This window comes from Carcharodon carcharias, chromosome 8 (assembly GCF_017639515.1).
Source record: "Carcharodon carcharias isolate sCarCar2 chromosome 8, sCarCar2.pri, whole genome shotgun sequence".
In the NCBI taxonomy this organism is placed as follows: Eukaryota; Metazoa; Chordata; class Chondrichthyes; order Lamniformes; family Lamnidae; genus Carcharodon; species Carcharodon carcharias.
In genome coordinates this window covers 93,744,484-93,888,662 of record NC_054474.1, presented here as the reverse complement: position 1 = coordinate 93,888,662, position 144,179 = coordinate 93,744,484, and the positions used below count along the sequence as shown (strand labels likewise).

Here is a 144,179-nt window from a genome sequence, read left to right as displayed (position 1 = left end):
ATATAAGTTTAGCAAAACTTCTTGGCTTGTATACTCTATGCATTTATTTATAAAGCTCAGGTTTCATTATGCTACACTTTACAGCAGACCTCTGTCAGACAAGTACACACAACTTGGTCATTCATATTATGCAGCCAGCTCTCCTTCTTTGAACCTGGCCCTATGCAATATCCAGACAGCAACATCCAAAAGACTTGAACCTCAAGCACTGCAAACAACAATCCCATGTACAAATGAGAATATCAGTGACATATTCTATTGATGCATGACTCCTGGTTTCACTTCCCAAGTTTAGAACTGGTAAAACCTTTGAGTAAATTAGCACCAACTAATTCACCAGCAATATTGTGCTATTTCTATCCACACGAGTGGGCTTAGTTAACAGAAAAATTACACTTTGCATTGAGTGAGAAATATTTTCTCATTTTAAATTGAAACTAACCACACTTACAAATGCCCAGCATGGAGCATATATTAGGGGAGGAAAGTACTGCAGATGCTGTAAATCTGAAATATAAACATAAAATGCTGGGGATACTCAGCAGGCCAGGCAGCATTTGTGGTGAGAGAATCCACAATGCTCAACGCTTCAGGTCCACAATCTGCACTAGTTCTGTCAAGGGTCACTGACCTCTATTTCTCTCTGCACAGGTACCTCCAGATGTGCTGAGCATTTCCAACAACTTCCCGATTCTATTGGAGCAAAAATAACCCTTTTGCCATCCCTGCAAGAAGCAATCAAACTTCTTGTGAGCCTCTCATTTCCTTTCAGAGAGAAACCCAGCAACAGTTGCAAGAAATGCCTACCTTGAAGACAGTTGCCTGAGATCTGGTTCAGTGCAACTTTAAACATGAATTTTAATAAAAGTTAAGGCATGAAGAAAACATAAACAACTTGCTGAGCAAGAAAAATGAATGTCAAAGTAATAAATTAATATTTTTTTTAAAAATGAGTAATTAATAAAATGACTATTAAAAAGCGCCAAGCAGCAGAGGTAACTAGTAAAACCTTTTTTGCCTTTTCACTTAAGAAGCAGAGGTAGAGAGAGACAGACTAGGCCCCAAGTCCTGGTCACCAGGGAAGGGGGAAGGGACTGGGGTTGAGCTAAAGAGTTTGATTTAACTAAAACTGACCTTATGTTCACCGCTGGTGGTGCACATTTCAAGGCAGTCTCGGGACATACAAAAGTGGGGGTCAGAGTGGGTTGCCTTTTAGCCTGGGTTTTACTCCTCTCCTGGCCCAGTGTGTTTTGGAGAGGGAGGAGTGTGTGTGTGTGCGTGCGCGCACACGCGCGCGCATGCATGTGCTCACTCCCAGTCTCAGAGTTCCCTCTCTCTCTTTCTCCCACTGTCACACACACTCACTCACTCATTCCTTCACTCACTCTCTCACTCCACCAGGCGAGGGAGATTTGGAGATTAATTTTGCTGAGGGGGATTTTAGAATGGCTGTGAAAGTGGCAAAACCTGCTTCCTCTTCGCCCTGTCTAACACTCCAGCTGCCCAACCCTGGACCTCGTTGTTGATGCAGCTACAGTTCCTCCTGACCTCCCCACTCTGCCATCTTGATGTGAAGGTGATTCCTGTAGTCCTTTAGTGGCTCAGTACCTGCTTGGGAGGGCAAGAGCATGGTCAAGGGTGGACTATACCATCCAGAATTCACCCTGTCAAAACAATTCACTGCACGGACTCAGACTCTCACTCCAGGACAATCAGATCTTGAGCATTGGAACCTTGTCCCAGCGTGGTACGCCCACTATGTGTTTGTGTGTGTACACATTCAGGTGTGAAGTGGCCACTTGAGATGGAGAGGGTTGGTGCTGCCGGTAAAGGCAACGGCAAAAGCTGAGAGTTGAGCCCAGGCCGTCCCTGAGCATGGGCCTCTGTGTTTTGCACCTTGTGCACCACCGCCCCTCCCCCTCCCACCAAACTCCTCCCCTCCCCACCTCCCCACCTCTCCCCCATTCTTTCTTCTGGGCCTTGAGTCTAAGTATTCTTTTTAAATGGCATGATAAGTTTTAATTACTGCCAAAAAATTTCTCTAATGCTGAAAATTGGACAAATTAGATTTTAATTGTTGTTGGAGATATTTTAAATCTTTTTTTTTCTTTTTACACTTTCTCTTAATCCATTTTCCTTCTCTTTGTTTCACTTTCTGTGCTTGATTATGTATTGAATTCAATATTCCAACTTGCACATCCTAGTTCAGATTCTGCACTGCAGGGTTGTGGGGATAGAGTGAGGAAAGGAAATGAGTGGATTTCTCTACAAAGAGCTGGCCTAGACTCAACAGGCCAAAATGGCCTCCTTCTGTGCCATAAATGATTCTATAACACTCTAATCTGATTGGTTAAGGAGGCATACTTACTAATTCTTTTTGCATAGATCCAAGAGGTTCTGTAGAAGTTACTGTGCTTTTTGAATTTTTAACTAACAAGGACAATTTGCAGTGCAACAAGTCATAGAAATCTAACAAATGGTAGGTGTTTGCCAACTACAACAAATTCTGTCCCATTGTGACTTTACAAGTAATAAAGTGTATACTGTTTTAACCATCAGGATAGTGATAAGTCAAGACTCCAAGGTTAGGAGAGGGAATATGAAAAATGGCAAAGGTTTCTGCTCCTAATTGGACCAGATTTCATTATGCCATTCTTTAGACTTCCTATTGGCCAACCATCCAAAAAGCACTATCTAGTATTTGGGACGTGTGTGAACAAGGCAAGCAACTATACATCTCTTTAAACAATCAGATTAAAGTTAGAATAGTCAATCAAATCAGGTATAGAAAGTGAAAGAGAGCAACGGAAATAAAAAAATGATTAAGAGAGAGAGTATTGCTGCAAAGTGACATGCCATTAAAGCTTTTTGTCTTGCACTCATCAGGATAGATTTGCAGGGCTACCATCTGTAAAGGGAACAACAATTTATAATGCATGAGAATAGAGTTCTCTTTGGTTGGCAAGTGGATTCTGAATGGTATAGCATATCCATAGAAAATGTACCAAGGAACAGTTAACTGCCAGCTTTTGTTTAAATTCAAACCAGAGAATGGGCCAAGGAATGACTGTCCCCAAATCTTTTGTTTAGTTGAAAAAGGCACAATCGTGGACATGTTCCTTCTGTCTGCAAAGGACAGGGCCCTGTGTGTCACTACATGTAGCTTTTAACATGCTAAATTGAGCCACACTGTGAACCCGACTGACAATCTTAAATTACCAGTGTAATTCTTAGCACAATTTGGATTGGTTAGCAAGTGCTATCCAATCACAAAATCACATTTAATGTTGAACATCATGTTTGAGTTTTGTCAGCAAGGGTTGGTTGCTTATAGTCAGTACTTTATCTGTTGTAGACAACTGAACAGATGTGCTGTTTGATATGATCTGATAGTCTTTGGGACATGTGGCTTACATATTTAGTATCACATCGGCGCTGAAATTCATATACCACATCACTCATTTGTGTGATAGGCAGACCTCTTTTTGACTCAACGGCAACATCCTGTTAGTGACAAATACCACTCGTGCTGCTACTGCATAGTAGCTGTGTGAAACGGCCAGCTTCACCTGTTGCTCAAATTTTTGAGACACCTTTTCATTTCAGGGGAATCTGAGGTAGACTGGGCACTTTCCAGGACTGAAAGTGGCAACCTTAGGCCCATTCACGTGTTTGCGCCATATAGAGCGAGCAATGATCTGACCAGGCCATCATCCCGCAGGATGTATTTGATGCACCTTATTTCAGCATCAAGGCCATAAAACGTACGAGTAGATGTAGGCCATTCGGCCCATCGAGTCTGCTCCACCATTCGATGAGATCATGCTTGATCTGATAATCCTCAACTCCACTTTCCTGCCTTTTCCCCATAACCCTTGATTCCCTTACTGATTAAAAATCTGTCTATCTCAGCCTTGAATATACTTAACAACCTAGTCTCTACAGCCCTCTGTGGTAAAGAATTCCACCGATTCACTACCCCCTGACAGAAGGAATTCCTCCTCATCTCTGTTTTAAATGGGCAACCCTTGCTCTGAGATTATGCCCTCTGGTCCTAGACTCTCCCACAAGGGGAAACAACCTCTCAGCATCTACCTTGTCAAGTCCCCTAAGAATCTTAGATGTTTCAGTCAGGTCGCCTCTCATTCTCCCAAACTCCAATGAGTACAGGCCAACCTATTCAATCTCTCATAAGAAAATTCCTCCAAACCCAAGATCAATCTAGTGAACTTTGTCTGGACTGCCTCCAATGCCAATATATCTTTCCTCAGATAAGGGGTCCAAAATTGTTCACAGTATTCTAGATGTGGTCTATCTAGTGCCTTGTATAGTTTTAGCAAGACCTCCCTATTTTTATACTCCATTCCTTTTAAATACAGGCCAACATTCCATTTGCCTTCCCTGTTACCTGTTGAACTTGTATGGTAGCTTTTTTGGATTCATGCACAAGGACTCCTAAATCCCTTTCTGCTGCAGCCTTCTGCAGTCTTTCTCCATTTAAATAATATTCAGCACCTCTATTCTTCCTACCAAAGTGCATAACCTCACATTTTCCCACATTATATTCCATCTGCTAAGTTTTTGCCCACTCACTTATCCCTCTGTAGAGTCCTTGTGTCATTCTCACCACTTGCCTTCCCACCTATTTTTGTGTCATTTGCAAACTTGGCAATAGTAATTTCGCTTCCCTCATCGAGTCATTAATATATATTGTAAATAATTGAGTCCCCAGCACTGATCCCTGTGGCATTCCACTAGTTATAGGTTGCCAACCCAGAATCGCCCCCTTTATCCCAACTCTCTGTCTTCTATTAGTTAGCCAAACATCTATCCATGCTAATATACTACACCTAACCCCATGGGGTCTTATCTCATTAAGTAGCCTTATGTGTGGTACCTTATCGAATGCCTTTTGGAAATCCAAATATATGACGTCTACTGGTTCCCCTTTATCTACCCTGCTTGTTACTTCCTCAAAGAATTCTATCAAATTTGTTAGGCATGATTTCCCTTTCATGAAGCTATGCTGATTCTGCTTGATTAGATTAGGTATTTCTAAATGCTCTGCTATTACATCCTTTATAATAGATTCCAACATTTTCCCAATGACAGATGTCAAATTAACTGGCCTATAATTACCTCTTTTTTGTCTCCCTCCCTTTTTAAATAAGGGTGTTACATTGACCGTTCTCCAATCCTCTGGGACTTTTCCAGGATCTAAGGATTCTTGGAAGATTACAACCAGTGCATCCACTATCACTGTAGCTACTTCCTTTAATATCTTAGGATGCAACCCATCAGGTCTAGGGGACTTATCAGCCTTTAGCCCCATTTGTTTCCCTAGTACTTTTTCTCTACTAATAGTTATTGTATTTATTTCCTCCCCCACTTTTGCCCCTTGATTATTTAGTATTTTTGGAATGCTTTTAGTATCTTCTACCATGAAGACTGAAGCAAAGTATTTATTCAACTCCTCTGCCATTTCCTTATTCCCCATAATTATTTCTCCAGCTTCATTCTCTAAGGGGCCAATGTTCACTTTGGCCTCTCTCTTCCTTTTTATATGTTTAAAGAAGCTGTTACTGTGTGTTTTTATATTACTTGCTAGTTTACCCTCAAAGTTTACTTTCTCCCTCTTTATTATTGTTTTGGCCATCTTTTGTTCAGTTTTAAAACTTTCCTATTCCTCTGGCTTGCCACTAATCTTTGCCACATTGTATGTTTTTTTTCTTTCAATTTGATACTGTCCTTACCTTTCTTGGTTAACCATGGTTGGTTTATTCCCTTCCTTGAATCCTTCTTCCTCACTGGCATATATCTTTGTTGAGAGTCATGAACAATTCTCTTAAATGTCTGCCATTGTTCAACCGTCTTTCCTGCTAGACTGATTCCCCAGTCCACTCCAGCCAACTCTTATCAAACTTGCACAAGGAATAAAATAGCTCGGACCCTATTCACAAGGTTACTGATAAGACCAATCCTATAGCGTATGGAACTGTAGAAATCCCAATGCCTATATTGACTTGTGAAGGGAGATTTGCAGTAGACAGTAGTAGAGAACTCATTGGCAGGTTTCTCAACTAGCACATCGAGGAAGGGGAGTTAATTTGACTGCTCCATTTCAAACCTGAATTTGAGTGCAGGAGGGAGCCTATTAAGTTGTGTAAGGAAATTCTCAATGCAGCTACAGATTCAAGTATAGCAAATGTATCATCTATGTATCAGAAATATGCAAAAGGTAAGATGTTAGGTGTCAGTCTGTCAAAGAAGAGTTTTTTGTGGAAACGGACAGAGATGTTCATGAGAACTGGGCCTAGAGGGGATCCCATGGCAATACTATCTATTTGGGCATACATGGTCGGTAAAACTGAACTCAACTGCATAAGTTGCTGAAATCATAAGTTCAATGAATACAGATTCAGACAATGGTGGCACATCTAGACCACCATGATATAGAGATGCAGTACAAATGTCCATGGCTTCCTTGAGTGGCACGTTAGTGAATAGGCTAGCAATGTTGAATCAGCACATGGACATAGCATTGCTATCAATATGCAAATCCTGTATGGCTTTGGTAAATGTGAAGGTGTCCTTCACTGTGTATTTGGAAAACTTGCTCAGAACTGGCTATAGCAACTCGTCCAACCATTTGGCCAATTCATGTTGTGCAGAACCTGTCACAGAAAAGATAGGGTTTAAAGGGACATCACTTTGTGTGTCTTGGGCAGCCCATCATAAGCCGATGCAGTGAGTCATGAGGACAAATCCTATCATATATATCACCCAGCAGCTCATTACGCTTACACAAGTCCAACAAGCATATTTGTAACTTGCTTTCAAGCAGGGCTGTCTGGTCATGCTTAGTGGCAAGTCCAATGGATACAAAGTTGGACCTATCATTAAGAATGGCTCGCATTTTGGATGACTGTTCCAGTCCCTTTGTTGGGTTTATGGATAAATATTTGGGGTTGCCCTTGAGGCCTCGCAACGCTACCAGGCATTCACATTGCATATGAAAATTAGCCAAGTCATTCAGTATCTTGCAATATGCGTGCGCTAGATCAGCTAGACAGACTTTCAAGGATTCAGTGTCTTCAGTGGATGCTGTTTGTGATGGCATAACTGGGAGGAGGGCAGTTTGAACTCAGCAAATACCTCTTCTCATTTGATGTGGGATGAAGGAACACCAAAATTGAAACCATGTGCAAGGACAAGCTCCTTGCTTTCATAGAGTATATGGTCAGAGAGGTTTACTACATGTTTGGCAGCATTGTTAATTGTGTTGCCAAACCGCTTCCGCTTAAGTTCACAGTACGAGCTTGTTTCAAGCAGATACTGTTTATGGTGTGGTCACCTATTGAGGCAATATAGTGGCACAAATGGATCAAATCAAAAAAATGAAAGAAATTTGTGCACTTCAGATCAGGCACAGTGTAGAGCATGGGTGTAAATTAGTAACCCTACCACCAATCTGTTCAATCTCATCCTGCATAAACGCTCGCTCGATTGTGGGACTTGTGTCTCACTCTTGCATTATCAATACACTTAGAAATGAACGCTAGCACAACCTTGGGTCTAACACTCTGGGAAAAATTCAATAGATGGCTTACCTGTTCTTAACTTACTTGTGAGTCAAACTATGTTGTTGATATTCTGAATTTGGTCATTGCTGTACCTCTGTCTCAGGTGTACAAATAGTTGTTTGGAAGGACAGAACTTGAGTATTGCTGAAAAAAGAGCCATGCTGTTGAAGCTTTTCGTTTTGCACTCATCAGGGCAGATTCGCAATAACACCAATTGTAAAGGGAACAACAATCTATACTGCATGAGAAGAAGGTGCTGATTGGTTGGCAAGTGCACTCTGATTGGTAGAGGCATTGCCATGGAGAATGCACCAAGGAACAGTTAACTGCCAAGCTTTTGTTTAAATTCAAACCAGGCAGGTCAATTCTGATTGGTCAAGGCATTGCCATGGGGAATGAACCAAGGAATGGCTGTTCCCCCAGATTTTTGTTTCGTTAAAAAAAGGTGCAAGGCGTGAACATGCTCCTTCAGTATGCAAAGGATAGAACGAAAGAGAGAGAGAAAGAAAAGAGAAAGAAAAAGTGTTTAGAGTCATAGAGCCATTTATGGCACAGAAGGAGCCCATTTGGCCATTGAGTCCATGCTAGCTCTCCACAGACCAATCCAGTCAGTCCCACTCCCTCCATTTAATCCCCATAGACTTAAAAGTTTATTTCCTTCAAATACCCATCCAATTTCCTTTTGAAATCATTGATTGTTTCCACTCCTACATTCCTCTCTCTGTTTACTGTCATAGAGTCATAGAGTCACAGAGGTCTACAGCACAGAAAAAGGCCCTTCAGCCCATCGAGTCTGCGCCAGTCACACAAGTCCCTAAATATTCTAATTCCATTTTCCAGCACTAGGCCCATAGCCTTGTATGCCATGGCATCGCAAGTGCACATCCAAATACTTCTTAAACATTATGAGGGTTTCTGTCTCTACCACCCTTTCAGGCAGTGAGTTCCAGATTCCCACCACCCTCTGGGTGAAAAAATTCTTCCTCATATCCCCTCTAAACCTCCTGCCCCTTACCTTAAATCTATGCCCCCTGGTGATTGATCCCTCCACCAAGGGGAAAAGTTCCTTCTTGTCTACGCTATCCATGCCCTTAATAATTTTATACACCTCAATCATGTCCCCTCTCAATCTCCTCTGCTCCAGGGAAAATAATCCCAGTCTATCCAATCTCTCCTCATAATGCAAACTCGCCAGCCCAGGGAACATCCTGGTAAATTTCCTCTGCAGTCTCTCTAGTGCAATCACATCCTTTCTATCATGCAGATTCCAGAGCTGCACGTAATACTCTAGCTATGGCCTAAACAGTGTTTTATACATTTCCAGCATAACCTCCCTGCTCTATATTCTATGCCTCGACTAATAAATGCAAGTATCCCGTATGCCTTCTTAACCACCTTATCTACCTATTCCGCCACCTTAAGGGACCGGTGGACATGCACACCAAGGTCCCTCTGATCCTCGGTACTTCCCAGGGTCCTACCATTCATCGTGTATTCCCATGCCTTGTTTGTCCTGCCCAAGTGCATCACCTCACACTTATCCGGACTAAATTCCAATTTCGTATCCATATTGCTACTGTCCCTTTTATTCCATGACCTCTAACTTTGCTCATAACTTTGTTATTTTGCACTTTATCAAATGCCTTTGGAGATTCATATACACCACATCAACAGCGTAACCCTCATAAACCCCTCTGCTACCTCACTAAAACACTCAAGCAAGTTAAGCACAAATAGCCCTTAACAAATTAATGCTGGCTTTCCTTAATTGACCCACATGTGACCAGGTTACTATTAATTTTGGCCTGAATTATTGTTTCTAAAAGCTTCCCCACCACCAACGCTAAACTGACTGGCTTGTAGTTGCTGGGCTTATCTTTTAGACCCTTTTTTGAACAGGAGTGTAACATTTGCAATTCTCCAGACCTCTGGCACCCCTCCCTGAGTCTAAGGAAGACTGTAAAATTATGGGTAGTGCCTCTGCACTTTCCACTCTCACTTCCCTCAGTATCCTTGGATGCTTTTCATCGATCCTGGTGCCTTATCAACTTTATATGTGGACAGCCTATCCAATACCTCCTCCTTATAAATTTTAAACCCTTCAGTGTCTGAACTATCTCATCTTTCACTATGATTTGAGCAATATCTTCTTCTTGGTAAAGAACAGATGCAAAGTATTCATTTAATTCCTTAGCCATGCCCCCTGCTTCCCTTTGGTCTCTACTTCTCCCCATTTCTTCTTTTACCACCATTTTACTATTTGTATGCCTATAGAAGAATTTTGGGTTCTCTTTTATCTTAGCTGCCAGTCTCTTCTCATACTGTCTCCTTGCTTCTTATTTGTTTCTTCAATTACCCTCTGAACATTCCCAGCTGTATTATCCATCTGATGTCTGTCATCAGCACAGTTTTTTTTCTTCATCTTAGTCTTTATTTCTTTTCATCCAGAGGGCTCGGCAATTTTTTTGCCTCCTTCATGTGAACACCTTGACTGTGCTGAAGTATCTCTTCTTTAAAGGCAGCCAATTGTTCACGTATCATTTTTCCTGCCAACCTTTGATTCAAATAATCTGGATTAGATCCGTTCTTACCCTGTTGAAGTTGGCTTTCCCCCAGTTAATTATTCTTACTTTTCATACTTTGGCCCTGAAAAGTGCCCTGTCTACCCCAGATTACCCTAGAAGGGCAAGGTATCTCAAAAATTTCAGTAGCAGGTGAACCTAGCTGTTTCACGCTGCAACTGTGCAGTAGCAACATGAGTGGTACTCAACACCAACAGGATGCTGCCATCAAGCCAAAAAGATGTTCTGCCTCTATCACAAATGAGTAATGTGGTATATGAATTTCAGTGCCAGTGTGATGCTAGGTATGTAGGCTGTACATCCCAAAGGCTGGCTGATCATATCAAACAGCATGTCCCTTCTGCTGTTTGCAACAAGCAAGTTACAGACCGTAACCAACCAGCCCGTGCTTGCAAAACTGAAAACACAGTGTCCAAGATTAGCTGCGATTCCGTGATTGGGTAACATTTGCTAAATAATCTCAGTGTGCTAAAAGCTACGCAGATAACCAATTTAAGATTGTCAATCAGGCATGCAGTGTGGCGCATCGGTATACTGGAAGCTACATATATTAATACTCAGGGCCCCATTCTTTGCAGGCAGAAAGAACACATTGCACCTGTTTCAGCTGAGCAAAATAAATGACAGACATTCACTTGTTCATCCATCAGAGTAATGCCTTGACCAATCAGAGTCAAGCTGCCTAGTTTAAATTTCAAACAATGCTTGGCAATTAACTGTCAGTCATTGTTGATTGGTGCATTCTCCATGGCAATGCCTCTACCAATCAGAGTCCACTTTCCTACCAATCAGCACTCCCTTCTCATACAATAAAAAGTTGTTACTTGCTCTTATTATTTATGCACTCCCGGGAAACACACGGTTTCTATGGCGGGCGGGCTGTCATTTGCCCACTCGCTATCACCCCGCTGTTGCATCACACCAACCGCCATCTTTAAAAAACAGCCGCCAGCAAAGTGCTCATCACCACCGCCTCACCACCACTGTCCAGGAGACATGGCTAGCAAAGGAAAAAAGATTGCAGCCCCTGCTTCAACGACAGGTCCCTCGAGCGACTGCTGGATGCCGTGGAGGCCCAACGGGATTTGCCCTGACCCTGCTCTGGTTGCAGGATGAGTAGAAAAGTCACCAGCCTGGCTTGGAAGGCGGTAGCAGCGGTGGTCAGCGCCAATGCCCTGCAGAGGAGGACAGCCATCCAGTACCGCAAAAGGATGAATGATCTCCGCTGTTCCGCGAGGGTAAGTTACTCTTTTCATCACTCCCAACTCACACACTCACAAACCCATCGCACATCCACAGGGCCCTCACTCACTGCCATTGCAAGAGACATCACCATTCACTCTCTCACACTCACCGTCATTGTCTTCATCCCATCCATGAGACCACTCACCACCCACATGGACCAGGCATACTTACATCTGGCCCGGCAGGCGTCCTGATAAACTTTTTCCATCTCTGTCCATGCAGGACAACCTGGCTAACAACAGGAGGTAAGAGTTGCAGACAGGTGGAGGGATGCTGGAGATCAAAGTCCTGCCAGAATTTGAAAACAGAGCCATCCAGCTGGCCGGTGATGACTGGGACCGGCCCTGTGCTGACGGTGAGGTCGGCGCTGCTGTACCCAGTGAGGATCCAGCAGTGCAACATCCACCAGACAACCATGCTGTGAGTGATGTGTCCTCTTTCACAGGCCACTGCCATGCACTAATTATCTCTCATTGCTTCCACAGGCACATCTGCCAAACAGCCGACAGAGTGCTTGACCCAGAGCCTCCAATCAAGCTCCGAAGAAACCTCTGAAGAGGAATCCGAAGGCAACTTCCCTGAAGTCCTTTCACAATGTTCACCCACACCCTCCACCAGCGCAGAGACACACACGTCGGTGGGACCTAGCTTTAGAGTAGCCTTGGGATCGCAGTCTGGTGAGCACATCGCACTTTCTGATCCACAGCAGGTGAAGGCAGGGTCTTTTCAAGTCTCCGGTTACTCGGAGGACTGCGGGAGGCCAGAAATCAGCTGAGCCTGAGTCAGATGATGAGCCTCTGGACTCGATCATACCTCAGTTCTGGAACTGCAAAGGCAAGCTCGGGAACATCTGGAAGGGATGTCCGCTGCACTCCTCAGATTGCAAGGCACAATGGAGAAGTCAGTCCGCCTCAGGCTGTGGTGATAATGCCGGCATGCCAATGCACCAAGGTCAACACTGGCATGGAGACCTTGGTTCAGGACTTTGCTCCTGCACTGCTGCATGGGCTCAGCTCCATCACTGATGCCATAGTTGGCCTCCAGCAGTGTGTACTTGAGAGGGATGCTGGGCAGCTCAATCTCATTCCAGCTACCCCTTCCACTCACGGCATCAGCCAGGGGCCCTCGCGCACCCATAGGGAGGAGGATCAGCAAGTGCACACTCGGGGGGCCATCCACCCAGGTAACTCTGGGAGTGTCTGACTCATCTGACTCCCCTCTTCCTGTGACCTCCGCATGTCCAGCTTCACAGGCTGAGGAGGGAGCCACTGATACACAGCAGGACCCCGAAAGCAGGCCAGGGCCCTCCAGGTCTCGGCCTTCCAGAAGACCCCCATTAAGGTCATCATAGACAGGGCGTAACAGTCAGCAGGCTGTCTCCACCTCCGCTGTGGATGTCCAGGGAGCATCAAGACATAGCAGCAGGGTTAGGAAAGTTAGATAAAAGTAGTTGTACAGCCTGGACATGGGTGTTGATCACTTGGACCATAAGACCATAAGACATAGGAGCAGAAATTAGGCCATTTGGCCCATCGAGTCTGCTCCGCCATTCAATCATGGCTGATAAGTTTCTCAACCCCATTCTCCCGCCTTCTCCCTGTAACCTTTGATCCCCTTACCAATCAAGAACCTACTTGTACATACTGTTCACTATTGTCAATAAACTCTTAAGAATGTCACCCTGCCTGTGACTCCTTGTTCTGATGAACAGTGTTCTTGTCACTCAGATGTGAAACCTTTCTGCACAAGATAAAAGGCAGGTGTCTCATTCCAGGGCCTCTCCCCTGTGATCTGTGCAGCCTTCAGATCACAGTGATGGTCCAGCTTCACACATTACTGATGCCTGCACCTTGGCGGTGCTGGTCATTGCTGCCAGAATGTAATGGGCAGGCGTCACAGAGTTCCATCATTCTCTCTGTGTGCTCTCAGCACCTTTAAGGTGGGGCTGGCCCCCATCACACCAGCATCTGCAACTAGTGATGCTGTGCACCAGCTCCTGAAGAACTGAGGTGCTGAAGGCGAACACAGCATCAGATGCATCTAAAGTTTCATGGCTGTGTCTCTCAGATGGCCCTGATCACAGAGCGCAAGCGAGCTGCCCGCAGCCAGACGGGAGTCAGACATTCTCAGAGGCCATGTGAAGATTTATGGAGTGTCCTCACTGCATGTTGTCATCATCCTCCTGTATCAAGTGACTATTAGGGTCTCTACTGCATCTCCATGACAGGAGCATTCTCACAGAGCGGATGACCATGACCTGCCTTCATGCCATCATGAAGCAGGTTGCACCATATTTTCCACCCACGCCACCGATCACACCCGCCACAAGGGGGCTCGGAAAATTCCACCCAATGTCTTTTTTCAGCATTATTCACTATCTTACTTTGGTTTGTTCTTTTTCCTTTTCCATAGCCAACCTAACCTAATAATACAATAATCAAAGTCCCTTAAATGTTCTCCTGCTGACACCTGATCCACTTGGCCCACTTCATTTTCAAGAACCACTCGTTGCATCAAGAAGTTCCTCCTCACATTCTCCCTGCATGTCTTTCACAAAACCATAAATCTGTGTCCCCTAGTCCTTCTACTATCAGCTAATGGAAAGAACTTTTCTTTCTTTACCTCATCCAATTGGGCACTGACCCTCTCTCCTATTCCAGAAGCTTTGATTTTGTTAATTAGCCTTTTATGTGGTACGTTGTCAAATGCTTTCTTAAAAATCAAAGAGACAACATCCACCGCATTCCCTTCATTAACCTTCTCTGTTCCTGCATCAAAAAATTCAGTTAGATTAGTCAAGTGCAATCTGCCTTTTATAAATCAGTGCTGACTCTCCTTAATTCACTCAAACCACTCCAAGTGCTTTCTGGTTTTTTCCCTGATTATGGATTCCAAAACCTTACCCACCACTGATGTTAAACTAACCAGCCTGTAGTTGTTAGGATTGCCCTTTTACATTTTTGTGAATAAGGGTGTCACATTTGCCACTCTCCAATCCTCTGGCACATTCCCCATATCTCAAGAAGATTGAAAGATTAAGACAAGCCTTTCCATTATCTCCACCCCAGCAACCTGGGGTGCAAGCCATCTGAACCGGTGACTTATCTACCCTAAGTATGGCCAGTCTTTCCAGTACTTCGACCCTTTCAACTTTCACATAATCCATTGCCTCCACTATCTCTGCTTCTACCAATATTTTGTGATATTCTCTTCCTTAGAAAACACCAATACAAAGTACTCTAGTATTGAGTATTCTAGCCTAGCCCTGCACCTTCAAGCATATACCATTCTCTTTGTCCCGAATAGGACCCACTCCACCTCTTACTTCATGCTTACTATTTACATTTCTAATAAATTTCCAAAAGTTGAAGGAATGCAATACCATAGTTGTAAAAGTTATTTCAGTGTCAAAATGGTTGTTTGTCAGTAATTAAAACTTAACACGCCAATAAATAGGTACTTCTACCGGAATGGATAAGACCTAACCTTTTTGGTAAGATGACTGCCAATCTGCAAGGTGAGTACAATTGTACTTGAGTGGGGAGTCAGATGGCAAGATGCCATTTTTGAGGAGCTTTTGGAGCTGCAAGGCTATTCAGACAGTGACTTCTGAGCTTCCACATTTAACTGTTTATGTGGGATCGGCAGAAATTGCTGTCTGATTCACATACAAAATGGCAGTGGCCAGGGCCCTCACCCCCTGATCTCATTACAGCCTTTGTTCAAACATGGACAAAAAATGCTGAACTCTGTTGAAGGGTCATGAGGACTCGAAACGTCAACTCTTTTCTTCTCCACCGATGCTGCCAGACCTGCTGAGTTTTTCCAGGTAATTCTGTTTTTGTTTTGGATTTCCAGCATCCGCAGTTTTTTATTTTTATCTGGTATGAAGGAGCCCTAGCAAAACTGGAGTCAATGGGAATCAGGGGGAAAACTCTTCGCTGGTTGGGGTCATACTGTGATGACTGTCACTTTAAGGTCAGTTCAACTGAATAGGCATCACGTGATTTGTTCAATCAATGTTGGTGGGGGAATAAATTCTAGGAAGGGGTTTCCTAGGAAAAAATGGCTGTATGTGGGCCTGGCTGGATACAAGCAGTCACGGAATCTCTCGTATAAATAAAGTTTGTTTTGTTTGACTAAGAAGCCTCCCAGAGTGTGTTTCTACACATACCTAGCACAAAGGAAGATGGTTGTGGTTGTTGGAGGTTAGTCATCTCAGTCCCAGAACATCACTGCAGGAGTTCCTCAGAATGGGTCCTAGGCTCAGCCATCTTCAGCTGCTTCATCAATTACCTTTCCTCCATCATAAAGGCAGAAGTGGGGATGTTCACTGATGATTGCATGATATTCAGCACCATTCGCGACTCCTCAGATACTGAAGCAGACCAAGCAGCAAGACCTGGACAATATTCAGGCTTGGGCTGATAAGTGGCAAGTAACATTTGCACCTCACAAGTGTCAGGAAATGACCATCGCCAACAAGAGAAAATCCAACCATCTCCCCTTGACATTCAATGGCATTACCATTGCTGAATCCTCCGCTATCAACATCCTGGGCATTACCATTGACCAGAAACTGAACTGGACTGGCCATATATATAATATAGGTACAAGAGCAGGTCACAAGCTGGGAATTCTGCAGCAAGTAACTCACGTCCTGACTCCCCAAAGCCTGTCCACCATCCACAAGGCACAAGTCAGGAGTGTGATGGAATACTCTCCACATGCCTGGATAAATGCAGCTCCATCCACACTCAAGAAGCTCTACAGCATTCAGGACAAAACAGCCCACTTGTTTGGCACCCCATCCAACACCTCCAACAGCCACTCCCTCCACCGCTGACGCACAGTAGCAGCAGTGTGTACCATCTATAAGATGCATTGCAGTAGAGAAAGCACCTTCTTCATTGGGTCTGCAACACATGCCTTCTTTCAAGATGAGTCAAACACATGAATTACAGAACATAATTTTGTTTATAACTTGTAAAAGTGCACTATTCTCTTTAACTGTATTTTTCCTTGTCTATGTGTGTGTGTGTGTGTGTGTGTGTGTGTGTTTGGGGTGGGGGTGTTGGTGGGGGGGAGGTGGGGGGGGGGGTGTTGGTGGGGGTGGGGGTGTTGAGTTAGTGACCTAGTATTAGATTTTTGGTATGACGGTGTGAATAAATAATCCTCTTTATTTCAACCCACAAAAAGCTCGCTGCTGGTTATTCAATTTGGCCATACACTCAGGGGTTAAAAACACACACATATCTTCCTTTTCAAAAACACACTGATTATAGACTGCAAGGGAAGGAAACAGGAGTTTCAGTTCTCTCGCTCATCCTTGTCTGTAATACCTGGCACAGATGTTTTCTTGAAGGTACCTCACCACATTCTCTACATCTTGAGCCTTGGTAGTTTCAGTATATGGTAGAGGGCATAGCAACTGCCCCAGTTTATGTCCTGGCCCAATGCCAAAAGACATCCATTTTTCCAGCAGCAGTCTGTGGATATTTACAGGAGTATGAAACTAAATGATTCTTCCTTGCCTGAATCCAGAGACATTACATCTAATTGTCATAATCCTATTTCTGTCCCAGGTGAGGTCAACAATCTCAGCATAGACTGGGGATTAAACCTGTGACTTTCTCTTTCTGTGCTCTCTAGTCCAACAAACGTGAACCTTGAGGAGTTTATTTTCAATTACTGATTTTTATCAAAACCTCCCAGATCACTTCATGATTATATAGGATTTATTTCATGGTATTTTTTCACAGTTCACTTTCCTGTCCTTTTGGGACAGATAGTGACAGAACGAGCTCTTCCAATCCCTGATACTCTATCTCCCCAATGTTTGTGTAAGCATGTATTTTAAAATGCTTAAAGTTTCATATTTGGCCATTATCAGATAGGTGACATTGCTTGGAAAATCAAATTGGCAGAGGTAGGCATGAGCAAGAATTCAAAGACTGTATTTGGGACAGTTTCCTAGAACAATATGTTATGGAGCCTACCAGAGATCAGGTTGTTTTGGATCTGGTAATGTGTAATGAGGCAGGTAAATAAATGATCCCAGAGTAAAAGATTCCTGAGGAAACAGTGACCATAACATGGTAGAATTTAGCATTCAGTTTGAGAGTGAGAAACTTGGGTCAGAAGCAACTGTGCTAAACTTCAATAAAGGAAGGAATGAGGGCAGAGTTGGCTGGAGTGGAGTTTAGTAGAAAAGACAGTTGATGAACAATGGCAGGCATTTAAAAAAATAGTTCATGTTTCACAACAAAGATATATCCCAGTGAGGAAGACGGATTCCAGGAAGGGGATAAACCAACCATGGTTAACCAAGGAAGGTAAGGACAGTGTCAAATTGAAAGAAAACATACAATGTGGCAAAAATTAGCGGTAAACCAGTGGATTGGGAAAGTTTTAAAAACCAATAAACGATGACCAAAAAAATAATGAAGAGGGAGAAAATAAACATTGAGTGTAAACTAGCAAGTAATATAGGAACAGACAGTAAGAGTTTCTTTAAACATATAAAAAGGAAGAGAGAGGCCAAAGTGAACATAGGCCCTTTAGAGAATGAGGCAGGGCAAATAATAATGGGGAAACCAGGAAATGGCAGAGGAGATGAATAAATACTTTGCTTCTGTCTTCACAGTAAAAGGCACTAACAGCATTCCAAAAATATGAAATCCTAGTCTGAGTACTCTTTAGTGATTAAGCACTCAGGACTGTGCTGTTCTGGCTGGCTATTGACAGTAGTAGTTTTCACATCCTCCGCCGTCTGGAGGGGATCCAGGGTGACACAGGCATCCCTGGCCGAGAGAGAGGGAGAGACCAGTTAGGGATGACATACATCAGCCCAAAGATTTGTTTGCTGCCTCATGATGTATTCTCTCCTCTGATCCGTTTTTCCTTGGCAGAGCAGAATTCTTTTGTGCTATTCTTCAAGCTCACAGTCTGTAATTACGCTTCTTCCAATAGTTTTTGAAAGACCTCACACTCGTTAGTGTGAACTTCTACCTATGTTTGCCATCCTATGTTCCTGATTTTCATCTCTTCGCATTCCTCTTAGGGAATGTAATGTTTTTCCAAGGTTCCTTCCAAAAGGAATACAGTTAGCGTTCCGAGTCCGTATGACTCATACGGACTCGAAACGTTAACTGTGTCCCTCTCCGCAGATGCTGTCAGACCTGCTGAGTTTTTCCAGCTATTTTTGTTTTTGAGACAACATTTAATATTGAACAGGAAATGGAACAGGAAAGTGTTCGATTTCTGTTTAACAGGAAGTTCCCAGCTTTCTAAGATACCCAGCTCTTTATACTCCGGCCATTCAACTGTTCTAAAAAGAAAATCATTTCACTTTCAAGAGGAAAGATGTAAATGTTTTATTTCATACGTTGGTCACTCAGCCTGAGCTACTTCGGCCACATCCAATTGTTTTCCTGGCGAGTATTGTGAATACACTCGTTTCTATTGTGTGCACTGTAAAGAATACAAAACTACCTGGTACTCTGCCATACAGCAGTAGCATATCTTTGGTGTTTAAATATTAAGAATCCAAAGCTCTCACAGGTTGATGATTCCACCTGAACTTTCAATGTGCGATTGCATTTCTTGTAATACCCCTCCCCCGGGCTACGCATCGCCCTGGACGGAATGTATTCAAAAACTACATCAAAAAAATGCAACCACTCAGGCAAGAAACTATGCAAACCATGACTCCAAGAGCTGCTAAACAGTGTCAATTGAACAGGAGCTCCCGAGCGCTGCATTTTTAATCTGAATGAATGGACAACTTATGCTTTGCATTTCTCCCTATGTAGTCAGGAAAGCAAGAGCACCTAATGCGCGGATTCGAAATTGCTGTCTGTCGCCCAGTTTCCGAAGGATGTGCCATTATGTCTTAAAAATTCTAAAACATTTATTTCGTACGAAACGATATCTCGAAGGACCCCGGAATAGGTTTAGCGCAAACTCCGAGATCATTGGTAATAAGGTTGATCGGGCAAATTTCACCCTCACGATGCCAATCCATGTTCAAATCATATTTCCCTTTCAGGATGCACTGAGTCCGTTTCACAGCAGCTCATGGTAGCCAAATGTCTCCCTGGTCTGCTTCAATAAAGCAATCCAAAACTTGGCTGCAGATTGAACGTCATAGAATAGGAGACAATACGCCATCATTGCACAGGCACATACACCCCAATTGTGGAACTGCCCAGGTACACGGTGCCCCAATTGTAAAACTGGCCAGGTACACAGTGCCCTGATTGTAAAACTGGCCAGGTACACAGTGTACCAGTTATAAAACTGGCCAGGTACATGGTTCCCCAATTGTGGAACTGTCCGGGTACACTATGCCCCAATTGTGGAACTGCCCAGGTACACGGTGCCCCAATTGTAAAACTGGCCAGGTACACAGTGTACCAGTTATAAAACTGGCCAGGTACATGGTGCCCCAATTGTGGAACTTCCCAGGTACACAGTGCCCCAATTGTGGAACTTCCCAGGCACACAGTGCCCCAATTGTGGAACTTCCCAGGTACACAGTGCCCCAATTGTGGAACTGCCCAGGTACACAGTGCCCCAATTGTGGAACTGCCCAGGTACACAGTGCCCCAATTGTGGAACTGCCCAGGTACACAGTGCCCCAATTGTGGAACTGCCCAGGTACACAGTGCCCCAATTGTGGAACTGCCCAGGTACACAGTGCCCCAATTGTGGAACTGCCCAGGGTACACAGTGCCCCAATTGTGGAACTGCTCAGGTACACAGTGCCCCAATTGTGGAACTGCCCAGGTACACAGTGCCCCAATTGTGGAACTGCCCAGGTACACAGTGCCCCAATTGTGGAACTGCCCAGGGTACACAGTGCCCCAATTGTGGAACTGCCCAGGTACACAGTGCCCCAATTGTGGAACTGCCCAGGGTACACAGTGCCCCAATTGTGGAACTGCCCAGGTACACAGTGCCCCAATTGTGGAACTGCCCAGGTACACAGTGCCCCAATTGTGGAACTGCCCAGGTACACAGTGCCCCAATTGTGGAACTGCCCAGGGTACACAGTGCCGCAATTGTGGAAGTGCCTGAGTTTATTTGGACGTTCCTATCATTGAACATGCTCAACGGATATTATAGGTATTACACAAATTACACAAATGCAGTTAAGTATGATAAATTACATTTTAGCTATTAGGTGGTGGAAGATACAGAAAGCATTTGTTATTTCTACAAATTTTCCCCAAACTTCAGTAATGAGCAAGTCATATTTAGCCTTTACCCTCTTCGCTCCTCTTTAACACTGCTCCTGCTCACCACAAACACACTCACATCTGCTAATGTTCTTCCTTAAATTACGTGCAGGACTATGACAGAAACCAAACCCCAGTGCAGACAAATAAATAAAAGATAAATCAACCATTTGTTCAACCTTTATAACACATGTCATCCATTGCCTCTGTTGCAGCCTAATGACTTGGAATGCCATCTGTCAGTGACTTTTGTTTTCCTTCGCTCATTCTATTTGAGATATCAAAGTTTAACAGCAAAAATGCAACACAGCAGCATCATCACAAGGTGAAATGGGATATTCCTGAATGATATTATTAATCTGTAACCACTTACACTCATTCATATCCTACAAAGCGTTAAAGTAGTATATCCAGTTCACAGACTGAACCACTTGGTAAAACAAGTTCACATTCTTTATGAGATATACATGTATATTAAATGTGGTAAAAAAAAAGTCAATAAACTCCTGTAAAAAAAATGTTTCAACATGCAGTTGCAGAAAATGAACGTTCTCACAAGGTCAGTAGGTAACTTTTAACCTCTCCCCAAGGTTAGCAAATTATATATTACACATAAGAAAAAATGGTTCTTGATTTACTGAAGCCCTGAAAGCAGCAAAACTGACCCTGAAGGACCACAACCCATAGCAAAGCCAATGAAAACCTGCAAGGAAGATATACCAATTAACCTGATAATACCATTAAACCTGAAGCAATAGCATTCAGTTTGAGTGTCATAGCCATGCCCAATGCTTCACAATTTAAACTGCACTCTCTAATGTTGAGAGTAATTTCTGGACAATCTTGGCAAATCAAACTGTCCTGCCCACCTCACCACTACCAGGCAACACATATGTAAAACACATTGTGGCCCATTCAGCAGCTTGTTAAAACAGCACAGATTTGAACTTAACCGCACTTGCATTATAAGTGTCCCTCTACACAGAGTAAAAGCAAGTTTGAGTGACCGCTCAATACACTTTTGCAATCATCCCTGTTCTGTCCAGTAGATTCTACAATTATTAGGTACTGCAAATGCTTATGTTCATTCAATGCACTGCATTTTGGGGCCTCCTGTTTGGGGGCCCCATGCCATGGCTCAGTTTGTTTCACAGTAAACGTTCCACTGCTCAGACCTGAGGGAACCTTGTAGCATGTGAAGGTCTTTCAACAAGTTTTCCTTTTTGTTCCAAAGCTCAAATACTTTGTCTTGAGTTTTCCTATGATTTTACGGCAGGCTTATTGAGTTTGTTCTGTCATTGTATTGCTTAAGGTATTCTTTATTGCTGAAGTCTAATGGACTATTTTTGAGCCTGATCCTGAAGGACAATTAGCCGCTCTTTCAACCATTAATTTTCTTGTTCAGCTCTTGTCTTCTCACTCTGTGTATTAGCGTATAGCTTTGCCATTGTTGGTAGCTCCAATGCAGCTTTTTCTGAAGTAGCAGTCAACATCTTATCCAACTCCTTATGTTTTTCCAGGGGCACATATTGATTCTTTAAAGAGTCTTTCAAGACAATGGCTTGTGTGAATGTTGTTCTTGTCTGCTGGCCTGCCTGACTGTACTTCAGATTGAGTTCTTCCAACTCAGCTTTGAGATGAACTTTCTCTGATTGCACTTCTGCTTTTTCTTGGCCTGCTTGCCGCAGGGCTTTTTCCTTGTCATTCACTACCAGCTGGTGGTACAGTTCCTGAAACGTGTTCGTGTCTTTGAAAAGGAAATCATTTGGGACTTCTGCCTTGGGCTTCCCATAAAGTTATACTAGTGGGGCTTCCAAAAAGTTCTGTGCCTCTCTGGCACCCTCATGTGGTTTGTTTGGGTGTTGCTTTTTACCTTTTCTTCACTTTGCTGGAGATTTTTTTAATGTCCCTTTTTAAGATCTGAAGATTAAAATATTCATCAAAGGCTGGTTGCAGATTCATCAATGCCTTGCATCAAGACAACATGATTAGCAAGATAACCAAACCAGGAATAAAAGGCACCAATCTGGTCTTCCTCTGATTTTTTACTAAGACCTGATGTACTCAAGTAATGTGAAAAGTCGCTTATCAAGGATGCCAAATGTCCTGTTGGATTTGTCTCTGAGGTTGGTCCAAACCGATCTGGTAAACAGGATTTGTGATCTATGGTGGTTTAATATTTTTCCTGCAGTCACTGCTTTAAATGTTGTTGCCCTTTTAAGAATGTCTGTATAGCAACTGTATTTTTCTCCCTGCTTTTCAGCAGTTACAGCTGCAAATTTCACTGACCCTTTAAGATTTGCTGTACAGGAACCATTTTTTTCCCTCTCTTCAGAATAGTTCCGCAGCTGCCTTTTTTCTCTCTGATTTTCCTGTGCTTTATCAGGTTCAGCAGGCTGTGCAAATGGCGGTGATGTACTTCTAGAAGAATTTTTTTAACAATGGGTGTCTGCTGACTTGATTTATTCAGTGATCTAGCAATGTGAGAAGCAAGGCATTTAAATTAACTGCAGGCTTGCTGTTTAAGGATTTGGATGGTCGCAAGATTCTGAGAGTTGAGTAAGTTAATTTTTTTAAAAATTTTCTTTTCAACTCAGAGGCCATGTGATGAGGCTCGGAGTCGGGGATTGGGATTAGCGATGGATTTCATTCAAAGGCGTTTCTGACTGAGTTAGTAAAAGGGGTTTCTTAGGAATGGCTGCAACCTAGAAGTTAAAAAGATTTAGCTCATTCATGCAGGCTATGAACTTTGCATGCTGAAGTTGGGCTTCCAAGGGAGGTTCTATGGAGTCTTCTGCAGCAGTAAGGTTTCTGACTTTAACTTACAGGCTCTCCTGTGTGGAACTTTTTCTGGTGAATTTACTCAACATCTGTAGCTTCAGTTGGGAGCTTGTTTCAGTTCAGAATCTGTTGAAAACTTTATTTTTCTTAGTTTTTCAGCATTCCTATGAGGTTGTGGGTTTTTTGATCCCAAACTGCCACCATGTTGTAATGGTGTTGGTTACAGAATGTGTCTTTTAAGAATGTATTCATCATCTTCTGTATGTTAACAACAAGTCTTTATTAACTACTTGTAACTATATCCAAATATATAGTAAAGAGTACAGGCAGGGAGCTATCCCCACGTCAAGATCTTATCACATCTCTACTCAACACCACACTGACGCTGGCTCTGGGTCATGTGCCTTCTTACCATATTCTGTGGGTGGTACTGTACTCAGTCCCACATTAACCCTGCATATACCAGACCCTTCTACTCCAGAGGGTTTTGTAGTTAAGCTGTGGTTCTGATAGTTAGAGTCTGAATCTGTGGAAGGGTCTCGTGCCAGCTTCTGAAGTAAACTCAAGAAGGCACATTTTGGAGAGAGTCATTTGGAAAATCAGACCTTGTTAAATGTTTTGTAAACATAGTATTGTAATCTGGTATTGATGCTTGTATGGGTCAAACTCTCAGCTGATTCTAAGTTGATGCTGAACCTCTGCTATTACAGGATGGTGAGAACTTACCCTGCCTTGCATAGAATTATGCTAAGTTTACATTGTAGTAGTGGGATATTATTTGTATCTATTTCCTGAAGGGCCTTGGGTCATATTACTATCTTAAAAACACCAGATAAATGTCATCTCCTAATTGTACTACTTGAACTGGCAATTAAAATATTACGGAAATTGTGCAAAGTTATTTTCATATATATTCTACTGATAAGAAATCTGCCTTGCTTCCAATTGATATGATTGCCTCAAATTCTGGATGAAATCAGAACGCTGAGTAAAAGGACTGATTTTAATTGAACTTGTCACACAGACTTCCAAACATCTAATATCTCACTCCATTGATGGATTATTATAGGTACTGTAAATCCACAAACTATGGGGGCTTAACAACTAAGTATTTTTAAATCATAGACTAGCTCTATAACAGTCATGGTCATTGATAAATATTCTTAATTGATCTCATTAATACTGATCTTTCAGGAGCACAGTGCTGAACTAAATTAACAACCTCCTTTGATTAACTCTGTGCTTTTATTGCCAGGCTCTTTTCAATGCAACACTTTACCTTTGAAGCCATCAAAATAAACAGTTTTCACTTTCATGGTAGCACTGAGAACTTATGTGGTATAATGTTAGGTGTGAATTTGGAGAAATCTATCAGTCTAAACAAAATGCATTCATGCTTTGAATGAAAATGTCAATATTATTGTATAAAGGATACAGAGGAACTGGAGAGGGTGCAGAGGAGATTTACAAGGATAATATCAGAAATCTGTGGGTGTACATATCAAGAAATGATAAACAGGCTGAGTCTCTTTTCTCTTGAAAAACAAATCTGAGAGATGATCTTAAAGCTTATGAAAAGTTTTGACAGTTTGGATACAGAGAGAATGTTTCCACTTGTGGGGAAGAGCATAACTGGAATTCCATCAGTACAAGATAGTCACAAAGAAATCCAACTGGGAATTCAAAAGAAACTTCTTTATCCGAAGAGTGGTGACAATGTGAAACATTCCATCACAAGGAATGGTTGAAGCAAAATACTACAGCTGCATGTAAAAGGAAGATTTATAAACATATGAGGAAGAAGGGAATAGAGGGTTATGATGGTAGATGTAGATGAGGAAAGATGGGAGGAGGTTTGAGTTGAGTTGGCATGGACTGATTGGCCTGGTTCTGTGCCATATATCCTATGTACTCCTGTTACCTCTTGCCTCAATCATTCCACTGGTCAGCCTCCCAGTGATACCCTCCCTAAACAAGGGCTCATCCAAAACAAGTGTCTGAATTTGCATCAAGTCCCAATCGCTTATCACCCTTGTGCTGGCTGGTCTGTATTAGTTACTGGTCTGAACGCCTGCATTTCAAAATCTCATCCTGGTTTTCAATTTTATAAACACTGGTTAGACCCCAAATGGAGTGTTGTGGCCAATTCTGATCACTACACTTCCTGAAGGATGGTTGAGGCCTTAGAGAGGGTGCAGAACACATTTACTAGCTTGGTACAGGGCTGAACAAATTTATGTGGAGAATCTGAGGTTGCTCTTCTTAGAGCAGAGTAGGTTGGTTGCGGTGGGGGGGGGGGGGGGGGGGGGGGGGGGTGGGTGGGGGGAAGGGGGGGGGGGTGGGGTTGTGGGACGAGGTGGGGTGGAGTCTTGAAGGAAGTGTTCACAATAAACCAGGAGAAACTATTTCCAATGGTACAAGGGTTGGTAGCCAAAGTAACAAAAGATTTATGGTGATTGGTAAAAGAACCAAAAACATTGTGTTTAATGCAGAGATGCTCTGATGTGGAATTCACTGACTGAAAGAGAGGTGAAAGCCAGTCCAATAATAACTGCCAAATGTGAATTAAAACCTTCAAAAGAAAAAATGTGCTCGGTTGTGTGGAAACTACAGAGGAGTGGGACTAATTGGATAGCTCTTCAAAGAACTAGCAAGAAGAGCCAAATGGCCTCCTTCTGTGCTGTATCATCCTATCATTCTACCAAGTTTCTCATGGATTGGTCCCTCCTGCAATTCTCTGTAAACCTCCAATTCTGGCCCCTTGCACCTCACCACCCCACCTCCCACCCCGATGGTGACAAGGTCCTTGAGTGTTGTTGGAGCTGCACTCATCCAGACAACTGGAGAGTATTCCATCACACTCCTGCCTTGTGCCTTGTAGATGGTGGACAGGCTTTGGGGAGTCAGGGGGTGAGTTACTTGTTCTAATTTACCCTTAAGTGGCTCAGCGTCATTTTTTCCGCGGATAATGCTGGTGAAGCTCCTTGGACTGCTTTACTCTTACTGGGGCTGTATAAATGTAAGTTGTTGTTGAAAAACATCCGTGTTAATATACTAGGTGTTGCATTTACATCTCCGAAGATGAACCTAATTTCAGTTCTTTAATGATAACGCCAACACCCACTACCTGTCAGCTACAAAGCGGAGCTCAGAGCAGACATTGTCTTTACTGTGTTTAAACCTGGGATTTACCTAGAACGGGTAAGAAAACCGCTCCGAGCCTGCGACGCATGGAAAAACCGCCTCGCAACATGTTCATCAATAAGGTAACGCACTTCCAAAAACCAAATGTGCACATTGAGCTTTATTTAGACAAATGGGAATTAATCGTGTTCAGAACAGAGATGAGCTGGTGACTGACAGGACAAAAATAAATCAACCCCAATATTAAATTATAATGTTGCATAGAATTTCTAATGAGATTAATGTTGGGAGTTTGTTTTTAAAATGCCTTAATCTGAAAAGATATGCATGATTGATGAAGTAGGTCGGTCTTCAAGTGCATTTTAATTGGCCCCCCTGAAGTTACAGTGTATTTATTATACTTGCAGATTGGTCTTGTCCAAGGAGCTGTAACTGGTCGCTGCCAATCTTCCACTGGCTCCCATTCTACAGACTTGGATCTCTGAGAACTGTTTTGACACGGAGCTAGTGTGGGACTCTGCCGGCACCAGAAACACAGGGTGCCTGTCATCTCAATGGAGAAACTTCCAGTTCAGGCGAATCATTTCAGCTCCTCCAATGGCTCCAGCGATATCTCCCACTTGGCTGGGGGTTATCAAAATATCGACTCCAAAGAGCTGAGGGTTGCCATCCCGGTGACTTTAGCGGGCATCTGTTTGGTCGGCTTCGCTGGGAATTTCCTGGTCTTCGCCGTCCTGATCAACAACGCCAGAAGGGGCAAAACTTCCATGATCAATTCACTGATCCTGAACATGAGCGTGGCGGACCTGCTCATCATGCTGTTCTGCGTCCCATTCCGGGCGGTCGCTTTCTCCAGCTCCAGCTGGATCCTGGGCTGGTTCATCTGCAAGTCGGCCGACTGGTTCCTCCAGAGCTGCCTGGCCAGCAAAAGCTTCACCTTGGCTGTGCTGGCCAAAGCTTGCTTCATGTACGTGACCCATCCGAACAAACAAGTGCAAATCCAACACCAGAGGATCGCCGCTCTGATCACCACCATCTGGACACTGGCCTTCATCCTGCCCATACCTCACTGGCTCTTTGCGACTGTCAGGCATGAGGCGGGCAAGGTGATGTGCATTTCTGAGACGCCGGGGCGGGCATCCAGTTTTATGGCAGTTTTTGCCAAGTTGTACCCTGCCCTGGTTTACTGCCTCCCTGTGATTTGCACCTTCATGTACCACTGGAAGGCTTTTCGGATGTGCAAGCGTCGGGGAAGCAAAACCCAGAACCTGCGGAATCACATCAGAGGCAGGAGGCTCACCGTGATGCTCTTCAGTGTCAGCCTGGCCTCCGCCATCATGTGCGCCCCCGGCTGGGTCGCCTGGCTATGGGTCAGGCACACTGCCAGGGGCGAGCCCTCGCCACCTCCAGCCTTCGCCCTGCTCTCTCAGGTGCTCGTGTTCAGCCTCTCCTCCATCGACCCGCTCATCTTCGTGGCCATGTCCGAAGAATTCAAGGAAGGTTTCCTGGGGCTCTGGAAGAGGCTCGTCTCCAGCAAGCCCCGAACCTCCGCCGCCCTCCCAGCGGCGCCCAGCCAGCGGCGGCCCAGCAGCACCGACAGCGCCCCTCCGGCCATCCCCGTCCCGTCTCAGCAGGAGAAGTCTGTCCAGGTACCCGACAGAAACCCCGCCCAGGACAAAGCAGAGAGCCCGACAAATAAGACTGCTAATCTGGTCCTGTCCGACATGGAGCAGTTCTGGCAGGATAGACAGAACGCGCCCGCCACTGCAGAGGAAGATCCCATTCCCTGGGAGCATCAAAGCGAATTAGAAGGTCCACCTTGCCCCGAGACTAGTGTAAAAGATGTGATCCAGGAGGATGGTCAGTAGCTATTGGGTTGCGGGGTGGGGGGCGGGGGAAGATATTAAAACCAGAACTAATTTGCCAATGGGACTGGGGTGGGGGTTATTGAACTCGTCCTATGATATACTATATACTATGATTTTGAAACCAGGAAAATTGTGGTTGAGTTTGAAATGAATTGGCCAGATTTAAGTTTGGCGAGCCTGGATTACTGCAATGATTCATGAAACTCTTATGAGTGGCACAGCATTTGACTGTTTAATCCTGAATCAAGCAAAAAAACTGCTGGAATTGCGCTGTACCTGTTAGGTGTGTTTTGTATTGTGTACGGAATTCTAACATTAATGAAATGCCTCCAAGATGGATGCAGATCAGCCGTGATAGAATTGAATGGTCGGAATCTGAGGGGCTGAACGGCCTCCTCCTGCCCCACCCCCCACCAATTAACACATACCTGGGATGAAGTGCTGTGGATATGCGAGGCTCTTTGTTTTACATCTCTCTGGTCGTGACAGTCTGTATTGTGCGGGTCATTAAGTGTACTCATTTTCCGAGTGAACATTCTACCATCTCGATCACCTTGCGGCTTTCAGGTTATGAATTAAACCGCTTTTAATCACGTCCATGTGTTTTATTGTTGAATATCTTTCTGTAAAATATATTCCTGTAAGTGTTTGTATAAAGGCTGAGTATTTTGGTAACAATAAGTTAACGGTATTTGTGGTGACCGCGATGCATATTCACCAGTATCAGTGAACTATTTCTTAATGGATTCTGGTTTTAGAAATTGATTTTTTTCTCTCTTTAACTTGTCCAATGTGGATATAAAGTCAGTTTATATTTCAGTCAGTGCCTGGGACTTCTTGACTCTTCGTATTTTTATCATTTTAATGAATGTTGTACAATGAAGATGAAGTTCAGTAAAGGACATTGTGTAATTTGAGTTCCACTGTTTGTAAATAAAAAAAATGTTCATGTAGATTACAACCTACAAACAGACGTTTGAAATTAATGTTGCGGAATGTGAAGCAAGCGATGTTTAAATGTAATTGCTCTGCCTCGGTGAATGCGCTAATGAAGTGTAAACAAATATTACATGTTGATACTGGGGTCCATAATAAATAGATTTATAGCATTTGTGTACTAATATATCGCCTCTTTGAATTTCGGAACTTTTTGGTTCTTGCTGAGAACCGAACACACACCTAGGAGTAATTGTGCAACTTGTGTAAAGACAAAGCCTGCTGTTAATGCGTTTAGTTAATATTCCCCGACCAGGAAAGACCATTACATTTCCACCACTCCATTGAACCTCGGTTGGAACACAATGTGCGGTTTTACTCGGCAGCATGTTTTAGTAACGAGTCAATAACTTTTAAAAGGAATAGTGGAACTCGAGACAAGAGTATTCTGTGAGCGGCTTTAACTCGAATAAGACACGTTGTGACAAGTCGGGAGAAGTGAGCTCCGAAGTGACGGAACCAGAATTCGCACTAAGATAAAAGCAAAATACTGTGGATACTGGAAATCTGAAACGAAAACACAAAAGTGCTAAAAACTCATCAGGTCTGACTGCATCTGCAAAGAAAAAAACCAGAGTTAACGTTTCTAATGTGTATGACTTCTTCAGAGCTAAAGGGAAGAAGGGGGTGGAGCAGGTGAAGCAGGATAGGTCAGCGATAGGTGGGGGCAAAGGAGAGATTGACAAAGATGTCATGAACAAAAGGGGGTGTTAATGGTAGTGCTAAGGGCTAAAGGAGGTGCTGATGGCATTAAGGTAAGAAAGCAGAATGTGATAATAGCAGGACAAGTGCAAGCACTCTGAAAAAAACATGGACAAGTGACAGGTGGCCTGAGTGGTGGTGGGGAAAAATAAAAATAGGATAAAAGGCAGGGACAAAACAAGGAATAAAAATGAAAGTAAATACAAATAAGTGGATAAAAAATAAAAACAAGAACATTGAAAAAAAGGGGTGAAGGTAGAGGAGAGAGTTCATGGTCTGAAATTGTTGCACTCAATGCTAAGTCCGGAAGGCTGTAAAGTGCTTAATCCGAAGATGAGGTGCTGTTCCTCCAGTGTGCGTTGGGTTTCACTGGAACATTGCAGCAGGCTAAGGACGGACACGTGGGCATGAGAGCAGGGTGGGGTGTTGAAATGGCAAGCGACAGGGAGGTCTGGGTTATGCTTGCAGACAGACCAAAGGTGTTCCTCAAAGCGATCACCCAGTCTGCATTTGGTCTCTCCAATGTAGAGAAGACCACATTGGGAGCAGTGAATGTAATAGACCAAATTGAGGGAGGTGCAAGTGAAGCACTGCTTCACCTGAAAAGAGCGTATGGGCCCTTGAACATTGAGGAGGGAGGGGGTAAAGGGACAGGTGCTGCACATTCTGCAATTAGGTGCTTTTGGAAGGGGATGAGGTGTTGGGGGTGATGGAGGAGTGGACCAGGGTGTCACAGAGGGAACGGTTCCTACAGAATGCGAACAAGGGGCTGGGGTTGAGGAGATGTGTTCGGTGGTGGCATCATGCTGGAATTGACGGAAATAGCAGAGGATGATCTATTGAATACGGAAGCTGGTGTGGTGAAAAGTAAGGACAAGAGGGACCCTATCATGGTTCTGGGAGGGATGGGATAGTGCGAGGGCAGAGGCATGGGAGATGGATCGGACATGGTTGAGGTCCCTGTTAACCACAGTGGGTAGGAAACCTCAGTTAAGGAAGAAGGAAGACACGTCAGAAGCGTCATTTTGGAAAGTGGAATCATCAGAACAGATGTGACGGAGGCGAAGGAACTGAGAGAATGGGATGGAGTCCTTACAGGAAGCGGGGTGTGAGGAGCTGTAGTCAAGGTAGCTGTGGGAGTAGGCGGGCTTGTAATGAATATTGGTGGACAGTCTATCAGCAGAAATTGAGAGAGAGAGGTCAAGGAAGGGAAGTGTCAGAGATGGACTATGTGAAGGGTGATGGAGGGGTGGAAATTGGAAGCAAAAATCACTAAATTTTTCCAGGTCCAGATGAGAACATGAAGCAGCACTAAAACACAGTCATCGATGTACTGAAAAGAAAGTTGCGAGGGGCCTAAGTAGGACTGGAACAAGGAATGTTCCACATACCCCATAAAGAGACAGGCATAACTGGGACCCACGCAAGTACCCATAGCCACACCTTTTATTTGGAGGAAGTGAGACAAATTAAAGGAGAAATTGTTCAGTGAGAGAACAAGTTCAGCCAGACGGAGGAGAGTGGTGGTGGATGGGGATTGTTCTCGCCTCTGTTCAAGGAAGAAGTGGCCAGCCCTCAGACCATCCTGGTGGGGGATGGAGGTGTAGAGGGATTGGATGTCCATGGTGAAGAGGTGGCAATTAGGGCCAGGGAACTGGAAATTGTTGATATGATGTAGGGCATCAGAGGAATTGCAGATGTAGGTGGGAAGAGACTGGACAAGGGGAGAGAGAACAGAGTCAAGATAGGAAGACAAAAACGAAAACAGAATTACCTGGAAAAACTCAGCAGGTCTGGCAGCATCGGCGGAGAAGAAAAGAGTTGACGTTTCGAGTCCTCATGACCCTTCGACAGAACTTGAGTTCAAGTCCAAGAAAGAGTTGAAATATAAGCTGGTTTAAGGTGTGTGTGTGGGGGGCGGAGAGAGAGAGAGGTGGAGTGGGGGTGTGGTTGTAGGGACAAACAAGCAGTGATAGAAGCAGATCATCAAAAGATGTCAATAACAATAATACAAAAGAACACATAGGTGTTAAAGTTAAAGTTGGTGATATTATCTAAACGAATGTGCTAATTAAGAATGGATGGTAGGGCACTCAAGGTATAGCTCTAGTGGGGATGGGGAGAGCATAAAAGATGTAAAAAAAAAAAATATTTTTTTTTTCTCTTTTTATAATGGAAATAGGTGGGAAAAGGAAAATCTATATAATTTATTGGAAAAAAAAAGGAAGGGGGAAACAGAAAGGGGGTGGGGATGGGGGAGGGAGCTCACGACCTAAAGTTGTTGAATTCAATATTCAGTCTGGATGGCTGTAAAGTGCCTAGTCGGAAGATGAGGTGTTGTTCCTCCAGTTTGCGTTGGGCTTCACTGGAACAATGCAGCAAGCCAAGGACAGACATGTGGGCAAGACAGCAGGGTGGAGTGTTAAAATGGCAAGCGACAGGGAGGTTTGGGTCATTCTTGCGGACAGACCGCAGGTGTTCTGCAAAGCGGTCGCCCAGTTTACGTTTGGTCTCTCCAATGTAGAGGAGACCACATTGGGAGCAACGAATGCAGTAGACTAAGTTGGGGGAAATGCAAGTGAAATGCTGCTTCACTTGAAAGGAATGTTTGGGTCCTTGGACGGTGAGGAGAGAGGAAGTGAAGGGGCAGGTATTGCATCTTTTGCGTGGGCATGGGGTAGTGCCATAGGAGGGGGTTGAGGAGTAGGGGGTGATGGAGGAGTGGGCCAGGGTGTCCCGGAGGGAGCGATCCCTACGGAATGCCAATAGGGGGGGTGAAGGGAAGATGTGTTTGGTGGTGGCATCATGCTGGAGTTGGCGGAAATGGCAGAGGATGATCCTTTGAATGCGGAGGCTGGTGGGGTGATAAGTGAGGACAAGGGGGACCCTATCATGTTTCTGGGAGGGAGGAGAAGGCGTGAGGGCGGATGCACGGGAGATGGGCCGGACACGGTTGAGGGCCCTGTCAACGACCGTGGGTGGAAAACCTCGGTTAACGAAGAAGGAGGACATGTCAGAGGAACTGTTTTTGAAGGTAGCATCATCGGAACAGATGCGACGGAGGCGAAGGAACTGAGAGAATGGGATGGAGTCCTTACAGGAAGCGGGGTGTGAGGTGCTGTAGTCGAGATAGCTGTGGGAGTCGGTGGGTTTGTAATGGATATTGGTGGACAGTCTATCACCAGAGATTGAGACAGAGAGGTCAAGGAAGGGAAGGGAAGTGTCAGAGATGGACCACGTGAAAATGATGGAGGGGTGGAGATTGGAAGCAAAATTAATAAATTTTTCCAAGTCCCGACGAGAGCATGAAGCGGCACCGAAGTAATCATCGATGTACCGAAGAAAGAGTTGTGGAAGGGGGCCGGAGTAGGACTGGAACAAGGAATGTTCCACATACCCCATAAAGAGACAGGCATAGCTGGGGCCCATGCGGGTACCCATAGCCACACCTTTTATTTGGAGGAAGTGAGAGGAGTTGAAGGAGAAATTGTTCAGCGTGAGAACAAGTTCAGCCAGACGGAGGAGAGTAGTGGTGAATGGGGATTGTTCGGGCCTCTGTTCGAGGAAGAAGCTAAGGGCCCTCAGACCATCCTGGTGGGGGATGGAGGTGTAGAGGGATTGGATGTCCATGGTGAAGAGGAAGCGGTTGGGGCCAGGGAACTGGAAATTGTTGATGTGACGTAAGGTGTCAGAGGAATCACGGATGTAGGTGGGAAGGGACTGGACAAGGGGAGAAAGAAGGGAGTCAAAATAACGAGAAATGAGTTCTGTGGGGCAGGAGCAAGCTGAGATGATCGGTCTACCGGGGCAGTTCTGTTTGTGGATTTTGGGTAGGAGATAGAAGCGGGCCGTCCGAGGTTGGGCGACTATCAGGTTGGAAGCTGTGGGAGGGAGATCCCCAGAGGAGATGAGGTCAGTGACAGTCCTGGAAACAATGGCTTGATGTTCAGTGGTGGGGTCATGGTCCAGGGAGAGGTAGGACGAAGTGTCTGCGAGTTGACGCTCAGCCTCCGCGAGGTAGAGGTCAGTGCGCCAGACAACAACAGCACCACCCTTGTCAGCGGGTTTGATGACAATGTCAGGGTTGGACCTGAGAGAATGGAGTGCAGTAAGTTCAGAGAGAGACAGGTTAGAATGGGTGAGAGGAGCAGAGAAATTGAGACGACTAATGTCGCGCCGACAGTTCTCAATGAAAAGATCAAGAGAAGGTAAGAATCCAGAGGGAGGGGTCCAGGTGGAGGGAGAATATTGGAGATGGATAAAAGGATCCGTTGAACTGGGAGAGGACTCCTGCCCAAAGAAGTGAGCCCGGAGACGAAGACGGCGGAAGAAGAGTTCAGCATCATGCCGAGCCCGAAATTCATTGAGGTGAGGGCGTAAGGGTATGAAACTAAGTCCTTTGCTGAGCACTGAACGTTCAGCATCGGAGAGGGGAAGGTCAGGGGGTATAGTGAATACACGGCTGGGGTTGGGATTGGAAGATGGGGTGGGGACGGAGGGACAGGCCGGGGTGGAGGGTCCTAGATGGGTGTTGGTGTCGATGAGTTGTTGGAGCTTGCGTTCCTTAGCACTTGAGAGAAAGAGAAAAAGTTGCTTGTTGAGGCGTCGGATGAGCCGAAGGATAAAATGAAACTGGGGGCACGCGCAGCTTTGAAAAAGGGTACGGCGGTGCTGCTGGAGGGAGAGGTCAAGTGTGTTCATATGGCGGCGCATGGCACTGAGTGTGGATTTCAGAATGTGAAGGGAACAGCAGTCCGAGAAACGTTTTATGTCCCGGAGATACTTGTAATCCTGGGTGGGTTCGAAACATGAGGGGTGGAATTTCAGTTGAAATCCACGTGGGGTAAGTCGGAGATGGAGACAGTCACTGAGAAAGGAGATGTGGCTGTGAAAGCGGGTTTTAGTAAACACCTTGTCAAACACCAGGAGGGAAATGGAAAGCAAGGAAGGTGAGCAGGGCAAAAGAGAGATACGGAAATCTTGTCGCAGAAAGGAACAGAACTTCTTCAAGGAGGTAGGCATTTCTTGAAGGGCAGTGGCAGTCAATTAAACACAGATAAAAACAAAAAAACTGCGGATGCTGGAAATCCAAAACAAAAACGAAAACAGAATTACCTGGAAAAACTCAGCAGGTCTGGCAGCATCGGCGGAGAAGAAAAGATAGGAAGAAATGAGTTCCGTGGGGCAGGAACAGGCCGACACGATTGGTCTACCAGGACAAGCCTGTTTGTGGATTTTGGGTAGGAGGTAGAAATGGGCTGTCCGAGGTTGAGAGACTGAGGTTAAAAGCTGTGGAGGGAAGATCTCCAGAGGAGATAAGGTCAGTGACAACCCTGGAGACAATGGCTTGATGTTTGGTGGTGGGGTCATGGTCCAAGGGGAAGTAGGAGGAAGTGTCTGAGAGTTGGCGCTCAGCCTCTGCAAGGTAGAGGTCAGTACACCAGACAACAAAGCAGCACCCTTGTCGGCAGGTCTGATAAAGTCAAGGTTGGACCTAAGAGAATGGAGTGCAGCAAGTTCAGGAGACAGGTTAGAGTGGGTGAGAAGAGCAGAGAAGTTAAGATGGCCAACGTCACGCTCAAAGTTCTCAACGAAAAGATCAAGAACAGGTAAGAGGGCAGAGGGAAGGGTCCAGGTGGAGGGAGAATACTGGAGATGGGTGAAAGGATCCGTCGAATGGGGGGGAGGACTCCTGCCCAAAGAAGTGAGCAGAGATGAAGACGGCAGAAGAGTTCAGCATCGTGCTGAGCCTGAAATTCATTGAGGTGAGGGAGTAAGAGTATGAATCTGAGTCCTTTGCTGGATACTGAACACTCAGCATCAGAGAGGGAAAGGTCAGAAGGTCGGGAAGGGGTGGAGGGTCCTGGATGGGCATTTGTATCAGTAAGTTGGTGGAGCTTGCGTTCCTTAGCACCTGAACGATACTAATTTCGATCTTTTTTCCCCAGCACTGAGCCCTCCCACCACCCCACCCCCACAAGGGCCATCTGTCACTTGTTTATGTTGTTCTTTTCAGAGTGTTTACCGTTGTCCTGCTATCCTCACATTCTGCTTTCTTACCTCAATGCCATCAGCACCTCCTTTAGCCCTTACCACTATCATTAACGCTCCCTTTGTCCTTTTGTTCATGTCATCTTTGTCAATCTCTCCTTTGCCCCCACCTATCGCTGGCCTTCTATCCCACTTCACCTGCTCCACCCCCATTAAACAGTACAAATTTCATCACATTTTTATGTCTCTTTAGCTCTGAAGAAGAGTCATATGGACTTAAGATGTTAACTCCGTTTTTCTCTTCACAGATGCAGTTAGACCTGCTGAGTTTTTCCAGCATTTTCTGTTTTTGTCTCAGTATTCACACTAATGGCAATTACAATCTAAAAAAATGCAATTTCTGACTCATTATTCTGAATAGGTTCTAGGCACGAGTATGCATGTACTGCAGAAATTGCAGTGTGTAGAGGATCTCCCTTGATGTTGATTAAGCCAAGTTGGAAGATGCTACCGATATACGCTATAAAAACAGCAGCGTTATATCATGCGATAAGCCACCTAATAATGCTGCCAAAAGATATACTTCTTTCCCGTCAGAATCAGCTCTGAACATAAAGAATATTGAGAAATCCATACCAAGTTTGACACCCATTTTCCTCCCTTGCAGAAACATTGTCCATTGCCATGAATTTTAAATACCAAGTTGCGTAGTATATTCAACAAAATTATAGCCATCCAAAATCTCTTTTTTCACCTCCCATGAAGGGGCATTTTGAACAGCACAAATTCACCTTCATCTGTGGAAAGCAATCATCAAGAATACCTTAAGCACTTCCGTGGTTTTGCTGGCCCAACATCTTCCTTCCAGTCCCATCAAATAAAAATGGCCAATACTCCAAGCACAGAAGACCACTTGACAGGCATCCAAGCAGATCTTGGGCACTTAGGAAATCAATTTATTTCAAGAAGCCAATGAAGGTAGGTTATACATGACAACAAACGTGACCAAGTACTGTAGTACCTGACTTTCCTACAAGTTAACCATCCTCTCTCACTCCATATATTAAATGCAGCAGCTACTGAGGCAACTGAAGTGCAGTGTAGTGTTGAAGGATCCATCCCCAGATCTCTCAGGGCAAAATGTTTAATCCCTGACCTTCTCCAAAGTTGTTCCAATGATTACTTTGGTTACAGCAAAGAGATTTGGGACTTTAAGCTTGCCTGTGCTGTAACTGTCCATAATGGCACCAAGTAGGTATTTGAGTCAAAGGTCAATGTCTCCATCCTTCAATGTTTAGGGAGAGTCTGGAGCAACTCAATTATTCAAAGAAATGATGGAATGTGTCACCCCTAAAGCCTGCACACTCTGAACACTGCTGGGTTAGGTTGGAGGTAGAGATGTACACAAGTAGTTGGCTGACAAACGATAAATTGAACAGTTTCCTAATTAATTGGAAGAGAACACAAATGCCTTTTGGAATTTTCAATACTAGCACTTTTTGTTGTTGCTAAAAACAATTTAAATCAGCACAAAGAAAAACGCATTCCAAAAATTTTAGAAAAAAATGGTTTATTGCAGTAAACATTTCAACTAGGCAACATTTCCAACACCTTAGTTAATAAAGTCACTTTGGAAACTTACATTTAAACACAAGTAAAAGCTTAAATGTTACAAACAAAACCCTTTTGAGATCAGTGACTGACTTGGAAAATTACTGGTAACTAAATTCTAGTTTTTACAGGGTTGCTGTGGCACAGCCATTCGGTTGGACTAATGACCATGCTACACGTACTACATCAGCTGTATTTTTTTTTTAAAAAGTTTTATTTTACACAACTGAATGATGAGTCAAAGCTTCCACTTCAACATGATGACAAGCTGGTACAAATGTGTCCATACTATATACAAAACTGGACAAAGCAGACACATTAATACTGCACACACGTTGATGTCTGGCAGGTGGCTCATGCACAAGTCTCAGTTGATGGGCAGCCTGCTCATGCTCAGGAGAACGTTTTTTCGGGTGCTATTTGGCAGATCGCCTGGTTGGCTCTGATGCAGTGGGAGGTGGCGGAGGGCCTCGCCGATCTAGATCATCGATGTAGGCCATAATGAGCTTGCGTCTCTCCTCCGGTACACACTCCAAGACCAAGTACCGTTTGTCATTCTGAAGGATCCTTTCAATGTCTTTCAGGTGCTGATCTGACTCGTGCAGTAGTTTTTTCGACCTTGGTGGAAGGTGGGGAAACCCAGCACGAATTTTGATTTATGGCAGAAAATACAAGATCTACAGAAATCCATTCAGCTAAAGCAACGTGATTCACTTTGCAAACTGTTCTACACTTGCATCCTGACTTTACCAGCTATCAATGGATATTATTAAATGAGCACAACAAAACTAACAAGCTGTGCTGTGGATATTTTCACCATATCTTGGGAAACCTCCTCCAACTCTATGTCTCTCTGATCTCCTGTTGGTTTGTTTATCAGCAGCTACTCTTTCTGCTGGTTGGTTTTGACCTTCTGGAACACCCTTGTTAAATCTCTCCATTTTGCCTACTTTGCTTTAAAAAGTCTCTTCGCAAGCCTGCCTTGCCATTCTTCTTGACCTGTCTGTAGCCTTTGAAATGGCTATCCAAACCATCCTCCTCAAAAGCCTCTCCTTTGTTCTCCAGCTGAGTGGGAATGGCCCTCACATGGTTTCACTCGTCTATCCAGAATCTCCGACCATGACATTTCTTTACACCCCCAAGGATCTATCCTGAGCCCTCTCTTATTTCTCAATTACATACTGCCTTTTCAGGCATAGCAGCAAAATTAGGTTCCACATGTACAACGTCAAAAACCACCACCTCCTCCAAACACTCCACTGCCTCGGCATCATCAGATTGCCTGCTAACAGTAACCCAGTCTTGGATAAGCTGCAAACTGAACCAATTAAACACTGGGAAGCCAATCTTTTCGACCTACACCAAAAGCTTTGTTCCCACACCACCGCTTCCATTACCTTCGCTGGTCATTATCTCAGTTAAAATAGTTTGCAACCTGAATGTCTTATTTGAATGCAAGCTAAACTTCAGAACTCATACCATCCTCACCTGAAAAACCACTTATTATTACCTCTGTATGATTAGCCCTCTCCATCCCTTCCTCAGCTCACCCGCTGCTAAAACCATTGGCAATGTTTATCCAATGCTCTTGTGGTTTGCATAAATTAGAACTTGTTGAAAACTGCTGCCTGAATTTTAACCTGCAACAAGTTCATTCACCCACCATCCATGTGCTCATTGGCTTCCTGTCCACAAAAATTGAATTTCAACTTCTCACACTCATGTTCAACTCTTTCCATGGCCTCACCCCTTCCCCTCTCTGCAACTTCCTCCAGCCCTACAACCTCTCAGAACTGTGCTGCTCCAGCATCTTCACTTACCCTCCAGAGCTTTTACTTCAGAATGGGTAGCCATCACTTCTAGATGTCAAGGCCCTAAACTTTGGCATTCCTTCCATAAACATCTCTGTCTCTGCACCGCTCTCTCCTCAAAACCTAATTCTGATTACACTTTTAGTCACCTGTTCCAATATCTCTTCCATGACTTGGTGTTGTCTCACCCACTGCACACCTGCCACAAAACAGTTTGGGATAGTATATAAATACAAGTTGCTGTTGTAACACATCCTGGCTAATCGGGCAGGTTTTCCTGAAGTTAGCTGGCTCTGGACAACATCCTTGGCTGGGTTGAAGTTCAGAACACATACGAACATATGAATTAGGAGCAAGAGTAGGTCATCTGGCACCTCGACGCTGCTCTATCGTTCAGTAAGATCATGGCTGATCTGATTGTGGCCTCAACTCCACATTCCACCTAACCTAATAACCTTTGGATCCCTTGTTAGTCAAGAATACATCTACCTCTGTCCTAAAAATATTTAATGACCCTGCCTTCACTGGTCTAAGGGGAAGAGAGTGCCATAGGTTCATGAACTTCAGGAAAAAATTCTCATCTCAGTCTTAATTGGAAGACCCCTTGCTTTTAAACCATGTCCCCTAGTTCTAGTTTCCCCTTGTGGGAGAGGCATCGTTTCAGCATTCACTCTATCAAGTCCCCCCTAAGGATCTTATATGTTTTAATAAGGTCACCTCTCATTCTTCTAAACTCCAATGGATACAGGCCCAACCTGTCCAACCTTTCCTCGTAAGATAGCCCCCTCATCCCAGGAATCAGTTGAGTGAATCTTCCCTGAACATTAAACATGAAACCATTAAAGAAAGGGAGGCAAGGAAATACAACATGCCACTCAACCGATAGCTGACCATCAGGCCTTCCTCCTGCTTGAAGAATGTTTTGTAGCCATGAAGCTTTATAAAATAGTTTGTTCCATTCACAAGGTTCAACACTAAAAAATACACTTCTATGACTTCCTACTAATCCATTATACTTGCATAACAAAATGTGGATGTTACCCAGCCAAAGTACTGATGCAACTACATGCTTCAAGTAAAAATTTCAACCTCTTCATTCAGCTCTACTTACGTGCACTTTCCTTCTCTTAGATTTATGCACCTGTGCCAATAAATAGCACAAAATGAGAATTTCTATCCTTCAGCAAATTGTACCCTGAATACTCAGCTGATTAAAGTGATACAACTTGTTGGGAATGTTTTGTTAGCAAATGTGGGATATAATTTGAATCGCTGGCCCCAAAACTAAAGAGATTAATTTTGACAAAGTGCAACTTCCTACCCAACAACCTACACACCATTTGAAGTCACCTTTTACACAATCGACAAAAACACTTGGAAATCATAAAAGGGTACACCAGATTTTGCTGGCAATGAAATCCACTAATGGAGACACTGAAAACGACAAATAGCCCGTAGTCCAGAATGGCAGCAGGCATTACTCACCTGTAAGTAATAAATTTGGTCTCTTTCAGCAGTGTCCGAAAGTCTGCTTTGGCCGTGATGTATTTATCTCGAATGTATTCTTCAAACTCCCTCTGCTTTTTCTTAAAGAGAGCACAAGTAAGTAAGTAAAGAACTGTACTTAGATTAAAGATTGAATACTTTGCATCTTTCGCAGACATGACCATTACCCTATCACTGGAGGAGAACTTGATACAGCGAGGATCCTCTTTGATGACCTTTTTCACTTCCTTCCACGTGGAGGTAAGAGTAATCTACATTGCAAAAAGATCCAAACATTACAAACAAGCAAGAAACTTAATGGAAACAATTCGCCAACTATATAACTAAATCAGCCACATAAATATTGTGGCTACAAGAGCAGATTAGAAGCTGGGTATTCTACAATAGATGACACACCTCCTGACTGCCCAAAGCCTTTCTACAATCTACAAGTCAGGAGTGTGATAGAATACTCATTATTTGCCTGGATGAGTGCAGCTCTAAAAGCACTCAAGAAGCTTGACACCATCCAGGACAAAGTAGCCCACTCAACTGGCATCCCATTCACTTCCTTAAACATTCACATCCCCCCCACCCACCCAAGTGTAACATGACTGCAGTATGCACCATCTAGAAGATGCCCGACAGCTGGTTGTCAAGGTTCCTCTGACAGCACCTTACAAACCTGTGACTTCTACCACCTACAAGAACAACGGCAGAAGGTGCATGGGAACACCATAACTGGCATGTCACATCATGATGACATTGCTACTGGGTCAAACCTACAGCAATGGTTCACAACCATCTTTTCAAAGGGCAACTAGGGATGAGCAATAAATGCTGGCCTTACCAGCAACAGCAAATGCATAAAAATTGTTTTACTCCCTTTTATGCCAGCCTATCTTGTTCCTTATCTTCTGATTTGATTGCTGTATGAAAACACTCTACAGCTACTTTAGATATGATTAACATTTACCTGTATAACAGTTAATTCAGTATAAAAGACATGTTTACATTTTTTGATGATAAAGCACTGCATAAATTCAATTATAAAAAGGTGCAATATTTAAGTAATATTTTAGTTTATAAAACACAAATTTACACAAATGTGTTCTTATGCTCCATAAAGAATGAACTTTCTATAGATTGTTCCACAACAATCTTTGGGCATGTTTCATGTTATCAAGGAGAAACATTAAAAAACATTAAGATACATGAAGATTCAGAAGGAATATTATTAACCATTAACTAGTCACACTCACCGCTGAGGTTTCATCCAGAAGCTGCCTAAAATGCTCTCTCTTCTTCTTTGTAAGTGCCTCTATGTGCTCACTGAATAATTTTTCCTTCTCTTCTCGTTCCAGTAACGAAGCAGACTCCCAGCGGTGATCTTTACGGAGGGTCCTCCGGGTATCCGACCATGTGACATCAGAAGACCGGACCTGCAAAGAACAAGAAGCATGAAGTAATATTATTTTTGTGAAAAAGGTAGAAAGAATGCTACGTGTGGCACACATGAAGAACAAATACCAGTTAAGGCATGACAAAGCTGGTTGTGGAGAATCGCTCATTGCAGTGAAGGGTACACCGCTCAAAGATTAGAAATTTAGCAGTAACAGAAATGAAGCTGAGCTATCCCACCAAAAGGGCAATGGAGTTATGGAATAAGTTACCAGTGAGGATAACTGAAGCATGCAGCATAAAAATGCTCAACAGAAAACAAGACGAGTTTCTGGAGAGATGGGATAAAGGGACATGCTTAGAAGGTTGATAGATGGGATTCATTTGTGAAAAGGGCACAGGCTTGTTGGACAAAATGAACTTTGCCTTGTTTCCAGAAAACTTACATAGAGTTTTGTTGAGTTTGATGCACTAAAAATTGCACACTTTGTCAGACATTCCAAAAATGAAAATTTCAAAAAGCAAAATAAAACTTACCAGATGTAAGCTGCTTACAATAGGAAATAAAAGAAATTCAAAACAAATAAAAACCTCAACATAGCATGCTGAATGAATTACATTTTAGCTGAAATCTTTCATGCTGATGGACAAGCCTCTACATTAACACCTAATGACAGTAATGATTAAAGTGTGATTAAAAAAAAAATCACCCAATTTCAGTTTAGGGAAATACTAAAAATAAAGTTGCCCCAAGTAATAAGCAGCAGCCAGGAAATTAAATTGTTTAGTACCATTTTTATAGCCAGTCAAACACAAATTCCAACATATGCAAATTGACACAACCAGAATTGTACTTTGACTTTTGAGCTTTTCTAACTTTAGATTAAGGCTTATTACCATATCAGACAACAAGGCTTTGAAATTCTGGATGGCTTCCTCTCTCTTGTGCTGTTCACGTTCCCGATCGATTTCCTTGGTCTGCTCCGAACGAGCTTTCTGCACCTCTCTCTCCCGCTCTCGCAAACTTGCTTCTATTCGTGCTTGGCGCTCCAGTTCCTTCTCCTTATCAGAGTCTATGTGCTGTCAAGGGGTGGGGGGTGGGGGATAAAGTGGGGTTACATGATGACTTTAAACAAAATCATATTTTGTGTCAAAATTGTTCCTACAAGTGTACATTTTTTTTTATTAAGCAAGCTAAATGAAAGGTGTGACTCATCGTAAAATGTACATCCAGACAGGAAAAAGCATGCAAGCTATGATAATGCTAATAACTAACCTAACATTTCACAATAGTACCAAAAAGCTACAGGAAAATTCACATTGAAACAAATAAACTTTAGTACTAGTGCAATGTTCTTCCTGGTGATATTCTTAAGTTATCTCTGCAAATAGCTCCACATCACCAGCCGTGACCAGCACCAGACACAGCTAACATTTTAAAAAACAAAATTCAGTCATCGAACTACTGGACATGCAGTTGCTTTGGACGTGGCATGAAAATGACAAACAACACTACTGGGCTTTACAGAAATCCTGGCAGCGCTGTTTCAGCCAGTCTTTAAAAAAGATTTTTTTAAGATGTAGATGGGCATAGCTGGCAAGGCCAAAATACAATGCCTCTCACCAGTTGCCCAGAGGTGAGAATGGGCCTTCTCCCTGAATTGAATTCTTGGTAGCAGATTTGATAAAATCGAGCGGGTTTCCAGATCACTTCAAGGCAGTTAAGATTCAACCACACTGGTGGAGGATTGCAGTCACAGAGATTGGATCATGTGAGGTCACTAAGGGTACGATTTTATGACAATCACCAACTTCAATGTCAGTTTTGCAGGTACCAGGTTTCTTTTTTAGAACTAGATTGAAAAATACATAATCCAAACTCTCAAACTGCTACAGTGGTATTTGAGCTAATGGTCTCTGCATTATTAAACCAGTAATGTAACCACGAGACCACTGCACAAGTGACAATCCAATCTCTCCAGCCAATCCAGGACACCACAAGGCTATAAACATTTTTTGACAGTATTTAAGATATTCGAGGTAAATTAAACACATGAACATAATTCCTCCTCACTGCCCCATCGCTGCGTTTTCTTTACCTCCCTGCTGGTTTTGACAGGCACAGGATGTGAAAGTCTGAAGCATGCTGTGAAACTGATGCTTATGCCACACAGATCTGGAATAAGTAGCTCTTAGCAGGTTCTCATATTTGAACACCTGCTGCAAGCACTCCAATCTGTTACTGGAACACTCTTTGTCCCCGTCACTCAGATAACTCATAAAGCTCTGCCAACTTATCCAAAACCCAGCAATACAAAGGTGGTAATGGAAACAACCGAATGGGAGAAGCCCCCAGAATCATCCACAATCCAAAACATTCACCGGTATTGTGACCATATACACTATAAAAGTAAAGTAGCCAAAGAACAAATATAATAATAAAGTTAAAAATGACTGCTTGCATTTTTTTAAAATATAAAAACAAGTTTATCCCTTTCTCCTCTTCCAGATGCAGTTGATCTTCACTGGCTCACAGTGTATAGGGCACCTACCTGTCATTCTTCAGTACCTCACTCCAATGATCATTCCTCATATGAATATTGCTGAAGAGACATGGTGCCAAAGCTTCTAATCATGCACTCATCAGGACAAGCACAAGAATGCCAAATTTCAAACAATCTCAGTTTATATTGCAGGAGAAAAGGCTGCTGATTGGTTGGCAAGTCGACTCTGGTTGGCCGAGGCATTGCCATGGAGAGAGCAACAGGAAACTATAGGCTCCCCAGGCTCTCACATAACTCAAAAAGGTGCAAAACTTGAGCATGTCTCTTTTGTTTGCAGAGAATGAGTTCCTGCATATCAATACACGTTGGTTCTAGCAGGTGTAAATGAGCTGCGTTATGAGCTCAACTGATTTTCTTAAATTGGTTGCTAGTGTAGCTATTAGCACACTCCAGAATTTTTCAGCAAGTGCGGCCCATCACGGAACTGCATTCCAACAGCAGACATATTTTGTTTTGGGTTTTGCAGTCAGTCCAAAAACACATTCTGCCTATTACACAGTTGAGTAACGTTGTGTACGATTTTCAGTGCCAGTTTCTTGCGGGGTACATAGGCCAAATGAATCAAACAGCATGTTCCTTCGGTTGTTCATAACAGAGTATAAGCTGTACTCAACAAGCTTACAAAAACCAAAACAAAACATCTACTGTTAGATGTAATTCCACGATTGGGTGGCAGTTGCTGATCAATCCTGAGCATGCTAACAGCTACACTAACAAACCAATTTAAGATAATAAGTCGAGCTCCTAACATGGCTCATTTACACTTGATATAAGCGACATACATTCATGCACAGGGACTCATTTTCTGCGAACAAAAGTATTATGTTCAAGCCTTGCACCTTTTTGTTTTTGAATCACATGGAAGCTTGGGGAGCCTATAGTTCCCTGTTGCCTTCTCCATGGCAATGCCCCAAACACTGTTGACTCAATCAGTGCCTTTTTCTCCTGTAGTATAAATTGTTTTGATCATTTGAAATTTGGCTTTCTTGCATTCATCAAGGCAAACACAAGAAGAAAAACTTCAGCAACATGTCTCTCTTTGCAGCAATTTTCAAGTTCTGTACTACCAAGCGACTGTTCATAGGAGTGTTGGTGCCTTTGGACCTTGGAGACCGTCTTAGCCCAATCCTGTCCATGTCTATACACCTGAATTTCATTTAATGCCAGGGATCACTGTCAGGAACAGGAAACCTCACTGCTATAAGCTCATGGAAGGAAAAAAATAATAACTTCTGCTGATAACTGCTGAGTCTGTCAAGACCACTGCTGGTCTATATGACTCAGTAGCATACCTAGCAATGACCCACTGAGTCAATGGGGAGCCATGTTTGTGCACTTTTCAATGCACAACTCCTTACCTTGGCTAGTTTCTCCATATACTGCTTAAAGAAATCCTCCCTGAGCCCAGAGCTATCCACAGCTTTGTAGCGCGAGTCACTCTCAAATTTCTCCTTCACTTTGCTCCAGCGTAACTGACTGTCCAGATGGTGCTCAGACAGCATGTCAAAGAAGTTGACCTTTATCTGCTCAGTATTGAGTAATGGATAGAGGAATTGATGAGGAGAGAAATGAAGAGTAAATCCAAGTCAGGAAGCAGCTTTGTAATTGTGTTATTTTAGTCACCACTGCATTATTCACTTACCTCACACTGAAGGAAAGTGAATACACCCTCCACACTCAAATTATAACTTCTATAATAAAATATACCTTATAGCATGGAATACTAATATGTATTTCATAGAACTATGCCTAGATAATAACAGATCTGTTGTTTGTATAGGGACAGGGTGTTTATAGTTTTATCAAATCCTATCAAGTTAACGGTAATTTATCAGTTTTAGCTCTACTGAATTAGCCCTTTTAAAATAGATTGTGGATCTTTTTATTGATGCTAATGCATTCATTTAATGCCATTTGGCTTTTTACATATTGGACAGCTTAATTTCTCAATCTACCTCAGCCCATTGCTCAAACCACTGACACAACATGCAGCAGTTTAGCCAGTGGGATACCCCACAATGCCAGTCAATACTGCTCTAAGGTCCAAAGTCACTGTGTAGTGAAGCTGGGCCAATTTCTGCCCAGCTCAAGACGGAGGTGCTTCAGCTGGCAGCCAGAGACGGAAAGCTCACAGAAGGACGGCAGAAGACGGACAGCATCAGAATGCCAAGGTACCAAAGGGTTCAAAACCAGTGAACATCTTGTTTTGAGGGGCATATTGCTAGTCCCTTCCAAAACGTCCCAAACTCCTTTGAAATTAACTAACTTCAATCAATTACATAGTAAATGTTCAATTCTGTACTTGAACCAAAACAAGTTCTATGATTGGACACTGCCTTCGGACAATCTACTGCCATAAAAATGGACCAGAGTAATATAATTTAGCTGTCGAAGGATCATTTTGAAGTTAGATACCAATACATTAGCTTCAGACAATGTGTATACAAAATGGCTGAAATTCATCACAAGTTAAAAAGCCCAGAAATATCTGTACAATTATTTTGTATAAATCCACAACTGTTGGAAACAGATTTTTTAAAAACATGATATAGATATGACAAATAAACATTTAAAACCAATCTATGCTTTAAAAGCTATGAACATCGTAGCTGATTTTAAAGTATTGGGGGCTTTAAATGCAAGATTTAAATTGACACACACCAACTTCAATGCAGTCTATATAATTGGGGATTATATATAACTACCAGCTAAGGTAATTACTTATTAGTGTTTTAAGTTAAGCATATAATCAGTATACGGACATGTGAAGCTTGCCGAGTCTATAAGTTTGGTTAAATTGCCAACTGATTCAGTGCTTTCCCCCTTGTTAAAAATGAATAACAATGTTAAAGAACGGTAACATATTTCTCTATTCAGGAGTTTATTTAAAAAAAGAGATTTCACAGGTAGAACAGAACTAGATCCTCTCACGTTTTCTGCATATGTTGGATCATACTGGTAACAATTCCAGTCACGCTTCCACATTAAGTTTTAAGGTTATTTCAAGGATACTTCAGAAATAAAATTGCTATTATATATTAGAAATAATAGATTGAAAATTGAATGGGAACAGAAAGAACATGGAATTGGCAAGCTCAGCTGGTGTTAAAGCGCCAAATGTGAACTTGCTTAATGTCACTTCCTCAGTGAATTCAATATTCAAAGCAAGGGAATGTCAGTGCTAATGAAAAGGACATTGTTCAGCACCCAAGGTCAGGTGCTCACAATAGGCAGTGAACCGAGTCCCAGCACGGTGCCTCTCAACAAGGCTGGCCATTTAGTGGCATGTTTACGTTATGCTATGCATTACACCCATCAAGTCCTGGGCAGCGTTTACCTCAGGTTAAAAGGAGCACTAGACTTTAACTAGTTATTTAATATCTTAAAAATGGTTTAATGTGCATGAAACAGTACCGGGGAAATAAGCAACAAGACAGAAGGGAGCACATTGCCACATTTCTACAGGCCTGGTGAACTACCGGGCCAGGAATACAATGTCATTTTTATTCCATACATTTTAAGTTTTTGTCCTTTTTTCCCCATACCCTCTCCCTCCCCCCTGCAACTTAATTTTCTCTCCTCTTGCTCTCACAAAGGTGCTCAACCTTTTTGGGGTCTGGTTTCATGGTCATTGGGTATCTGATCCAAGTGGCCATTTCCTTGTGGAAAAGCCTAAACAGACCAAACTGCAGTTTATTTGACTGCATGGGAACATTACAGCTGTGCTCAGCCTGACTCAATATCCATACTTGTAGCAGGGAATGCTGGCTAGCAATCAGGACAATAATTTTTGTTGACAATACAAAGCTAGGTGGGAATGTGAACTGTGAGGAGGACGCAAAGAGGCTGCGGCGAGACATAGACAGGTTGAGTGAGTGATCAACAAAGTGGCAGATGGAACATAATGTGGGATTTGGTAGCAAGAATAGAAAAGCAGAACTTTTTTAAAAAAAAGGTGTGAAACTTATAAAGATTGATGTTCAGAAAGAATTGGATGTACTGGTACAAGGAACACAAAGTTAGCATGCAGGTACAACATGCAATTAGGAATGCAAAATACATGTTGTCTTTACTGCAATGGTATTGGATTATAATAAGAAGGAAGTCTAGCTATAATTACACAGAGCTTTGGTGAGACCATACCTGGAGTACTGTGTTGTTATGGTCTCTAAATTTGAGGAAGGATATACTTGCCTTGGAGGTGGTACAGCGAAGGGTCACGAGATTAGTTCCTGGGATGAGAGGGTTGTCCAATGATGAGTGTTGAGTAAATTGCATCTATATTCTCTGGAAGGACAATCTCATTGAAATACACAAGATTCTAAAGGGGCTTGAGAGGTTGCTTCTGCTGGCTGGGGAATCCAAAATGCAGTGACAGTTTCAGGATAAGTGGACGATCATTTAGGACTGAGATGAGATGAAATTTCTTCACTCTTTGGAATGGTGAAACTTTGGAATTGTCTACCCAGAGGATTGTTGAGCATATTTAAGATCGAGGTTGATAAATTTTTGATTTCTCAGGGAATCAGCTGCTACGGGGAATGGGGAAGGAAATGGAGTTGAGGTAGAAGATCAGCCATGATTGTATTGCAGAACAGATTCAAGGGGCTAAACAGTCTAATCCAGCTCTAATTCTTATATCCTTAAAATGATTATTAGAATGGTTCTGGGTATGCGGGGCTTCAGTTACATGGATAGATTAGTGATGTTGGGGCTGTTCTTAGAGAAGATTGAGACACAATTTGATAGAGGTGTTCAAAATCATGAGCGGGCTGGACAGAGTTAAAAGGGAGAAATTGTTTCCATTGGTGGAAGGATCAGGAACCACAGGACACCATTTTAAGGAGTTGGCAAAAGAATCACAGGTGAAATGAGGAAAAACTTTTCCCACACAAGGACTGGTTAGGAAGGGAAATGCACTACCTGAGAGTGGGCAGCTTTACATCATGCCTTTCAAAAGGGAATCTGATAACTACAAGAAGAAAAGTGCTACAGGGAAAAGGCGAGGGATTGGTACTAGCTGAGCTGCTCTTACAAAGAGCTGGCACTGACACGATTGACAGAATGGCCGCCCTCTGTGCTGTAACCATTCTATGATTCTAGGAGTGGAACCATCCTTGATTTCACAAACTCTTCACTCCCACCTCAATCCAGGGCACTGAAGCAAATTGCCGCACCACTATTGTCTGCAATTAGTGAGTTGAGCTGAGCGTAAACAACAGTGCCGGAGTTGAGCAGAAGATGGGAAAGAAGTGTTTGGCTGCTTTTTCCTAAACTTTTTCAGCCTCCAGGAATTGATTCTTGTGCTGCTACAGGGGAAGAAGCTGGTTAATTGGTGAGCACCTGGTAAGTGATTAATGTTTATTCTATTCCTAAGGCTCAAAATAGTATATTTTGAATGAGAGGTGAGCTGGGGAGGACAAAAGGTGTGGATTGAGAGGCTGACCTGCAGGGAGATCCGTGGCGGAATGACGTCACGAACCACAATGTGACACGAGTGCAGGGAAAGCAGCTGGTTGAGGAGGATTGGTGAATATGTCTGTGCTTTAAAGTAAAAGTAAGGTCTTTGTGTTTAGGTCTCTAGTCCTTTTTTTCCTCTCTTTTTGCTAAAAATAGCTTGTTAACGACAAGATCGATACTGTGTAAAAAAAAAATTACAATAAAGTGCAAAGAGTGGGGTTACTAGAGTAATTAATTAATAAATTAAAAAATATATGATAGCGATGGCAAGGCAGGTGATGTGTTGCTACTGCAGCATGTGGGCGCTACTAGACACCAAGGTGATCTTCAGCGAACACATCTGTAGTGAGTGCTTACAGCTCAAGGAACTTCGGATTCGAGTTGAGAGCTGGAGTCCGAGCTGCAGACATTATGCCACATCAGGGAAGGGGAAAACTACCTGGGCACTTTGCTCCAGGAGGTGGTCACACCCCTCAGATTAGGTAATTCGAATTTGGTCTGTGATCAGGAACAGGAGGGTGTGACTGCAGGTGAGGCAGGTCTGGGGACACAGGAGGTAGCATTCAAGGAGCCTCGGCCCTTGCAACCATCCAACAGTTACGAGGCTCTTGCCAGCTGTGTGGCTGAGAGCGGGGACTGCAAGGACGATGAGCGAGCTGACCACAGTGCCATGGTACAGGGAACCATTCAAGTTGGGGAGGAAATAGGAACGTGGTAATGGTAGGGTACAGTATAATTAGGGGTATAAATACTGTTCTCTGCAGCCGTGACTGTGAATCCTGATGGCTGTGTTGCCTGCCCGTGCCAGGGTTAAGGACATCACCTTAGGGCTGGAGAGGGACCTGGAGTGGGAAGGGAGGGATCCAGTTGTCGTCGTCCATGTTGGTACCAACAACATTGATAGGACTAGAAAGGAGGTTCTGCTGAAAGAATTTGAACACTTAGGAGCTAAACTAAAAAGCAGAACCTCCAAGGTAATAATCTCGGGATTACTACCTGAGCCATGGGTAAATCGGCATGGGTAAATAAGTCAAGGTGTTAAATGCATGACTCAAAGGTTGGTGTGGGAGGAATGGGTGTCAGTTCATCGGGCACTGGCACCAGTACTGGGGTAGAAGGGAGCTGTTCCGGTGGCACAATCTTCACTTGAACTGTGTTGGGGCCAGTGTCCTGGCAAATCGAATAACTAGGGCTGTAGAGAAGACGTTAAACTAAAAGGTGGGTGGAGGGAGGTTCTGGAGAGGGGGCAAAGCAAAAGGATGTGGCAGTATTGCAGGGCAGCTATTTAGGTAATGATATCCAGAGTGTGACAGGAAGGGACAGAGTGAACAAACGTTAAAAAAAAAAACAGCAAATAGGCTCAAAGCAGAAAAATTGTTAAAAAGCAAAATTAACGGCCCTTTACTTAAATGCACATCATATTCGGAACTAAATAAATGAATTAGCAGCACAAATAGAAGTTAATGAGTATGTTCTTATGTCCATTACAGAGACATAGTTACAAGGAAATCAAAGCTGGGAACTAAATATTTAGAGCTGTGTGACTTTTCAAAATGACAGGCAGGAAGGAAAGGGTGGTGGGGTAGCTTTCTTAGTACGAGATGGAATAATTATGATAGCAAGAAATGATCTTGGATCGGAAGATGTAGAATCCATATGGGTGGATGTTAAGAAATAACAAGGGGAAGATGACACTGGTGGGAGTAGTCTACAGGCCCCCTAACAGTACTTATACTGAAGGACAGAGAATAAACCAGGTGGTAATGAGGGCATGTATAAAAGGCAGTAAATTAATCATGGGGTGACTTCAATCTTCATGTAGGTTGGGAAAATCAAATTGACAGAGGCAGCCACGAACAAGAATTGATAGAATGTATTCGGGACAACCAAGGATTAGGCTATTTTGGATCTGGTAATGTGGAATGAGGCAGGTTTAATAAATGATCTCAGAGTAAAGGATCCCCCTAGGAAACAGTGACCATAATATGGTAGAATTTAGCATTCAGTTTGAGAATGAGAAACTTGGGTCAGAAACAACTGTGCTAAACTTAAATAATGGTAAATACAAACGAATGAGAGCAGACTTGGCTGGTGTGGACTAGGAAAGGAGTTTAGCAGAAAAGACAATCGATGAACAGTGGCAAACGTTTAAGAAAATAGTTCATGACTCACAACAAAGATATATCCCAGTGAGGAAGGAGGATTCTAGGAAGGGGATAAAACAATCAAGGTTAGCCAAAGAAGTTAAGGATAGTATCAAATTGAAAGAACAAAACGTACAATGGGCAATATTAGTGGTGAGCCAGAGGGTTGGGAAAGTTTTAAAAACCAACAGAAGATGACCAAAAAAAAGGGAAAAAATAAACTTTGAGGGTAAACTAGCAAGTAAATATAAAAACAGACAGTAAGAGCTTCTTTAAATATATAAAAAGGAAGAGAGAAGCCAAAGTGAACTTTGGCCCCTAAGAGAATGAGCCTGGGGAAATAATAATGGGGAAACCAGGAAATGGCAAAGGAGTTGAAGAAATAATTTGCATCAGTCTTCACAGATGAAGACACTAATAGCATTCCAAGAATACTAAATAATCAAGGGGCAAAAGGCTGGGGGGGGGAAGAAATACAATAACTATCATTAGAGAAAAAGTACTAGGGAAACTAATAGGCTAAGGCTAAAGGCCGATAAGTCCCCTGGACATGATGGGTTGTATCCTAGGATATTAAAGGAAGTAGCTACAGAGATAGTAGAGACACTAATAGTAATCCTCCAAGAATCCTTAGAATCTGGAAAAGTCCCAGAGGACTGGAAAAATATCAATGTTTATTTAAAAAGAGAGGGAGACAAAAAAAAAACACGTAACTATAGGCCAGTTAGCTTAATATCCATCATTGGGAAAATGTTGGAGCTTTTTATAAAGGACGTAATAGCAGAGCATTTAGAAATACATAATCTAATCAAGCAGAGTCAGCATGGCTTCATGAAAGGGAAATCATGCCTAAGAATTCTTTGAGGTGGTAACAAGCAGAATAGATAAAGGGGAACCAGTAGATGTAATATGTTTGGATTTCCAAAAGGTGTTTGATAAGGTATCGCACATAAGGCTACTTAATAAGTGTCCATGGTGTTGGGGTAGTATATTAGCATGGATAGAGGATTGGTTAACTAATACAAGACAGAGTTGGGATAAGGGGGGCATTTTCAGGATGGCAACTTGTAACCAATGGAGTGCCACAGGGATCAGTGCTGGGGCCACAATTATTTACAATATATATTAATGACTTGGATGAGGGAAGTGAATGTAATATTGGCAAGTTTGCGGATGACACAAAAATAGGTGGGAAGGCAAGTGGTAAGGGATATAAACGGATTAAGTGAGTGGGCAAAAACTTTGCAGATGAAAAACAATGGGGAAAATGTGAGGTTATGCATTTTGGCAGGAAGAGTAGAGGAGCTGAATATGATTTAAATGGAGAAAGATTGCATCAAGCTGCAGCCAGAGGGATTAGGGGGTCCTTGTGTATGAATCACAAAAAGCTAGCATGAAGTTCAGCAGGTTATAGGGAAGGCAAATGGAACGTCGGCCTTTATTTCAAAGGGAACGGAATATAAAAATAGGGAAGTCTTGCTAAAACAATGTAAGGCACTAGTTACATAACATCTAGAATACTGTGAACAGTTTTGGTCCCATTATCTATACTGGCATTAAAAACAGTCCAGAAAAGGTTCACTAAGTTGATCCCAGGTATGGAGGGATTTTCTCATGAGGAGAGGTTGAGTAGGTTGGGCCTGTATTCATTGGAGTATAGAAGAATGAGAGGCAACCTTATTGAAACATAAGATTCTTATGGGACTAAGAGGTTACTTCCTCTTGTGGAAGAGTTTCGGACCAGAGGGCATAATTTCAATCTAAGGGGTTGCCTATTTAAGTCAAAGATGGGGAGGAATTTCTTCAATCAGGGGGTAGCAAATCTGTGGCTTTCTTTACTGCAGAGGGCTTTAGAGGCTGGGTCATTAAGTAGACAGATTTTTAATCAGTAAGGGAATCAAGGGTTATGGGGAAAAGATAGGAAAATGGAATTGAGGATTATCAGATTAGCCATGATCTCACTGGATGGGCCGAATGGCCTACTTCTGTTCTTGCATCTGATGGTCTCAGACTAGGCCTTTTCTGCAGTCAAGTTACACGTTGACAGATCCAACCAAGCCATTGAGGGAGCTACAAACTACTCTTTCGACCTGTTAAAATGTGCCAGTTTTTCAGGAGCAGAGTGAGCAAGACCGAAGGGGATCAGAAGAGGAAGCACCACCATGTAAGCTAAACAAAGCAATTTTGTTTTTGCACTTCAAGAAATGTACTTTAGCGCAATGTTCAAAAACCCAGAGAAGACTGAGAAAGCTTCACAACATGCTCCGATACTATTACAGATTGTAACTTGCTAAAGTATAACAAGACTAATTACAAATGTAAATACAAGTTAATATACCTTTACAAGTGTTAGCAATAGAATAAAGGTAAAGGTTGAACACGATCTGGCTCTATCCAGATCTACTTTTTTTTTTGATTGTTTTGTCTTAACACATTTCTGGGCACAACTCTCACTTCACAAGGAAAAGAACTAAAAAAATGTAAAGTACCAGAGCTGCGGGAGGCTAAAGTCACCACACAGAGAAACACCAATTCTTTCCTCACTAGGGATTCCCATAATACTTTGCTTGTCAGTGATTGACAGCTGTCAGACTGAACTGATTGATAGGCCGCACAGCACAAAACTGTAAAGACTATTCTCGTTATAAAACAGAATACATAAAATGGTTACAAAAGGGCTTTAGAAAACATCAAAATGCAAAGATCAACAAGTTACAATTACAGATTTTGTAAATAAACATGCAATTTTCCAATAAAAACATTTACAAGTAAAAAATCTTTACTACTGCAGTCAAATTTAAATTAAGCAATATTTACTATTTTCAAAACTATTTAACATATTACCCTCTGAAAAGCATAATCATTATAAGCAGCTTCAGTCAAGACTTCTAAAAAAGAATATAAAAAAAGTTAACGTTCATTTGTTAATTCTTTATATAATTTATGGACAAAATTTACATGAATAGCAATTATTCAACATTCTCCTGTTGCATATGTCACAAATGATTAGGCTTCAGAGGTTGAAAGATGCATTCGCACAGCATACAGGGACTTGTGGGAAGGCTGCAGTGCATTACTACATAATGTTATTGATGCCTCCTCCCTACCAAGCTGCATCCCAGTGGAAACCACATCCCCAGGGCACTTGACACCACAGCAACATGACATTCAAAACTAATTAATTTTTAACACATGACCGTTATTTTTGATACGCACTGATTTACACTTTGGATTTTTTTTCCACTCAAAAGATAAAACTGCTGCCAGGAAACCCAACAAAGATAAAAGTGCACTCTGAAATATACAAATACTCATTAAAAAAGGTAGATTTAGGTTAGCATGGTTTCTGCTGGGAGAGTCTGGTGTCCCTTACATTCGCACTCCCACCACTCACTCCACTGGAACTACAACCACCTTACCTTCTCTGTCCGACTCTTCGAATCTTCTTTCTCTCGCTTCCTCACGCTGGTAATAAACTCGATAAACATGCTTTCCCGATCCTTCATCTTTTCAATAGCTTTGAATCTGGAGTCTTTGCCATATTTGGCAGCAAAATCACTGAATGTGGATCTAGGAATCAAAATTTGTGAAGTATTTGCAAATCAGAAACTGAGTGACTTGGAATGGGTATTTTGTAATATATAAAAAACAAGTTATATAAACAAACCAGAGAAGGGAATTTAGCCAATCAAATTTGCTCTGTCACCTTTTTAGTCATGACAGCTTCACCCTGAACAACATGCTGCTTCTTCTTCACATGCCTTAATTCCCTACCTATTTTCATTCTTAACATTTCAATCGATTTGGCATCTGTAATCTTCTGGGGCAGTGATTTTCACAACTTTCATGAAGGTTTTTCTGAATTCTCTTAATCAGCATTAGATCAAATTTGAAGATTGTGTTGCCTAGCGTTAAATTGAAGTTGTTGCTGTTGCACTACAATAAAGCTATTACATTTTCTAGGCTGGGATAATATCCTCCATATTAAATTTTGCTATTTAATTAACCCTTTTTGAAGTGCATGAAAGCTATGCGCTCTCAAAGAGGTTCTCTATATTGATCTGACCCTCTCATTGTATTAAACTCTTGGTTGGGTTACTGCTCCACAGGTGCTAGTTGACCTTCAGGGCCTCATCCACATTACCACCCTTGGCTCAGAAGTCGAGATGGAAAATGTCAATGGTGGAGCATGAAGCTGACTGATTGTGGATTTGCACTCCGTCCACACAAGCCCATTCTGCAGAAGGCCCAACTGAAGATGGCGTGATCAAAAACCTAGCTGGTTTCCAACCATCTTGGTTCTGCAGGGGACTGATGGCAATTGGAGTTAACACAAATGGTTCCTTAGATATAATTGCTTACCTCAGGATAAACTGGGAAATGGAACTTCAGATCTTCTGGTATACAGGGCTCAGCACTATTGGGTGGGGCGGGAGGTGCTGGATGGCCTCTTGCCATGACACCGTCAGGAGTCACACCATCTCGTCAAATATTAATCCCAATTCTCCAACCCACATCCATTTGTCTCACACAGATGCTTCACACACTTTAGGAACAGCAATTCATGAGATAATGTTATGCTAATCCTTTCAGAGGCATCAGTCCATTCTGAATTGAGTTTAGTCCAACATAATCTTAAATTTTAATTATGTTCCATCTATTGATGAAAAGGTTATGCATCTAGGGCTATTATTATTCAAAACACTTCATCAATTTCATAATGCACCCCTGTAATATGAAGAAAGCTCAAGATATTCTCCATAGAAGGCTATGATTACCTATCAAAAGGTTATAGGACATAATGGAACATCAGAAAGCTTGTAAACTAAGGGCTGGAATCCACTAATACAAATGAACTTCATTTCTTACAAGCATTTTATGATGCCGCTGAACACTTAAGTATAACCTTAGAAGTTCAAGGGAAAAGGAAATGTCAGGGCAAGAACTTTTTGTTCAAAGTCCTCTTCCATCTATCTGTGACAATACTATGAACCTATTATATAGAGGTGTAGAAAATGTTCACTTTCTCATTTGATGACCATTTTGTGGCACCTTCATCCCAAAGCTGCTCTGCTGACATCAGTGCCAAACCATATGCATTTCAAGAGAAGAATTTAATTCAAAAGGAGGCAAAACTTCGTGTAAGTATGGGATGTTCCAGAGTCACCTGGCTATAGAAAGCGAGTATATTGTTGTATCCAGCCTGAAGTATGGGCAGTTCCCAGGTGACTCCAAAGTTGGGGAACCCAAACCAACATGAACTGAATCATTCTGCTCCTGGAGGAAGCCATTCCCAATCATGGATGCCACCAAACCTGCTTTGGTGAGAAGGGTACGAAGTGATTGGCCTGCAATTGGCGTGAAGTGATTGGTCTGCAATTGGCACAAAGTTCAACATTATTCGAGCCACACACCGGCAGTCCATCTGATGAAGGAACGCAGTTAATCTAATTCAGCCAACATCAGAGAGGTGCCAACTTGGTACGCAGAACGGTGGTAAACATCTGTTTCAAAGTAGTGGCTCTAGGTAGATTTTAAACTCAGTTAAGTATGGTGAATGCCAGCCCCCAAAATTTAGTGACAAGAGTGTTTAAAAAGTAAACAGTAAATTCTCATAGTGTCATGTCCTCCAGAGTCCTTAAGATTCTGCAGGAGCGATCTGATGAAATACCTCTGAAAACTAATTTTATGCAATAACTCACGCACATCACTTTAAAGAAGGCAAGGAGACACTGGCACTTCAAGACTTTGCACTGAAACAGAATTCAGCAGCACCTACCTGGGAGTTAACTTTGCATCCTCCAGTAACTTTTTGAAGTCCTCTTTTGATTGTTGCAGCTTGTTTTTCTTTTCTTTTCGCTCTTCTTCAGCTCTAGTTTTTACATATTGATCAAAAACCTGTTGGTCATAGTTCCATGCAAATTAAAAAATGAAGGGGAACAGAGGTTTACTTCATCCTTCACCCACAACACTGATGATGCACCAACCTAGTACCTAAACTTCTGTCAGTGCGACTGGGAACTAAGACAAGGCTAGGGAGACACTTTCTTCTAGTTGATGTAGAAGAGATTAGGGAATCAGTACCTTCAGAATAAATCAAACTTGTATGCCAATAATGAATAGGTTTTACAAATGCATTTACATAAGCACAGTATTACACAGGGATTCTGAAAGTAAATCACCTTTCTACAAATAATTGCTCATTTTTTAAACTTTGTAATTTTGGAAAATTTCCATTTTGGGAGACCAGCATCCTCAAATACAACTTGTATTTGTATGGTGCTTTCAATGTAGTAAAATATCCCAAGGCACTTAACAGGAGTAATTATCAAACAAAATGATACTAAGTTACGTAAGGAGATATTAAGACAACAGCCCAAAACCAAAGGTTTTAAGGGATGTCTTAAAGAAGGAAAGAAAGGTACAGAAGCAGAGATTTAGGAAGGGAATTTAAGAGTTTAGGGGTTAGGCAGCTGAAGCCATGGCTGTCAATGATGAAAATACAGTTTGATATAAGCTGAGAAATGTGCCCCCAACGACTGGAACACGATATTTTCTATTTCAACCATGTGCACGTGAGCACAATTTTCCACATGGATGCTCAACTATAAGGAACTGAGCTACAAATACCCAAACTTATTTTGGAAAAGCTAACAAGGAAAAGGGGAAACACAATAAATTGCAGATATGTTACAGCACAGAAAGAAGCCAGTTGGCCTGCTGTGTCTGCACCAGCTCAGTGTAGGTGCAATTTACTAATGCCACTCCTCTGCCTTCTCCCCATAGCCCTGCACCTTATTCCATTTCAGATAAAAATCCAATTCTCTCTTGAATGCCTCGATTGAACCTGCCTGCATCACATTCTCAGGAAATGCATTCCAAATCCTAACCAGTGGTTGCATGAAAAAGTTTTTCCTCATGTCCCCATTGCCTTTTTTTGCCAACTTCCTTAAATGGTACAACAGTAAGTGTAGAGGAACATTGGAGTGCTTGTTCACAGATCCCTGAAGGTGGCTGGACAGGTAGATAAGGTGATCAAGAAGGCATGCATGCCTCTATAAGAATTTAAGAGCTAGGAAGCTATTCTGAAACTGTATAAACCATTGGTTAGGCTACAGCTGGAGTACTGCAATGCAGCACAGCTCTGGTCACCACACTATAGGAAAGATAAGATTGCACGAGAGAAGGTACAGGGGAGGGTTATGAGGATGTTGCCTGGACTGGAGAATTTTAGTTTTGAGAAAAGATTGGACAGGCTAGGGACTTTTTTTTTTTGGAACAGTGGGAGAACTAATTGAAGAGTATTACGAAATTATGAGGGATCTAGATAGAGTGAATAGGAAGGCCGTATTTCCCCGGCTTGGCAAATTCATAGTCAGGGTGCATAGATTTAGGATAAAAGATAACAGGATTAGAGGAAATTCAAGTTGAAATATTTTTCACTCAGAGGATGGTGGGGATCAGGAACTCACAGCGTGAAAGGGTGGTAAAGGCAGAAACCATCAGAATATTTAAAGAGTACTTGGATATGCACTTGCAGTGCTGTAACCTCAATAGGGTACAGGTCAAGAGCTCGAAAGTGGGATTAGGCTGGATGGCTTCTTGTCAGCTGGCCCGGACATGATAGGCCGAACGGTCTCCTTCCCTGCTGTAAATTTCTATGATTTCATGTGGGACTCTTAGCCAACAGAAGCAGATATGCATCTGGTCAGAATTTGAAACCCTGATCACAGAGCTGAAAGCCCATTTGTTAAAGGGTATTCTTAAACAAAGCAGATTTTTTGAATTACAAAAACATCTACATAGTTCAATCCCATGTAATAGATCCACATTTATTAAACAACTGTCCTAATTAAAAGTAACAGCTGCTCACATGTGCTCACAGTAACCGAAGATACTTAGGCTGACTATGGTGTTAATGACCGCCATGTACCAAACCTGAACAAACTTTTCAAGTGTCAGCAGAGCATTGCACAGCATGTAAAGCTTATGAGTAACTTGGGCAGTTTTGCACTCTTCTGATCTGGCCATATATTATAGGAATCGATTTGCATCATCAATGCATTGCCATATTTAAAGTCTATCGTTACTACAATCAATCCTATTTCTACTGATACTAGCTTAATGCCAATCATTATACATGCTTCCCTGACATTATTTGGGCCTGTGGGATACTATGTGCAGCATCATCTACTTAACGGATTACTGATGATACATGGCAGCTCATGTCCTGCAGTCTAGATAAAGCAATAAACTCTGCGTGAATGGATCACATTAGTGAATATTTGAACTATTATTTCCAAGTTAAGCTGTTAATCCATGGACGCAGACTCTCTCTCATGTCAGCCACTGATTGGCATGCAGAGTTTGGGATAGATGGGAAGCAGAAATGACTGGGAAGCATGCTCCCCAACCTTTCCAATTCCACTGTTAATAAATGTGAGTTTATACTTGCACAAGTTTTGCTGCAGCTGAATCTGGCTTCACTACTGAACTCGTGTCTGGACGATCTATAGTGACAATTAAAACCAAGGTCGGAACAAAGTCAAATGTCTACCACTATCATGCAGGGCTTCAGACACCTGCTACTGCACAGCCTATAATTTGAACAATTAATATTCCAAAGAAATAAAAACCCTTGCGCATTATTTTGCTTCAACTGCACTCAGTTCCATTTAAATTGTGTGGCTGTGCTGCAACCCTAAAGTCTCTGCACAAGCTGCACGAAAGACCCCTTTGAGTTGCTATGTAAAATAATTTAAAGGGACACAAACTTAAATAAATCACCACACATATGTTGCTTGATGCCCTTGGCATCCACTCGTAATAGCTGCATAGTGACATTTGCTGAATGCAACAGTGCAAGTTTCTTGTTGTCTATAGGTGGCCCCAAAGTGTTAGTGGGTTGCCAGTACTTGTGGTACTGAATTTAGCCCTTTAATGAAATAGAGAGAAAGAAATTGAAACAATAAGTTTACAAAAGTAGCAACATGTTGCTAACTTGTTTCTGATGTAGCCTTTTAATTAAAGGGGGTTTTGTGCAGATAATTCCCTCCCATCCCTAACAGTGCAGCTGATTGTCCTGCTGTTACCTGCTTTCTTTCCTTTGGATTCAGTAGGAGATATCTGGGATCAAAAACAATCTTGTGGAGTTCCTTCTCCCATGTAGAGAATGCTGAGACCTAAAAGAACAGAGAGGGAAGAACAAAAGGCAACTGAGCTGAATTCATCCAAAGGTTTAAGCATTGGACATCAGCATAGAAGAAATCACCTGCACATGGGACTGACATACCAATACAAATCTAGGCCCCTCTGCACTTCTACTGACAAAAAAAAATCGATGACGAAAAGAAAACGGACTAAATCAAGCTCCTTTAATTGCCCAAATTTATAAAGTGAAGGAGCCTCCAGGTGAAACACCAATCACCATGTTCCAAGTTTAATTCTGGTCTCAGCTGATTTGAGTGAGAATGGCAACCAAAACATTTCCATTACCCATGGCAACCTGAGGGTGAGGGTGAAAATAGGAAGAAAAACACCAGTGATTTGTGCTGTCCAACCTGTGATTCCTGTTGAAAGGTATGCTGAAGTGAAAGTTAGCAGAGAACATGATTGGGAGTCCCAATGATGCCCTCTACAGTTAAATAGTCTGCTAACACTCACTGTTAAGCCTCATGTCAATGACATGCCAAAGGGTTGCCAGCGCCTGTGGGTCTGTACCTTGACTAGTATTCAAGGCCTTCGGGGAGAAGGAAAGGAAGTGGAGGTTGGACAGATTCCTTAGAATGATCAAACCAAATTCAATCACCTCTGCAATTTCACCTTAAATGCCTACAGCTCCCATCTCTATTAGAAAAGACAAGCAACAGTGGGATGCTGACAATTTCCCCACTAATTGGCCTCGAATTCCACTGAACAATTACGATATCAGTCAACTAGTTTCTCATTAAAAGGTCTACCACCGGGTGACATTTAAAATGACCGCAGCAGGAGCTCCCATGGAGCAAAGCCTTGAAGTTTAATCTTTTGATTGCAAATTCTGTTGGCTCCTTTTATACCACGGTGCATAAATTGAGAGAAATCCTTTGGGCAAGGAAGTACCTGAAGTTCAGGTCATACAATGAAACCTAGTAGGCACAATATGCTGAGAGAAAGGAGTTAAAAGATAAAATAGAGGTATGTCCCATGGGATGTATAATTCAGGAAACTGGGGGAAAATTAACTCATCTTTCACTATGGTACTGTCATCCACTAAAAAAAACACTAAGTAAGATAGCATTTTTTAAACAAAAAACGAACATATTGCACTCTTAATCCTCTACAGAACATTAGCCCCCTCCCCATTCCCGCTCCCTAACAGCTCAGTGTCACACCAAATAAGAATCCAAGCTTAAGTCAGCGTGCACATCAACTACACAGCAGCTGAGGCCACATTGTAAGTTTATTGTATCTCAAGTTGCTGATGCCAGAGCTTGGTGTGCATTTAAGGTTCATCCACAAGGAGACAATAGCATTTAAAATAAATCCATGCCAAACCTCCAGGACCACAAATTTCAAACAGGACAAACCAGAAAAGAAACAATCAATCAGACTTAATTGCCTGGGTTTCAAAGGCTGTCTTGTCGTGGTTCAGGGGCTGCACTTGGTTTTCAGACCATAGGTTCAACACGACTATGTTAATTCCAGGTTCAATCCCATGATAGGTATTGATTTCAGATAGGGCCAACATTTGGAGTGCAAAAATTGTCTTCAGCCCCTCTAGGCTTAGGAGTGAAAAACAGGTGCCATGAGTCCCCAACCCATTGTGATTCCCACTGTCAAGCACTAGTGCTGGGTCAAGTTAGTATTAGCATCAATTAGGGTGCCTTAAATAGCCTGTTGACACTGACTCGTGTCAGCTCACAGCTTAATATCTCAGGTGAGGTATTGAAAGGTTTCTGCCACCCATGTGACCTTAATGCAACCTTATGGGGATTGAGGGAGGAAAAGAAAGAGAGAGAAATTGGTGTAAAAATAATGACCTACCTGGTAGGATCGACATCTTTCTTCAAATGACAACAACCTCCACAGTGAAGGAGAATAGCTTATCTGATTAGGGAAACCACATGCTGAGTATTGCCACGAAAGTGTCATCATGACATTCCAGATGGATGGTGAAACATACAATCATCTACTTTCACTTGTATAAAGTTCCAAGATCTGCACCATATTACCCATATGTTTTGACATGAAGCTAAGCTGAAGTTATTCACCCAACACTAACTCCTCCAAAGCTATTAGCCTTGCAAGACCTGTGGGAATGGATGGCTTGGATTCTAGTGAGGGCGCAATGTTTGAAGATAAAATAGTCGTTTTATCGTACATCGTCCAAACACCACAAGAATACAGCAATGTAAACAAATTACGTTTATATAATGCCTTTAATGTGAAAAAAAAGCCTTATGGCACTTGACAGAGGAAGCAAGATATGCACTCTAGAACTTTGGGCAAATTTTTAAAAAGTCAAGTAATAGAAATACAAAATGGGCCACCAGTGGAAGATGGATCATCTGTGGCTAAGTAAGGAAGTTAAGGATAGTATCAAATTGAAAGAAACACTACAAATTGGCAAAGATTACTGCTAGATCAGAAGATTGGACAGATTTTAAGAACCAGCAAAAAATGGCAAAAAAGGGTAAAAGCTAAGACAGACAGAAAGCTAGCTAGAAATGTAAAAACAGAAAATGTGTTTCTACAAGTATTCAATCAGGAAAAGAGTAACTAAGGCAATTGTTGGTCCTCTAGAGTGAATGTCTGGGGAAATTAATAATGGAAAACAAGGAAATGCGGGAAGCGTTGATCAGGTATTTTGGGTCTGTCTTCACTGTTGAAGATTTAGAAAACTTCCCAAAGATACTTAGGAATCAAGAGGTGAAAGGGACGAACTTAAAACAATTACCATTACCAGGGAAAGGGTACTGGGATAACCTTCAGGACTTAACATACGAACACACGAAATAGGAGAAGTACGCATACATGTTTCATTTTCAGGTTGGCAAATTGTAACTAGCAGAATGCCACAGGGATCAGTGCTGGGGCCTCAACTATTTACAATCTGTACCAATGACTTGGACAAAAGAAACAAATATATGGTTGCTAAACTTGTCGATGACACCAAGATAGGTAAGCCAACAAGAAGAGGTGAAAAAAGGGATGTAGATAGGTTAAGTGAGTGGGGGAGAAAAATGACAGATGGAATATAACATGGGAAAATGTGTACTTGTTCACTTTGGCAGGGAGAACAGAAAAACAGGATACTATTTAAATAGTGAGAGATTGTAGAACTCGCTGGTAGATTGATCTGGGTGCCCTGGTACACGAATCACAAAAAGTTAGTGTGCAGGAACAGCAAATGATTAGGAAGACAAACGTAATGTTAGCCTTTATTGCACGAGGAATGGAATTATAGCAGTAGGGAAGTTTTACTGCAGCTGTAGAGGGCCTGGCTGAGACCACATCCAGAATACTGCGAACAGATTTGGTTTCCTTATTTGAAAAAGGATATCATTGCATCAAAAGCAGTTCAAGAGAAGGCTCATGCAACTCGTTGCTGGAATGAAGGGCTTATCTTATGAAGAAGGGTTGAGCAGGTTGGGCCCATACCCCTTTGGCATTCGGAAGAACGACAAGTGATCTTATTGAAACATAAGATCCTGAGGGCACTCCAGGTGTTTCCTCTTGTAAGGGAGACTACAACTTGTGTACACAGTTTAAGAGTAAGAGGTCTCCCAGATAGGAGGAGGTCTTTTTTTCTCTCAAAGGGTCAATAATCTGTGGAATGGTCTTCCCCAGAAAGTGGAAGAGGCTGGGTCATTGAATTTATTCCAGGCTGAGTGAGATATATTCCTGATAGACAAGGGGGTCAAGGGTTACAGGGCACAGGCAAAAAAGTGGAGTTGAGACCACAATCAGATCAGGAAATTATCCTATTTGCACTGCCATAGAAATTGCAACTAGAATGTTGTTTCCTCCATTCGGATGCTTAAAACCCTAAGGTATTGCATGGCATATAAGGAATGCCTTCTAAAAAAGCCAAATCAAGTGTGATTAATCTGCAATCAGGACAGAACAACTACTAACTCAAGCAAGGACTGCAGTGTTTTGCAGAAGGAACAAACTCAATCATAAAGACATAAATAAAAGACATAAATTGGGGTTTAGGCTTAAATAGACACAATTTCTAAATAGTTTGCATTAAATGGCATAGAGCAATTTTAACTCTCATTTGCATCTTGTAGTGGAATGATCCCGGGGAGGTGGGTGACAACAGATATTTCAAGGGAATTTAGAAATAATTTCAGTTTTTTATATTTGTTGCCATCTCTGCCACATAATTTTTATTTGTGGGGTGTGGAGAATGGGAGTGGTCAAGGGATGGAATAATGTTTGTGTTGATTCTTTCTTCCACACAACCATCTCATCTTAGGCATGCAGCGTCAACATTAATTTCATTATCGACCTCTTGTTAGATGCAGAGTAAAGCGCTCTCCACTGTCTCACAATAATGTGCACTAACCAAGCTGCAGAGAACTCTTTCTCTGGCATTATTTTCTTGCTACTCCAATCAACAATACATTGCAGTATCTGAGTGAGATTGCTGGTTTGGAGTACGGTGGGCTAGGGCCTACCATAAAGGCAGAGACTAGGAGAATTTATTTTGCTTTGAATCCTCTCAGTACCAAGCAAAGGCCATTTCCATCTCAGATATGATAGTTCAGGATATGTGGGCTACCTCCTGCATCTGTTGAATCTTGGTTTAAATTCAATTCTATTCAGATACATATCGTGGCTATATGAACCTTTTCATTTTTCCCTTTTGCGTTGGGTAGTTAGGAATGCAAGAGTATCTCATTTAATGCAAACTATTTAGAAATTGTGTCTATTTAAGCCTAAACCCCAATTTATGTCTTTTATTTATGTCTTTATGATTGAGTTTGTTCCTTCTGCAAAACACTGCAGTCCTTGCTTGAGTTAGTAGTTGCTCTGTCCTGATTACAGATTAATCACACTTGATTTGGCTTTTTTAGAAGGCATTCCTTAGCAATCACCCAAGCATTCTTACCCGAGGTCGCTTGCCAGTTCCATTCGGATGAGGAAATTATCCTTATTTGCACTGCCATACAAATTAGAACAAGAATGTTGTTTCCTCCATTTGGATGCTTAAAAGCCCTAAGGTATTGCATGGCTCACAGAGAAATTTTAACAGTCATTTGGATCTTGTGGTGGAATGATTCCAACCAGGTGGGTGACAATAGTACTAGCCAAACGGGTGGTTAGATAGAACCTAAATCCTACAGGGATCATGATGGATTACGTAAGAGTCATTTGAACTGTTCCATAGCTACTGCTGTGCATGCTAATCAGGTCCAATTTGTTAACAATGCAAGGTGCCATATGGAACAGTCCTCCCATGTTTCCACAACATCATATATATTTCAGTGAAGTTTTTGACAGAATGGTCTGGTTTTAATTCATTCATAGGTGCATAGGACTTAGGAGTAGGCCATTTCAAGCCTGTTCCGCCATTCATTAAGATCATAGCTAATTAGGTTGGTTCGGGTTCCTTTATCAATATCCCTTATGGAATTGTGCGTTGAAGTTTTGGACAGAATTACACTGTGATTGTTGAAAGGCTCTACAATGTCCAATCACTAGTTGAGCTCACAGTGATCCTGTGGTCAAGCATGAGTTAAAACCTGGAGAGAAGACAAAAAAAAACGCTGAGTGCTCTGAATGGAATGAAGAGATTGGGAAAAGGCTCTTTATGCAGTTGAGACAAAGAAAAACCTTGGGTGCTTCAGGAGATTTGTCACAATACATTGTTAAAGAGAAAAGAAGATTGCTCAAGAGCATACTTTAAAGCTGTGAAGACAGTGGAGATGGTTCAAGGGACATCCTAACCATGAAAATAAAATGTTCAACTTAGAAATAATCTGAACTTTCATGATGACCGTACAATGGGAAACTAGATTTGTGTAACTTGGGAAGCACAGATTTCACCAAACAACTTGTAGGAGCTCAGCTCAAACTTTCCAAGGAAACAAGATTTGTTGGATTCCACTGCTAACTGAATCAATGACCACAGCAGAAAGGGGCACTTCTGTTACTATAAGTGTTAAATGTCTGTATTTTCCAAGTCTTGCACAAAAAAAGAAAACCAACATAAGTCCTTACCCCTCTCTCAAGCAACATATCTCGGAACTGTTTCATACGAGACTCCAGTGGAACTATAGCCCTCTCCCGGGCTGCTTTGATCTCAGCTTCCATAGCTGCCTCCTTCTCAGACTCTGGATCTTTGAGATCATCCTTCCTGTAATAGTTTCAAATATCAAAAAAAGTGACAACTTCACAATCGAAGAGAACAGAACATCCTTTCTATTCCCATTTACAGCAGTTCAATAAGTTATAAACATAGGAATGTACGGGACCAAAGAAAAGGTACTGTAGACCACCTAGCATTCAGATATGAGGAATGGTCACTTGGTCACAGGGAGGGCAGCTGGCACTCAACAGCTCTACCCTAGCCTGAGTTAATGAATTCAGGAAAGGGGCAGACTGGAGCAGGACCGTTTAAAATTATATAATACTTACATTTGAACCATGAATTGCTTTTAACACATTACATTCCAACCACATGAATGAGAAATAAAAGACAGCTCTTTGTAGATTTCCTATACAGCTCAGATTTATTAGGCTTTACACTACTCACTTTCGCTTCTTTGCTTTAATTGGTTCATCATCATATTCATCTTCTAGCGGCTCAGTCTCCTCTTTCACTACATAAAAAAGGGAAATATATTAAATTAGAAAAAAGACAAATTATTTGTCCCATTTACATAACAGCTAGATAGATTTGTTCAAAATTAAATCAAAAGCTAAATTTCAGTTGAACTACTGAGTCTTTAGGTAAAAAGAATTCATGCTAAACCTAACAAGTTTACCTTTAACAAGTGCCAGTGCATATAGAAACAGATATTTTAATTTAAATTGATGTGAATTTGTACCTTCACATGAGTCTACGTGTTAACAAAAGATCACCAATGGCAGTGTCAGAAAAAGTTCAACTTACTAATGTTATAAAAACACTTTTTTTACTAATCAGTACAAATCAAAACTTTGGACCACAAGCCCCTCACTCTGGAAAGTGGTAAGTAGTGATCAATTAACAATACAAAAATCAGTGACCAAATTCTTCAAAGGACACTTTTTTCATTTTCTAATATTTGATACTTAATTTAAAAATTCACACAAGATATCCAAGCTTTTTCAGTCATGCATTTAAGCACACATAGGGAACAATTCAAATTGTCAGCCCAAGCATAGAAGTAAAGATTTGAGTCACTTTAAAACTAATGCTGCAGTATTAGTTAAAACACCGATTAGAATTGCTCACCGGGTTTCTTCTCATTCTCAGACTTTTTATGAGGAGGCTCCTGGATAATTTTGTCTACATCCGCTCTTCCAACCAGCTCATCAGGCCGATCCCACATTGACAGGCGAGTTGTTGGGTTATAATAAAACACCCGCTCATCACCGGTCCACACAACACACCTGAAATGGTAACAAAAAAATTGGTTACTAATTAAGCAGCTATTAAAAAACAATCATTACTCTGGCCTGTATCTATGAAAATATCGAACACATTTTGGGAAGTGAAAAACCTAGGTGACAAGCCAAAGTCCATAGTACAGGACATCAATAGTTGACAAGTGTAGAGAAGATGAGGGGGTAATTCAAGAAACATTAAGCAGGAAACACCAAGCTTGGGTTTTGAAAGCAAAAAGACGTCAAAGACTGAGGGAATTAAGAAGTTCAAAAGTCTTCAGAAAGAAGTAGTTATAGAAGAAGTCATGGTCAAGATGGTTTATTTCAACTCTGAAAAAGCCTTGAATAGAACTATGAGCAATGGAGGAAATCTTTAACTATTATAACTTCAACAGAGACGGACAAAAGTAGCATGGAGAGGTTGAATAGTGAAAACAAGACACAGATAACTGAATAAGACCAGGTACAGCGTAAATACTCCGGAAGATGAGTTGTGGGATGTGGAGAAGAGCCGAGGATTGCTGAAGATAAAAAATTATTGCATTCCGCATTAGGATTGTAAGTAATCTGTCCTATGTTGTAAATAAAGTGCCCCAGCACAATCTACTGGCAGCATAACCATGTGTTTATGTTCTTTGCTACCACTGATTTGATCAGTCATGGATTTGGTTTTGCTGCTCTATCTTGCAATGGCTGCTCCATGGCCACTGTCCTCTTCTACCAACAAAAGGATGATCCAACTAGGCCATGGAAGTGAGGGTCCAGTAGTTAAAACAAATCTAATCCGATTAAGGTTTAAAAATTTTTTCATTGGTTTGTAGCAAACAAACATCACATCATCAAATCAGTCCAAATTTGATGGGGATACTGATTTAATTTGTACTTGAAGCTTAAGGGTGAGCAAAAGCTCAGGGGACCAAAAAAAACCCTTTACTGATACTCTTGATGGCTTCAACAGACAAAAATATTTCTAAGAATTATTTTCACCAGCACACAGCATCTCAGGAGTGCCATTTAATTTGGTGCCAGTGTATTTATGACATTCATTACAGGAAAGCAAATGTCAGGCTTTCTTACAACTCACTGTTTCAGTGTTCCCTGCTGCTTTTCTTCAGCATTTTGACCGCTGATTATAAGTATGGTTTTAGTGCACAGAGAATGTTTCAAGATCACTTCCCCAAAACACATTAGAAATTAAATGACATCATCTAGGGGCCCAATCCTAATTAGAAAAAACACAAAACTAAAGGCCCTGAGGCAAACAATGAAGACATCTACATTAGACAGTCCTACTTCCTAAAAAAAAAACTGTTTTCTTTTACATGAAGCCAGACAGGCTTTCTCAGAACCAAAATAAAATGGCAGGGCAGGCAGAGCTGTATGTTGGCTGTATTCTATGTTCCCAGAGAGCTGAGGACTCTCCCCAAATGAAGTCCCAAATCTCAAAGACAATAGCAAGGGAAGAGCTAAATTGAATGTGGTGCAACTCTGAAGGACTCTCATCAATCTAATTCAATTAAAGTGAGGCTACTTGTCTGCTCACCCACTCAATTCAGAAATGGTAGAGGCAAACAAAAATTAATATATTCCAAAAAAAATTGATTTTCAAACATTAATGGAAGCAAGTTTAAAACAGGAATTGTGTATTTACATATGGAGATTAGCAGTACTGTATAAATATATTTTCTTGCTGATAAACTGGTGTAGAGATGTCCTGCATTCAGCTTTCAGGTAAACTGAGGGGCCAACAATCCAATGGCGTTTAATGAAAAGCTGGGTGCAAAATAGGTCAGAAAACTGTCCTTCTACCTCAAGGACCTCATTTACAATCTAGCCCAGATTCAAAGGTTGAAAGTCTCCTCTGTCAACTGTCTATGACATGACTATATCAGCAACATACAGGAAATGCAACTAGAATATTGATCTTGCAACTGATCAATTTAGAAGCTCATTTACCTTTGCAGATAGCTTTAAAATTTAATACAGACACAGGAACATAAATACTTAACTATGATCAAGTACCAACTTACTGAACACATTTGCATACATACCATGGTGTGCCAGGGACTGGGGTGGTAGCCACAGGTTTAGCTTTTTGTGCAGCTTTCTCCTCCTCAGTCAACACCTCCTCCTTTGGCTCCTAAAAAAGATAGGCAAGCAGACAGCTATGTTACAGACACTTATTGATTAAAGTTGCAGAACAGGGATCTCCAAGCTTTTTATCCTTGTGAGTAGCAAAAGTGCTATTATAAAACCTTGTGGGCCAGATGTAAAGTTGAAATGAATATGCCCATTAACTTGCATCTCTCAGAAGCTGGAGATACTGACAGGCGCTGATGTTCTGATTCAGAATTTCTCCAAATGGGGTATTAGTCCTACAAGCAACCCTTTGCAAATCTCTAGGTCCACAAAATTCAAAAAGGACAAGCCAGCGAGTAAGAAACGAAAGCACAAGTAGGAGTTCTGAGTACCATGGATGGTTGAGGCTTGCAGGCCACATGCAGTCCAGGTGGACATCTGTGCTACATTGATTTACTGTGATAGCCATATTGTCACAATACTGAATTTGATCAAATATCTTTAGTAGTGTGAAAAGCAGTTCATATCATACAGATTTGACAATATTATACTTCATTGACTGGCTGAAATAAGGATGGGTGGATGGAAATTTTGTACTATGCTGACATTAAATGTGAAATACACTGAACAGTAGTTTTGTCTCTACGAATCAGCATCATGGAAATTAGATGGGGACTTGGAAGGAAATAAATTTGCAGGCTACAGGGATCGGGGAGGGAAGTAAGATTGACTAGATTGCTCTGCAGAGCCAGCAGACCCGATGGGCCGAATAGCATCCTCCTGTGCTGCGTATGACAATGTCAGCAGAAAATGTTTAGTGTGACATAACAAGCATGTAGTGCTCCTTACTGATAGTGGGGACTATTCAAGGTGCTGAACTATGAGTATCGCATTACGTGACTTAAATAAAAGAAAATTCCAACAGCACATACACCAATACATTGAACATGCCTAATGATGCTGACAATTATTAGCAAATTAGACTTGGACAAAAAAAATTAACAAGGGATGCTATTATGGACAATTTTGGAGTTTTCTAAAAAAAAATTCAGTGGACTGGGGTCAGGCGTTGCTGTCGGTTGGCATTTATTGCCAATTCCTAATTGCCCTTAAAAAACAATGATGGGCCACTTTCCTGAGTCAATAACAGTTTAATTAAGTGATTTTTGGCAGTTAAAAGTCAACTGCATTGCAGCCATAAATAGACCAGATTAGGCAAGGAAAACAGATTTCTTTACTTGAAGTGCATCAGGGAGTTAGTTGGGTTTTTAACAACAATCTAACAGCTTCCTGTTTGTTTATAGATTTTTTTTTTAGATAAAATGAATTTAAATCCTCAAACTATCAGGTAGGATTTGAACTCTCATTCTCAGAGTTATTAGTCCAGATCCCCGGATTACTAATCCATAATCATAACACACAATCTACTGTAGCCTAATTTCATTCCAACATTAATTTTTCAAAAAAAAAATTGGTTATGGAACCCAATAGGTTCATGAAGTCATCCAGTTCACAGCCAAGCCATTTAGACCAGGCCACATCCAGGTTTAAACATTTCTGTTTTGAGTGAGCTTTTCTCAGACAGGGCTGGAGTAGTAAGACTACAACTGGCCTCAGTGACCTGTGTTTGCCGGGGGAGGGGGATGAGGATGAGTACAAAGTAGAAAAATAGAAAAAATTCCTGCTCCTAATAGCTGCAAGTCTCCTCGCATCCCTCAAATGCACTGAAGCAGTCTACATGGCTTTCCTACAGACCTCTTTCTTCTCTTTTGGAGGCTCTTCTTTAGGCTCCTCATCTTCCATTTCCATTGGCTCAGGTTCTGTTGGCTCTTTGCTTGGCTCTTTTGGTTTCTCAACTTCTTTCTCTACTGTTATGAAAACAAAAATAAGGATTGAGCATTTCGTATATGTTGCTGGACTGTGCAACTAAAGCTAGAAATTCAGTATGCTTTGAGATTGACTTTACATACAATTGGTTTTAGGTGGAAAACAAAACTAAAGCTGAAAATAAAAGTACATGTAGCTCCTGTTGAAAAACTGAAAAGTATAGCCGGTTTCTGGAGCCTGCTGTTGTAGGGGTTCTACAGTGGTCAATTGTAGACCTAACTACTTGCTCTCAGACAATAACACCAATGACCGAGTGGTTCAAGGCACCACCCAGTTTAGCAAAGACCATACAGGCTAAGTTCACAGGTTCAATGCAGTCCGTGCTGAACCACCCGATCTCAGCCTTGTGTTAAAAATCCCAAAGGGAATAGTGAACTAGTCGGCATTTCTGGCAACCCAGCAGCTTCAACCATAGTTGTCCTGAGTGTCCATGGGAGAAGCAGCAGAAACCGATGTTTTCTCACTCCTTATGGTTATCAAGTGACCCTTGATTAAAGAGTATGCATGCAAGAGTGCCAAGTATAGACACAACCAGACCAGGCCATTAAGCTCCCCAATAAGTTGGTCATACAGCTCTTGGGACTTTATCTTCCATATTTCCATTTGCTTAGGTTCTGTTAGTTCTCCTGACTCAAAAGTGAAGAGGCGCACTTCTTTTTAGAGAGACAGAAGAACCTTCCTCACCAGTAGTCTTGTGACTGGTCAGAATTATGGAGCTAACTACAAACTCCCAGTTAAAAGGTTTGTTCCAATTGACATAATAACATGTTTGTTAGGCGTTAAGCTGTTCTGTTGAAAGTTAACACCAATCTCTTTGATGGGTGTAATTAAATTTATTCAATCAAACTTATTTAAAGATGGGTGTAGCAGCTTTGGAAGGAGTTTGATGTGTCCCATCGCAGATTTTCCTCCAATTTATAAAAACCTAGCCAACCAACAGGCAAAAACATAAATTAATTTCTTACTCTTGGAATACATTTGAATCACCTGTGTTGGCATTTCAAGTAGCACAATACTGAGCAAGAAACAAGAGCCATCTAAACCTCAGATGCCAAATCCTAATGCAGATGGATCCCAAACTTTGGCATTCGGTTGTGGTAAATCAGCACAGTAGGTCACTGGATCTAAATTGGACTAAAAATGACATTCGCTTCCATATGCCCATCACAGGCTGATCCCTACAGGTATGTTTTTGTATGGTCTCCATATGCAGGTCTGCTTGGTCTATAACAACCCTAATTGAGAAAAGGCATTCAGCATTGGAAATTGATAAAGTAATTCTGAGGTACTTCTTTCAAACGTACAAAGATGCATTACTGCTACTTGAGTCATTTCATGAACAAGCAAATGTGCTTTTTGAAATCTTAGACTGAACTGGCAAAAGCAAGTGGTCCATAAGTCACTTGCTGGCAAAAGAACCAGAGGAGAGAGCAGGAGAATTTTTTTTAATGCATTAAGCTATGATGATCTGGAAGATTCAACAGTAACTTTGATTGGAGAATTGGATCTATACTGCATGGTTATGGAGCTTTTATTTATTCGTTCATGGGATGGGGCTAGGCCAGCATTTATTGTCCATCCCTAATTGCCCTCGAGAACGGAATGGCTTGCTAGGCCATTTCAGAGGGGAGTCATCCACATTGCTGTGGGTCTGGAGTCACACCAGGCCAGACCAGGTAAGCACAGCAGGCTTCCTTCCCTAAGGACATCAGTGACCCAGGTGGGTTTTTATGACTATTGGCAATGGTTTCATGACCATTGTTACACTTTTAATTCCAGGCTTCTTTTTATTGAATTCAAGGTCCACCATCTGCCATGGTTGGATTTGAACTCATGTCCCTTGAGCATTAGCCTGGGTCTCTGAATTACTAGTCTGGTGACAGTAACACTACGCCACCACCAAATGAATGCTTTTTTCAAAGAGTTGGCATAAGCGCAACAGGATGAATGGTCCTTCTATATGATTCATGAATTTAATGTATGCTCCTTTGCCACAGGCTAATTGTCTCTCTCATTTAGCTGTAAACTGTATTCATATCATGCCTTTTGGGGCAGGTTTCTGAAGTGCTAATGAGGGAGCTAGCACCACTGTATTGTATAATGGATGTTTATCCTTGTGAAAAACTGGAATTTAGACACACTTTTTGAACAGCATCATGTTAACGGGAGATTCAACAAGGTTGCAATAACAGCCACATGAAACTTGAACAGGAATTAGAGGGAAACAACATCCACAGCTCAACCATTTCACAAATCACAGTAATTGAGAGAAGAGGAGAAAAATAAGAACACAAGATTGTGTCAAGTGCATTAGTTTGAGGGATACTTTTTGATTAAAATTAGGAGTGACAGTGACAAAGCGGGGGGCGGGCTGACAGACACTGGTCTTTTGTCCCAAGGACCAGAGTTCAAATGCAGCTCCAACTGATGAAACGAAAGCCTCTGCTTTTTGGGACATGCCATCTGCAATTTTTCCCGAGGTTAGGATTGAGGCATATTGTTTGACAGAAGCAGCTTCGCATTCCTTCCAACTCCACGGCCCCTGACCTGGGAGTTCCATTTGTAGATTGTGGTTAACTGAAAGAGTGGGTGCATCATTCCCCAGCACTAACGCCTTGATGAGCACTGAAACCAAGTAGGGATTTGAAAAGTTCAATCAGAACATTTTTTTCTCCCTCTGACCTCAAACTAACATTTTGTGTCAGTGAAGTAGGTCGCGAAAGCTACAGTGCTGAGTTCCAAAAACAAATGGGCAATTGTTAATTGTTTAAAAACATCATAAAACGTTACTACATTGCATCACACCTAATTAATAGAGACCTTATCTCAAACCCTATTACATTATAACACTATAATATGAACAAGTGGGATTGTTGCTGAATCAAGAGGCAAAACAACACTGGCAACAAAAGCAGGCACTTTGCTATTAAACAAGAGTAAAATACTACAGATGCTGGAAATCTGAAATAAAAACAGAAGATTATCGAAATAGGCAGCAGGTCTAGCAGCATTTGTGGAGAAAGAAACAAGGGCCAATGTTTCAGGTTAATGCTTTCATTGGAACCAGAAATGTAATAGGTTTTAAGCAAGTGAAAGTGGGGAAGGTGAACAAAGAACAAAAGAGGCGGTCTGTAGGAGAGATGACAAAAGAGTTGATGGTACAAGGCCAAACAGAGTGATAATGGGACAAAAGAAACAAAAGATATGTCGGAAAGAGGTGTGAATGGCAGAACGATGAACAACTGCTGTCCAAAAGCTAAAACCTGTAAAGAAAAGAGGAGCAAAAAGAGGGCATTCAAACTGAACTCTGAAACTGTTGAACTTTATGCCTAATTCAGGAGGCTGTAAAAGTACCCAGATGAAAGGTGAAGTACTGTTCCTTGAGCTTCAATGGAACATTGCCAAGGACAAACAGGTCAGCATGATGACAATGTGGAGAATGAGAGGGGCAACCAAGAACTGCAGGGCGAACATGGACGTTTCGCAATGTGGTTAACTCATTCTCTATTTAGTCTCCCCAGTGTAGAGCAAACTGCATTTTGAGCAGTGAAAACAGTACACTAAAAATTGAAAGATGTATATAAAAAGCATTGTTGCACCTGGGATGAGTGTTTGAGGCCTTGGATGCTGAGAACAAAGGAAGCAAAAGGGCAGGTATTGCACCTCCAGGCCTTGCATGGAAAGGTGCCATATGAAAGGGAGATGGATGCTGGAGTGACTGAGGAGTGAACAAGGATGGCACAGAATGAACAGAGAGGTTCCCTTCAGGCTGCTGAGAAAGCAGGAGGGGGCAATATGCGTTTGGTGGAGGCCGCCTCACTTTAGGAGTGGCTGAACTGGAAGAGGTCTGGAGGCTGGTGAGGTATAAGGTTAGCACAAGGGGAACCCCATCATGGCTCTAGGAAGGAGGGCAAGAGGTGAAGTGCAGGAAATGCAACGGACACAGTCGAGGGCCCTGTTAGCCATGGTGGGGTTCAGCACATAAATGTGACTCTGAGCTTCTTGTCACCTGTCATTTTACTTCTCCACCTCACTCTCACACCAACTTATTTCTCCTTGGCATCCTGCAGAGTTCCAATGAAGTTCAATATAAGCTTGAGGAACAGCAACTCAGTTTTCAATTATGCAATTTATAGACTTCCAGAGTCAACATGGAGTTTAACAATTAAATACCATAAACCCTGCCCCATTTTATTTCTCCTTTATCTTTGCAAATTTTGATTTTACTCTTCTTTTTCCCTTGGTTTTACTTTTGGATGGCAGTTGTTCATCATTCTATCAATCACACTTTCTCTCGACATATCTTTTGTTTCCTTATTTATTCCATTACCACTCCCCTTGGCCTTATACCACCAACCCTTTCCTGATTTATTCTATCCTGTCTTCCATCAGATAACAACCCTTTTGTTGTTCTTCCCACCCGCTCCACTTTCACTTGCTTAAAATCTATTAGATTTATAAGTTTTGCCAGTTCTGATGAAAGGAAACATTCACTCTATTCCTCTTTCCACAGATGCTGCTTGAGCTGCTGAGTATTTCCTGAGCATTTTCTGTCTTTATGACTGTTATTATAGATAGCTAGGTGAAGGATGGAACTGGAGCCCAATTACTATACACTTAGACACAGATTACAAACATGCACCTCAAAACCCAAGAACCAGTTTCAGTCTGCTCCTATATATAGGAGTATGGGTGACTTCCCAGTTAATGTGTGCCCCCTGAATACAGTTAAACATTCAATTAACATACAATTAACAGCCACTGCTACAATTTTCCATTTACATTGCCATTTTGTTCTGCTGGTAGACAAATTGCTTGCTTGTTGATTCCAAATTTTGCCCAGTTGCCATGACTGGCAGAGCTGCTCTTAAGAGGCCAGCAAGTCTTTTCTTTCTTTAAACATCACTCACTTGTATAGATATTTCCAGTCACTCTCAGTCATTCCCAGGATGTCTGGCAATGTTCACAACTGGAAGCATGAAGTAGCGAATCTTCCTTAAGAGCAACTCTGCCAGTCATGGGAACTGGGCAAAATTTAGAATCAATGTAAAGTTCAGGTACATATGGAATGCAGATAGCCATCTGATATGACGGGATTGTTCTTACATCAGCGATTCCGTGTTGTAGGCATTGTATGAATGGTAATATTTCAAACTATTCTCTCACTAATTCAGAACTCTTGTGTTGACCAGGAGCACAAAAAGAATTGAAACAGAGTCAGATCATTTTTGTACCAGTTTGAACATGACTTGTATTTATTCTTTCACGGGACGTGGGTGTCGCTGGCTAAGCCAGCATTTTCATTGTCCATCTCTAATTGCCCTTGAGAAGGTGGTGATGAGCTGCCTCTTGAATCACTGCAGTCCCTGTGGTGTACGTACACCAACAGTGCTGTTAAGGAGAGAGTTCCAGGAATTTGGCCCACAGCCAGTGAAGGAATGATGATAGAATTCTAAGTGAGGATGGTGTGTGGCTTGGAGGGGAACTTGCAGGTGGTTGTGTTCCCATGCATCTGCTGCCCTTGTCCTTCTAGGTGGTAGAGGTCGTAAGTTTGGAAGGGGCTGTGAAGGGAGCCTTGACGTGTATCTTGTTGATGTGTATCTTGTAGAGGGCACACACTGCTGCCATTGTGCATCATTGGTGGAGGGAGTGGATGTTGGAGGTGGTAGATGGGGTGCCAATCAAGCGGCTGCTTTGTCCTGGATGGTGTAGAGCTTCTTGATTGTTGTTGGAGCCGCACTCATCCAGGCAAATTGAGAGTAGTCCATCACACTCCTAACTTGTGCCTTATAGATGATTGACAGGCTTTGGGAAGTCAGGAGCTGAGTTACTCTCTGCAGAATTCCCAGCCTCTGACCTTCTCTTGTAGCCACATTATTTATATGGCTGGTCCAGATCAGTTTCTGGTCAATGGTAACCCCCCAGGATGTTGGGGAATTCAGCAATGGTAATGCAATTGCGTGTCGATGGTTGAATTCAGTCTTGTTGGAGATGGTTATTGCCTAGCACTTGTGTGGCACAAATGTTACCTGCCCTAGCCTGAATGCTGTGCAGGTCTTGCTTAAGATGGGCATGGACTGCTTCAGGAACCTGCAATCTTGGCTGTATTAACTTGGAAACAAGTTCTCATTTTCCTCAACTTACTTGAGGACCCAATTATCCTTTCCCCTTAAGCACCCAATACACACCCTCCCCATTCAATGGCCCAGTGAATAAAAGTACTACACGGAGTATCATTAAGACAGAAAGACCAGGAGATCTCAGAGGTAGCAACTTATGGGGCATTACTTGGTCTCAGTGCCCTGAGTTAGAGAGAAGAAAATCATCCAGCATTCCTGATCATCACTGCTGTCCTTTGGCCCTTGCTAGGTGAGCCACAGCGCCCCCGGTGTTTGAATAGCCTGCCAAGGCTTGTCAACAAGCCTCTTTCACAAATTATGTCCACTTGGCACAGATACCAGTGGTGATACAGTAACCACAGAACTGTACTTTAGAAGGGACTCAACACATTCAGAAGAGGGGAGAGGTGAACATTGTGCAAGGAAGAAAACCCTCTGGGGCAACAGCCTCATTTTTGGAAATTTATGACCAGTTACCTTTCTCTTTGAGTTCCTGTGGTTTCTCCCATGTAGATTCTAAGGTCCGGTTGTTATAATAATAGGTTTTTCCATCGCCAGTTTTATATTCTGTCCATTCAGCGCCTGGGATGCCTCCAGGAAGGGTGACGGAAGAAGCTATTGTAACCTGTGGAGGCAACATCGGCACCATAGGTGGAGCCATTCCGGGTAACATACCTGAAAGGAGAACATAGCATGTTCAAGTTATAACACAATGGCTACATTTTTTAGTCAGAGTAAAACTTAAAGGAAAGAAACAAAGTGGCTCATCTCATCCATTTTTGATTGAAATTTCAGTTTCATTATCCACCCCAGAAAAAAAATAGCCAGGCAGCAAACCTATATTTCCAAACTTTGAAAAAAGTGGTCTTTATTGTTACCCACAGTTTTACCTCTTCTCACTAATGGATTCAAATCAATTTCTTATTTGTCTAGTGCATGCTGTCAGGATAATTGTTACCTTTGTTGGCTTTAATGGGACTCAGTCATTACTAAGAAGTTGTTCCTTGTTCCATTACTGCTGCAAAATCAACTAAGTTCCAAATAAAATCTCTTAAGGGAGAAGAAAATTGCTGTGGTAAAAGTTCTTTCAGAGGAAATGATGGTCCAGATACCCTGTCTACAATCTCCATTGTTAGCATTTGCTTTTTTCCCCAGTCTGATCACATTTTTCATTCAATGCTGCACAAATATGCATGTGTGAACAACTGTTTTAAAATTCATTCCACAGCTGGCAAGGGAAACATGCGGAGTGAAATGACAGATCAGAATCTCTGTATATAGTTTGCAAGTAAAATAGTTGAACATTATTCAAAAGCAATTTCAAACCAACTTGTTTCCTTAAGCTTGAAGTCAACTTAGGTCTGAGTCTGCACTAGGATACTTGTTAAAATGTTAAAACTAAATAAAATAAAAAAGAGCTGCTACAAACTTTTAAGTGATCACCCACCATTGCTTTTTGAATAACGTTCAGCTGTTTTACTTCCTAGGTAGAGATTTTGATTTGTTATTTCACGCCACATGTTCCATCTTGTCACCCCAATCCCCACAGACAAATAAATAATGCACCAAAAATATTATTTGATCTCTAAAGGCAGATTCTAAATAAATGCAGTTTAAACGTAACTTATACAAAGACTTTCATTTATTAAAATGAGACCTCTGCCTTCATTTTAATGTGGTTTCAGTGTTAGCTTTTTTTTAATCATTAACATACAAAAGCAGATGGTGCATCAGAATTTGAAGTTACTGTGTGATGTTTCAAGTTGCAATGGAATAAGTGTTTCATTTATAGCATTTAACTAGATGTTCGAAGGACAGAAGTTAATTGTATTTTATTGTATGTCATTTGTAATTTTCACTTTCCTCCAAGTTATCATTTCATACATGTGGATTTTCAAAATGAACTAACACTACACAGTCAGCAGCACACTCATTCCCTGAATTTAATTCAAAAGTTGCTTAAGCCACAAAAGATAACTGAACATTACACACACAGCAGGAAATCATTACTTTGGAATAATTGGAAAACCAGATAGGACATTGTCGAAAATTTGACTGCATCTCGTTGGGGAAACCAAAGATAAATTCTCAATCCCGGTGAAAGATAATGAGTTCTCACCTTCTGTTTTATTTATCTGATGATGCCCAAACTTTCTACAATTAAACTGAAGGCATCATGTAGATCACTAATCAGATGCTGAAGCTTAAGACTTCAGAGTTCTTTCTCCTCAAACAACATTGAACATAAATTAACCCAAAAGCTTCTAATAAAGGTTCTATGACCTGTACTCAGCAGATAAACCAAAACTTCCCTGTCTGTGTTCCTGCACACAGGCTACTACTCATAAAACTTGAGTTATCCTTGTCTTCACACTCATGTACAGGATCTTTACAATCCATCATTACATGGTCTGGGTTCTCAACGAACTGTGGCTTTGACGGACTTTCAAAGCCAGCAAGTGCTAAAATGCCCAACATAATAGATAGGTTTCAGAACACGATGCAGTATTCCCCAATGCAGTGTTAAGAAAACCTGCTGCTCCATAATAATATGTTTGCAAACCATGCAAATAAATGGGCCCTAAAGACAAGAGAAGGCCATAAATTCTGGAATGACTTGGCTGGAGATTTTTGCTCACTGTGTAGGACTATACAAACCAGAGGGACAGGTGCAACAGAGTTATTGCTCACCAGAGATGTAAAAACTGGACAAGATGGTGGAAAAATGGTACCCTGATACCCAGAAGTTCAGGTGCAACACCTCCAACTTCTGACACCAAAAGCTTTTGCTCAGTTTGACACAAGAAAGCTGGAAATACTCCCCAACCCGTGTGACCACAATCATAATAACGGTAGAACTTTACTTTCTTTCAATTTGGAACCATTAAGTGTTGTTTAAGCTACAACAATAAAAATAGCAAAGCAAACAAAATATTCATAAATTGCAGAACAAAATTACTGAGCCAGGTTATGGGGTAGCACTTAAAGGCATGCATGCAAACTGACTATGCTTGAGGAAATGGGTTTTGCACACACAAGCACTGGTCAAAATAGATGGCACAGCTAACTGGATGAAGGAAGGCTTCACATAAGCACAAACAAATGAACCACAAATATGATACAAGCAAAGCCAGATGGGAATCTACACATGAATTTTCACCCCACCCCCTACCAACCAACCTCTCCCAGCAATACTGGGAACTGGCAAAGCATGGCTTTATCCAAGCTGCTTCTAATAAATGCCCCAAAGTGATTATTGCCTTTGATGGAATATTTGCATAATGCTATCTTAAAATAAAGCCAGAGGTTTGGGAATAGGTATTTAGTTGGACAGCTAAAATAAAATCATAACATTCAAATATCATGCCACTAATAAGACAGAAAGGACCAAGATAAAATATTACCGTTCTTGGCGGTAGTGACTGTCTTTACATACGGGCAGCTGACTATTTGCATCATTGCTACACCTGTAAGAATGGATAAGCAAGCGTGTTGGAGAAAAGATAGGCGTCAGCTGTTACGATTTTAAAGCTGCATTATAGTAAAAACATGTTCCAATTCCTCAATTAGATCACCAGTCGGAAAAATACAGTACAACATTGCAGAGGGAAAAAATTGTGCATATTAACTTAGTCTTTCATTGTCTGAAATTGAAAGCGCCACACTTGGGGCTTTAGTACAGTGTGTTCCCATGACATGTACACACTTATTCTGGGTATACATTTAAAAGGAACACACATAAACTTGTGTATACCATTGTGTTAAAAAAAGTTGATTAGCATGTCATACAGTAGCAATTTAGGAAAGCATCAAGACATTTATATTGCCTGAACTACACTGAACAGAGTAACAGCAGAGAAAATTGGGGCCATTTATCTACTACATATGCATCTGTAGGGGACACACACTTAAGTAAAATTTGCTGTGAATATTACAAACATTAACACCACAGGTTTCCTATGAAATGGGGGAAATTTTGGCTTGTTAAAAAGGAACATAAAAAGACACTTAACTGAGGTATGCACTTACAGGTAAGTGGAGTAGACTGTACTTGTAAACCTGCAAGAATTGACATAGGTACATCCTCAGGAATTAATAACTGAATCTTTCAGATAACGTACAGAAAGTATGCATTTTAGAACATTAATAGATGCACACACCTAAACCCAATTTAGTAAGAATATATGTACATATTTAAAAGCAAAACTAATAAAAAATAAAAACATCATGAAGTATAATGCAGCTTTAAACTAGAGTCAATTTATCCCCCACTGATACCAATTCAATTCAGATGGCTTGAAATCTTCCCAAATATATTCACTGACAAAAGTCAGTTTCTCACTAAAAAAAATGCTTATTTAAATGGATAATTTTATTTTCAAGTACATTTGGAGAAGTTTATCGATTTAAAAATCAGTACCTTTGCCAGATGCTTACATCATTAGTCTTTGCAGACTGTGCATGCTAACGCAGTTAATTTTTTCTTTGCTCTTCTTCCCTAAACTTACTGTCTATGCTGGGAAGTTCCATGGGTGTGAGATGTTTGAGTATCACAGCTTTGTGAGTGTTATCATGTCATTCAATTGAGGACAGAGCTGAACCTTTCTGCACTTCCAACTGACATCTATAAGATTGAATTTTCAGCAATAGGAATCAGTGGCTGATTTTCCTCTTCCTTAACTTCAAGAGGGGGGGCCACCATTCTATCACCATGCCCAATAGCATCAGAGAACACAGCATATATTGCACATGGGACAACCCTGGAGCGTATGGCGCTGAACTATCACTAAACTATCAGGAAGCCTACCACAAACTTTAAGTGCAGCTAAGTACAGCTGGCAGAACTTCAGAAAAATGCTCAACATTCTCCACGTCTGAATAGAAGTGCCCATTTGAATTTTTTAACCATAACTGGGCGAATTAAATGCCTGTTCATGGGAGTGAGGAATGCTGTTGCACAAGTTACAAATCTGAATTACCTACAATTTGAATTGTGCTTATTCCTCATGCAACTTAGAATAGGCCACAGGGAATACAATGGAACAATGTTCCTTAGCCATCAGATTGACAGATTGTCAAGAGGCAATTCCTATCTCGCTGGAATGACCATTTTATTTTTGGTGAATTTTCAGCTCATGCATGATAATATGCTGACACTATTACCGACCAAACTACTCAGACATTAGCAATAACAATTGCAAGTTATATGAACTCCAAAAATACAATTTCACAATTAGTCTTTAAAACACCACTTGTGGATCTCATAATTGTCCTTTTACCTTCCAATCCTCTCTCTCGTCTATACATTAATCATGAAGACTGATCTCAGATTCTTCATCAGTCCTCTCATTTTAAGTGAACATTAATTCAGCTCCTTCAAATTATGGAGCAAAACTTCTAACTAGGCTCCCCCACCTCAATAAACCACCAGCATTCAAGAATTCACAGTTTATAGTATTAATTAAACAAAAAACAACGATGTTAAAATTAATCTCTCAAATTAAGTCAATTGTTAAAACCTTGCTCTGGAGGAACAGCTAGTGGTACCTGTGGCTGTACTATTTAGTCTACACTGTGTTCCCTCCCTCTAACCCCAGTTGCAAGTAATGCTGAGTGGCTTTGAGTGTTGAGAAGTGGGGAGGGTCGGTTGATGCAAGCAGGCAGTGGAATCTTGCACAAAAGCAGCAAAAGGAAGTCACAGACATCAGACAGATATATTGCTAGTCATTGCCATCTGCTGGTTTATTAGTGATAAAATGCCCAGCTGAAACAGGTTTTGCTTTTCGCTCCAGGTTTCAGGTTGTAATTTCTACATGCTATCAAAAGCTGAAGTAGGTGAGCATTTCATCAGGGTATTAAGAAATGTTTATACCTCACTGAAGAAAAACATTTCATGATGTTTGCTATTTGTTTTCAACTCTTCGAGTTAAAGCATTTTCTAGAAGATCCAAAAATCTTATGTCTTTCGCAAGTTTCCCCAATACTCTTCTAAATAACATAAACACCTGCTGGGATACAGCCTAGTGTCACAGGCCTCTGGTAAGCTCAGCCGAGTAGCAGGCTCTGCATACATGGTTTCGGCATGGAGCATTGGAAAACTATCTGACATTACAGTATCCTCACCAGATGTCACACAGCAGCACATTCCTGGTTCAGTCACTATGTGTTAATCAGGATTAAACTGCCAAATATGTTCATTCTCCCTATCCTGGGGCTTCAGAGGCCAAATGTGATGGTGCTGCTGTCAGAGCTTGGCATTTTTTTTTAAATGACTCTAAATTCTTAGAAATTAAACTATTGCAGGGTCACATTTCAAGACAAAGCCTTTTGGACTGTGTTGCCCCAGCTTTTCCTGGGGACTTGCGCCGTTGTTATGGCAAGTTCGAGTTTTTGACTTGGGGTATTTGTTATGCTGCTTCACATTATCCCAGAACCTTCACACTATTAGCCCCACCAAGAACACTGATGGCCAGGATTTTGCAGTAACAGTAGTGAAGTTATCAGCGCTCACCGTTGTTCAAGAATAAATCCGATAGCAACTTCTGGCATCTGCACACGTGCAGTTAAACGTAGAAATCAGGAAATGGTGCCCAAGTTGCCCTGCTCCACCAGATACTTTGTGGCATGACTGCTCCAAGAGACTTGACATTCAAATGCATGGAAGGTGTGAAATCGTGGTGATTAGCCAGGAAAAATGTAAGGCTCACGCCCTTCAAATGCAAGTGGATTTTCAACAGCATGTTAAGTTTTAATTTAATTACTGCCAAATAAGGTCCATGGCACTGAAAATTTATTCTTAAAAATGTGGATTTGCATTCCTTCATATTTTAATTATTGTTGGGAGATTTTAAAATAATTGTCTTTCTTTCTGTCTCCCTTATTTTGCTCTGAATCCCATCTTTATTTCTTCATTTCACTTTCTGTACATCATTTCCCATTGAGTAATCTAACTTACACTTCCTGGTTTAGATTCTGTGCCTCTCACTAAGGATTCTTCAACCTGATTGAATAGGGAAAACAATGGTGTGTCCATAGAGTTTGGGGCACCAGAGTGTTTTGGCTCTCTAATAACCACAATCATTAAATTACAGTGAAAAAGCCCACAGAAATTCTGAACGAATATATTAAAAAAATCTTTTTGTTGAACTGCAGCGGGCAGCAGCTGTTTTCTTTTAAACCTTTACATGCAAGATTGAACCTCTCTTTCAAAAAAAACCAAAGAAAGTTTTTTTTTAAAAGATAAAGAAATGGGGCATAGGAACAGGGGTAGGCCATTGAGGCCATCGAGCTTGCTCCATCGTTCAATTAGATCATGGCTGATCATCTAACAGAACTCCACTTTCCTGCACTATCTCCATATCCCTTAATGTCATTAGTCTCCAGAAATCTATCGATTGCTGTCTTGAACATGCTCAATGATTGAGCTTCTACAGCCCTCTGGGGATAGAGAATTTCATAGATTCATCACCCTCTGAGGGAAGAAATTCCCCCTCATCTCAGTCTTAAATGGGCTACCCATTATCTGAGATTATGTCCCCTGGTTTTAGATTCAACAGCCAGTGGAAACATCTTAACTACATTTAGCCTGTCACTCTTCGAAAATCTAGGGAACACAGATCCAGCCTCCCCAATCTCTCCTCATAAAACAATCCCGCCATCCCAGGGATTAATCCGGTTAACCTCCGTTGCACTCCCTCCTTAAGGTAAAGGGAGCAAAACTGCACACAATACTCCAGGTGAAGTCGCACCAGGGTGTTTTCCAAAGCTTTGGCACTGGGGATTGCCTAAGGTATAGGGAGTAAAGGAGAGATGAGGAGATTTGTCTTTTTTTTTTAAAATACAGCCCGTTGCTATAGTCTGGGACACACTGCCTAAAAAGGTGGTAAAAGCAGATTCAAACTTCCAAAAGGGAAATGGAATTATACTTGAAAAAGGAAAAAATTCTATGGCTATGGAAAAAGAGCAGAACAAGTGGGACTCAGTTGCATGGAGCATTACAATAAAACAACTCGGGCGGGGGGGGGGGGGCGGGGTTCGGGTGGCGGGTTTAGGGACATAGTAACTATGGCTGACATCAAAGGGTCTGTCCTATGGCATAATTACCTGGGTTAGATTAAGTCTTCTATTGCCTGCAAGTTATAACATTGCAATTTATTTACCTAGCAGTAAGGTTATATTTAAGTTTGATATTCTATTGGAAAGAACTGACTTAATCTCCACTTAATTGATAGCAAACAGAGGGTTTACTTGTGTGGCTGCTATTTGGAACTCACAAGAAAAGAGAGCACGAAAGCGAGCATGAGAGAGAGGGCAAGCACGAGAGAGCTGGTAGATGTTCTCTCACTAGTTGAATGTATGGTAACCACTGCATTATGCTACTTGGCTTGCAATCCCAAGGCCGGGACTTAAAGTCTATTAAGTGTTATTGTTAGTTAAATGTTATTGTTAAGTATAGGAAAGGAGATAGAGGATGACATTGTAGTTAGCCAGAATATGAAGAATTTTAAATATTTAACTTCTTCTGAGGTCTGTATAATGTGCCTATGTAATGAACGTTTTAATATGGCTACAAGTGTCAGTCATAAACTGGAACAAAAGAACGTGCAGGCTTTCTATGCCAAAGTCTAAAATGCTCAAAATTGGGAGTAATATTATAACTGTTCCAGGTGATGTTAATCACTGTCCTTGGTTTTAAAATGTTCAGGCTGTAACAGTTTATAAAAATTCATTTACTGTTATAATAGTTCTTACTACCAGTCAGACTGAGAGAAATTGGGTGCTGCAGCACAACAACACTGTGTATTGGAAGGAAGAAAGATTTGCATTCATAGCCTCAAAACATGTTACAGGCAATAAAGTCCACTTGAAGTGCAGTCACCTTATAATTTAGAGTTTTGGCCAGTACACCAGGGAGAGCTCCCTAGCTCTCCTTCAAAATAACGCCATCAGGTCTTGCATGCCTCCTTAAGACGGTAGATGAGGCCTCAGTTTAAAGTGATATCTGAAAAACAGCATGTCTGACAGCACAGCACTCCGTCAGTACTGCAGTGAACTACCAGCTCAGATTATATGCTACCAGTCTCTGGAGTGGGACTTGAACCCACAATCTGTCAATCTGTTGATTCAAACATGAGAGCCCCATTAGCCACAGCTGATGAATTATAAAAGGAAATGAAGTCAACTAAAAGTGTTGAATTTTTAATCACGAAACTAAGATTACAAGTTTCTAATCAGGTCTAAAATGTAGACTACATTTTGAGATAAAAACACGATACTAAAACATAAATGGATTTTTGGACAAACTACCTTGCTCATGAATCCCCAACTTTTGGAATGATGGTAGGAATTTAAACATATGGATAAAGTCTCAGTTGTCATTGGAACTCCAGTTTAATATTTCTCACTTCTATTAGCCTGGTGCAAGGTGCAAAAAAAAAGGAGCAATGACTTTTTATTTGAAATTCAAATTAGAGAACTTTGTGAAAAAATTTTGCAGGACAAAACCACAAACAGCAAAAATTAGTTTTAACCTTAAAAATTTCCATGGTTATAATCAACCACTAAACGTCAAACAGACCCATGCTCTACACTACCTATTTTCTCATCTATTCATCTTGTAACGAACAGCTCCTCATTTACATATACGAACAGATGCACAAATATAGAGGGAAGAAAAGACAAAAGGAAAATAAAGTCCTTTTTTTTAAAAAAGTCAAATATTCCAAAGGCTTTCATATTCAATTAATTAAATTGCACGTTTGCCACATCGTGCGGAAAAAAGGCTAATTGTGCGCTGCAATATACGTCAGCGACAAGATTACTAGTTGATCCGTTTTTGGTGCTGGCCAGGATGGGAATGTTGTGCCTTGAACAACAACACTGTTGAACTGCTGAATGAGCACAAGAAGCCTTACTAGTGGCACATTTGTGGCAATTTTACAGAGATGCTCTGGGTCTGTCCGTGCAATGCTCAAAGGAGCCCTGCAAACTTTTACACTCTGTTCTCACCATCTTCAAAAATAAACTGCACCTGTATGCCACTCACTGACATTGTAGGATCAATAAATGGGAGCACTCATTTTCTGTGCCTCTGAATTGCTTTCACAGCTTCCACAGGAAGTTAGATCACAGGAACTGGAAATGGACAAATCTCCTCATTTATACTGAGGCATAAATAGTGAACTACTGTCACCTCCACAGTAGGGATTTTAAAATATGCAAGAACCTTTTTGGAAATATGAGGAGCCTTTCCGCTGCAACACTCTCTAGGTGCTACTTAGGAGCCTCAAAACCTTTTGAATCGGTGTTGATTTACTGAAAGAACTCCGCAGTCCAGAAACCATTTTTCCCTGTAGACAAATAGTACAAATCGAAGTAGAAAGTAACCTAATAAAACACAGAATTTTCATTCATACCGCACAGATGTTGACAAGATGCATTATTTGCAGAGAGTTTTAATCCCAGAGTTCAGATAAAGAATTTGCCTTCAAACAGCTTATCCTGATGGCTAAGTAGGGTGAATGTATCACATGATAAACTGATTCCAGGGAAATGCTGCAATGACTGGGGTGTAACAACTAGCTTCAAAAGATGGGGGAAAAAAAACACAGCCAGCATGAATAAAAACAAACAACTGTGGGAGAACTGATGGGGAACAAAAAGGAGCACAGCGAGGTGAGGAAAGATAAACAGTCATGGGTGGACAGGGTAGGAAATTAGCCAGGATGGAAAAGATGCCAAAGAAATTGGAAACAGATGGGATGGGGCAAAAACAAAGATGAGAACCGGCTAGGAAAAGTTAGTAGTAAAAGCTGGAAGAGGAAGAACAGCCAGAACTAAAGCTGAGCAAATTGGAATAACATTTTCCAGACTCATTCTATAAAGGTAAAAACAAAAAACCGTGGATGCTGGAAATCCAAAACAAAAACAGAATTACCTGGAAAAACTCAGGTCTGGCAGCATTGGCGAAGAAGAACAAAGTTGACGTTTTGTGTCCTTGTAATTCTTCAACAGAACTAAGTAAAAATAGGAGAGGGGTGAAACATAAGCCGGTTTAAGGTGGGGTAGGGAGTAGGAGTGAGAGAGAGAGAGAGAGAGGGTGGGGGTGGTTGTAGGGACAAGCAAGCAGTGATAGGAGCAGATAATCAAAAGATGTCACAGACAAAAGAACAAAGAGGTGTTGAAGGTGGTGATATTATCTAAAAGAATGTGCTAATTAAGAATGGATGGCAGGACACACAAGGTTCAGCTCGAGTGGGGGTGGGGTGAAATAAGACTAAAAGGGCATAAAAGGTATAGATTTAAAAATAATGGAAATAGGTGGGAAAAGAAAAATCTATATAAATTATTGGAAAAAACAAAAGGGAGGGGGAAGAAGCGGAAAGGGGGTGGGGATGGAGTTCAAGATCTAAAGTTGTTGAATTCAATATTCAGTCCGGAAGGCTGTAAAGTGCCTAGTCAGAAGATGAGGTGCTGTTCCTCCAGTTTGCGTTGAGCTTCACTGGAACAATGCAGCAAGCCAAGGACAGACATGTGGGCAAGAGAGCAGTGTGGAGTGTCAAAATGGCAAGTGACAGGGAGGTCTGGGTCATTCTTACAGACAGACCGAAGGTGTTCTAGAAAGCGGTCGCCCAGTCTGCGTTTGGTCTCTCCATTGTAGAGGAGACCGCATTGGGAGCAACGAATGCAGTAGACTAAGTTGGGGGAAATGCAAGTGAAATGCTGCTTCACTTGAAAGGTGTGTTTGGGCCCTCGGACAGTGAGGAGAGAGGAAGTGAAGGGGCAGGTGTTGCATCTTTTGCATATGCATGGGGAGGTACCGTAGGTGGAGTTGAGGAGTAGGGGGTGATGGAGGGTGTCCCGGAGGGAACGATTCCTATGGAATGCCGCCAGGGGGGTGAAGGGAAGATGTGTTTGGTGGTGGCATCATGCTGGAGTTGGCGGAAATGGCGGAGGGTGATCCTTTGAAAGCGGAGGCTGGTGGGGTGATAAGTGAGGACTAGGGGGACTCTATCATGTTTCTGGGAGGGAGAAGGCGTGAGGGCGGATGCGCAGGAGATGGGCTGGACACGGTTGAGGGCCCTATCAACGACATTGGGTGGAAAACCTCGGTTATTCTATAAAGGTGTTTGATTAAGTTGTATTATTTATATATTGGAATTGGGACGCATTGTATTTCCCAAGTTTTTCTTGTGCTGAATTTATTCTAATCCTTTTGTAATTGTGTTACAAAAGTTTAATTTTGATCAATAGTTGGCATTTGTCAAAGCAAAACTTTATTCTATCTTCACTTCTGCTAGCCAAGTCTCTAAGTTTCATGGAATGAACACTGCATATCATCATAAAAAGAAATTAAAGGGAGAGGAAAAGTAAATAATTTGGTTCCATTACTCTGCAACCTTTCATGGCCTCCACATTACTACATACAGTACGCAACCAAAAAAATTAACTCAATTTTTTAAATAACCAAAGCTCCATAACTGTATAGAAATTTGGTTTATTTCCTGTAAAACACTTCCTTGCTGCTAATCCAACTCTAGCCACTATATATCATCAGTCCCAATTTATTCAATGCACATCTTACATTAAAATACAGCCTGCCTCTAGATTCCATTTGAATTGCTGAAATGCAATTCATAACTCTCATCAACATTTAAGACACATGCTTCTATATACAAAAGCATACACTAAGTTGCAATCACGCTTTAATATACAAAAGCGAACAATACCGTGGTCAGCCATTTAATTTATATGAGAAATTCTCATTAATTGAGCCTCTCAAGCAAGTTAATAATTCTATTACCATCATTTGCAAGACTGAGACCCTAGTTGAAACCTTGATCAGCTAAATCTAAGGTGATTCTTGGTAAAATTAACGCAGCTTTAGAAGTACAATAACCAAGAGATAAAATAAATATATAACTCAATTGATAAATGCCATGGGCCATTGAAGCTCATATTTTACGCTTTGCAAAACCAGAGAAAGCAACACTCAAATGCTGACCAGCTGCCCCCAATACCACCTAAACAAAACCCACCATTTTCTCATGGCCAAATTTTATAACTATTTCAGGAATTACCTATTGACAAATGGATCATGTTTAAGGCTAAGTGTATGTATTACTCAGAATTCTTAAGCAGAGGCTTAAAAAAGGCACAGAAAATGACTATATCACATCTAAGAAATAGTCCAATAGGCATCCAACTGAATTCAGGTGGCTAGCTGAATGAACAGGGTGTTATATTGTTCACTGTTCTACAGTGTTTGGGTGATTTTGCTGAGGGAAAGGAATTTATGGCAAGTCCTAATTGTCCAAAGTGCTTGCCCATTCTATATAGAAAAATAATTGTGTCACCATTATTTAATTTTACCATTTTGCAGAAAACCATTCACAATGAAATCCTGGAATCTCTCTTATCGATGGGATATCTTGGCGATTTCACAGAGAACTCCCATTAATTCTGGACAGTTGCAAAACTTAAAGAAACCACATTCGTCCTGAACATTGAACTTTACAAAGCGATGATGTTTTGAAATGTACCTTTGACTCAAAGTAAAACAACATTCTGGATAAAGACCTCAGCTCATGTTCATGTGATCCAGTTCTTGTGGGGAGCACAACTCAGACAGAAACCCACTGGGGGTGGTGGGGGAATGGTTTGATGCCTTTGCACCATATCTCACAGAAAAAGGACAGCTGCCATTTGAGGCGCAGCAACCAAGAAACTACTGCTATGGGGAAACAGATGGACTATTTTGTGCTACTGACTGAGCAGGATGCGAGCAAGAGTTTGGCTTCTATTCAGAACAGAAGGAACAGAACAAACAGGACCCTTGAAGATTTAAGGAATGGAGGGTCACCAAGGTATGCCTTGCTGGGTGTAATCGTATCCAGAAAAACTAGGGCTGAGTGGAATGATTATCAAAGAACACAAAGTTTTGACCTGGTGTGGCAGGGAGAAGTAAACCTATTGGAGAGCTGGGAGTGACTGTGGGGCTGATTCTATAAGGCGACATGTCTGCCAGAAGCAAGGTGCTGCTTAAAGTCTTTTGTAAGACATATTTTGATTGCATTAGCTAATGAGAGAAGTATCTTTTCCTTAGTTTGATGTATCAACTACCTGTTAATTAACATTTGATCTATATTAATTTTAGTTTGTTGCAGTAAAAGTCTCAAATCTTTTCCTTCAGTTCTCTTCATTGGTTGCTGGGAAATCCATCTCTTTTAAAATGTTATTGGTCTTTATGAGGATCATAACACACCACCAACAGGGATAACCCAAGCAGTTTCTAGGAATCCATTTTAGAAGAATGACCTTAAGTCAGTCTGAATTCATGCACTTTCCTTTCTTAGAGTCACCTATAGACAGAGTGGATTGGAAAGGACTCCAAAACTAGAACCTATCAGCCAGAATCAAGCATATTTAGCCTGACAATTTCTAGGCAAAACTCAATTAAAATAAAGATGTTCTGCCACTTTTCCTTACAGAATGGATAAGGGAAGACTTACCTTCTTTATTTTTTTTAAACTTGCCTGGGGATTACGGCAAGTTCTAAGAATATTTTCAACCACTGGGCATGATGTGCCAAATATCTCTGCCAGAATCAAACTCTACACTTTGAAAATGCCCCAATGGGCAACAATTTACAAAACATATTAGAGTTTCTTTGGGCTGAATCATTGTATTTTCCACGAGAGAGTCAAATGATTGGGTGCGAATATTTGAGTGAAACATTACCATATTTTGCAGTAGAGAAAAGAAGCCAGGGGTATTTTTGCATTCAAGGATGATCCTGGAATAACGAGCAGTTAAAGCAGACGAGAGCAGAACCCCGATAGTGCTTTAGGTTGTCCAGCCATATTTGGTAGTGGATGGCTAAACGAATTGTCTGCTATATCTTTTCAAGCCTGGACTTAAGGGAACCGAGATGAGGGCTCTGCCAGAGGAAGGGTTAGGGGGAAGAGAGTAATATTTTTACTGGGAACTAGGGCATCAAAGGTGAAGGTGTGTTTTAGCAATCAGGGGCTTTTGGTCATTACCTAATATCTCTATGTGATTTGTCATGTTCCTTTGCTTTATAATGCTTCCGTGAGGTGCTGTGGGAGGATTGCTTACATGAAAGGTGTCATATAAATCTAAGTTGTTGTCAACTGCATGGAACAAAGTACCTTCTGTAGCTATAGTAGTCAGTGGCATTAGCGCAATAACACCTGAGAATAGGAAGGAAAAATAAAGAATCCCAGCTGCAATGTTCTCACCAGTTGCAATCATAGACTATTGATATGAAAGTATCGGTTCAACTCTACACAAAGGCATGTACAAGTTTATGTTGGACAGCAGCCTTGAGATGAGAGAGCCTGGACGTTCAAGCCCCACTCTTGCCTTTTTTTCTTAGTTCATCATGTTGCAGTTCTCCATTGGGCAGAAATTCAGAACACGTGCCCATCTTCCGAACTCTAAACTCTGTTCTCAGGATCTAGGAAACTTTGGATTTCTGGCACTGGAGAGATAGAGTTCCTCCTGCTTTATCCATGTAAAGCGCCTTATTAATTGTACACCCACAATCACCGACTTGAATCAGGCAAAGCATATTCGGCAAAACTCCTTCACATGTATGTATGCATTTAAATATATATATATGACTCCAGGTTCCAAAGATTTTAAATGCAAAGAGAAAGCCTTCTTTGAATTGTTATGGCTGGATGTCCGAACATAGACAGCAATTACAACCCAAAAGGAGAGCACACAATCCAAGTTTCAGGGAGCAATTATCACAACAAAACATAAATGGTCACAAAGGGAAATGAAAAAAACGACATGATAAACATTATAGTTCAAGAAGTAGTATCTTACCTGGCAATGGAATTGGCATGCCAGGCAATGGCACACGGAATGGTGGCACCATCACTGGTGGAAAGGCTGGGATTGCTGTGGCTGGCTGCGGCACAGGCTGTGGTACAGGCGGGGGCATGGCCTGCGGCACAGACTGCGGTACCGGCTGCTGTGTCGCGTTGGTAGTCACGGCTACAGAGACGGGTGTTGGGGTAGACACTGAAACAGCAGGTGGAGGCTGATCGGGAGCTGCAGATACCAGTGGAAAAGTAAAGCTGGCACCATCACTTGACACACTCCTCATAGTTTTTCCAAACCCTTTTAATGCTGAGTAAGTTGGTGTGCTTAATCGCATATGATCTGTACCATTTCAAATGAAACAAAAGCAGCTGTTGAAAAAATATATCACACTAAACAGGCTATGAAAGCCTTCATTTTCTCTTACACAGATATATAGTTAATACATTTTATTTTAAAATCTATTAACAAGCCAGTTCAGTAGCCATGGATTTCAAATTTTGTTTACTAAAACCAATAGATTATATTGCAGCTATCCCAACACAGATACACGAGTGATTTTCAATCTATTACAACACTACATCAAACTTTGGAGTGTCTTACATGGTTTGGGGCGGGTAGGAGGCTGGGGGGCTGGGAAGGGGCAGCTAAAAATCAGATTGCAACGAGGATCTACTGTCCTCTCTCCAGTGAGTCATGCAATTAAAACTATATGTTAATAGTCCTGCAGCCACGTTTTAAAGTAGTTGAATGATGCCATTCAATGCGCCAGCTTATTAGTTATGAATTTCCCACCTTACAACTTAACAAATCCGTTTTTAGGACTCATCAATAATTGGTGGTAAATCAACAATTAAACAAAACTCTTGAAAAAAAAACTACTTGAACCAACTTCTGTAACTTTCATACACCTCCAGGAACATATCATACACTTTATAGACCATGAAAATCACTGGCAGGAATGTGTAGGTGGTGTAGTACCAATAGTGTTGATAGTTACCAAATTCAAGTATTTAGACATTTAAAGGACAAAACTCTCTTACTGGCCTAGTGAGTCATATCGCGTTATAAAGATTAGGAAGGATTCAGGCTTGATACTGATATCAGCTGAGGTGGTTAATCCCTGTGAGTGTCATTGCTGGGATGCTACAATGGGTCTGAATGCCACTTTGCTGGAGGAGGAAATGAGATTTACAAAACCCGCCTGAGGATCCTGATCTCTACCCATTGATACCTGTTAATGATGTGTATATCTGGATATTGTGGGAAAGAAATTGGGCTTAGGAATCATGACTTCAGAGTCAAGTGGCCCACTAATGCGCAATTTCTCAGTTTAAATGTGAAGAATAGGTACTTGTGTGAAACAGAAGGTAACTCCAATTGACATCCATGAAATTATTCCTCAATTGAGGAGAATTGACAAAAGACAGAAGTGCTACCCCACTACCTCTTATATTACTCGAGATTTCATTCAACATTCGATTACATATATTTAGTTATTTTTAATTCATTCATTCATGGGATGTAGGCATCGCTGGAAAGGCCATCATTTATTGTCCATCCCTAATTGCCCTCAGGGTGGTGGTCAGTCTCCTTAGGTGCTGGCTCAGCCATTTCAGGAGGCAGTTAAAAGTCAACTGCATCAGAGAGTCTGGAGTCAAATACAGGCTAGACTGGCTAAGGCCAGTAGATTTCCTTACCTAAATCACACTAGTGAACCAGATAAGATTTTAAAGACAATCCAGGAGTTTCATGCTTGCCATTACTGTTACAAGCTTTGTATTTTATTTCATTGACGAACTTAAATTTCTTGAATGTCGTGGTGGGATTTTAACACACGTGGCAAGTCATTAGTTCAGGCCTCGGAATTACAACATCAGTAAAAATAAAGATAATGCCACCGTGCACTTTTATTTCATGAAATCCAGAAATGTGAATTTTAACCAACAAATTTTGCTGACACTAATGATTCTTTGCACCCCCCCACCCCCGGCATTTGCCACGTGACCAACTTGCATTAAGGTAGAAAATGATATCATAACTAGAGAGTCCTGTTAAAACAAACTTTGATCTACTTCATTCCTTAGAAATGAAAATCTTGTGTTCAACTCTCTATTACTGGGCCTTCTGTTAACACATTTCCGTCAGGCTTCGTGTGAATATTTTGCCATAATACTGCACTATTCCCTCATTTAATACATAAACTTGTACTCCACTGAATACATGTGTTATCAACATGCACTTCCAGCCAACTTGTGTCATTATAAATTAATATGTCCATATTTATGCTGGAAACTGCATGTGTAAAGTTGTCACACTGTCCACACAGTAGAGATGTTGCAATGTCAGCATTAGTGGGAGAATATGATTACAGCATGATAAGTTTCCAAACACAATTTCCATTATAGATGTAGACAAAATTTTATATTTATATTTCAAAATCCAAAGGACGGGTTACAAGTTCAAAATGGGTACTAAACTACACACCATGTTCCAGGTGTCACCCTGTTCTCTAATTCCAATCTGTCTTAAGAATGCACTTGCTTTTGACTCTCCATGTGCAACACTGATAGTTTGCCATGCATACATAGTGCATTTGGAAAGATTAATATATCAACAACAAAGGAAGTTCCATGGATGTAAAGTTTTGAATGAGCTTAAAGGTGGGTAAATTTAACTAGAAAAAAATTGATTTACATACCAGCTTTCATGACCTCAGGTTGTCCTAAAGCGCTTTACATCAATGAAATACTTCTCAAGTATCATCATTCTTGTAATATAGAACTAGACTCTAAAAGGCATCAAAGGGTATGGGGAGAGAACAGGTGTATGGCATTGAGATAGAGGATCAGCCATGATCATATTGAATGGCGGAGCAGGCTCGAAGGGCCAAATGACCTACTGCTGCTTCTATTTTTCTATGTTTTTGATATGCATAGCCAATTTGTTCACAGTAAGGTCTCGCAAATACTTGAGAGATAATCTGTTTCAGCAGTGTTGGTTGTGAAACAAGTATTGGCCAGGGGACACAGCAGGGGAATGAGACTGACTGGAAAGCTCTACAGAGAACCAGCATAGAATTAATGGGCTGAATGATGTCCTTCTTTGTCGTAATATGACTAAGTTCCCTGCTCATCTACTATGATCATGTGATTACTGACCATGCAAGCAGTTCTCTATAACCCAAAGCTCATTTATATGGAGAATGGATCTTCCAAATTAAGCATTCACATTCAACCAATATAAAATCCCATCACTATCTCAGAATATTACAAGTATATTTCCTCTAGAAATGCACCAATTTGATCCTGAAAATAGACAATGAGATCAAATGCATATATATAATGGAAGAAATGTTTACTTAATAAACAGTCTGAGGCACTGATAAATTTAGCAACATCTAGGATTCTTTTTCTGATTGCTCAATTTCTCAAGATTGTATGTTTCTGCATTACTCACCTGGACCCGCTGCTGAGACCGTTACAACTGATGTAGGTGTACTTGAAGAGGCTGGTGCTGTGGACTGAACAGATGAAACTGGTGTTGAGACTGATGGGGCTGTTGTGCTACCAATGGGTGTCGATGTCGTAGTGATCACTTGTGAGGCCATCACTGGTGTCAGTTCCGATTGCTGTATGATCTTTACGCCCTCTGGCTTTGACCAAGCAGACTCTCGTGTCCGAGCATTGTAATAGTACACCTAAGACAGACAGGAGAGCTCCTCAGTATGAAATAAAAGCAGCAGAGCACAACAAATATATATTTTTTCAAATTAGAGTATTTCTCCCACATGAACTCAAGGCTTAATCCATTGTATACCCTGAATAAAAAAGGGAATCAATAAAGATGAAAGGGAAACCCATCCATGTCTACAGTCATACTTGACAAACTGAAGACAGCCATGGTTGTCATCCAACCCCAGGACCTCAATTCTGCAGGGCAGTGTCTTCAGTCCAAACCTTTTCAACTACTTCATCACTAACCTACTCTTTGCCATAAGGCTCATAGTGGGGCTATATGTGATGATTTCAGTCTTCAGAACTCGCACAACTCCCTGGACAATAAAGCAGTCAATGTCAGACTGCTGCAGCATTTGGATAAGATCCAGGCTTGGGCTGGCAACTGAAAATAACATTTGCACCAGGGTGTCAAGCAATGACCACCTTGAACAAGAAAACACCAAACCACCTTCCTTTAAGATTGAACAGTACCATCACTGCAGAATCTCCTTAAATCTTCATGGTCACCAGTGTTCAAAAACTTGATTGGAACAACCATATCAACAGCTTGGCTCGATGAGCAGGGCAGATACTAGGCATCCCATTAGCAGCAGCTCACTTTTTGTTCTGTCAAGTGTCTCAGCATCAACAAGGCACAAATTAGGTGTGCTATGGAAAAAGTACCATCCATCTGTATGGGTGAAGCCAGATCATCAAAAGAAATTTGACACTATTCACAACAAAGTATCTGATTGATTTGCGGCACTGCCACTAGACTGAAAATTCAATTCCTCTCAGTGGCTGCAATGTATACTATCGACAGGATACACTGCAGCAGCTCACCAAATTTACTATAAAAGCACAACCAGGCTTTCTGGCCTCAGCAATTGAGATAAAAAAAGAACAGTTGTACTCCGTTGGATGGATGCCATTCCTTAAATTGTGACTGAGTCAAAATCCTGAAATTCCCAACCAATCACAATATAAGGCTGCAGCTGTTTAAAGGGCAGACCTGCCACCTTTTTCTCAAGACAAGTAGGCATGGGCAATAAATGTGGTTTGGCCAGTGTTGCCCATATAGCAAGATCACACAAATAAAACATTGGTAACGATATACATGGTAAATAAATTCAGTTAAACTGGTGCCATGAAGTACTGTGGACTACACTGGCTCAGATATCAGATCGCCTTGGTCTGCCACAGAGATGACTCCTCCAATTTTCTGTAAGTGGTGTCTTTTGAAAATGAGCCTCTGTCCTTTCTCACCTGTTCTTCTCATACTATCCTAACCCCCACCACTGATAATTTTATTTTAAAATTCTTATCCTGGTGTTCAAAACCGTCCATGGCCTCACCCTCCATTTCCCCATACCCCTCTATTTCATGGCTCACGCACACTCCAATTTCCATCACTTCTTTTCACCGAAGGCATGGCCTCTGGTAAAGTTGGTCTCATTAATCAGCAAATGCTTCCGTCTGTGGTAGTTGCATAGCATGAGGATTTGCAGAAGTTGTTGCAGACTTTACAGCTAACAAGTTCAAAATTCTGATAAATCTCTCCCAGGAGTTTTGAGATGCACGTTTTGTATAATCATCAATTAACAATTGATTTTAATTTATTCAAAAGTAATACTTTAGATATTCAAAGCCATTACCAGCTCCAAAGGTTTTAATACAGGACTTAAAACATTCCTAGCCAACACACTTCTTTTTCCTAATGAGTCCAACACATTCATACAGAGAACAAACTGTAACGACCTTTGACCCAGAAAAAAAATTTGCTATTTCTTAAAATGTCATTGAAATCTGTATTTTTTTTTAAAGAATGCTTGAAATGGATTTAAGATTTTCAATAATGGGATTAATTGTAATTTTCTTGAATAAGAAAAATTACTGGTCCATGTGACCTGGCGACCCTTGATCTGGAAACAGTACCCACAGGAGCTTAAGTTACAGAAGCCATGTGGCTAGACACAATGGAGAGTCACAAGACAAAGGAGAGCTGTAGGCAGAAGGCAATCAGCACACAGACATAGCCACAAAGAGAAAGCAGAGAGACAGAAAGAAAAAGGAACACTATATCTGGAGAAGTCAGCACTGCTTTATGGAAAAATCAGTTTTCTGTTTGGCACTAAGGAGGAAATAGAATCTCAGAAGCTTTTGGGGAAGTGATACACAAGCAAGCTGAAAGGTACTGAATCCTAAAAAGTGGTGTGAATAGTTTAGGCATGCACAAGAACTAAGGGTTTATACCAGCAGACCAGGTTGTGAACTAAGTGTTGCTGGTTGGATGAAAAGGAACTCTGGAAAGCCAAGCCATCAAGACTGAGATACCCCGAGTAAGAAGGGGTTGGCTGATTTGCACCATGGCTGGTTAACTGTAACCAGGGACCTCAGATGGAATACGCCTACTGGTGAATGCAACTTGAGGGCCAAATCGATTGAGTTTGAAAGACTGTGGGAGTGGTCCCACATTTGTACAGAGAGTGACATGGGTGCTTGTGTTTGTCCAAGACGTATCTTTGTTGCATCGACTATTTAAAATGAAACTTATCTTTTTATCTGAACTATCATTTGCCTGCTAATTCATGTTTAATTTGTGTTTGTTCTGATTTGTGTTCAAGTAAAAATTTACAAAAAATGAAATCTCGCTGGTAATTTCTTCACTTGTGGGTCATTTGGCAAATTTGGTTTGTGATTCCCCCAGAGGGATCATAACAAAATCAATATTTAATCTTAGAAACCTAGAAGGGAATAAATCACTGGGCAATCATGAGTACGAAAAAGCGAGCTAGTAACTAAAAGCTGCAGATGTGATCAAAAGAGGCAAAAATCAACAGGAGTAAGCTCAAAATAATTATTCAAGCAATCAGGTAAATTTCTGTTTCCTTCAACAGAACACTCCAAATATATGACTCAATTCTCCCACACTGTCCCCATTTAGTTTCACAGGCTTCCTGCAAAATGTCAGAGTTAATTCTTGCAGCACTGTTCCATCAACACACTTTGTTGATGACATCTTCATTGATAGGAAATTTGCTGGTAACAAAAAATTGAAAGTTAGCTCCTACTCTCCTTAAATTACATAAATTAACTAGATGGCAATTTTTCTCCAATCAGATTAACAAAGGTTGTGTAAATTATAAAGGAGTTTTGAACTTGAACAAATCTAACTTTCTGAAGCAGTCATTTCCAATGATTTATACCATCTCTCAGAATTGCGCCGGAAAAGCAGACAACATGTGACATAAACATTTCAGACGCAGTTTATTAATTCTATATCAGCTATCAAACAAATAAATCAAATGGCTACTTTCATTTAATTTGCCATTTTGAAAACATCTATGGCTTAACTAGAGTTTAATGTTCTCACAGCACAACATTTTGTTAAAGAAGGATATATCAAAGACCATAAACATTGCTGAGGTGATCATGTTGAGCAGATAGCAATGAAAAGTTAAGTTCTTTTTTGAGAACCAGGGGTCATTTGTGATCCCTGCTTCCCAACAGAATGAGATCTTACAATCCCTTTCCTTGACCAATGAGGCTTCCTTCAGGGACAATGGTAACCTATGTCATGACTTTAAGCTTTGCATCTTTGTGGGCCAAACAGAAGTATGTCATTAACCCTGGAGGACCACATAGAAAACATAATTCTATGTTCCAGTTGAGTTCTGTATATCTCAAGGTTCCAATACAAACTGAGTCTGGTTCTCTGGTTTAGGATTTATTCATGAGAGAGACAGGAAGAACAGCCCTTTTCATCTCCAGACTCTCAAAATTCAAATACATCAACCAGCAAGTGAAAAATAAGTCATTACATAAGTCATTACATCAGTCATCTCAATTCCTCTGCTCCTCTCACCCACTCTAACCTCTCTCTTTCTGAACTTGCTGTGCTTCATTCTCTCAGGTCCAACCCTGGCTTTGTCATCAAACCCGCTCACAAGGGTGGTGCTGTTGTTATCTGGTGCACTGACCTCTACCTCGCAGGGGCTGAGCATCAACTCGCAGACACTTCCTCCTAACTCTCCCTGGACCATGACCCTGCCACTGAACATCAAGCATTATTTCCAGCACCGTCACTGACCTCAACTCCTCTGGAGATCTTCCCTCCACAGCTTCCAATTTCTCAGTCTCCCAAACTCGGACGGCCCGCTTCTACCTCCTACCCAAAATCCACAAACGGGACTGTCCCGGCAGACCAGTCATGTCAGCCTGTCCCTGCCCCACGGAACTAATTTCTTGCAATCTTGACTCCGTTCTCTCTCCCCTTGTCCAGTCCCTTCCCACCTATATCCACGATTCCTCTCACACCCTACATCATATCAACAATACCCAGTTCCCTGGCCCCAACCGCCACCTCTTCACCATGGACGTCCAATCCCTCTACACCTCCATCCCCCACCAGGATGGTCTGAGGGCTCTCCGCATCTTCCTCGAACAAAGGCCCAAACAATCCCCATCCACCATTACTCTCTTCCGTCTGGCTGAACTTGTTCTCTCACTGAACAATTTCTCCTTAAAGTCATCCCACTTCTTCCAAATAAAAGGTTAGGCTATGGGTACCCGCATGGGCCCCAGTTTTGCCTGTCCCTTTATGGGCTATGTGGAACATTCCTTGTTCCAGTCCTACTCAGGCCCCCTCCTACAACTCTTTCTCCGGTACATCGATGACAGCTTCGGCGCTGCTTCAAACTCTCATCTGGACCTGGAAAAATTTATTAATGTTGCTTCCAATTTCCACCCCTCCATCATTTTCACATGGTCCATCACTGACAATTCCCTTCCCTTCCTTGACCTCTGTCTCAATTTCTGGTGATAGACTGTCCACCAATATTCATTACAAGATTACTGACTCCCACAGCTACCTCGACTACAGCTCCTCACACCCTGCTTCCTGTAAGGACTCCATCCCATTCTCTCAGTTCCTTCGCCTCCGTCGCATCTGTTCTGATGGTGCCACTTTCAAAAACAGTTCCTCTGACATGTCTTCCTTCTTACTTAATTGAGGTTTTCCAACCACGGTGGTTGACAGGGCCCTTAACTGTGTCCGGTCCATCTCCCGTGCATCCACCCTCACACCTTCCTCTCCCTCCCAGAACCATGATTGGGACCCCTTGTCCTCACTTAACACCCCACCGGCCTCTGCGTTCAAAGGAACATCCTTCGCCATTTCTGCCAACTCCAGCATGATGCCAAACACATCTTCCCTTCAGCCACTCTGGTGGCTTTCTGCAGGGATCGTTCTCTGCAGGGCACCCAGCTCCACTCCTCCATCACCGCCTACACCTCAACCCCCTCATACGGCACCTTCCAACGCAACCGCAGAAGGTGCAACACCTGCCCCTTTACTTCCCGCTCTCCTCACCATCCAAGGTGCCAAACACTCCTTTCAAGTGAAGCAGCACTTCACTTGCACTTCCATCAATTCAGTCTACTGCATTCGTTGCTCCCAATGCAGTTTCCTCTACATTGGAGGGTGACCGCTTTGCGGAACATCTTCGGTCTGTCCGCAAGCACAACCCAGATCTCCCTGTCGCTTGTCATTTCAACACTCCACCCTGCTCTCATGCCCACATGTCCACCCTTGGCCTGCTGCAATGTTCCAGTGAAGCTCAACACAAACTGGAGGAACAGCACCTCATCTTCCGACTAGGCACTTTACAGTCTTCCAGACTTCATACTGAGTTCAACAATTTCAGATCATGAACTCTCTCCTCCATCCCCACCCCCTTTCTGATCCTCCTTTTTCCAATAATTTCCGATCCCCCTTTTTCCAATAATTTAGCATTTTTTTACAACTGTATTTTTTTCTTTTCCCTATTTTAAAATTTATTTCTATCTATTGTTTCTTCTCCACTTTTTAGCCCATTTCAATCCCTTCCCCCCACCCTACCCTTAGGGCCATCTGCCACTAACTTGCTCTGCTTGCTACCCTTAATGTCCCCATTAGCACATCCCTTAGATAATATCACTACCATCAACACCCCTTTGTCCTTTTGTCTATGACATCTTTGGCAGTCTTTTGGCCTCCACCTATCACTTGCCCCCTATCGAGCTCTCTTGTCCCACCCCCTTCTACCAGCTTATATTTCATCTCATTTTTACATGTCTTAGTTCTGATGAAGCATCATACGGACTCGAAACGTAAACGGTATCCCTCTCCGCAGATGCTGTCATACCTGCTGAGTTTTTCTAGGTATTTTTGTTTTTGTTCAGTGAAAAATAACAATTAGAAATAGAACCAGATTCCCTGGTCTTCAAAGCTCAAGGCTGCCAGGACTCAATGGTTAGCTTGTAAGCCCTAAACCAACACTTTGAATATATGTAGAAATGTCTCGAGAGCTCACTTCAGCCAAACTGATTATTCGATCAGAACTACAGTCTTTGCAAGGCAGTTTCTGAATGTGGAAGCATTGCACAGTCTAACCATTAAACTTTTGATTAGCTCTCTGTTCAGCGCAATTAGCAACTAAATCTTTTATAATACCGTTTCACATGCTAACTCTAAGTGCAGAAAATGCAATTAAGGAAACCGAAATCAGCACTGAAATCTCAGCTTTTATTATCTTGTTTCTAGGGAACAGGTGTTTAAGGGACAGACTACTAAAGTAACCTATTTTATTTTCCTTTAATAAAGAACATTTCAATAATCGTTTTACCTGTTAAGAACACTGAGCCTGAATTCTCCCAGAACTTACCTTTCCTTCTGGGGTTTTGTTTTCCACCCAAATTTCTTCATTGTTCGGCAACCCAGGTGCTGCTGGAGCAGAAACAGGGGGCATTCCTGGTGGAAATATCATTCCTGGCGGTGGGGGCATACTGGCCATTGGAGGGGGCATGAAAGGTGGCCTCTGGAAAAGAAATGAGAAAGTATGAGGTGGATGTTATCCAGCAAATTCTGAGCCAAATACATAATGATGAAACCACTTTTCACCACACAATGATAAAGGTACATTCCACCTGTTTTTAATGAAGATACAGTGGTCTTCATTGTATTATCTGGCCAAAATTTCTATTTGCAAAATCTAAATTTTAAAACGTGAGGAAAGTTTGAGGTAAAAACTAGTGCGGGTGGCTCTTGATGGCTAGCGTTTATGACACTTGCATGCAAGGTCCAACCAAAAAGCATAAATCTCTGCTAAGTTCTTGGGCCAGCTCCTCAGGGATTGCGCCTGTCACCCCTAAGCAAGCCCTCACTTCCTATGAAGTGCATTGTGCCTTTACTTTCCCAATATCTAGGTAATCATACGGAGTTCATGAGTCAAACTGAAATCTTAGTCACTGTATTTGGCTAACTGGATATATCATGTGTCGTCATGTAATTTTGGAATGTCGTAGGATAAACACAACACACTGAGACTTAGACAATGATAAAGAAAGATTTATATTAATATTTTTTAAAATTTGCAGGCATCTTATTCTCAAATAAATACAGATTGAGCTAGGCTGTGATGTTCTCCAGCCTGCCCTCAAAAGCCTCATTACCATGATTGCCTACTGGCAGTCATGGTAAACAAATTAAATATTAAAGTACCAGGTTACAACGAACATCTGCAGGACAATTAAAAAAAATTTAGACCAAGTGGTATGAGAAAATTTGGAGTCAATTTGCATGGTGAGGAAAAACTACTCTAGGCTAAGTCAGTAGAGAGCTAATAGACAGCAGGGATGAGTCTTCAACTCACCCCAGGAGGTACTCTAGTCTCACATCCCAAGTTCTGTGATTATCTGATCAGGAAGGTGCCTGCAACTCTCCAAGACCTTTATGCTTCCCCAACTCTGGCCAATTACACATTCTCAGGCTTCATTGCTCCATTGGTAGCAGTGCCTTCATCTATCAAGGTCTTACACTCTGGAATTTCCTCCCTAAACTTCTCTACCTTTCTCTCCTCCTTTAAGACATGCCCTTAAAACCTATCCTATTATCTCCTTAGGTGACTCAGTGTCAAGGTAGCTTGGGACAATTCGAAGAGGCTCAACACAGAGGGAATGATGGCAGAAAATATGAACAGAGATGATTTTAAATTTGGACCTGGGAGCTCCAGAATTTGCCTTATTCTGAATGTTCCATGAATTGGGACAATTCTCAAAGCATTGCTTCCCAAAACTACTTGAAAAAACACTTTTATCGCAGGGTAACAGATGCATCAGCAAGTTCTATTGAGATACACCAGAAAGTGTCTAACTAGCTGGGGCTGAAATCAAATGTTCCAAATTAAGATGGTTTGTATTTATTTAGCACTCCATTACCTCTCCCAGGACATCCCATAACACATGAACCACAATGAATTATTTTCAAGGGTAACTCTTTCAAGTCAAAACAAATAAAACTAAATTAACAAATCAAGGAACAAATCAAAAGGCAGCCCCTCCTCTGGTACAGGTGAACCCAACAACCTTTCAGCAGTTGGAAATGTTCCATGTATACAGCAGAGACACGTATGGCCAGTTAATGCCTTTTTGGTGCTGGTGCTTAAAATCTTGAAAGGGAAAGAGTGCTAGTTGTTTTTCAAGATCCAACTAACAAATGGTCATTCTAATTGTACCACAAATCAACTGCATATGCATCATTTTATCCTGCACAATTTCAGATGCCACACAAGGCAGTTCCACAACGATCCCACCACTGACTTTAAAGAAAGCCAAGAGAATAACACGATTCTGCTTTTCAGAAATTCTAGCCAGAGTTCTGTCCACCCTGCATGCAGCATGCCCATCATTAGGCAGTGCTCATCAGGTTAAGCTAGTAATAAGCATTTAACCAGAATACTGACTGGCATACTTCAAAACACTACATTTGGTAGCCCTCTTCATGTCACAGAGCATTTTACAGGAGGAGAAAGGGACAGCAGAGATTGGGGAAGTAACCCAAAAGCCTGGAGACTTTTTTTTTATAAACAAGGTTTAGAAGGAAGGGATCGTTACAATCAGTCTTGTTGGACCTCGAGTAGGAAAACTCAAACAATTATTATAAGTAACGATACGACTAGGAGTCAATGAGACTTGTTCCTCCCCTGGATTGCAACTTTTAAACAACTCAATGGTCTAAGGAAGGTTATCAATTTTCAGGAAACACTTCCATTCCTCTGCACGTGAAGCTTTATAAGTAAATGGAAAGGAGAAGATGAAACCCATCTGAATATCCTGGTGGGAAATTTCACTACTGCGTGTGATATTGCATCATGTAGGTTTACAGGTTGTGCACTGATTCCTGGTCTGTGTTATTTTAACTAATTTCAGCTGGGACAAAAAATGATTGTTAAAACTGGCCTCAATATTCTTAAGCCATGGAGGAACTAAAAACATCTCAGGTTACCACTCTTGATTCCTATCGAGTGTTGTGCAAGAGAACATAGATACGTAAGTGGGCATCAGGCGAAGACAAGATTAAGTTTCATTCCAACGCCTCCATGGTCAAATAACTCACGACACATGACATATGACATATGACGAATAGTTATCGGATGATGTGCAGGCAGTACCTGTCAAATTGTATCCTTCCCAACAGCTTCCAAAGAGCAAAGAAGCATATTATAAGATTTTTGTCATCAACCTTAAGGAAACTGGATTATGGGGAATGGATTTCAACAACAAAAAAAATCTTTAGCATATAGCCAGAACAGCCCTGAAATCTGGACAGGATCCAGTATTTGCACACCACAGCAGCTGAACCTCACTATAAGGATTTTACCATGCACGCAGCTTGGCACACGTTAATGGTACAAACAGTTCCTGTTTATTTATACACCCATGTTTTTGAGCAGGAGTGCTGATAACAAGGATGAACAGGAGTAAATGCAGCAGATTCAAGTATGACCAAGGATCAAGTCTATTAATTTCATACAGCCACAGAGGGAGGGGGAAAATATAGTCACAGCATGGCATGTTTACGTGTCTATCACAGAGCCCTAATGCGTTAAGCATGAAGTTGAAATCAATGCTCTCACTGATTTGCATACAGTTTAAACTGTCATTGTAAACATTTTTGGGTGTTCTGATTTAGGGTTCACCCGCCAATGTGGCAAGAACAAACCCACACAGCTCCATGTATGGCCCACTGACTGTAGTTGTACACCTCTAATGAGGACAACATGCTATAGCATCCCAGTGACAACACCGTTCAAGTTTTGTTCATATTCATAGTCACGGTGCTCTAGTAGTCACACACCAACCCAAAATTCTAGCCTACCTCATGCGAAGGTTTGCATTTAGAGATATGGCAACAAAGTACCTAAATATCTAAAAAGTAACTATTTCTTTCTGATGATCTTTCCAATTGAATAAAAATGAAATCCAACAGCACTCGGGAGTGAAATGTTTTACTAAGATATAACATGGCAACTTCACAAAGGGCAACACTGCAACTGACTCTAATTAAGCAGTTGCGGAGTTTTTTGACTCATTTTTCGAGTGTGGCAATATTGAGTGCATGAATATTTTCTGCCACATGGAACATGAAAAGAGAGTGGCAAGACACAGAGGTGAGAGAAAGAAGTATGGTGAAGACTTGAAAAATTAGAGGGAGAATGAAGCAGTCATAACATGAGAAATAAAACTGTTAGAGTTTAACAGTGCAAATAAAGGGATTATTCTCACATGGGGCTGATGCCACCAGTGTGCTTGAGCAGTAAACTTTCTTTTCTTTTCAATTTTCTTCTCTTAAGGAGGCACTGATTGCTACTGGAATATGGTTTCATTGATACTGGGCCATCTCTTGTCACCTTCCCCAAGTGGTTATTCTGCACACCGAGGCTAGACAGTTACAGTCAGTAATTAAAACAGAAAATGCTAGAAAAACTCTGAAGAGTCATATGGACTCAAAATGTTAATTCTGTTTCATTCTCCACAGATGTTGCCAGACCTGAGTTTTTTCAGCATTTTCTGTTTTAATTTCAGATTTCCAACATTGGCAATATTTTGCTTTTAGTTACTGTCAGCAGGCTGTTTGACGATGGGGGTCATCACAATTCATTTTGACCTTTTTCACACCTGGAAAACACATTTTAGTAAACAAAAACCAGAAGTGAAAACCTTGGCTGATTTTCCACCTCCACTTTTACTCTCTTTACTCCAGGGGCACGAAGCTCTACTGCAGTCCTTGCTGAGATTATCTGGTACAATGGAGGCCTAGAATAATCTGCATTTTGTGCACCAAGCAATACTTTTAGCTGTTGGTGTTGTGGAAAAGCCTTAAAAACATTTTTCTGGAGTAACTAAGTCCACAAGTGACAGTCCATAGATATAATACACCATGTGCAAAAGTGGGTGCTACCTGCAATGTAAGATAACAATGCCAAGGGTTCTGTATCAATTTCCTCAGATGTTAAAATTATTCAAAGAAAAATCTTTATTGGCATCTCAATGAGTCATTTTCTAATTGGTAATTGAAGTATTTAGGAGGTGCAAACAAGATATGCAGCCAACAAAGTTCATAGGCCATCTGCTCACATTACAATCATTCCAAATGTGCCACTGGCTGTCAACTGCAATATTAATGTCGCCACATTAAAGTAGATGAAGTTTTTAAATGCTATAAACCTGAAAAATAATGATGTCAACTATCAGTGAGTGCTTGAAATGATTAACATGGGTCAATTCCACACTGAAAGCCAGTTCATGAACGTCTCATTATCAGCATAGAGCTCCAGAGTTTTACTGACAGAGATGCTAATTCAGACAAAATTATAATGGAATCTACTTTTACAGACAGGAGTAGTAAGATGTTAGCCATTTGGAATTCCACTGTCTAGGGTATTGTGTTAATCTGTTGGATCTGTTTAAAATCTAAAATCTGCTTTTGGACCATTGTCTTAAAGGGGGGTGCAACTGGAAGTCAGGTTAATTAGTCTTATGTACGTGGTTGACATCTTTTATTTTATTAATAAATACTCTAATTTAATTTGTTTAAATCTCAGTCTTGGTGGACTTAATACTTCTGAATTCAGTGCACATATCTTGAAATAAATACAAACTGCAAAACCATTATGATAGCTTAACCAAGTTTCCCTCGTGGATTAGGTCCGCCTGGCACACATCTGCCAGTCATAACAAAATACACAACCAGACTATTATTTGATCATGCTAGAAAATGGGTTACAAGAATAAGTTTAATTGAATTTTCAAACAACAGTCCTGAACACTAGCTATTACCAATTCAACCAGTCCTTTCAAAACTTGCCATGGTTTTCTGTTTCATCATCCCTATTAGTAAGCTCTACTACACTTGTATAACCTGACTGAAAAATCAATGCCTAGATCTTCTGTACTCTTTCTCCGGACCCTCAAATCAAATATCTGATTGGAGTCTAAAATAAAAACAAAATACTGCGGATGCTGGAAATCTAGAACAAAAAAAATACCTGGAAAAACTCAGCAGGTCTGACAGCATCGCCGGTGAGAGATACAGTTGACGTTTTGAGTCCGTATGACGGACTCACATCCTCACATCCGATGCTATCAGACCAGGAGTTTTTCCAGGTAGTTTTGTTTTTGTATCAGTCTAGAAAAACCTTGCAAAGCATTTAGGTCCTTTCTTAAATAAGGAGACCAATACTGCACACGGTACTCCAGACGTGGTCTCACTCACTCAGATGTGGTATAACTGAATAACTTCCATACTTTTGTATTCATTTCCCCTCGCAATAAATGATAATATTCTATTAGCTTTGCTAATTACTTGTTGTACCTGCATACTAGCCCTTTGCGATTCACTAGGTCACCGAGATCCCTCTGCATGTCAGAGCTCTGCAATCTCTCACCATTTAGATGTGCTTTTTTTTATTTTTCCTGACAAAATGGAAAATTTCACACTTTTCCCACATTTTCTCTATTTGCCAGATCTTTGCCCACTCACTTAACCATCTATATCCCTTTGTAGCCTCGTGTCCTCTTCACATTTTACTATCTACCTATCTTTATTTCATCAGCAAATTTAGCAATCATTCCTTCGATCCCTTCATCCAAGTCATTTATATAAATTGTAAGAAATTGAGGCCCCAGCATAGATCCTTGTGACACACCACTCATTACACCTTGCCAACCAGAAAATGATCCATTTATGCCTACTCTGTTTCCTGTTAGCTCGCCAATCTTCTATCCATAACAATATGTTACACCCCTACACCATGAGCTTGTATTTTTTGCAATAATTTTTGATGTGGTACCTTATCAAATGCCTTCTGGAACTCCAAGTCCAGTACATCCACCCTTTATCCACAGCACGTTACTTCTTCAAAAGAAATCCAATAAATTGGTTAAACATGACTTCGCTTTCACAAAACTGTGTCGTCTCTGCCTGATTACCCTGAAGTTTTTGCTACTGTATGGTTCCTGTTATGGGACCTGTGCACAACTCCCACAAGTGACTTGCTGTCTTTATCATTTCTCAACTCTACCCAAACCGTTTCTATATCCTGGTTTCCTGAATTTAGGTCATCCTTCTCTTTTGCGCAAATACCATAATTAATTAATAGGAGCAACCCTTCATCTTTTGCTCGCTTACTGACCTTCCTATATATCACATACCCTTCAATATTCAGGTCCCAAACAATCAATTCTGCAGCCATGTCTCTAATGTCTATCAGATCGTACTTGTTTCTATTTGCTCTCAGTTCATCTTTTTGTTTCGAATGCTACGTGCATTTAGATACAGAGCCTTTGTGTCCTTTTATTATTTTTGTAACCTGAAGCCTTATCTGCCAATGTACTCTTAGGTTTCTACTCCGTCTCTTCCTGTCATGTCTGCTTATCATTTCCCACAGAATTACTTTTCTTTCTTGCCTTGTCTCCGCTCTTCGATTTACCACATCTTCCCAAATTTGATCCCTTGCCTCCACTATGTGGTTTAAAACCCTCTCTACTTTGAGTTATGGGGCTTGCTAGAACACTGGTCTCAGCCAGGTTCAACTGCACAATGTCCCAATGGTACAGCCTCCACTTTCCCCAGTATTGGTGACAGTGCCCCACAAAATTGAAGCCCACTTCTCCCACACCAGTCTTTGAGCCACTTATTCATCACTCTAATTTTATGTACCCTATGATAATTTGCATGTGGCTCAGGTAATAATCCAGAGGTTACCACCTTTGCAATTCTGCTTTTTAATTTAGCACTTATTTCCTCATATTATTTATGCAAAGCCTTTTTCCTAGTTCCACCGACGTCATTGGTACCTTCATGGACCACAGCAACTGGATCCTCCCCTTGTATTGCAAATTCTTCTCTAGGTCTGAGCAGGTGCCCCGAATCCTGGCACCGGGCAGGCAACATAGCCATCTGGATTCTTGCTCTTTGCTGCATACAACAATGTCGCTCCCCATCACTCCTACCATTACATTCCTTTTTGCTCCTTCACTTGGATGGCTTCCTGTACCACGGGCCATGGTCAGTTTGCTCATCCACCCTGCAACTCTCACTCTCATCCAAACAAACTGAAAGAACATCAAGCCTGTTGGACATTGCCAAGTCTGAGGTTCCTGCATGCCTGGTCTCTGGGTTTCCTTACCTGCCTCAGCTGCAGTCACAACATCTTGTCCCTGGCCACTAACCAAATCAGAAGACCCTATCCTAAGGTGTGTGACTGTCTTCTGGTGCAAAGCATCCAGATAACTTGCCCCTTCTCTGATGTGTTGCAGTGTCTACAGCTCAGGCTCCAGCTCAATGACTGAGCTGAAGCTCGTCAAGCCGTAAACACTAACTGCAAATGTGTTTGCCCTGGATCACAATGTAATCCAGGAGCTCCACACGCTGCAGCCTTGACACATCACCTGTCCTGCCATCCTTAATCTGTTTTAATTATTTACTTAATTCAATTTTCCTTTTTGTTATATTTATTAATTTTACCATCAGTTCATATACTATTTTAAACCTTAAGACTGGAACTGACCTTAAGCACTTATCAGATACTCCTTTCCCTGTAGTAAATTAAGAATCAATTCCTACATGGTGAAAAGGCAAAAGGAAACAAACATCTCCATCCCCTTGTCACCAAATTCCCCCACTCACCAAACTCCCAGAGATACACTCAGTTCCAAAGCTGCACTCGTTTGTCACAACCGCTAAGCGTCTCTATAGCATTTTTAGCAGTGGTTGAACGTCATGTAATTAACTTGTGTGTGGCTGTCAGTAAAACAGATAACTGCATGACTAGGCTAAAAACAAAATTCTCAAAGTACACAAGTGCACTCACTTTTGAAAAGTCTTTGTGTACCCGACACAGACTGCTTCTCAACTCTATCCGAGGTAATGACTTGTCTTTTTTCAAATGCTTAAGTTACTCCTCTATGTTTTCTTACCAGATATCCAGCATTTGCAGTCTTAGTAATAACAAAAAAACTACGGATGCTGGAAATCCAAAACAAAAACAGAATTACCTGGAAAAACTCAGCAGGTCTGGCAGCATCGGCAGAGAAGAAAAGAGTTGACGTTTCGAGTCCTCATGACCCGACAGAATTGTCTTTTTTACAATGCTTCTTTATTACAACAGCTGCTTATTTGAAATTGTTTTGGTCAACTCTGTGTACAGAAAGCCAACATACTTGAAAAACACTCTGCATTCCTCAATTCCAGCTCTGTGAATGCACTGATTGCATTGATCAATAGCCTGGAGCATTGTCATTAGCACTTCAGTAATGTTTGTTGGTGATCAAACAAAATATTAATATCACATCCACTGACTCTGAAAAACATCATCTGGTTTTCAGATATAACATTAAATGTTACACAGTGAAAATCTAAAAAGCATTTTTTAAACTCTATATTATTACTAAAACTCCAGTGAAGTAATTTACTAATTCTAAAGCCAGGACTTCAAAATATCAAAATTAAAATTGATCAAATAACTTACTTAATTGAACAATGAACAGTGTCATTTTGGCTCAGGTGTTAGCACTCTCACTCCTGTGTCAAAACATTATGAGCAGTACTATGGGAGTGCTGCACTGTCAGGCACACTGAGGGCATGTCAAACCAAGGCCCTATCTCAGGTGGATGGAAATGATGTTGTGACACTATTTGAAGAGCAAGGAGTCCATCAAGAACAACAGCTTTTGCCGTTGGGAAATGGGCTGACATAACCGCCCAAATAACAGACTGCACTTCAGAAGAAATTCATTGGTAGCAATGGTTTGCAATGCACTAAAGGTGTGAAAGCTCCGATGTAAATCTAAGCTCTCTCTTTAATGCAATGTTTTATGAAGGTTAACATTATGACACCTGCATTTATAGTACATGATTACCACAGAAAAGTTTCACAACGCACTTCAAATTCGCCATTAGACAAAAAAATGGATGTCAAGCCAAAGGAGGGGTGACCAAAAGCTTCGTCAAACGGATTTCTTTAGGAGAGCATCGAGTAGGAGGGGGGAAGTAAAGAGGTAAAGGGGTTTAGGGAGGGCATTCTAGGTTGATTGTCTGAGCCAGCTGAAGACAGCCACTAACAAGTGGAGAGCAGATAAATAAAAGGTCAGGGACATGGAAATGGCAAGCTTGTGGGGAGGGTACTTGTTTAGTAACAGGGCATTAGAGATTGGGTGTGACATGGCCAACACATTAAAAAAACAAAGTGACAAAAGCATGGATGAGCGCTTCAAAGGCTGATGGGCCGACGTGGGGTACAGAGCCAGAGGTAGGTAGAGACAATGTGGGGTTAGAAACTCAGCTCAAGACCGAACAGGGTAATCATATTGGGCATAGAGTCCAGTTCAGCATGAGGCAATGGCTGGACAGCAAAATGGAAGCAGTGCCAGGGACAACAAAGCTTATTCAGAAACTGAAGATTATGGCTTTGCTCTTGTCTGCAGGTGATGTCAGCAAGCAGCACCATGTAGATGAAGAGAGGGTGGACTCGGTAAACTCAAAAGTTAACATAGTTTTGCACAGGCAGAAAGAAAAGCCATTGCTGGAAATATTCTGCACCTATTAGAGCGTTGGGTGAGAACTGGCAAGGGTAAATGCATGGAACTGGAAAACAGAGAAAAGGTGTTGGTTGGAGGGTGGTGTGATTTGTTTTGTCAAAGGCAGTGGAGAGGTCAATGAAGGATAATGCACCATGGTCACAACACAGAGGATGTTATCTATGACTCCCATTAGGGCTGTGAGTACTGTGGCAGGAATAGACACCCGACTGTAGAGGTTCAAATATGTGGATTCAGTCTTTCGGAGGTAACAACACATTCAAGAGCTTCGGGGTTGAAAGTGCAATTAGAAATGGAGGTGGTAATTTGCAAGGTCAAAGAAGCCATGGGTAGACTTTTGAGGGGGAGGATGACGACAACCTATTGCACAAGAGGGCAACAATACCATCTAGCAAAGGGGCCAGTGGATTGCTTAGCAATTAATGAAAATGTAGTAATGGGAGCAAGAGATGGGTCTCATGGACAAATAAGTTTGCACCAAAGGTGAAAAACCTAAGATGCAGTTCAAGTTTGCAGCAGAGGTAGCCAGGGCTTGTCAGAAAAGAGAAGGGGAGAAGAAGAAGATTGTATACGGATGCTCTCAAAGATAGGTCACAAATTCCATGAACTCCTTGTACATGTTGGGATGGAAGGTGGAAAGGGGATGGATTTACAGCAAAAGCTGATAGTTGAGAAAATAATGTAGAAATCTTTGTGCTCAAGGATGATCACGGAGTAATGGACAAAGTCACCTGGTGATCCAGGACTTGCTGAATATTGCTGAAGAGAGGCATGTTGCCAAAGTTTTTTGTCTTGCACTCATCAGGACAAATGCAAGTAAGGTAAATTTCAAACGATCACCACAATTTATAACACAAGTAAACGGTGTGCTGATTGGTTGGCAAGTCAACTCTGATTGGCTCAGGCGTTGCTGAAAGGAAAGGCATGGGGAATTATAGGCTCCTCAAACTCCAGGGTAATTCAAAAAGGTGCAAGGTTTGAATATATTCCCTTTCTGTGCAGAGAATAGGTCTCTGCCTATGAATGCATGTCACTTCCACAAAGTGTAACTCTTTCGAGTACAAACACGTTTCCATCTGTTCCTATTCAGATGAAATTACATTGTTTCATAATTTGCCATGGTGAGATTTGAACTCTTGATGAAGTTACATTGTTTCATAGTTTGCCATTGTGAGATTTGAACTCTTGATCTTGGGGTTACAAGCCCAGTACCATAACCACTTGGCTATCATACCAGAACTTTCCACAAAGTGTAAATGAGCCACTTTATGAGCTTGACTGATTATCTTAAATTGATCATTAGTATAGTTATTAGAGAACTCAGGATTGTTCAGCAAGTGCTGCTCAATCATGGAACAAGTTCCCCGTAGATGTTTTTTGCACTCTTTCTCCTCTAGTATAAATTGTTGTGTTGTTTGAAAGGTGGATTTCTTTGTGCTTGTCCTAATGAGTGCAAGGCAAAAAGCTTCAGCAACATAAAAACAAAAAACTGAGGATGCTGGAAATCCAAAACAAAAACAGAATTACCTGGAAAAACTCAGCAGGTCTGGCAGCATCGGCGGAGAAGAAAAGAGTTGACGTTTCGAGTCCTCATGACCCTTCGACAGAACTAGGTGAATCCCAGGAAGGGGTGAAATATAAACTGGTTTAAGGTGGTGAGGCGGGGTGGGAGGGGGGGGTGTTGGGTGGGGGGAGAGAAGTGGAGGAGGGTGGTGTGGTTGTAGGCAAAAGCAGTGATAGAAGCAGATCATCAAAAGATGTCACAGACAACAGAACAAAAGAACACACAGGTGTCGAAGTTGGTGATATTATCTAAACAAATGTGCTAATTAAGAATGGATGGTAGGGCACTCAAGGTATAGCTCTAGTGGGGGTGGGAGGGAGCATAAAAGATTTAAAAATAATGGAAATAGGTGGGAAAAAGAAAAATCTATATAATTTATTGGAAAAAAACAAAAGGAAGGGGGAAGAAACAGAAAGGGCGTGGAGATGGAGGAGGGAGGTCAAGACCTAAAGTTGTTGAATTCAATATTCAGTCCGGAAGGCTGTAAAGTGCCTAGTCGGAAGATGAGGTGTTGTTCCTCCAGTTTGCGCGGGGCATCACTGGAACAATGCAGCAAGCCAAGGACAGACATGCGGGCAAGAGAGCAGGGTGGAGTGTTGAAATGGCAAGCGACAGGGAGGTTTGGGTCATTCTTGCGGACAGACCGCAGGTGTTCTGCAAAGCGGTCGCCCAGTTTACGTTTGGTCTCTCCAATGAAGAGGAGACCGCATTGGGAGCAACGAATGCAGTAGACTAAGTTGGGGGAAATGCAAGTGAAATGTTGCTTCACTTGAAAGGAGTGTTTGGGCCCTTGGACGGTGAGGAGAGTGGAAGTGAAGGGGCAGGTGTTACATCTTTTGCGTGGGCATGGGGTGGTGCCATAGGTGGGGGTTGGGGAGTAGGGGGTGATGGAGGAGTGGACCAGGGTGTCCCTGATGGAACGATCCCTACAGAATGCCGACAGTGGGGGTGAAGGGAAGATGTGTTTGGTAGTGGCATCATGCTGGAGTTGGCGGAAATGGCGCAGGATGAGGCTTTGAATGCAGAGGCTAGTGGGGTGATAAGTGAGGACAAGGGGGATCCTATCATGTTTCTGGGAGGGAGGAGAAGGTGACCGACTCCCTCAAGCCTACCGACTCCCACAGCTACTCACACCCCACTTCCTTTAAGGATTCCATCATTCCATCCCATTCTCTCAGTTCCTTCGCCTCCGTTGCATCTGTTCCGATGATGCTACCCTCAAAAACAGTTCCTCTGACATGCCCTCCTCCTTCCTTAACCGAGGTTTTCCACCCACGGTCGTTGACAGGGCCCTCAACCGTGTCCGGCCCATCTCCCGCGCATCTGCCCTCACGCCTTCCCCTCCCTCCCAGAAACATGATAGGGTCCCCCTTGTCCTCACTTATCACCCCACCAGCCTCCGCATTCAAAGGATCATCCTCCGCCATTTCCGCCAACTCCAGCATGATGCCACTACCAAACACATCTTCCCTTCACCCCCACTGTTGGCATTCCGTAGGGATCGTTTCCTCCGGGGCACCCTGGTCCACTCCTCCATCACCCCCTACTCCCCAACCCACACCTATGGCACCACCCCATGCCCACGCAAAAGATGTAACACCTGCCCCTTCACTTCCACTCTCCTCACCGTCCAAGGGCCCAAACACTCCTTTCAAGTGAAGCAACATTTCACTTGCATTTCCCCCAACTTAGTCTACTGCATTCGTTGCTCCCAATGCGGTCTCCTCTACATTGGAGAGACCAAACGTAAACTGGGCGACCGCTTTGCAGAACACCTGCGGTCTGTCCGCAAGTATGACCCAAACCTCCCTGTCGCTTGCCATTTCAACACTCCACCCTGCTCTCTTGCCCACATGTCTGTCCTTGGCTTGCTGCATTGTTCCAGTGAAGCCCAACGCAAACTGGAAGAACAACACCTCATCTTCCGACTAGGCACTTTACAGCCTTCCGGACTGAATATTGAATTCAACAACTTTAGGTCTTGACCTCCCTCCTCCTAACCCACCCTCTTTCTGTTTCTTCCCCCTTCCTTTTGTTTTTTTTCCAATAAATTATATAGATTTTTCTTTTTCCCACCTATTTCCATTATTTTTAAATATTTTTAAATCTTTTATGCTCCCCCCACCCCCACTAGAGCTATACCTTCAGCGCCCTACCATCCATTCTTAATTAGCACATTCGTTTAGATAATATCATCAACTTCGACACCTATGTGTTCTTTTGTTCTGTTGTCTGTGACATCTTTTGATGATCTGCTTTTATCACTGCTTTTGCCTACAACCACACCAACCCCCTCCACTTCTCTGCCCACACCCAACCCACCCCACCCCCCGCCTCACCACCTTAAACCAGCTTATATTTCACCCCTGCCTGGGATTCACCTAGTTCTGTCGAAGGGTCTCTCGAAATATCAACTCTTTTCTTCTCCGCCGATGCTGCCAGACCTGCTGAGTTTTTCCAGGTAATTCTGTTTTAGCTCCAGCAAAATGTCTTGCTTTGCAGCAATATTTGAGTCATGCACAGATTTGGCAGAGGAGCGAGATAAGATCATTAAAAAAAGTTCAGTTGGCCTTTCGAGCCTGCTCTGCCATTCAATGAGATCTGGCTGATCTGACTGTGGCCGAAAGTCCATTTTCTTGCCTGGCCCCATACCCTTTGATTCCGTTGCCGATCAGCAATCATTCCAGATCAGCCTTTAATATATTCAATGGCCCAGCACCTGTAGGATTAAACTTTCTTTTTATAATTAGAGTACTGTTAGAACTTAGTTGTCTGATCCTTAAGAATATCGGTTAGCATCGTATTGTGCGCGTGACAGTTGAATGTTAGCTCAAGTTTTGTACAAGTGATACAAAATGCCAAGAAGCGATGTAGAATGGTTAATTCAGTTCATGTAAACCTTTACTGGAAGTTCTTTAAACTTTGGACAGCCTCAAGGAAACTTCCAACACTTTGTCCAGTAAAAAACTGTAAATATACCTGCAAAGAGCTAGAAAAACTGACTCTGTGCATTTTGATCCCTTAAAGCTGCCATTGTTAGCAAAGTAGCTACAGAAATACAGTAAGTGATGTGACCTTTTGGCCAAGACTATAAGACGTAGGAGCAGAAGTAGGCCATTCAGCCCATCAAGTCTGTTCCGCCAATGAGATCATAGCAGATCTCATAATCCTCAACTACACTTTCCTGCCTGTCCCCCATAATCCTTGATTCCCTGACTGATTAAAAATCTGTCTATCTCAGCCTTGAATATACTAAATGACCCAGCCTCTACAGCCCTGTGCAGCAAAGAATTCCACAGAGTGAGCACACTCCAAGAGAAGAAATTCCACCTCATGTGTCTTAAATAGGCGCCCCCTTACTTTGAGATTATACCCACTGGTCCTAGACTTTCTCACAACGGGAAACAACCTCTCAGCATCTTCCCTGTCAAGCCCCTTAAGAATCTTATATGTTTCAATGAGGTCACCTCTCATTCTTCTAAACTCCAATGAGTACAGGCCCAACGTCCTCAACCTCTCCTCATAAGAAAATCCCCCCATACCTGGAGTCAACCTGGGGTGAATCTTCTCTGTACTGCCTCCAATGCCAGTATATCTTACCTCAGATAAGGGGGCCAAAATTGTTCACAGTATTCTAGGTGAGATCTAACTGGTGTCTTCTATTGTCTTAGCAGGGCTTCCATATGTTTATACTCCATTTCCTTTGAAATAAAGGCCAAATTCCATTTGCCTTCCCTTTTACCTGTTGAACTTGTATTTAGCTTTTTGCAATTCATGCACGAGGATTCCGAAATCCCTCTGTGCTGCAGCCTTCTGCAGTCTTTCTCCATTTAAATAATATTCAGCTCCACTATTCTTCCTGCCAAAGTGCATAACCTCACATTTTCCCACATTATACTCCACCTGCCAAATTTTTGCCCACTCACTTAACTGTCTAAATCCCTCTGTATACTCCTTGAGTCATCTTCACCACTTGCTTTCCCACCTATTTTTTGTGCCATCACAAACTTGGTGATAGTACATTCACTTCCCTCAAAGTCATTGACATATATTGTAAATAATTGAGGCCCCAACACTGATCCCTGTGGCACTCCCCTAGCTACAGGTTGCCATCCTGAAAATGCACCCCTTATCCCAACTCTGTCTTCTGTTAGTTAACCAATCCTCTATCCATGCTAATATACCACCCCAACACCATGGGCTCTTATCTTATTAAGTGGCCTTATGTGAGGTGCCTTATCGAATGCCTTTTGGAAATCCAAATATATTGCATCTACTGGCTCCCCTTTATCTATCCTACTTGTTATCTCATCAAAGAATCCTAATAAATTTGTTAGGCATGATTCCCCTTCATGGAGCCAGGCTGACTCTGCTTGATTAGATTATGCATTTCTAAATGCTCTGTTATTACATCCTTTATAATAGACTCTAACATTTTCCCAATGACAGATGTTAAGACAAATGACCTACAGTTACCTGCTTTTTGTCTCCCTCCCATTTTTGAATAACGGTGTTACACTGGCTGTTCGCCAATCCTCTGGGACTTTTCCAGAATCTAAGGATTCTTGGAAGATTACTACCAGTGCATCCACTGTCTCTATAGCTACTTCCTTTAAAATCCTAGGATGCAACCCACCAGGTCCAGGGTACTTATCGGTCTTTAGCCCCATTAGTTTCCCCAAGTCCTTTTTCTCTACTGATAGTTATTGAATTTATTTCCTCTCCTGCTTTTGCCCCTTGATTATTTTAGTATTTATGGAATGTTGTTAGTACCTTCTACTGTGAAGACTGAAGCAAGTATTTATTCAACTCCTCTGCCATTGCCATTATTATTTCCCTAGCCTCATTCTCTCAGGGGCCAATGTTCACTTTGGCCCCTCTCTTCCTTTTTATATATTGAAAGAAGCTCTCATTGACCGTTTTTATATAATTTACCCTCAAAGCTTATCTTCTCCCTCTTTATTTTCTTTTGATCATCTTTTGATGGTTTTTAAAACTTTCCCAATCCACTGGCTTCCTAATCTTTGCCACATTGTATGCTTTTTTCTTTCAATTTGATACTGTCCTTAACTTCTTTGGTTAACCATGGTTGGTTTATCTTCTTCCTTGAATCCTTCTATCTCACTGGGATATATCTTTGTTGAGAGTCATGAACCATTTTCTTAAACGTCTTCCATTTTTCATCAACCATCTTTTCTGCTAAACTCCTTTCCCAGTCCACTCCAGCCAACTGTACCTTCATTGCATGGCAATTACCCTTATTTAAGTTTAGCACATTTGTTTCCAACCCAGGTTTCTCATTCTCAAACTGAATGCTAAATTATGCCATATTGTGGTCACTGTTTCCTTGGGGATCTTTTCTCTCAGATCATTTACTAAACCTGCCTCATCACACATTACCAGGTCCAAAATAGCCTCATCCCTGGTTGGATTCACAACATATTGTTCAAAGAAACTGTCCCGAATACACTCTGAATTCTAGCTCATGTCTACCTCTGCCAATTTGATTTTCCCAATCTATAAGAAGATTAAAGTCACCCATGATTAATGTACTGCCTTTTTACATGCCCTCATTATCTCCTGATTTATTCTCTGTCCTACAGTTTAGCTGTCAGGGGGCCTATAGACTACTCCCATCAGTGTCGTCTTCCCCTTGTTATTCCTTACTTCCACCCATATGGATTGTACATCTTCATTAATTTTGTCTTTTTACCATTTTTCACCCCTTTGACCCTATTTGCTGCTGCTTTTTAATGTTTGTAACCTTGTCCCTTCCTGTCACAGTCTGGGTATTACTGAAATAACTGCTCTGCAAAGCTGCCGTATTCTTTTGCTTTGTAAGCCTACGGTATCCCCTGTCTAGAACCCTCCCCCCTCTATTTAGTTTAAAGGTCTCTCTAAAACCCTAGTTATTTGGTTTGCCAGGACACTGGTCCCAGCACAGTTCAAATGAAGCCTATCCCACCGGAACAGCTCCCTTCTACCACAGTACTGGTGCCACTACCTCATGAATTGAAATCCATTCCTCCCACACCAATATCTGAGTCACACATTTAACTCCTTGACTTTATTTACTCTATGCCAGTTTGCCTGTGGCTCAGGGAGCAATCCTGAGATTATTGCCTTGGACAAAAGCTGCAAAAGAAAAAAGGCATGAGTTGCACAGAGTTAACAGCATCAAGGAAGTGTGAGACTGAAGCCCCTGCAAACAACAGAGACACATGTCATATGGTAGTGACCGTTTTGATATACATGCCAACTCAAGGTATAGCCTTGGTAGAACAACAAGGCAATCATCAACCAATTGAGTAGTTAGGAAAGGAGTTTTACCCAATATGGAACAGTGCCAGAGCTAGAAAAGGCTTTGAAGTAAGAACTTGTAAGACCCCAAAGCACACATCATCGAGAAGAGAAGAAAATAGACTTCAATCAATAGACAAGCAACACAGTCAACCGGAGATCAAGGACCGGTGTTCCATACTGAATGCGACTGCTTACACTGTCTTTTGCTAAGTGTCACAATTTGGACAACTGTAACAAACTTAATAAATTCTGTGAAGTTATGAAAATACGCTCATTATTCAGAAATAGAACAGCTTGCAAGAGGCAAGAAGGTCCAAAGAGACAGCTGAAGGTCTGTAACTCTTTGCTGTGGGCATGTGAAGCAGTGGTGCACTGTTGACAGCTGGGTCAGTGAGAGAGGGTCTGAAGACAGCTTGATTGCATGTGCTGACCCAGGGAAGAGGAACACCAGAAGGGGAGTTTGAAACCCTGAAGGTGAACCTTTGTGGACAGCGTCTGAGAGAAAGCATGTGTTTAAGAGAAGATTCCAAGGTGAGTTTTTGGAGATTGGGAACCCTCATGCAAAGGGCGGAGTGCAGTGAGACTGGTTGGCTCACGGTATGACAAGCATCTGGGGGGAGTTGAGGAGAGATTCACAGCACTTGGTTGAGGTGGCATCTGTCGTTTGGTTTCAGAATGTGGTGTGTCTGGCCACAGTGTGCCTATTCTTTTACATGAGCTGTGGACTTCCTGTGCACATTAGAGTATAAGATAGCTTTGTAACTTTGCTATCCTTACAAATCTGTATATATCTGTAAAAGGTAGAGTTGTGAGTGAAGGAGTAGGTAATATGGTTCATCTTTTCTTGTTTCATAAATGTTTTATGCTTTTGTTGGAAGTTCATTAGCTGACTCTGGTGACTGTTCAGTAGCTCCTCTCCACGTTTCTAAACAAACAAAAATAAAAGTTAGGAGCTATTAAGCTGGGTTCCACTCTGGAATCAGGCTTGTCCAGTGGTAGCTTCAGCTGGCGATCATAACACTCGTACCCAGGGTGGTCTGTGGCGTCCTTAAACTGAAACACCCTTTTAGATTAACTCTCCCAACTTAGATATATTACAAGAACAGACCAAGTCTTACAATTAAATGTAAGTAAACCTTATACCTCCTCCACCCTCTGGCGAAGAGAATTCCAAAATCTAACAACTGTCTCAGAGAAGAAATTCCTCCTAATCTTCGTCTTACATGGGAAACCCTTATTTTTAAACTGTGCCCCCTGGTTCTAGATTCCCCCATGGAGGAAACATCCTCCCAGCATCTAACCCGTCAAGCCCCCTCACAATCTTATACGTTTCAATAAGATCACCTCTCATCCTTTATATTCCCAATGGTCAAAAGCTCAACCTTTCCTCATAAGGCAACCCCTTCACCCAAGAAATCAGCCGAGTGAACCTTCCCTGAATTGCTTCCAATGCAAGTACATCGCTCAACAACTAAGGAGACCAGAACTGTACACAGTGCTCCAGGTTCGGTCTCACCAACACCTGTACAGCTGTAGCAAGACTTCCCTACTTTTATGCACAAACCCACATCCATTCAAGGCCAATATTCCATTTGCCTTCTGAATCATTTGCTGTACCCACATGCTAACTTCATTGAGATTCACATACAAGGACACCCAGATCCCTCTGTACTGCAGCATTCTGCAATCTCTCTCCATTTAACTAAGATTCTTTTCTATTCTTCCAAGTTGACAACCTCACATTTTCCCACGTGATACCTGCCTGTTAATTTTTTTGCCCACTCACTCCATCAATCTATATCCTTTTACAGACTCTTTGTATCCTCGTTACAACTTGCTTTCCTATCCATCTTTATATCATTAGAAAAAGAGGCTGAAATAGAGTCTATTTTTTCATCCAAATCATTAACATAGACCATAAATAGTTGAGGCTCCAGCACTGATCCCTGCGACATTCCACTGGTTACAGTTTGTCAACTGACTCTACTTCCTGTCAGTTGCCAATCCTCTATCCATGCTAATGTCATGCCTAGTAGAGGCATGTTCTATTCATAATTTTAAAACATGGACTGTAATGAGTTCGGAATCTTCCAGAACTAACTTTCATTTTAAAAAATGTATATCAGCAAGTGGCCAAGATGGATGTCAAAAGTCATGTCACTTTTGCAATTTCTGTCTCACATCTGGAAAGATCCTGATTTCAATAACCATGGGTGGGGACCTCCCGCTTGAATGGATACACCAAAATGAAATCCACCTGCAGGATTTACACCTATCATTTGTGGACCCACATGAAATTCAAAATTATTGACTCCTCGACTCCCTGGCTGCGAGCTTGACACTCAACAAAAGAAAGCTGCAGAAGCCAGCTTATCATAAGTATGAACAGCACACCCTCTCCACCAATCCATTCTCCATAGTGTAGCAATGGCTTCTTGCTTGAAACCATTATGGGTGGGCATTGAGTATTTGATCAGGCAGTCATCTGACTGTATTCAGATAACAAATCGATTATCCCAAGAACCAGAGGGAAACTGGTCAGTCTGCAGAGAACACAGCAACTGCAGAAAAGGGCAGTAACACCTACACCTTTTAAAATCTGGAGAAGGCTACACCTTAGAGTCTCCCAGCCACTCCTTTTCAAAGTCCACCAGTACAGAAACTTTACCTCCTAGTAGGAAAATCACAGGTAACCAACTTTGTGAACTGCTGCAAAAGCCATCTGAGGAAATCCTGCAACAATACTGATACTTGATTCCAGATATTGGAACCACTTAAGACTACCCACCTGGAGTGAAAACACCTTCTTCATCAGGGTGGCAATGACTAAAACAAGCCAAAAACGTGACTTACAAACTGTTCTTTTGTTAATAATTTGTCAAAGTGCACTAACTTCTGGAATTATGTCTTTCTTGAGGGTGTATGTGCATGTGTGTTTATGTGTGAGTGAGACACGTACCACTTAGACTTGTGGCATCAGTAAATGAATAAATCCTCTTTATTTAAACCCATGAAAGCTTGCTGCTGGTAATTCAAAATTGATCAAATACTCAGGTTTTGTTCTCCAAAAACACACTAAGTATGGAGGGTAAGGGAAAGGGAACAAAGGTTCAGTTTCTCTCTCATCTCTGTCTGTAACACAATATAGATGACCCCCAAAACCTTATGTTCATATCTTGCTTGGAACTTTTTATGTGATACCTTATCAAATGCCTTTTGGAAATTCAAATACACTACATCTACTGGTTCCCCTTTAATCACCCTGCATGTCATATCCTCAAAGAGTTTGAACAAATGTATCAAATACAATTTCTCTTCAACAAAATCATACTGACTCTGCCTGATTATGTTACGATTTTCTAAATGGCCTGTTGCTAACTTTTTAATAATGGATTCTAGCATTTTCCCATTGACAGATGTTAAGACGAACTGATCCATGGTTTCCTGCTTTCTGTCTCCCTCCTTTCTTGAACACTGGTGTTAATTTGGTGGTTTTCAAATCTGCTGGACCCTTTCCAGAATCTGGGCAATTTTGGGAAATTACAATCAATGCATCCAGTATCTCTGCAGCCACGTCAGTGCCATTAGTTGTCCTCGTACTTTTTGTCTCATGATGGTTTTAAGTTCCTCCCTCCCTTTTTATTTGATTTCCTACTGTTCTTGGGATTCTTTGTGTCTTCCACTGTGACAGACTCACTTCCTTTCTACATTAGCTTTTACTGCCTGTTTTAATATTTTTGCTAGCTTTCTCTCATATTCCAATTTTTCTCCCTCTTAATTTTTTAGTGACCCTTTGTTGGTTTCTACAATTTTCCAAATCTTCTGGGCTACCACCAATCTTTGCAACATTGTATACCTTTTCTTTCAATTTGATACTATTCCTTAACTTCATAGCTAACCACAGATGGTGCATCCTTCTTGTAGCGTCTCTCTTTCTCAATGGACTGTCTTCGTTGAGAGTTATGAAATATCTCCTTAAATGTCTGCCATTAACTGTCTTACCTCTTAACCTATTTTCCCAGTCTACTTAAGCCAATTCTGCCTTCATAGCCATATAATTGCCTTTATTCAAATCTCTAGTTTCAGACCCAATTTCTCACCTTCAAACTGATTATGTTATGTTATGACCACACTTACCAAGGGGATCCTTTACTATGAGGTAATTAATTAATCCTGTCTTATAACACATTGCCAGGTCTAAAATAGTCTGTTCCCTGGTTGGTTCTGGAATGTATTGTTCCATGCAACTTTCTTGAATACACTCTACGAACTCATCCACCAGGCTTCTTTTCCCAATTTGGTTCACCCAATCTATGTGAATATTAAAATTTCCCATGATTAATCCAGAGGTTACCACGTTTGTGGTTTTGCATTTTAATTTAGTCCCTAGCTGCTCAAACTCCCTCAGCAGAACTTCTTTCTTTGACTTGCCAATGTCACTGGTGCCAATGAGGACTATGACAACTGGATCCTTCCCCTCCCACTCCAAGTTCCTCTCCAACATTTCCTTTACCCTAGCGTCAGGGAGACAACATCCCCTGAACAATACTAGCCCCCACTATAAGTACATTATTTATTATTCACACCACTTGAATGGCTCCCTGCACCATGGTGCCGTGGTCAGTTTGCTCAGCCTCTCTGTCATCCCTGCTCTTGTTCACACAAGCTACATGCACCTGGAACCCGTTGAACAATTGCAAAGGCAGCGGCGCTTCCACTTCTTTCCGCATCCCCATATCTGCCTCACTTGTACTCACACCTTCCTGTCCCTGACTGCGGACAAAATCTGAGTACCGATCCTAAAGTGTGACTGCCTCCTGGAACAAAGTGTCCAGGTAACTTTCCACCTCCCTGATGGATTTCTGTATCCAAAGCTGGGATTCCAGCTCTCAACTCAGGGCCGAAGTTTCTCAAGCTGCAGACATTTAATGTAGATGTGTCTGCTGTGGAACATACTGGTGTCCACCAATGCCCACATGCTGCAGCTGCAAAACATTGTCCACCCTGCCTCTTTGTGTTTAACTAGTTAAGTTTCAAGTCTAGCAATACTCAACCATTTTCTCTAGTTAACCCAAGTAGTTTAACTAGTTAAGCTATAAATTTAATGTAATATTTAGATCTCCCCGGTACCACTTGAAACCACTGCCCATGTTTGGAGGGATGGAATCTTATAAACTCAACCACCTACATGCCTAACTCATGAAAGCCTTGCATACTCACCAGCTTCTGGAGGTTGGAAAAAAATGTGTAAAAAGCAGCACCACCTTCACCCTCTACACTGAATTTCCACCTGCACCAAATTCCCAAATTAACACTTGTACCTTGTTGCACCCAGGTCCCACCTCACTCTATGCTCCCACAACCAGAGAAAAACCGAGGTCCGATTGCCTTTGATATAGTCGAGCCAAATCTGAAGAAGAATGGAAGAATATACTCTCATGTCTGCAGCATTGGACTTAAGCGAGTAGAGATAGGGGCCATACAAGGGCTAATAACCAGGATGGGAGAGATTTTGTTGGTATCAAAGGAACATGATAGTGGTTGAGCAGGCCAACAATTGCAGGAGTCTTGCAGTGAACAGTGAAATGAACACTACGCAATTGAGATTTAGAAAAATCACCTTGAAGTGCTTTGGGGAAAGAGGGTTTTTTATCCTTGGCGTGAACATAAAAGGAAGCAGAGTTTCAAGGGGTTACAAGAATTTGGGTAGCAAGGGAAGCATGGAAATAGTGGATAAATGGACTGTAATCAGGAACATGGGAGTAGAGGGGTCCCAGGGTGTAGGAAGGTGAAGGAAATGATTGTGAATGAGTGACAAAGCTTTTATGAAGGGACAAGAGGGACCACAGGAAGCCAGTAAAATCATAGAGAATATGGCAATGTCAGCTGAAATGGAGATTAAAATTAGAGACTGAGGAAGGGAAGGTGGGAGAAAACCTTGGTGAGAACTTTGGTGATGGGAGTGGAGGCAGAAGACAACAAATATCTTAGAGGAGAGAAGAGATAGGTGTGTAAACATGAGGAGGGGGCGAAGGAGAGAGACCAGAGAGTAAAGTGTAGAGATCAGGGTGTGATTTCATAAAGGTCACACTAATACGACAGTTTGATCATAGTTAACTGTTGAAAACAGGCAGGAAGTCTTTGTGAAGTAGCAAGGTGTTCAAAACCATGGGTGACAAGATTATTAGGTCGTGGATGACAAGAACTGTGCTTGCAAGTGAATGGACATTTTGCAAAGACATACTAATGTCCAAATCGTATGTTTTTGGAGTACAATTTCAGGGAGCTGCTTGTTTTAATTTAGGTTAATTAGGTTTGTGTGCTGGGGAAGTGACTCCATCACTTTTTGAGTCCTTGTTGGCTTGTACATGCAACCTTTGGATGAAGGCAGTGAGGAAGTAGAAGAGAACTGGAATGGAGATACACATGCCACTGACAGCAAGCAAATAGGTCAAGCAACTTAGTCCTGAATTAGAGGGAAATTTCAAGCTTAGCCAATTCTGAGGTGTAAAAATTGTAATCTTAAAAAAAGGCAATGGGTATAAACTATGGAGCTGTTCTAGAATTCACTGGACATTATAGCACACACAAAAGGGTGGGAAAAGGCTATGAGGACCATAAAGTTCACCAGAGAAACAGGATACAAAGATGGATTTTCAGCTCGCATCAAAATTACACATCCTATCTACCCGTTTCTCAAAGTGGTTCAATACTTGAACTAAAGTTTCAAGTTCTCCTCTCCTTTGAGGGCAGTAACTTGGGCTGAGTTATGGTTCACACAGGGACCATTATGCCCTCTGGGAGCACACCCAAGTGACCATTCTTCATGCATGATTTAACATGGGATGAATAGTGGTAGGCTGGAATTCATGAATGGCATCACAGTCTAGCCTGATACTCATCCTGTGTCCAAAGAAATATTCTCTCCCATTGGGTTCAATGAATAGCCAGCAGAAGTAGGAGCCACAGCTACTGTTACACCTATCTGAACACAGGCACTAAGGCCAGCCATAGAATTTACTGACTGGGCGAGTGAATTGTAAATATTTCTAAATCAATGACATTAAACAAAAATGCCTCGCCTATGATGGCTGAAAGCATGACCTGAAAAACATGCACAAGTGAAAGTAACCGAGCAAAATGGCAACTGAGCCACAGGCCTTTGAGGAAAGAAAAGTCATTTGTTTAACTTCTACCCTCTGTACCTCCTACCTGTAAATGTGGTGGAGCCATAGGTGGCGGCATTCCTCCTGGGGGTGGCGGAATTGGTGGCATACTGGGGTCGAATGGTGGTCGCCCAAAAGGAGGACGTGGTGGGGGTCCTCTCATCATTGCAAAAGGCGGAGGTGGTGGACGTACATGAAGTGGTGGAGGACCCCGCAACATGGCATTTGTTGGAGGAGCTGGACCACGGAATCGTAGCGCTTGCTGGTGTGCCATTCTACCAGAGGAAATAAAACAAATAGATTTAACATAACAAAATAATTAATAGATTTTAACACATAGGTTACCAACAGTTTCAAATTGTGGGGTTTCTTCCTGATCTCCTCCTTTTGCGGTGTGGGGAGGCATAGTGGTATTGTCACTGGGTTGGTATTCCAGAAACCCAGGGTAATGCTCTGGGGACCCGGGTTCGACTCCCACCATGACAGATGGTGAAATTTGAATTCAATTATAAAAAAAACATCTGGAATTAAAACGATTGTTGTAAAAATCCATCTGGTTCACTACTGTCCTTTAAGGAAGGAAATCTACCTAGTCTGGCCTCTCAGGACTCCAGGCCCACAGCAACGTGGATGACTCCTAAATGCCCTCTAAACAAGGGATGGGCAATAAAGGATGCGACTCCTGCATCCCATGAATAAAGAAAAACAAATTCCACGGTTACCAGCCGCTCACCAATAGCATGACATGTTAAGCCTCAGCACTGGTGCACCAGAACCAAACAAATTTCCACAGACATGCCATCTAGCTGAAGTCACTGGATAATGATTACAGCACTGACTGATTTTTAACTCCCAATCCAACTCATGCAGCAAAAATCAGGAAACAAACTTGGGACCCTGATCTTTTTGGCTATTGCCACACCAAAATCTGCATTTACACACTTAGAAAGGTAGAAAGCCCTTGAAGATCACAGAATGACTACAAATTTGAGGCAGCCTTACTGTACAAAGGAAAACAATGTTTGCTGTTTCTTGATCTCCTCAGATTCTATGAAAGTAGGGGCAAGGAATATGACAATGGTCCTAAATCATGAAAAGTTAGAATAAAAAGACATTGATCCCACATATAAGCACAATTTTATGAACACGTTAACAGAGATTTGGAGGAGAATGAAGAAGTTACCATAAAAATCTATAAGGTGCCTCAACCGTTTTATCAATAGACTTTCAAACGAGAGGGATTACCAAGTTCAAATCAGAGCAAAGTGACACTGCAATCAATCTGAAGCAAAAAACTGAAAATGCTGAAAGCCTCACCAACATGTTTTTGTTTCAGCTTTCCAGTATACGCACTTCTCTGCTTTTTGTTCTGTAATCTGCTCCAAATCAGCAATTCTGCTGGCGTGTATAAGTATCAAAACTATTCACGAACAAGGACAGCAATCTGAACCCAGAACAGAACAGCACCACTACCAGTGATGTAGTGACACAAGGCGACCCACCAACAAAGGGAAGGGTTATCTAATGTTTACAGGAAAAGAGAATTATTGATTTAAGATTAAATATCTTAGTTTTATCCATTTCAGCTGCACTCTCATCTCCTTCATGGTTTCCAATTTCTTATTTTTAAATCAGGACAAAGTTACTGTCCAGAATTCCAGCTGAATCTTATGGGTGAAAACTTAATACAAAAATAATTCATTTTTGGAATTAATACCTGGTGATGATAAACACTTTTTCCAGTTTTATTTTCTTTTACAGTTGAGAGGGGAAACAACAATACGAATTACAAGCGTGGTATAGAGTTAAATTCCAATGTTTGGGCACTGGATTTTGGAGAAAAAAAATCACACCGATGACATAGAAATAAAATTCAGTAAAAACTGAAAGTCTGGAAACTTCGATATTTTAAATTAGTGAAAACTAGAAACAAGAAACCTCCTGAGGGCCCTACAGAGTCAATCCTATTAAATGACTTTCTCCTCCAGGTCTCCACCCTCATGCCAGTTTCTTTACTGGTGTACAGTTCCACAGGTAGAAGCAGCACTTCTACTTCATCGCACTTACAGCAAGTACCAGCACACTGTTGCCTGAAGCCAGTTATCACACCCCAACTGTTGCCCTGGCTCAGACCACTTACCTCAGCACAGACTGGGTACCGAACTTGGAATCCCCTGGTCTGTGCATCCAAATGCCATGCCATGGAGTGTGCTCATTCACACTTTCTAATGGAACACTCTGCCAAATCACTTAAGGACAATTACATCATTCAGCTGCTAGAGAGAGCCATTGGCCAATCACTCGCCACCTCAAGCTGATAACCATCAAAACTGAGCCTAGACCCTTGTATGCACGTCTGTTTAAACTATGTCTCCGATTGAAGGTCACTGTATTTTACAGGAGAACATGAATTGAAATACAAAAACTAAAAGGAACGCTCCCAAAGCACAACAGCACATCCCTGTCTCATGCTGTACAAAGTGATCTAACTCAAGCATGGTTGAAAAATCAGTTAAATCTTATAACATGTTGACTGACAATCAAAATAGCTAAGTGCAATTGTAAGTTAAAACAAAACAACTACCATGTTACCCTCCCCCTCAAAAAGCATAACAGTCCTATGGATATCATTGCCGAAAGTACCATCAGTTCTCTACATTTTAGCACTTAATGTGCTGACATAGTGAATTTTCCAAGGCCACCAGCAGCCCTCTGGTATTTCAGTCAGTTAGTCATCAGTCTCAACACTAAATGTCAACAAGACATTTGACAGGAGAGGCATCATAGAACGGATCCATTTTTTGCACTCAAAATTTATTTTTTCTCTAGTGGAGTCAGTCAACAGTTAAAAAGAATCAGAAGCTATGAGGGGCCCGCCCACAAGCCCCTCCCACCCCGCCACTATAACATCGACATTGCTATCACAGCAGGTATCACCTAATTCAATGTCAACAGTAATTGAATCTGGCATCTTCCTGGTCCCTTCCTGTAAAGTGCAGAACCCAACAAGTCGTGCTTTTACCAAGGGGGCATTTTTTGTTTCTTTTCTTCCCCTCCCAGCTTGGCCTTTGGCTTGCCTTTAACATAGTAACAAAGATTGCTCACCTCCCCATGTGTATGCACAAGTGAAATTACCCAAGGAGCAAGGAAGTAACAGGAATAAATGACATCGTAAAAATAGTGTCTGGAAAGCGAGAAAAGGAATACTGCCAAAGTCCAGGTCAATGATCATCTATCTTAATCCCCAGAGCACTATGTTTAATCAAGGTCAACATGATCCTTTGCTTTCTGTTTAATAATTTGTTCTCAGGATGTTGTCAATAGCGGCAATGCTACATTTATTACCTATCCCTATTTAATCCAAGGGCATTAAGGGCCTATCATTTCTTCTGAGACTACAGTCTTGTGTTATGGGGTGGTGTGTTGCCTCCCTCAAGCTCATTTGTGAACTGGTTTGGTATTTATAACAATCAGGCAGTTTTTTTGTAGTCTGTACTGGAGACCACAAGTTACCAGGTTCATTGAATTTGATTTAATACCATGCCATTTATACTCTCGATCCCTACTTGCTAGTCTGGTATTATAACCACTACACTGTTGCATCAGTTATGTTTCATACTGAACAAGAGCTTTTTTAAGGGAGGATTAAACTCTTTTCAGACTGTCAATTTGAGAGCAGAACAAAGTTTTAACAAACAAAGCTTAGAAATAATATGCTTTAAAGATCTTTTCACCTCATCTGAATGATTCTTTTGATCATAAGGAGAAAACAAGAGCCCATAAGTCTGACGTACAGTTCTGGGATGCCAGGAACCCTCTAATACTTCATCATGTTCCAGCAGAAGTCAAGGATGGCGGCAACCAGGAATAGAAAAATGCCCAAATCCAGATCTTAAAACACTGAGGCCAATGGTGCTGCTGCCCCATCTGAGATCTTTTTCCGGTCGGCAGGATGTGACGAGTGGTGTGCCACAGGGATCAGTGCTGGGGCCTCAACTTTTTACAATGACTTGAAGGGACTGAAGGTATGGTTGCTAAATTTGCTGACAACACAAAGGAAACTAAATTCTGAAGAGAACAAAAAGGAGGCCACAGAGTGACACAGATAGGTTAAGTGAGTGGGCAAAGATCTGGCAAATGGAGTATAATGTGGGTAAACGTGAAATTGTTCATTTTGGCAAGCAGAATCAAAAAGAAATTTATTATCTAAATGGTGAGAGACTGCAGAGCTCTGAGATTCAGAGGGATCTAGGTGTCCTCGTGCATGGACCACAAAAGGTATGTTGACATAGCAGGTAATTAGGAAAGCTAATAGAATGTTATCATTTATTGTAAGGGGAATTGATTACAAAAGTAGGGAGGTTTTGCTTCAGTTGTACAGGGCATTGGTGAGGCCATATCTGGAGTAGTGTGTAGAGTACTGGTCTCCTTACTTAAAGAAAGATGTAAATGCATTAGAAGCAGTACAGAGACAGTTTACTAGACTAAGACCAGGAAGGGGTGGGTTCCTTATGAAGAAATGCTGGACAGGTTAGGCTTGTATCCACTGAATTTAGAAGAGTAAGAGACGACTTAATTGAAACCTTTAATATCCTGAGGGGTCTTGACAGGGTGGATGTGGAGAGGATGTTTCCTCTTGTGGGAGAATCTAGAACTAGGGGTCACTGTCTAAAAATAAGGGGTAATTCATTTAAGAGAGAGGTAAGGAGAATTTTTTTCTCTTGAGTGTTGAGAGCCTTTGGAACTCTGTTCCTCAAAAGGTGATGGAAGCAGAGCTAGTTAGATTCCTGAACAACAAGGGGGTTAAAAGTTAGAGGGTAGGCTGGAATTTGGGGTTGAGGTTACATTCAGATCAACCATGATCTTATTGAATGGCAGAGCAAGCTCGAGGGGCCGAGTGGCCTACTCCTGCTCCTCATTCGTATGTTTGTATGTTCAGTCACTGAGGGAGGTGGGTCAGGGTGACTCAAGGTCAGAAAAAGAATCTAACCAGGAAGGTCACTAAAGGCAATGCATTTGATGTAGCCTGCATGGTATTTAGCAAGACTTTTGACAAGGTTCTACATGGTACATTGTGATCTATAAATTATAATTTCCTGGGAAACTCATGCAAAGTCACAAGTTAGTTCCAAAATTGGCTCAGTAGCAGGAAGCAAAGGTTACGTCCAATGGGTGTTCTTTTCTGACAGGAAGGCCATTTCCTTTGGGGTTCTGCAGGGCTCAGTGCTGGGCTTGTTGCTGTTTGTGGTATTAATCAATGACTTACATGTGACTGTAATGGGCATGGTTAAGGAGTTTGGAGATTATATAACAATTGATTGTGTGGTTGAGTGAGAAAGAAAGCTGTTGACTGCAGAAAGGTATCAATGAAATGGTCAGGTGGGCAGAAAAGTGACAGATGGAATTCAATCTAGAGAAGTGAGAGAATGCATTTGGGGAGGACAAACAAGGCAAATATATGAAAAATATGGAGCACATGTCTACAGATTCCTGAAGGTAGCAGGAGAGGTACATCAGCCGTCAAGACATATGGAAGAAATAACAAAACAAAAACAGAATTACCTGGAAAAACTCAGCAGGTCTGGCAGCATTGGTGGAGAAGAAGAGTTGATGTTTCGAGTCCTCATGACCCTTCAACAGAACTGGGTGAATCCAAGGAGAGGGGTGAAATATAAGCTGGTTTAAGGTGGGGGGTGTTGGGTGGGGGGAGAGAAGTGGAGGGGGGTGGTGTGGTTGTAGGGACAAGCATGTCCCTACCCCACCCCCCACCTCCACTTTAAACCAGCTTATATTTCACCCCTCTCCTTGGATTCACCCAGTTATGTTGAAGGGTCAGTCATGAGGACTCGAAATGTCAACTCTTTTCTTCTCCACCGATGCTGCCAGACCTGCTGAGTTTTTCCAGGTAATTCTGTTTTTGTTTTGGATTTCCAGCATCCGCACTTTTTTGTTTTTATCTCTTTTATATGGAAGAGATACTTTGCTTTATTGGCGAGAGGTGCAGTTAAAGAGCAAGCAGACTAAGCTAGAATTGTATAAAACACAATCTCGACCCCAGCTCCAGACTACCTATAGTTTTGGTCACCACGTTACAGGAGAAATGTGATGGCACTCAAGAGGGGGCAGAAGGAATTTACAAAGATGTTGCCAGAAATTGATCATTTTAACTATAAGGAGGGTTGGAATAGCCTGAGGTTGTTTTCTTTAGAACAGAGGAGGTTGAGGGGAGGTTTAAGTGTACAAAATTATCTAGGGTCCAGATAGAGTAGATAGGAAGGGCCTACTTCTATTAGCAGAGAGAACAACATTCAGGGGTCATAGATTTAAAGGATTAGTGGAAGGATTAGAAGGAAGTTGAGAGGACGGTTTTTCACCCAGAGTGTGGTGGGGGGCTGGCACTCCCTGTCCAAAATTGGTCAAAGAGACAGAAACCTTCATCGCAGTTAGAAGACACTGGATATGCATGGACCAAGAGCTAGAAAGTGAGATTAGACTGGATAGTTTTCTTTCATTCGCAGCTGGCACAAACATGATGGTTCAAATGGCCTCCTTCTGTGCCATAAGTCATGCTTCTATGTAACCATTAGCTTACAAAGAAACATCAGGTAGCTAATTCAATGAATGAAAAATGTTCAGTGTTTGTTCTTATCAACACATAGGCCATTACATCACCCAGACAGCAATGGGCTGAAAGAGGAGCTCTTTGTTACATCGCAATTTACAGAAGAGCCATGAATGAAAATAAAATCACAAAGATGGGATGCATTCAACAGATCAACTGTGACATTGTCCTTAATACCCAGAAGCTTGATAGTGATTGGAGGTTGCTATCTCACATAGCAAATTTTACTAAGGGAATTTCCAATCTTTAAATCCAAGCAAATAGGTTTCACCAGCGTGAAGTTAGCTGAAGAGGTGGAAAATATCAGTCAGCCTGCTTACTACTATCCAGTGACTGCAGCTGAAACTCTGCATCTGAGGACAAGATCTAAAGCCATGGCAAATACCACATTTGATTGATGAATCTCGATTGGAAGTGCAAAACTGCCAGATCCATCAAAGTAGCATGCAATATCATACTGTGTGGAACTGTCAACCAACAAGAATGCCTTGCCTTCATCCTTACCAACACTCTCATCCACCCCATTGCATTTTTAAAAATTCTTTCATGGAATGGGAGGATCACTGGCAAGATCAACATTGGTTGCCCATCCCTACTTGAGAAGGTGGTGGTGAACCACTTTCTTGAACCACTACAGTCCATGTGGTATAGGTACACCGTGTGTGCGTGCGTGTGTGTGTGTGCGTGTGGAGTTCCAGGATTTCGACCCAGCAACAGTGAAGAAAAGATGATATAGTTCCAATTCAGGATGATGCAGGGCTTGGAGGGGAACTTGCAGCTGGTGGCATTCCATACCTGTTGTCCTTCTATACGGTAGGAGTCGCGGTTTCGGACGGTGCTGTCAAAGATGCATTTAGCTTCTGCAATGCATCTTGTATACCGTATATAATGCTGCCATTTGTATATCAGTGGTATAGATAGTGAATGTTTAAGGTGGTGAATGGGGTGCTGATCAAGTGGGCTGCAATAGCCTGGATGATGTCAAACTTTGAGTGCTGTTGCAGCTGCACTCATCCAGGCAAGTGGAGAATATTCCATCACACTCCTGGTAGATGGTGGACAGGCTTTAGAGTCAGGTGGCGAGTTATTTGTCTCCAAATTCCCAGTATCTGATCTGCTCTTGTAGCCACAGTATTTATATGGCTGGTCCAGATCAGTTTCTGGTCAGTGGTAAACCCCAGGAAGTTGATGGTGAGGGATTCAGTTATGGTAATGTTGAACATCAAGGGGTGATGGTTAGATGCTCCCTTGTTGGAGATGGTCATTGCCTGGCATTTGTGAGATGCAAATATTACATGCCACTTGTCAGCCCAAGCCTGAACGTTGTCCAGGTCTTGCTGCATAGGGACACAGACTGTTTCAGTATCTAAGGAATCGTGAATGTGCAATGTTCAGGACGAAGCATCTGCAAATATCCCCACTTCTGACATTATGATGGAGGGAAGGTTGATGAAGTAACTGAAGATGGTTGGAGCTAGGACACTACCTTGAGGAACTCCTTCAGCAATTGGGGCTGAAATGATTCGCCTCCAACAACCACAACCATCTTCCTTTGGGCTAGGTATGATCTCAACCAGTCAAGCATTTTCCCCGATTCCCATTGACCTCAGTTTTGCTAGAGCAACTTGATGCCACACATGGCCAAAAGCTGCCTTGATGTCAAAGGCAGTTAATCTGAGCTCACCTCTGCAGTTCAGCCCTTTTGTCCATTTTTGGACCAAGGCTGCAATGAGGTTAGGGGCTGAGTCGTAGAACCCAACTGAGCATCAGTGAGCAGGTTATTGCTAGTCAAGTGCTGCTTGATAGCACCATCAGCAACATCTTCCATCACTGCTGATGACAGAGTAGACTGACATGGTGGGTACTAACCAAATTGATTTTGCCCTGTTTTTTTGTGAATAGGGCATACGTGGGCAATTTTCCAAATTGTCAGGTAGTTCCAGTATTATAGCTGTACTGGAACAGCTTGGCTAAGGGCGTGGCTAGTACTGGAGCACAAGCCTTCAGTACTATTGCCAGGGCCCATAGTTTTTGTGGTATCAAGTGCCTTCAGCCATTTTTTAATATCACATGGACTAAATTGAAATGGCTGAAGACTGGTATCTGTGATGCCGGGGGCCTCAGGTGGAGGCTGAGATGGACCACCTACTCCGCACATCTGGCTAGAAGGGTGTAAGTGCTTTAGCCTTGTCTTCTGCAATGATGTTCTGGGTTTCCCCAGAATTGAGGATGGGGATATCTGTGGACTGCAACCCACGTAGTCACAGGTGTTCCAAAACACCCATCTCCAATCACTCCAATCCTCAATCCAGCAGACAGAGATCTCTACCCAACTAGCTTACAGAATTGTGGTGGGACAATAAGCAAGTCTCTTCATACTGGCACTGGTGCTAATGCTGCAAAGTGAGCAAACATTACAGGAAACAAGGATGACAGGAGAGTTCTGAAGGCACAAGGAGATGAGATACAAAAGGAAAATTAACCAACAGCTCTCTTCCTCCTGTTCAAGGGTGAACTTTAAGTACTGGACTCCAATCTAAGTGTTGGTTGTAAGAAAGCATAGCTACATTATGTTGGAGGTAAATAATCCTTTTATGATTAATTTAGATTTTACTGTTAATTCGAAAATTCCAAACTCCATTTTACTCAAAAAACTCTGCCCCCAGAACACTCTTCATCTTACCAGCTCCCTTATTGTTTGAATGAATATACCAAACAGTTTGGTTCCCTCTTCAGGTCTTTCCCCATCACCACAATTGGGAGTTTGAAAAAAAGAACTTGCATTTCTGTAGCACAAATCACAACCTCAGTATATCCCAAAGCGACGTGCAGCAACTTTTCTGAAATGCAGTCGATGTTCTCGAAAACACAGCAGCCAATTTGCAGACAGCAATACCCAATAAACAGCAATGTGATAATGACCAGAGAATCTGTTTTAGTGATAGTGATTCAAGGACAAATATGGGTCAGAACTCAGAATTACCCTGCTCTTTTTTGCACTGCAGCTCAGGATCTTTTACATCCACTTGAGAGGACAGATGGGGGTCTCAGTTTAACATGTAATCTGAAAGACAACAGTGCAGCATTCCCTCAATACTGTAGCAAAGTGTCAACCTTCAATTATATCCCAAAGCTGTGTACTGTGAAAATAGTCTTGTGACTCTCATTTCTCATTGTGCAAAGAAACACCAAGCTTCTGCAGGCCATTGTCTCAGAACACGCAGCATACACTTTCAATGCGAGGAGTCTCAGACTGTTGAAGATCAGGGTTCTATGCCATTCTGGAAAAGGCGCAAAATGAATCTTATTTTTACACTATGTCCCATTTGACTGGAGGATGAATTGCCATCATCATTCCTGTTTTTCTTTATTGCTGCCTCAGTTGAGGGAGGGGAATGGAACTGCTGAGCCCAGTAATAAGGGGCAGCCGTGTCCTCCACCCCAGCTTCCCTTTCCCCAAACATGCCCCCCTCCCGCCCGGTTTCCCCTGCCGCCAATCCCCACAGCTACCCACCCCCAGCTTCCTCCTTTTCCCAAATCTGAAACTTTAAACCAAGTGCTCAAGCCCAGTTCCAAAAACAAAAAGCAGACTCCCTCTGGAATCACAGGTTGTACAATTAAATTCCAGGCACCCTTAAGTATTGCTGTCAAGGACAAAGGTTTCAAATCACTAAAACCTTTTTTTTTTTAAACTGCAGATATTGAATCGCAAACAGTTTAAGAACACCCATACTTGAATTGAGTAACTTATTCTGTTGCCATTCTTCACTTTACTAATTCTGCAGGTCTCAAATGGAGCAGACATGTCTTCTGCACTACTCAAGCTTGCTGTCCTCATCAGCGGACACCACCTCTTTCCCCTCAACATTGCATAATTCTTCATAAAACAGCAATGACTAAGTCTTCAAGACAGACCAAGACATCAATACTGCTCCAACACAAGTAAAAGCTGATATCTCCGACCACCATAACCTCAATCACCCCAATTTTGTGAACACTGGTATTCAAAATGTTCCTTTACTATTTACTTTACACCCCCTCACCCCAGCTGCAAATTGCCCCACAAGTACTTCACAACATAATCTAGGCTTGAAGCTCCAATGGGTTTGCTACATTGTCAAGTGATTGAGACATGAAACTGGGGTCCTTTCTGCCCTCCTGGCTAGATGCATAAGAGCACTGGGGAAGAAAAGCAAATGTCATCTGGTATTCCGGCTAATATCTATGCCTTAACCATCATTAACCCAGATTATCTGGTCATTTATCTCACTGCTGTTTCAAGGAGCATGCATGCTAATTCATTGACTGTAAAGCACTTCTGGTTAAATGTTACATAACTGCGAGCATATCGCTTTCCCTGCAGAATACAAATATGCTAATTAAATCCAGTGACAATTCACAATTCCTTGATTTATGCAATTCTTTCAACTTTGTTCGGTTCACGAGGGCCCCTCACCAAGTAGGGAAGTGGATGATACCTCACTCTCTCGTCAGCAAATGTCAATTCTTTAAAAATCCCTCTCCTTTTCCAGAAATGCTCACCTTACAATATTTCCACCCTCCCACCAAATCGGGTCATCAAATGCATGCAAAACAGATCAATGATGATTTTTGTTAGCAAAATGTTTCATCCAACTTCCAATTTCACATATCTAAACATCTAACTTCAAGCATCATCTGACAGAACTGTTCCAAGGGAAAACAAAAACAATTTTACAATCAATATTTTAATACTGAGTCTAAATCAGCGAGTGAGAGGCCAGACTTAAAAAAATCATAAAGCTTGTCATTCCTGATCATTATCCAATGAATTCTGAGCTTTGCACAACCAATCAAAAACAAAGGATGCTCATTATTGTCTACCTGATCTAGACCTGAACACTTAAGCAAGCAGTTTTCATTTAACTGGGCCACTTGTATTAGCAATGGCAGCCTTTCAGGCAACCATTTCTTAGTTCTTATCCAGGTAGCTTATGCCCACTGCCAATCCATTAGCCCTGGCAAAAAGAGAAAAAAAATGTCCAGTTGCCCGTTTCTAAGGTCACTGACATGCAACGGGGTCTGGTACAACTACAATACACTCAAAATAAGCTCTCTACACAAGTTAGCGCTGGGGGGACTGGCTCTGGAAAGATACCCATACACCAGAGAAAACACGCGATAAAGCCACAGGGACAAATAAATTATGTAAAATCCTCCAATGGCCCGTCTGAAACACCATCCCCCCCCAATCAGATTCTGAAGATAAACGAGAAGTTTTGGAAAGGGAGGTGAAAGGTTAATAATTAAACATGGCTGCTTCATGTACACACTCTGCCTGTGTGAAGTTACTGGTCAGACCTTCTAGGCAATGTAAGCAGAGTTTTCAGTGGTGTATTACCTCTTTGGGGAGGGGAATGGAACTGCTGAGCCCAGTAATAAGGGGCAGCCGTGTCCTCCACCCCAGCTTCCCTTTCCCCAAACATGCCCCCTCCCCCCGCCCGGTTTCCCCTGCCGCCAATCCCCACAGCTACCCACCCCCAGCTTCCCCCTTTTCCCAAAACTACCCCCTAGTATCCCCTCTCCGCCAGTTCCACCCGCCCCCTCTCCAGTTAAAACCTCTCAGGCGGTCGGGGCCTGAGGCTAAGGCTAAGGCCTGGCCAGTCTGCTCCGTCTCGGCGCTGGTGAGTCGTAGGAAGGAGACTTATTTATACCAACATCCCGGATTTAGTTGCTCTACGTACCGGGCCTGGTTAGAGGTGTCGCTGTTGGGTTTCGGCTGCTCGCCGGCTCCGTCCGCCTGCGCTTGGCTCGGGTGTAACAGACCATCCTGCATCAACAAACCCACGTCGGCCATGATGGAGAAGCAATGGGGGGAGGGGGGGTGTGTGAAAAAAATGCCGCCGCCGACCGCGAAATTCAACCTAACCTGCTAGCGGCGACCCGCCCCGCCATCTCATTGGTCGCTCGCCCCCTGTTCCGATCTCTGAGTGGTCAGGCCGCTTGTCATTGCAACGGCTGCGCCAGCACGTTAGGTTGCAGTGCGAGACAAGAAGTGATGCCATTCAATTTCCGAAGCCTCATGCTCACTCCTCCTCCCCCCCTCCCCCACCAAACTCATGTGCTGCTGTCTCCTGTACTCTTACCCAATAGAGAAAAATGACCCATTCTTTGGAGGATCACAACTAATAAGGAACTAAACCACAGAAAAAAAACTTGTAAAGTTAAATAATAATGTTGTTACCTGTGTCCACTATGTCCTTCAGTCCTTGCAGTGCCCACTAGCTGTAGAAACATAAAACTTAAGAATAGGAGTAGACCATTCAGCCCATCGAACCTGCTTCGCCATTCAGTAAGATCATGGCTAATCTTATGCCTCAATTCCTTTCTCACCTGCTTCCTGTATCCTTTCATTCCATGTGAGATCAAAAAGCTATTGGTCTCAGTCTTGAATATACTCAATGATGGAGCAGCCACCACCACCTTGTGTGGTAGAAAATCCCAAAGAATCACAACCCTCTGAAGAAATTTCTCTTCTCAGGCCCTTATTCTTAGGCAGTGCCCTCACCACCTCCCCTACCACCTATCCTAGATTTCCCAGCCAAGGGAAAGATTCTTTCAATGTCTATCCTTCCAAGTACCTTCAGAATCTTACAAAAGCAAAACACTGCTGAATCTGCTGGAAATCTGAAAAAAATAGAAAATTGTGTAAATGTGCAGGTAGAACTTCAGTCAATTAAAGGTCATCAACCCGAAACGCTAACTCTGTTTCTCTCCA

General features: G+C 41.9%; 2 protein-coding genes across 4 annotated transcripts; one reads left to right on the top strand and one right to left on the bottom strand.

The window, feature by feature from the left end:
- Nucleotides 1–27,131: 27,131 nt before the first annotated feature.
- On the top strand, nucleotides 27,132–28,445 carry gpr151 (G protein-coupled receptor 151). Its single transcript, XM_041194413.1, has one exon. It carries the CDS (start codon nucleotides 27,132–27,134, stop codon nucleotides 28,443–28,445), a length of 1,314 nt encoding a protein of 437 aa, XP_041050347.1.
- Nucleotides 28,446–37,687: 9,242 nt separating this feature from the next.
- On the bottom strand, nucleotides 37,688–143,299 carry LOC121280982 (transcription elongation regulator 1-like). 3 transcript variants are annotated; one of them, XM_041193490.1, is made up of 22 exons: nucleotides 143,146–143,299; nucleotides 130,847–131,075; nucleotides 105,555–105,707; nucleotides 98,591–98,831; nucleotides 95,135–95,473; nucleotides 83,309–83,338; nucleotides 82,684–82,746; nucleotides 79,757–79,954; nucleotides 73,029–73,141; nucleotides 71,246–71,334; nucleotides 69,043–69,200; nucleotides 68,359–68,425; nucleotides 67,824–67,959; nucleotides 61,703–61,792; nucleotides 58,390–58,508; nucleotides 56,030–56,180; nucleotides 46,365–46,529; nucleotides 43,340–43,522; nucleotides 42,304–42,483; nucleotides 41,230–41,313; nucleotides 41,042–41,142; nucleotides 37,688–38,363 (listed from the first exon to the last, which is right to left on the bottom strand). In XM_041193490.1, the coding sequence occupies exons 1-22, from the start codon at nucleotides 143,256–143,258 to the stop codon at nucleotides 38,162–38,164; spliced, it is 3,204 nt and encodes a 1,067-aa protein (XP_041049424.1). In that variant the 5' UTR covers nucleotides 143,259–143,299; the 3' UTR covers nucleotides 37,688–38,161. The 3 variants fall into 3 exon arrangements, with proteins under 3 accessions (XP_041049424.1, XP_041049425.1, XP_041049426.1); XM_041193491.1 differs by lacking the exon at nucleotides 83,309–83,338; XM_041193492.1 differs by lacking the exons at nucleotides 82,684–82,746; nucleotides 83,309–83,338.
- Between the last annotated feature and the right edge of the window lie 880 nt (nucleotides 143,300–144,179).

Excerpts from the sequence above, each read along its gene's own strand:
- gpr151 (XM_041194413.1), top strand. The coding sequence starts at position 27,132 with ATGGAGAAACTTCCAGTTCAGGCGAATCATTTCAGCTCCTCCAATGGC.
- LOC121280982 (XM_041193490.1), bottom strand. The coding sequence starts at position 143,258 with ATGGCCGACGTGGGTTTGTTGATGCAGGATGGTCTGTTACACCCGAGC. Across the intron at positions 68,426-69,042 it reads TGAGAATGAGAAGAAACCCG|TGAAAGAGGAGACTGAGCCG; the intron begins GTGAGCAATTCT and ends TTTTTTATGTAG. Across the intron at positions 58,509-61,702 it reads ATCCAAAGGAAAGAAAGCAG|GTTTTTGATCAATATGTAAA; the intron begins GTAACAGCAGGA and ends TATGACCAACAG.